At 37.4% G+C, this 144,179-nt stretch overlaps 2 protein-coding genes across 8 annotated transcripts in view; one reads left to right on the forward strand and one right to left on the reverse strand.

Moving 5' to 3' along the window:
• Positions 1-24,411: 24,411 nt before the first annotated feature.
• Positions 24,412-111,790, forward strand: DCLK2 (doublecortin like kinase 2). 4 transcript variants are annotated; one of them, XR_010606107.1, is made up of 18 exons: positions 24,412-25,459; positions 37,028-37,362; positions 72,174-72,276; positions 74,418-74,519; positions 75,873-75,923; positions 79,081-79,175; positions 87,296-87,368; positions 88,325-88,433; positions 92,235-92,292; positions 96,021-96,140; positions 97,252-97,398; positions 99,581-99,714; positions 100,961-101,038; positions 102,014-102,110; positions 103,879-103,959; positions 105,094-105,210; positions 106,276-106,358; positions 109,945-110,029. XR_010606107.1 is itself a non-coding variant. In XM_065633599.1 (17 exons), the coding sequence occupies exons 1-17, from the start codon at positions 25,051-25,053 to the stop codon at positions 110,164-110,166; spliced, it is 2,331 nt and encodes a 776-aa protein (XP_065489671.1). In that variant the 5' UTR covers positions 24,412-25,050; the 3' UTR covers positions 110,167-111,790. The 4 variants fall into 4 exon arrangements, 2 of the variants coding, with proteins under 2 accessions (XP_065489671.1, XP_065489672.1); XR_010606108.1 differs by lacking the exon at positions 75,873-75,923; XM_065633599.1 differs by lacking the exon at positions 106,276-106,358 and having other exon boundaries at positions 109,945-111,790.
• A 5,109-nt stretch (positions 111,791-116,899) lies between these two features.
• Positions 116,900-144,179, reverse strand: part of LRBA (LPS responsive beige-like anchor protein) — a 412,983-nt gene continuing 385,703 nt past the window's right edge. For all 4 annotated transcript variants that reach the window (XM_065634945.1, XM_065634947.1, XM_065634944.1 and 1 more), the window contains 4 exons: positions 128,991-129,092; positions 128,054-128,268; positions 120,735-120,886; positions 116,900-118,395 (listed from right to left, as the gene is read on the reverse strand). In XM_065634945.1, the coding sequence (XP_065491017.1) occupies positions 118,305-118,395; positions 120,735-120,886; positions 128,054-128,268; positions 128,991-129,092 (560 nt within the window). In that variant the 3' untranslated portion in view covers positions 116,900-118,304. The remainder of the gene's footprint in view (positions 118,396-120,734; positions 120,887-128,053; positions 128,269-128,990; positions 129,093-144,179) is intronic.

The raw sequence follows: 144,179 nt of genomic DNA on the forward strand, positions 1-144,179 counted from the left end.
CCAACACACACTACACTACATAAGTGTACAGAGCAGGGAGTTGTTTCTTGTTATTCACCTTCTACACTACATTGTTCCAAGTTGTCTTAAGGAGCATTCCTCTAATCATGCTCTAAAATTAGTGGCAGATGATACTATCTATAATTAGGTAATTCCTGGAGATGTTTAGAAGATAAATTAGGTATCTTCAGACTGCTTCTTTATAGCATCGTACTCCCATAGCCAATACATAACTATTATCCTGTTTCATGCTTTTCTCAGAACACCTTAAAATTCAAGATTCGACAGGAGCCAAATGCCACAGAAGATTGGCCAGACATCTTTTCTAATTAAGTGCACTCAACAAAACAGTTAGAAACAGTTTCAAAATACACTTTCTACCTCTGTGTGTTGGTAATATGGACTTGGAAAATATGTACTTTGAGTGAAATACCAGAGACATGCACAAGATTAAAGATGCAAAGTCGTGTGTATTCAGATGTGGGATAAAATTAATCACTAACACAGGAAAAGAAAAAAAAGAGAAGTTGTGAAAGTATCTGTGGCCAGTGACAGTGTAATAAAAAAAAAAATCGCCAATCAAGTATTAGTTACACTCACATTCTATACAGATGACTTGACTGCCATTTGCATTAGGAAGCTTCTATCCAGTGTCCTCTGTTCTGCAAAAACAGCACTATATTATTCAGACCTGTCTTGAAATGTTTTCTGCTTATATTTGTGCTCCTTTCAGATTGTTCAAGCAGTGGCAAAATTTGATCTTTGCCATATGTAACTGTTAGAATTATTAAACTGACCAAATCAACAAGCCTTCTGAAACAGCATTGTTAGGGGACATTATAACAAGAAGCATAGCTTAGCAGCAAGGGAAAAAAAATTCCTTTTGCTCTTTAAAAGAAATGGTGCTAGCCAGTCTGCTTCTGTACTTTTTCCTCATCTATGTATATTCTTGCCAGCTCATGGAGAAAATAGCTAAGAGAGTTAAAGCCCACAGGAGATGCAGACGGCTCTTTGATTTACTTCTTGGTGAAATAAAAAGAAATTCTGCCTGTGGACAGAAAAGCGGGGTTTGTTCTTTATTTTCCATTTACTGAAGATGAAAGCTCCCATATAAGGAATGTAGACATCCATGCTGCATTTCTTGCTTACAAAGTCATCAAGGACCTAGCATACACACCATTGTCAAAACCTAGATTAAACATTGTAAATGACCACAGCACTTTCTTCCCGGAGCTAAAGCTGTGATGTGATCTACAGCCATTTTCCCCTTATTTGGCAACAGCAGGGTTCATACTCCGGGCATAGTAAAAACACAACACCGACCTATCAAGCAAAAGTAATCCTCTTTACTTCAAAACAGATGACTAGCTATTTGCATGGTTAAAAATACCAGAGTTTTCCCTGGGTAATCTGCTAGTCAGTCTGGTGTACTTTTTACCCTCCACAACTCTAGGTCATTCTTGTATTAAAAGCAAAAGACTCCGCCCTTACTGAAATTCTCTTTAATACCTTCATGTCATAAAACAAATATACAAAAATCAAAAGTGATCACCTATACCTTTACAACTCATTTAATTTTTTTCCATTAGACTTTTTTCAGTTATATTTTTATATAATGTTGAAAATATTTAAGATTTTAAACTCGTTATGTATGGTAGTCCAACTTCTGCAGCAGTGTTATTAGATTTTTGTGGTTCCTCTAAGAAAAATTAAGGTTTCTGCAAGCATAATCTTAGTAGCAAGATGTCTGCTATGGAAACTGCAAGAAATTACAGGGAACCTCCCCATCACTTTGTGAACTATAGAGAGCCGGCACCAACCAGGACAATGGGTGATGCTGGTTGTCAAAGAGGTTGGGGCCATGACACCCAGGTAAGGATTCAGCACCTCACATGAGATGCATCTCCCAGAAAGGCCCCAAAAATTGTTTAAAAAAACTCCTCTCTCCCAAGGCAAGCAAGCTCCTGAGGACATCGTGGCAGACACAGCTTTGCTGCGCACAGAGTGAGGATTCTGCAAAGGAGTCCAGCTTCTGTCGTAATCAGTGAGATGTAGTGAACATAACTGTAAATAACCAAATGTTCATGGTGTGACAGTGTTAGATATTCATTGTATGAATAGATGTATCATGGCAGGTAAAATAGCTCTCTTTGGCAATTTTTAAAGTTTTCAAGTTGTATGCCAGAGTACACAATAGTCACATGAAGCAGGAAGAAATTAAGAGGCTTGCTTAAAAGTCTGTATTATGACCCAAGCCATCAGACAGATGGTTCAAGATAAGAATTAATTCTTAGGTAAATGGTAAGTGCTGACAACAATATTTTGTCCGTCACCAATATAAATAAACTAATTTTTTTTAACAAAAATAATTATATGAAAGAAAAGTTGACCTAGAAAGGGAAAAATTAGTCAGAATCTAAATCTTTCTGAAGTAAAACTAAAGAAAGGAAAAAATTAAAGGGCACACAAATTGTCTTTCTGAGAAAGGTCATGCTTACTAGCAACATCACCCTTTTTAAAGAAAATAAGCATATACAACTGTCAACCCCATTTTAAAATATAACCCACGATGAGAAGTTACTGGCAAGGTATCTTTTATAACATTGCACTAATATAGATCTCTGGTAACAGCCTTACACAGGCTGTCACTGCTGTTCTCTGATGTAGGAGGGAGACAAATATGTGAGGCAGCACAGACTGGCAGAGCAGGCTACACACACTGCGCTTGCCAAGATGCCTGAAGTATGGAGCAAAACTGTGCCATCCAGCCAAATGTGGAGCCTGGGGAAGTCTTGCAGCAATAAATAGTGACACCTAAGGGAAGGAGTGAACATTTCCCAAGGGAAACAAACATTCATGCAACAGAAGAAAAAACAGCTTCCCGAGTCCTCTCAAAATAACCTTCATGATTCCCAAACAAAAAACAAACAAATAAAAACCACACAACAAATTACACCATACAACACCAGAACACAGTTTTAAAAGGGCAAGTTGCGTATCACACTATCCGCCCAGAATAGGAAAACTGGAAGAATAACTTTTAGTCACTAGAAAGGCCTCTAGTCATCCAAAAGGTCAAAGCAGCTGCTTCCAGTATCACCTAGGGCAACCTCATCCACCTTTATCCTCCATATAAAGTTCCAGAAAACCCTGCTGTCCAAGAAAATTTCCATGACCAGAACATTAAAAGTCATATAATATCATAATGTCAATATTATGATTGACACCACATCAATTCTGCAGCAAAACAATCTCCCCAAAAAGGTCAAACAGATTCATCCTCTCTGTAGAAGAAATTATTTCCTCCTCTGGAAGAAAACATTTTTAGCTTCATATGGCATAGAAACAACAAAGCCTGCACATCCTCTGGACAATCTAGGTGTTAGCAGGGAAGAGGTGTATTTTCTGTTCTGCTGTTCTATGACCTATGCTTCCTCAGAAACACGCTTCTCACAATAATTTTCTGCTCCCCAGCTCTGATTACCAGCAGATCCTCACAATTATCCCCTTCAGCAACCATAATGCTTAAAGACGTTGTCACCCGAAATAGAAAACTGTACTGGCTAATAAACCTATATAATTATTTTGCCAGTAGGAGACAAAAATCTCCGTTATATTCTTGCTTTAACATCTCTGTACCTAATTTTAGCTTGAGCAAGTCCCTGGTGATATAAAGAAAATACTTCAACTGAGAATAAGACCTTGGAGAATACTGCAGAATTCAAGCTTAAGCCACAGGCACAGCATTCTGATACATCTTCTACATCTTTCTGTGTCATGTTCTTGTTTGTCCATGTCCCACAACGTAGCATCTGTGTGTTTCTCTATCTTAATGTCACCAAATGCTAGTTTACACAGAAGGGCTTACTTAGGTTCTAGTTAGTTATATACTGTACAAACACAAATTAGCAGCTTACAGAAATGATTCTGAAAATTTCCATATCAGAGAACATTAAAATAGTTTATTTATTCTCTCCAGTACTGGTAAAATAGTAGATGCTTAGGGAAGAGCGCATGACAACAGAGCAAACATGCAGCGATATACCCCCAGTACTTCCCCAACTTCCAGTTGTCTGTGTCTTGGGGAAATCAGTTTCATTATCTAGAACTCTTATCATTAGATGGGTTTTCTTTCATGACTTCGAACATGTGCAAACCTTTTGACATGCACAACATCCTTTGGCAGCAAACTCCACAGTTCAGATGCACATTATGTGCATGCATCTTTTTTGTTTTGACCATCATGATAGTTCCTTTTGATGCCCTTATTTCACAGACCAGAAAATACAATGATCATTCAGATCCTATCTGTTCTCTCAATGTGACTCATCATTTTATAGATCCTATGATATCACACATCAGCAGACTTTCACAGACTGTAGACTCGTTAGGTTCGTAGTCACTTCTCATGCGGAAGTTATTCTGCAACTTCAGTCTTCCTTGTTTCTCTTTCTGCTATCAACTTGCGAGATCAGGAAAGTCAGAGTATTTGTTTTGTTCTATATTTCATCTTTATAATTTCTAACACATAACTGCTTTTTGTAATCACCACAGAGCACTGCACTTACATTTTCATAAAACTACTCATAACTACAGTTTCCCTTTCCTGACTGGAAACAGCTATTGCAGAACTCTTCATTTCATATATAAAGTTAAGAATAAATTTCTTCATCTGTGTTGCTTTACCTTTCTCTACAGCGAATTTCATCTGCAGTTTTATCACTCAATGTCACAAGATCTTTCTTCTTTGCACTAAGGTTTCATTTTCACTGCTCTGCGCAGCTTAATGCCGTCAGCACATGTCATCACCTCCCTCTTTACCCCCTTTCCTAGACTGCTTACATTGAATAACATAGGTCTTAATGCAGATCTCAGTGGAATTTGCCTGGTGAAAACCCTGCACTGAGAAAATTGCACATTTGTTTCTACCTTCTGCTTCCTGTCTCTTCAAGTGTTACTAATCTATGTGAAGACCTTTAATCCTGAGGCAGTTTGGTTTCTTTATGTATTTTGGAGAGATTTTGGAAGGCCTTCTGAAGTCAACATCAATTAGATCACCTCTGTCAAGCAGATGACAGTGATTCCTTCAAGAAGCTACCACATAGTTATGAGACAACTGTTCACTGCAGAAGCTACACTGGCTCTTCCTGAATACATTATATTTATCTGTAGCTTCAGTGCCCTGTACAGACATCAGACTTAGCAGTCAGGAATTTTCCACATCTTGTCCAAAGTCCTTTTCAAAACTGGTAGTGCATTTGCCACCTTCTCTAGTACAGAGGCATTTATAAGTCATGGTTTATACAACACAAGTAATGGTTCAGCAATACCAAAATAACCTCGAACAATTCACTCGCTCTCATCTGTATTTCACACTCGCATCACCTTTTTCAGAATGTCACAATAACCTTGGTTTTCCATCCTCTAAGGAATGCCTAGAATCTACATTAGCACTATTTTCTTATTAAAAAATTTTTTTTTGTTTAATTCTTTTAATGCCTACATGAAGGCTGTCTCTTATATGAAGAGGGCCGACCGACCAAAGTTTCTATCCTGTACACAGCAGGTACATTACAAACAGAAACATCAACCTTTTTGATGTTCATTCAAATCTTGACCTTAACTCAAGGATGGTGCTGAACACCAAACTGCAGCATTTGCAGTGATCAACACCACATAAACAGTGATCAACATCCCATAAACAGTGATCAACATCCATCTGCAGGGGAACTTGCATGCAAATAACTCAGCAATGATAAAAACGTTGCTAATAGAAACTATGGGTCTGATCAGCTGTAAAGTGCAAGTCCCTTCTGATTTTAATTCTTAATCAGGTTTTGTTAAGAAAAAATCTAAGACAGAATAGCAATGTTTCAGTGATGCTTAGGCACCAACCATGCTATTTTGTGCACTTGAAACCCTATGTCCTTTCAGTGATCTTCAGTACTAGAAAAAACCAAACTGTTACAACAAGAAAATTAGTATGATGAGAAGTGCTTTCCACTGAAGTTCTATGGTTGTCATTCTGGGCAAACTTGGGAGTCAGCCCAATGGAAACGTTTCAGAAATAAACTATACTTATGTGTTCTTAAACACAATGTAGCAGTTTAAAACAAACAAACAAACAAACCCCAAACAAACACCACACACAAAACCAAAACACCACCACACAGAGCTATAAGCTGTTGTGTATCCCAGTGAAATGGTAATTTTGGCATTTGTCATAAGCAAATGGAGGTGATATCCATGTAGCTCATTGATTTCTTATACATGTTTTAACCCCTTCTGTAACTAATCCATCTCTTCTGTGCCTTCTTCCAACAGTCTGACCTGCACAGCTTACCAGTAAAATGCTTCCAACTTCCCTCTCCACAGGCTTCCTCCCAGATCTCATTATCCAAGGTATATAATTAATGCTACCCAATACAAAACCAGTAACAGATCAAAATTTATCAGTGTTCTGGGAAAAGTGAGAATTGCACTACATCAGAACTATGGAAATTTTTCATTCCGCCATTCTAAGAAAGCCACTTCTTTCCTTACTGTGAACATCTTATTTACACACTGTCTTCTTACTTTGGCTTTCAAGTAGCTGGACCCCGCTGCTGTGACGTGTACTGTGTGCAGCAGCTATGTTCAGAGACATCCAGAGATTCAGCAAAGCTGTGGTATTAAAGAAGTCTGTCTTTTCACATGGAGTAGTACAGAAGTTAAGGTCAGTTTTAGAAGCATATCTAAGATGATACCATCTCCCTGACTTGCAGAGAAACAACACCAAGGGCAGACAAGTGATTTACAGAATACATAAGTTATTAACTGGATTAAATTAAACTAGTTTGACTGAGTCTAAAAACTTCATAAGCACACTTTGATAAAATTGCTCACACAGGTTCAATGAACAAAGAACTGTTTTATTAACCCAGGCTATATATAGAATATTATAATATGAAGAAATTTCCTGTAGGGATTAGCAAATAGTTGTATAAAGTACAATAGAATATTGTACCTTAGTTTTAAACAACAATATAAATTCTTTTCTTATAAATGGTATGAAAACTAGAATAACTGTAGAACCACATTTCTTTAATCTTTATTCAAACCTATTGGCTTCTTGAATGTGGCAAATATTCAATAATTTTTTATGATTCATGAATGACAATGAAGTAGGTCATTACATGGAACTCCACAAAGCAGAGTAATCACATTTTTGGTATCAAATTTGCTGCTTAATTTAGCAGCTTAGGATCTGACAGGTATCTCCCTAACTTGAACTTCCATGGTTAAATGAGCCTATTCTGCTGTGTACTCCAGCCACTTCTTCCCAGCCTCCCACTCATCACCACACAATGGTGTAGGAGGACAGTAACACAAGCCTTTTTAGAATTAAGTCATTTTTGAGGTCTCGTGCCCTTTTCCTGCAGAAACGCTAGGAACACAAATTGAACTTGTTTAGAAAGGACTCCCTAAGGACTCTCATAATCCCATTTCTCGTGTTCTTTTATCCTCTAATAACAGCTGAAAGACGCACAGAGGGGGCCTGTGAATCTCCTGCAGGTAACATGCAACCAAATCCCCTGTCCTGGAGTATTTACTTACAACTACTTCCCTTTTGCCTGCAAATTTCCACATACAACAAAGAAAAAGTAAACCGGCTGTTTAGAGGGCAGAGATGCTAGAACACATTCCTTTAAAATAGTAAATTGGTGCTGACAGTGTCCCATTCAATTGGAAGTTTTGTGAAATGAAACAAACAGAAGTTTAGGCTTAAACATGTTTACTTGGCTAGAATCTAGAGAGACTCATTTTTCATCTATTCTGCTAATTCGTATAAATTTATTTCACTCCCCATGCAAACAATTTTTTTCCTGGGGAGGGGAAGGGGAGAGAGTGGGTCATGGTGTAGAAAACTTATCAAGCCTTTCAAGTTGCTATTTGGAATTGCGGAATTGCAGATTCTCCTAAACTCTAAGTCCAAGACCTTTTCCATTGAGCGCAATTCTCTCAGAAGGCAAAAAGGAAGACATGTCAAAACAAATCCAGCAGAGTGGTTCACAATGCAATCCAAGTGCCTAACCAGGGCAAACATCAATGCTACACAGATCTTCATGAGGACCTTGCTATTCTCTGTATTGCAACAAGCTGCTCTATTAGTGGTGCTCATTCTGTAATCTATTCCCCCAAACATACCACCTTTCTGAGAGAGGTTTTCCTGAGTGTCGACTCATGCACTTGGGATAGTCCTCACCCTGCAGTTCTGCAAAGGTTTAGTCCGTCCCCACCAAGATTTACATAATCCTGTCCATAGCACTGATATGACAAATTTTAAATTGTAATACATAACAATGATCACACTTCTCCTATCACCACATGGTCCTGATCTGTCTTACCTTAGCACTGGCTGATATAATGTTAATGTCTGATTCGTTCTAGTTTGAAAACTAACTTGAACGGCATGAGGAAACTGAGATCCTCCAGACAGTCACTACACTTTTCCTGTGGCTGAAGAAATTTATAATCCCTGCTTGCCTGACCATAGCAGTACTACCTTTAGCAAACAGATAAGAAAAACAGAGGAGAAGGAGAGAAAGGAGACGAAGGACAAAGGAAGGAAAATATGGAAGAAATCAAATATAGAATACCAGAGGCAGATTCACTAGGGTTCAGTTGATACAGGCTTGGCAATAGGTGTCTGATGATAAACAGCTGCTCTCTCAGTTCAGTGGAAGTCAACTCGCAACTCCTGTTAAGTTTTAAGATCAGCCAGGGACAAGTTGTTCCCAGCTCCAACAGTAAGCACAGCAGAGACAGCTCATCCAAAGGAAAAACCAATTCTCCCCATAGGCAGGGAGTCTCGTTCTGAAGAGCTCCTATTAAACCCCAGGTGGAGTGTAAACAGGTTCCTAAATTATAAAACACGAGAAAGGATTGCAGTAAATTCTTGACCTTCTGTCCTCCCCTGGGGTGAGCACTTGCAGTAGAGCAGCTGTCCATCTGCCCTGTTAACACCCTCGACATTTCAGCAGCGTACAATATTAAAGCCGTTCAGTGTCCGTCAGTGTAAAGCTCACCTGATTTAACACCCATTGCAAAAAACAGCAAGGTATTATTACATATGTCAGATACACTGGAATGCATTTCAAGGGAAAAACAATACAGATCCATGATTAATAGACTAGCCATGCCACAACCAGACAATTACTAGTATCTATTTTATTTCAGTTTTAAACACAAAGCACCGACATTAGTAACTTCCATTGACTGACCACAGTAACCTCTACTCAGGGTGCTAGTCATTTAAAATTATTTACTCCCATTGACTTGTCAAAAAATTGTCATTTCTGTAATTTCTCACTTAAGTTTGACAAAAAAGAAATGAGATGTTTTGTGAGCATTCCTTTACAAGCAGGGATACCGTCAACTGTATAAAAAAAAATCTGGAAATGAATACAAGGAATAGGAGTCAATCAGGGATTAATTGTGAATCTAAGGCTAAAATAAAACTGAATAATGGAAGTAACAGAATACAAATATACAATGTGTGTTTCTGCAGCAAAGAGAAAGGCAGCCAAAATGTAGAATGATTTAGTGCAGGCAAATCAGTTAAGAGAAAATTGGATAGGTTATAACAAATCATGAAAAGAATAAGACGGGAGACAATGAAGGACTTTTAATAAATGAGGAGTCTGCTGAAATTAATGAGGCAGATCAAATGGTTGAGATATTGCACTGCTTTATATAAAATGTGTCTTCTGCCAGGCAAGTTGAGAACAGAACTGGCAAGTAATCAAATGGTAGAGATATGTAATGCATTATGTTGACTATAGGTAAGAGAGGACTTTTAAACATGACCATATGTACCCTGAGAACTTCTGAACTCGGTAGAGAGATATTACTTTTTCAAGACATGCATGCCTTGAGAGATGCTAAGCTATATGAGGAAATAAAAGGCAAATATGGTACTATTATAACAAATACAAATAAATCCTTTTGATTATTGTCAGTAAATTCAGCTCCAGTAACTGGCCAAATAATGGAACTAAACCATTTCCTGTGCACAACACAAGTGAGCTGTGATCTAGAAACATCATAGAAATTGTACCAAATCTTCATTTTAAAGATAACTTTAAAAAAAAAAGCAATAAGAAATGGAAATTTTGAAATTTGTTTAAAAGAATCTTTTGGGGTTTCAATTTACATGTGCATGACAGTATTGTGTTAAGTGACTAGAAAACAAAAATCCAGATGAAGGGAAGGAAAGAAAAAGACTAATGACCACATTCATTAGGGATCTGGCTGAACTGTTGCAGCTTTTAAAAGTCAATTGATGGAAAGCAAATAAAGAATGTTGATAAAAACTTCTGTTTATTGAACTGAGGAGGTTTATCAGGAAACACAAGCATTATATCTACACTTAAATATTTGCTTAATTATAGGAAATATAAACCTGACTAATTCCTGACAAACATGACTTATTCTACATGTCTTGCCACTAGTGAGTTAGCATAACGATTAAAATTACCAGAAGAAAATAAATTAGGAAATATTGCAAATACCAGAAAGAACAAAATCACAAAGCAGAAGACCTCCTGCTCATGGGCAGGAGGAAGAAACTGAAAAAATCCTGAAACTGTCTTTCAGAACTCTGATTTGCCGTGGCCAAATCACAGCAAAATTGTTGCTGAGAAAAAAATAAAAAGGTGAGTATAAGATATTAAAGTTGTTCCATCGTCCGACCTTCTGGCATCCTTTGCCCTGACTCTGCTATTCAAAATCCCTCACATCTGCCACAATCTCTGTATTTCGTACCCAGGCCCTGTGTTCTGTGCCAGTTGATACACCCGCCCTGTCCTTGCTCTGTTGATCTATTCTAGAAGGATGAGATGCAAGTTAGAACAAGGGAGAGGGTATAACAATATTTCCTTATTCTTGTCTTTGATCTTATGATCTTAGCCAGGTTACATTCTGTGGATTTCTTCACATTTGCAAGAGGACTGAGGGCTAGTAAAACAAGAAAAGCTTTACAGATAGTGTTTTGATAATTAATTGCTACATGTAGAATACTTAAATTTGTGTTAGCAATACTATAGAAACCCAGAGAGCTGTAACCTTTTTGCCAAGATAGTATATGCAACTCTGCTTTCAGCATAGGGATCTTGTTTGGATTTAGCTGCCTGTTCATCTGTTGTCACTAAATTGCACTATTCAAGTCTCCTTATTTATTCATCAGTGTTCAGGGAAAAGACTAAAATCAGGACAGTCAGAATGTGACCTTTTTGTTTCTGTTCATATAAATAATGTCATGAGATCATATTTCTGCTCTCCTTGATGTGTATAGTTTCATGAACTGAACAGAAATAGAAGCTTTCAGAAGTTTTGCAGTCACAAATACAGTGTCTCTCCTAAGCAGCTAAACAATAAAAAGGGCAATTCAACATCTGAATAGCAAGAATGCTAGAAAAGGCAAATCCGACCTATTTACTCAATAAAAAGCATATTAGCAGTACATGTAATTCTCATGGATACTGACGAGAAATGTAAGATTTCTTTTTTACTTCCTCCGCATCTTCACAAACAGGAAGAAAACAAAAAATTACCCTACCCTAGTACTGAAGTGAGCCACTCCTGCCTAGAGCTTTTCTTTTACCCAGATAGATCAAAATACTTTACAGGCATTTATGCAAGAATTATCTCTGCTTCACAGATGGAGTATGTGAAACAGATTCTGGTGTCTTGTTTAGCAGCTTTACATCAAAGGAATTTCAGAACTCTAATTCTGGCTGCATAATTCCCTGCTGTATGATCTTGACAAAGTTGGATCTAACTTTGAAGCTCACCCTGATTTGAGTGGGAGGTTGTACCAAATGACCTCCAGACATCTCTTCCAATCTAGTTTTATTCTATGGTTCTAATATGCTTTGTATTTCTCAGCTTTCCAGCCTGAACATACAAATCACTCTGCAGACTCCAGACCCCAGATACAACATATTGCCAGGCTCTGCGCTAAGTCAGTGGTTAATCAGGAACCTAGTAGGACATAGGATTTTAAATAGCAAAAATCTGGTCCTCAGCATTTGAGCATCATAGTATCTGTGGAATAACAATTGAATATCATTACAAGTTTTAAAATAAATGTTAGCACATAGCACATCACTGTCCTCCACAGCACAGAACACCCAGTTGTTCTCAATTAGAAGAAAGCACCCCTGAGTTCACTAAATGTAAATAAGGCTATTTTTAAAGAACAAGATATGTTCAGCAATGAAGATTACAAATCTAGTTTTAAAACATGCATTTCATAAAAGAATTCTAAATTTCTCAACGAGTATTGAAAGGGAGAGATCTGTCCTGTACTGCTGGTTTGTTTGGATGCCTGTCAGCATTTTGTCATAAAGTGGTTTGTTTTCTCTCATCTGGGAAAACAACCTGAAAGCATAGAAAATATTAGTTGAGAAGCAGGATGGAATGGATATATTTTAAAGCAAAGAGGCAGATGACCTTGTAGTAGGCAGCTTCACTGAAAGAGCTGGGAAAAAAAAAACAGGCTGAATATCTTGTTAGGCAACCAACAGTATTATTTAAAAAAAAAAAAAAAAAAAATCACTTTTAATTCAACTAATACTTCGCAAATCAGTACACAGCGTGGCTGACGCCAGTGCCTTTTTGACATCACGTTGCTTTAAGTGTTGTTTTGTTTTGGTTTTTTTGTTTGTTTTTTTACTACAGTTCTGTAAAATTATGACTTTAAAAAAGCCATCACACAACTCCAAACAGCTACCTTGCAGGTTTTTTGATTTTTGTTGATATAGCTGTGTTTTCATAATTATCTCATTAGTCCGTCAGCAAGGACAACACGTCTTACGATATGTCTAGTGTTAGGGGTTTTGCTGACCGCACTCTAGCATCAACATTTTTGCTTTGTTGCTGCTTTCTCTGCAACATTTACAAGAGATTCAAATAGCAAAATCTCATGCTTGCAACTACAACATTTTAAAAACCATTTTAATTTTAACTTTATTCCAAATGTATTTTTTGAAAAGTTAATGTATAGCGTCATTTTTGTATGCTAACTACAGTACCATTACCTAAGCAGCAGATAGTAATTTCTTTAGTTCTTTTGGATCTTTGCAGTTTTTAACCTTCTACTTCAGTACTGCTTTTTTCTTCCAGATTTATTTTCTCTTAGAAGTCCAGCAAACTGTGTAACCATAAAACTAAACCACAAAACCCACTTTTGATGAGATGAAAAAGTAGTTTGGAATCTGGGGAGTACTTCCCCATTTACAGCTACAAATCAATTAGAGGCCACCACGTATTTTAACACATGAACTTTCAAACTTGGATGCACTTGTTTAAACAATTACCACCACCTACAATCTTCCTATCTATGAAAAGCTGTTCCCCTGTAATAAAAAAGAAAAGCAAATCTGTAAAACTACTGAAATATCACAGTTCAGAGTCTGCTGTGGTTGATGAATCCACCAGCTCATGCCTTAGGTGGGGAACAGAGGGAGCTGAAGACCAGCCAGGAGAAGCAGCTCTTCTTCAGAGACACAGACAGCTTAAAGCACAAGAGATAAAATGGACAGAGCCTGTCAGAGCCTTTCTATGTTTTTAAAAAAACATACACACACAAGTTCTGTTTCCTTTAGAAGATGAACAAGGTACACAGGGATGTTTCTCCAGCAACAGACCTCTGGCTCTTTTGCAGAAGCAGGTACCTTGTGGCACTGCCTCTAGGGCCTCATTCAAGAGAAACTATTCTCATCCTTTGTGCATTTTATTTTAATACTTATTTGCCCTCTGCTTTCCATCAGAGAAAAAGCAGCCCAAGGATCAACAGCCTGCAAGGTTGAGTTGCATGTTTGCTAGTTTCAGGTCTCAGAAAAGTTTGAGTTTGGTGTTGTTTTTTTGGTTGGTTGATTTGTTTGTTTTTTGTGGGGTTTTATGGTGTTTTGTGTATGTGTGTGGCTTTTTTTTTTTTTCCTCCACTGGACTCCAGAGCTATATTTTTACCCTTCCAAAAACACCTTTCAGTTCTTCTACTCTTAGATTTCATCCACGTGGATAAATTAACAGGAAAAAGTATTGTGGGAACAAGTAGTCTGTAGTAGCTACAAAATCTCTTCTCTGCAGATACTGATGGCTAAATGGGGGTGTCTTTCCCTGAACTCCCTGCTCTGTAAAGACAGGGCAGAGGGACTGGACACAGAACATACTCAGAGCACCTCCTGCAGGTGTTCAGTACTGGGCTGACACCACTGGCTGGATGGGCTGGGCTGCAAGTTTTCCCATCAAGAACTGTGACCAAAATTGAATACAGTGGTTCGTGCTAGTTTTTGTCTGTTTTGCATTTGGTTTCTTTGGGTGTTTCATTTTGTTTTCCCCTCAAAAAGAGAGTCATATTTAATTAGAAACACCAGGAACAAATCATAACTAAGGCAAAAACATTTTCAATTGAATGAAAGTTTGTGGTGGTTTTTTTGTTGTTGTTTGTTTGTTTTACTTACAGCCCTATTTGATTCCAGGTGCTTCAAATTCTGGGGCCTAGAAGGTACTCTGTCCCCATTTCTACCTTACTCTTTCCTGCTTTTCAGGACTATCCTTTAGTTCACTGCCAAGTATTTTGTTCCATTTCCCTGCCTGGGTTCCCAAATAGCATGCTGGTATGTTCAACAGAAACACCTTGAGGTACTTGACACCTACAGTAAAATATTAGCACTTAAGACATGAAGAATGGGGACCATAAACTTTGCACATTGTACCATCCAGTTTCAAAATATTTGATATTATGTTTGGGCATACAGTATTCAGAAAAATACCATAAAAACATCAACTCATTCTTCAGCTTCAACCCATAAAATAGCTGTACTCTAATGACTACATACCACTTTTCAGTGCTCTCAGGGAGAGCTTCACCTTGACACGTAGCCCTCTCCTCAATGGTGCAAATCACTAACTTTTTTTTCCCCTAGCAGTGCTTGACTACTATTTTCCATTCAGTTGTTTACTGAACTTGCTGTATGTGATATGATTTCTAACTAAGGACAGACTCACTTTATTTTCCTGTTGGTCTGCTGCCATTGTAAATAGTTCACAATATGTAAAACTGTGAATATGAAAGAGGCATAGGGAAAAGGAGATACGAGTTCTAGCTGTAGGAGTCTCACCACATGATATTGCTGTACTAATCATATTTTTCTAAAGGGAAGAGGACGGCCCCTCTTTCCTCCCTTCTTCTGCTCTAAAGGTGAACTCTTTGGGTACTACACATCATTATACATTTGGAGAGCAAGTCTTACAGGTCATTACTCTCAGCTAGGACCAGCATACTTGTGCAATAACACAGCAACCAGAATTCACCTGATATCTTCCAAATGTTTTTTTCCAAGTTGCACAAAGAAATAGGTCCAGATTAATCAAGTTTAGTGAGTTATGTTCATGTCTACATCCCCAAATATCCCTTCCCCAGGCTTTTTTTTTTTTGACCAAGATGCCCACAACACAAACCACCATTTATTTTCAGTACATAGCAGCACACAGCCTGAGATAAGGCTGACTAGATCCAATTTGTGAGCTGGAGACTTCTACAGTATTGCATAATCTCTACTCGCAGCTCTTCCTAGCTCCCAGTTAAGGAATGTCCAACAATCTGTTGTGAATCAACCTAATCCACAACAGGACTGAAGATGAGTATGACAGCAATAGGTCACACAGTACTCAGTGACAGAGATAAAACGGTACAACAGTCAAGCAATTCATTCTAAAAGGAATCTTTAAGAACATAGGCTTTTGTTTGTTTTTTTCTGGTTTTGTGGGTGTGGGGTTTTTTTCCTAGTAGACAAAGAATTATACACTCCAGAAAATGAGATTTATTTTTCACTTTTTGTTACTCTTAAATGCCAAAGGTAGCAAACATGTTTCTTAAGAAATAGAAAAGAAGAAACAACTAAGCTATGCAATACAATCACACGATTAGCTAAACAACCAACATGCATTTGGAAATTATGTTCTTTTCACATTTGTTCCTTGCTTATAACAATTTTCTTCCTGCAACTGTTAACCTAAACAAGTATAAAACTTAAAATTTCTAAAAGAAATGTGCAAAAATACGCCACATCCTCGAATTATCCACGAGATGGCAGTGCTTCCATCATACAGAACAATCCAACCAACCCGATTATCAGTACAACCTGCCTTTCCCTGACTGCACAGACCTGTCAGAAGATGGTATTTTCCCCATATCAAGACAAAACCCTCACCATTCAGCAACTGGCTGAGCAGTATTTAACATGCTGCAAACTTGACAGGCTAATAACTGACAGCCAGATTGGAGAAGGCTGTTTGGGTTTGACTCTTCTGTGAATGTACTGGCCTCTGAATCTTCTAGAAAAAAAAAAAATATTATAGGCTTCATCTCTGGAGCAAAGAGTAATGTAAGGGCTGCTCAACTGGTCAGCTTATCCCTTCCAGCCAGCTGGCTAGCTGTCCAAAACCCACTCAAAAGCTTAGTTGAGACTGGTGACAAACCATAGTAAACAAATACCACCTTTTGTATTCCTATGCAGCAAAACAAAGGAGTGATTGCGCACGTGTCATGGTTTGAGCCCAGCCAGCAACCAAGCACCATACAGCAGCTCACTCACCCTCCCTCCCTGAGCTCCCCCACCCCACAATGGGTACAAACCCAGCTCGCATTGGACCATAAACCTGTATAATAATGACTGAAACATAGGACTGTTACTACACTTGGATTTGAACTTTGAAAGAACTAGTACACTTATACTCTTACTCCTGCATGTCTTGCTAAATTTGTATTTCTCTTATGTAAGAGCAGAATTACAAACCAGCACAATTTAAACTACTTTGGCATATGTCCTTGTTAAGCAGATTAATAGCCTAATTCCCTGCTATCTGTTCTGGCTAACTACTAGTTTCCAGGTGTTGCAGTTTTCTGTTTTATACAGTAGTACACATGCTGAAACTATATATATATATACACACATACACACAAGCTTTCGTTTTTTCATAAAACCTTGTAAGAGCTACCATATTTCCTAAAAGTTCTCTATTAGAAGAGAGTAGAAGCTCCTAGCAAGGTTTTTTCCACAGATTTTTCTCACCTTTAAAATTCACGACTGACTTGTATAAAATAGCCTAGACATAGTGACTTTTAGACAATTGAGGTAAAGAAGAGACATAGAACACCTGTGTGTACGTAACAGAAAAAAATGAGTAGCAGTGAATGTCTTTTGTTTTCCCTGTGCTCCAGTCATTTGATATTTGCTGTATATGGCAGGAGAAGAACACAGGAGTGACTAAAGAACACTCTAATTTTGGAGAAAAAAAAATAATCAAGCATCTAATGGTAAGGAGAAAACTCTCCCCAAGACACTTCGAGACAACTCCTGTGTTGTTCAATTTTATTTTGGTTCCTGTTCTGCAAACACATGGAACAGTTAAGAACTTTAGACTGTAACCTCTAAGTTTAAGACTAAGTCATTTCAGTGTACACATGGCACTTAACCTGTTATTACGGAAAGAACAAAGAAGAGACAAAAACAAGTACTTCGGGCACAGTTTCTTTCTCCTTACTTCTACAGAACAAAATGGTTATGTTGCATTTAAAATCTCCCATCTCTGAGGTTTAAGGAAGTTCATAATGAAAAGAGGATTCAGACTCCTCGAGCTCTCTGAGAAGGCTTGATTTAGAATTAAACCTTAGTATCCGACTTTTCTACAAGAGGAAAAAAAAAAAAAAAAATCAGGATTATTACTTTTGTTCCAAACTCAGGCCTCAGCAAATACATTGAAAACTCCAGAACAACCCAAGGATACTTTGTGCCCATAGCCATACTCGTTCTTTTGTCAGCAGCTCTCTTCTCATGATTGCCTGTGCCGTTCAGCTATGACAGTTATTCCTAATTGATTCACAACTGACCTTGAAATCACTTAGCTTAAGGTTTTGCCTTCTCAAGAATCATAGCTAGCTGCACTTGATGATCTCTATGCAAATACTATAATTCTATATTTTTTCCAGCTCTTTACAAAGCTGTACAGACCACTAACCTTCTGGAAGAAACACGACTGGTTTTGCAGAAAAATGGTCACTTTCTAGCCCATACACACTACCAGAACATGAGGAACTCAGCAGGTTTCCTCCACTTATCTCTCGTGACTTATTTATTGATAAACCAGAGGTTTTTTTCCTCCCAGTACCTGTCAGGGTGAGTAATCCTAAGGGAAATAGTAAAATAAGAAGTCATGAAGTAGCAATAGTCTCAACCTAAGTCATTTGTACAGAAGAAACGTGATATTCACAACAATGTTACTGCCAATAATTAAGCCACAAAGCAGTTCTTTATTATTAGGGCCAAAAGTCCAATTTGGCAAAGCTCCAGCACAAGCTTTGACCATGCTGCCTGTGATAGTCAAGAGACATAATTCCCCTACTAATATAAAGGATTTTGCTGGCAGCAAGCAGTCAAATGTATAGATTTCTTGTCAAAGACACGAAGAGTACTGAAACACGCAAAGTAAACTATGACTGACATAGAAAGACCCTGTGAAGATTAAAAGAATATTTCACATAACTGTATCTGATTTCATTCGGAAAATTAAAGCAATATTCTCATCAAATGAAAGCCAAATGACTGCTTTCTCTTTTCTGTACAACAGCTGACCCCATTGACTGAACTTCATTTTGTATTGTGCCTAGGAACAAACAAAATAATTCTGACAAAATTAACTAAAAACTTCGTTTATATTTAGGAACACAACAGCAGCATGCCATTCTCCAGTAAATGTGACTTGACACACAAAAATATTCACACCATAATTACTAGAGCAGTCACACAAACTTAAAAGGCCAGGATCGGGTTTGGTCCCTCAGCTACAAAACAATACTTCTTTTTAGATGCAAGAATTTTCTAACAGCAGTGGCTAGAGCTCTAAAGTGAAACCAATCTCCAGCAATGTGTGCAGAGCATATATTAGTAGAAAAAGGGTGAAATCATTTTAAGGCCATATAACTCAGTCTTCCTCAGTAGATGGCTAGCTGAAAGACCTTTAAATAACGTTATGAAATCATCATCAGTGATTTCTGCAACCTTTCTTGATCACACCCATCGCTGTATTGGTGCAGTACAAAACAAGAAAAGGCTCTAACATTTTACAAAGTGGAAACAACACCACAACCCAGGACTTCCACAACCAAGTAGTAATAAAGGTAAGACCTGTGCACAGGCTTCCAAAGCGAGACAATTCACCCACAAATGTGACCATTCTCACTCAAGATGCAGCAACACACATCAGCAACAATAGCGTACTTCTTCTCTGCGCAAAAAAAAAAAAAAAAAAAAAAAAGGCCAAATCTCCTTCAGAAGAATATATCATGTTTGGCCATTACATATTCAGAGAGAAGCTTATGCTACCCTTTTGCCATTAAATATCTCACCTGATAATCTTCAGGTAAAGAAGAAGCTGAAAGGCTACAGGTGAAAGGCTAAATTTGTATTTCTCACAGCTGTATCATATTAGCAACTTAGAGAAAACTTCTCATCAATAGATCTTTCCATGCTTTTTCCCTTTCTGTTGTTTCCAAGCAGTAAGCCTACATCTTGGAACAAAAATTAATCCCTAAATATATGACTTCATACTTCTACATTTCATCCCATTTCTTCAGTCTTCAAGGTATTTCTATAAAGTATCACCATTCTCTGCTACATTAATTATGCCTTTCAAAATCCTCAAAAGTTACAAGATTCCTCCAGAAAGTAAACCTAAGAAGTAAAATTCCTCATTCTACTAGGTATTAAAATTCATAGATTCAACAAAGGCTGGGAGTTTTTATGCACAATGTTTTCCTTATAGGCAGCTTCTTGTTTTGCCTCTATCTCCCACAGGCAATAATCACCTGGTTTACTCTCTGTATCCCAAGGCTAATAAACTTGCTACCTTTCCTCTTGCTAACACATACACCACTCTGATCTCAAATTTTATTAACATAATTAATTAATTAATTAATTTTGCTTACAGGTACCTTGTTTCCAAATGGTACTAAATATATGGGTTCTCTTTTGGATGTGAAGGATGTTTGTGTGCTTAAAAGTTTGTACCTTTTCTAACAGCTGTATTAACTGCTCTAATACCTCACATTCTCTTGTATTTTGGTGACATTATCAAAAGATGACATTTGTACACTCTCCTGTTTTCTTACCAAAAAAAATTTTTCATTGGATGAATATGCCCCTGAAGCCAGTGAAGTCATTTGTGAGTCTAGGAGAGAGCAACTGCAAGAAAATATTACTTATTTCATCATCGTATGAAAATGATGACAAAGTTAAAAGCAAAAAGGTAATAGATATATTTTTAAAACCTCAATGTCTTCTTTTTAAATGAGCTAGGAAAAAAAGAACACACAACATGTGCTTAATTCCTATAAAACATATCAAGCAGTCTTGTTTACACCCATATGCAAAATGTCTTCAACATTTTTTTGAATTATAGAAGCTGAACTGTTGAATTGATAAGTGAAATAGAATAATTTACTTGTAGAAACTAATATTCTCAGGTGTTGCAGAATATATAATCTGATAACAGACAAATGCTCTCCTCTTCTATAAGAATAATAATTCATTTGTATTTTTATCCATTTACAATGGTATTGGACAGTTGGAATTCCTCTGATACATCTTCTTGGTTTGCCATATGCAAAGCCTAAACGATTAATATAAATTAATGTAGCCATCTTAAACAATTGCCAAAACCAAAATTCACGAACATTTGCAATGTAACTTCATTAATGAAGAAGTACGATTTGCAGGTATTTTAATGTATGCTCCTTTTTAGGCTTCCAGCTGTGTATCCTTTAAGCTTCAATTTGGAAACCTGGCTTTTCAAAGCAATGCAGAATCACACCTGGAGAATTTGATGAGATATGGAACCTGAAGACCTTTATATAATCCACCAGTAAAGGCACTGGGAGTCAGGCATTTATTTATATCATGGGTACATACATTCAATGTATTTAATGTAGCAATCTCTGTTCAAATTTGAATGAGTGAGGATCACTCCCTTGTGTCATTGAGCAATCAGTTATAACTAGGAACAGATTTTTACTGGAGTACAAAAACAGTGAGATCCCAGTTGACTTCAGTAGGAGCACGTTGGGAGGGTATCCTAGCTCTCCCAAAATGTTCACTATATCACAAAAACTAGGTTTATGTGAAGTATTTACTTCTTTTGAGAAAATTTTACTATTTCATTTATGCTGCTCTGGATAGAAGTAGCATCTGACTCCTCTTATCTACCCACAAAGAGTCTTTAAAACCAGGACCATGCTGGAAATGGTTTGGCTGTATTTGAGTTTTCCTTGGTACAGCAAATTGAAATAGAACATGCTGTGAGGGTCTTTAAGTTTCTGTGTTTCAGGTTCAATATTGGTTTTATAAGGCTTTTATCAATATGTTTTTTACTACTTTCAGATCTCTCAAATGGATGTTCAGAAATAATACTCTTAAAGATAAATTTAAGGACAAAGGAATCCTTTGGAAAGTGTACAAAGTCCTTTAACGAGTAACTGAATCTCTGTATGGCATTTTCATCTAGTCTATTGAAACAGGTGAATAATTCTGAGGTCTTTTAAATGTACATTTACAATGGCTTATTGGAGACATTGGATTTGGACGGTTCTCTATGATACATTGACATGTACTAAGACAATTTGATATTCAGCGAGCCTCAGACTCACAGTGCCACTATTCAACAGGTGTTGGTGTGAAAAGAACATGCAGCACAAGATTATGCCTGAGGGCTAAAGCATCTTATGCCACTTATGCTGATGTATTTCTTTGTATGTTTTGTGTCTGTATAGTTGTCTATACTAACACCTGCTGTTTTAAAAGCAGCACTATACTCTACATGGGATTCAGGGAGAAACCATTGACGGAATGAAAATAATACAGCTGGAGATTGTTAGTTCCAGTCTGACTTCTCTGCTACCCAGGCAATCTGCTTAAACTTTTTGGTTTCCCATTTTATGTATCTGTGAAGGAGTGCACAGCATCTCACAGGATTGCTGATAGGTTTTATTGCATGAATATTTTATAGGCACTTTTACATTCTTCATTGAAAACAAATCATTACAACCAACCGTTTCATTGTTTAAGCACTCAGATTTTGATATCTTTGGTAAGTAAACATTTTGCTATTGAATTATTCAAATAATGTTTTACATGTTATAAAATTTTGAGCCAACAGACCCCAAATTTATGGTGATTTTTTTGTGTGTGTTTGTTTTGATTTGTGGGGTTTTTTTCTTCTTTAGCAACATTACATATTCTCATTTTCAAGGTGAAATCAATGAGGTAAATGCAAAGGCCAGCTACATAAATCTTCTTCTAAAATTGTCCACTGTATACCCTGATCCTGAACTAAATTTTGCCTCTCAACTCATTCGATGGGCTAAACAACCTGAATTTCACTGATTCCCATCAGGAGGTAAGGAGTTCAGATAACAGAAGAAAAGACATTTTGTCTGATGGTAAAGTTTTATTGGTTTTCTTTCAGAATTTTCTTAGAGGGGTGCTTGTTTTTGTGTTTTGTTTTGTGTGGGTTTTTTGTGTGTGTGTTTGTTTGTTTTAAACAACAAACCACAAAACAACAACAAAAAACAACCAACAACAACAGCAAAACACATAGGATGTTTTCTAGATGCAGGAAGAGATTTAAACCAAGCATTGGTTATGCTTGGAGAGAATCCAGCTCCATGGTTTATCACTTCCTTCTGCTTGTGGACCTCTCCAGGCATCACAGAAGTTGAGCTTCAAGAAAGAGTGAAATTGACAGATATTTTTTCTATGTGTTATCTCTAGGAATATTGTAACTAGACATTTAATCCATTTCCCAATAAACCCAGGAATAATGGTGAGATAGTGCATGACTTTATTAGTATTTCAAAATTCGAAAATTGAAAAATAATAAATCCCTAGGAAGTGTGGCAAACAATATTTTCAAAAATTGCTGAAACACAAAACCAAATATTGATAAATCTCAGACAAACCTCTTCCCTTTCCTACTATGTACAAACAGACAGAAAACACATCTCCTAAGCTTTGTAGAATGTCTCTACTGAAGGGGGTTCAGTCCTGAGCATGAAAAGGACTTCCAAAATCCTGGCCTCTCCTGCACGTGTCTTTCAGTTACCAATTTAATTTCATATAGAAGAGCTCTTGCAACACAGAGGATCAACCTGAGTGCCACCTCCTGACACCAAGTGAGGAAGCAGTCTGGAGAAGGATGTGCAAAGGTTCTCCTGGGCCCAGGACAAAAGAGCAGATGTTGTGACTGCTTGTAATGATGTAACACAATTGGAATCTCTGGAAGCAAGAGACCTGGAAAACAAACAAAAAACAAACACCAAACCAAAACCACGTAGGTAGTTGTAAATGCCGTTTGCATTTTTTATGTACTCATTATGTCAAGAAAATAAAATATAATCTGTAATAGTTGAAAATGAGTTGGAAAAAAGTTGAAATCACATCCATTTCTGTGCATCTGTTGGCCGTTTGTGAATCTGACTTGAGCCTTCGAGGGAGCATGGAGAAGCCACCTGGGGAAGCAGTGAACCATGGGGTAAAGAACACTTAGGAGGTTAAGAGTGTGAGAATAGAAGTTGGGCTTATTTGGTCTGCAGCACAGCTGGGAAGCATAGGGGGAATTTCAGTGGTGGTGATCACAAACAAAAAGGGGAAAATGGGAGGGACACATACTCTGTTTTCCCAAAAATAAGACCTACCCCGAAAATAAGCCCTAGCATGATTTTTCAGGATGCTTGAAATATAAGCCCTACTCCAAAAATAAGCCCTAGTTACAGTTCATTTTAAAAGTCAATTTAAATAGTGTCCAGGCAGCCATACATATAGAAAAGTAAGCATCTTTTGGAGTAAAAATTACCAAAAGACCCTGTCTTATTTTCAGGGAAATAGGGTAGTTCTTTGTCCTGGGAGGCGTATATTTGGGAGAGGGCTATATACAAAGGAATGCAAGAGGCATTTTTTTAGAGTTCTAACATAGTAACTGAGTCAAAGTAAGGCCCGGGGAGGGCCAGCAGACAGCCCCACCGGCACGCCGGGGGTCGGTGATTCGATGGGCCGGTCCTGTCACAGCCGCCGCCAGAAGGACGGAGCTGTCCCTGCGGGAAAGCCGCTTCCCCCAAACCACCCCCCCTTTCCCCGGAGGACCCGTTTTCCTTCTGGTTTCACCCCCCGAGCCGCACCGAGGACCCGGCCGTGCCCCCGCCGCGCTCCGCGCCCCGCTCAGCCGCCCGACACGGCGCCGCCCCCGCCCGTCCTCGCGCCGCCCCTCACAGCGGCCGCGGCGCCCGCCCGGCTCGAGCGCCCGGCAGCGGCTCCGCCCGCCCCCCGCTTCCCCGCCGGCGGCCGGGCCGCAGCCCGCTCCTCACGGCGCATCCGCCGCGCTCGTTTCCCTCCCGAGGCGGGCGCTAGCAGCGCCCTTGCCTGCTGAGGACACCCGGGAGGTTGCGCCGCTGCCCACGTTGACTGGCGGCCGTTGGCGCACCGCAGGGGGCACCGGGACCCGAGCTGGCCGGCCGGGAGCTGCCCGAACGGACGCTGCGTTCCCACGCCCTCTCTCCGGCGGGATCGGAAGAGAAGAGGCTGAGGAGGGGACCTGCGCGCACGGCGTCCCCCGCATTGTGCGAAGCCTGCATGGGTACGGCGCGGGGGCGCGGCCGTGGTGCTCCCCCGAGCCTGCCGCCCTCCCTCCCCGGCATCGCCCGTGGCTGGGAGGCGCCGAGCTGAGCCGTGAGGGATGCTTTTGTGCGCGGCTGCGAGCGGAGCAGCGGGTAACGGCGGAGCGAGCGGCAGCCGAGGCTGCGGTTGCGAGGGGAGGTCGGGCGCCGCGGTTATCCGCAGCCCTCCCGGCGAGGGAGGCCGGGCGCGATGCTGAATTAGACGACCGGAGCCCTTGCAAGCGCGGAGGACTGGCTTAGTAGCCTGTAGCCGGCCCGGGAGGGCGGGCAGGCGGCTCCTCATGGCGAGCAACCGGAGCATCGAGCTGGAGCACTTCGAGGAGCGGGACAAGCGGCAGCAGCGCGCTGGGCCGCGCCGCGGCGGCTCCGGCAGCGGCTCCGGGCCGCGGGGCAACGGGCTGATCCCCAGCCCGGCGCACAGCGCTCATTGCAGCCTCTACCGGACACGGACCCTGCAGGCGCTCAGCTCGGAGAAGAAAGCCCGGAAAGCTCGGTTCTACCGCAATGGGGACAGGTACTTCAAGGGCTTGGTGTACGCCATCTCCACTGACCGCTTCCGCTCCTTCGATGCCCTGCTCGTCGAGCTCACCCGGTCCCTGTCAGACAACGTGAACCTGCCCCAGGGTGTCCGCACCATCTACACCATTGATGGCAGCAAGAAGCTTACCAGCCTGGACGAGCTGGTGGAAGGTGAGGGGGCTCCAGCGGGCCAGGGGCAAGCAGAGCTTGGGCCACAGGCAGTTCTGCCACGGCATGTCGGGGTCCTGCAGGAGGTGGCATGGGCCTGGTGGTGTGCTGCAGACTCTCCCTGGGTGGGCTTTCCTCTTGCTACCCTGGTCAAAGCTGAGAGAAGTTGCTTTGCTGAAAACGGGCAGCTGTGGAGCACTGGAGAGCAAGAGGAATAGGGTTGCCTGCTATGGTGAGGTGGGCCTCATTTTCTCAGTGTGGATTATCTGCTTCTCCCATCACCCAGACAAGTGCTGTATGCGTGTGTGGGGATTAAATCTGATGGTAATTACGCAGCAGGTACTCTTTTCATCTGCTAGAACCATAGTAAAGTTCTTGGCTGCCTTTCAGTGGTCACCATTTGTAAGAGAGGAAAATGTTGTAATTTAGTTCTCTTAACAGTTATTACACTGTTATTGATACCTCACAGTGATTTAAGCTTTCCCAGAGAAAGCCTCTGTGCTGTGAAAAGGGATGTTTGTACCCAACCACGTATTAAAACAAACTGGTGCGAAGTCCCATTTTCAAATGTGATCAGAGTTCATATTTGTAAGGGGTACTAGCTACCTTGTCTACCTTCCAAAAGCATTTTCTAGAATCAAATGCTTTTCAGAATTGTACCCAAGTAGCTTTTGACAATGGGACTTGGCTGCTGAGGTCGTGTAGACCTTGCAAATCTGAGCAGAGCAGCTCTTGACTACTCAAAATGAGGCCAGAAGTACTTTTTCTGAAAGAAACATGTGCCTCTTCTTTGTAGGGAATAATAGTTACCAGAACAAGGAGCAGCTAAGCCTCAAGCTAAGCTTAACTTACTGTGTTGGGAAGCTTGTTCTGTGACTTCCATTTTGTACCATAACAACTTTTGAGATTGAAGTAGTAGAAATTTTTTTATGTGTATCATATCTGAACTCCATATTTTACAATGGGACAGGATACCTCAAAGTAGGCATACAGGCATGCTTTGCCTGTTGAGTGTCTGTACGTGTGCTTGCAGAGCTGTATTTTCATAGCTGTATATAGATAGATACATGTTCTACTTAAAACCTGACTTACCCCATGTTCTCTCATGATGTCTTAAAATACAGTTTAAACTCAGCATTACATGAATCAACCTTTTGAATGTATTGGTCATGTTGTCCACACTGTGAGGTTCATAATCAATTTGCACTTGATGCTTCCCCTTGGGTGTCTAATACATCAGCCACCATAGTTTTCCACCCAGTGACTATATGCCTGGTGTAGCTGATTTGCATTAATTAAGAAGTATTATTTGTAGGTCTTTTAATGTGCCCTCCTTTTTAGGCTTTCAGCTGTGTATCCTTTAAGCTTTGACTTGGAAACTTAGCTTTTCAAAGCAATGCAGAATCACACCCAGAGAATTGCAGGGGGGTTGGACTAGATGACCTTTGAAGGTCCTTTCCAACCCAAAATATTCTATGGTTCTATTAATTTGATGAGACGTATTATCTACCAGTTAAGGGACTACTCACTCCAGAACATGCAAGAGGAAGGGAGAGGCTACAGTATTTGCCCCATCAAGGAGGTCTCACTCAAAAAAGATATGCATGAAAGTACACTTTATAATAGTAATATAGCACCTGAGGACTTTCCCCATCACGTGATCTATCATAGGGCTGTTCTACAGGCAAAACAGAGGAAATGTGAAGTGCCAGCTCTGCGGTAATAAAATAAATGTGAAGTCAAAAACTTTTCCATGATTTGGCGATTAATTTAGAAATAGCAAAAAAAAAAAAAAAAAAAAAATTAGATGGTGGAGTGGAGATCGTAGGGAAAGGTGGTGAAACAAAAAATGAATAAAATAATGGTAACTTTGGAAATATTGCAGAAGGAATGATCTTAAGCTCTTATGGTTTAAAACAAAACAAAGACAAAACTATTTGCTGGACGACAGTATAACTGCAGTGTGTACTCCCACAACTCTGTTTAAGTTAATAACTGAATGCAGAAACGTACTTCCTATCTCTTCAGCTCATTGGAAGAGTGACCTTTCTCATTGCTCTTTACTGGAAGAATAAAGCAAAACAAATGTCACAACAGAAATGCCACTTCCATGCTTTCTCAGTAAAATGAAAGGGGAAAAAAAAAATCCCAATTACTTAGTCATCTATCCATGACCAATACAACTCTCAGGAATCTTAAGAAAATCCTGTAGCATCATAATTGGATTAGTATGTGCTCCAATTAGCATGCCAAAAACTTTACCAGTGTAAGTCTAACCACCGTACAGAGAAAGGAAAGCATATATAGGGACAGGAAGGAAGCAAACAAATAGTGAATCCATCGTTCCTTAAAATTATCTGAGCTCTTTGCCAGCTGTTCTTGAGATGTTGGAAGAGGATCTGATTTGGGATTGTTTATTTCTTGTAGTTCCAGCACAGCAAGCTTGAATTTCTGCACTAGAATAAATACTTGAACATTGGTAATATGCTAAAGTTTGAACTGCAGTAGCACCAGAAGTAGTTTTGAATGGTGTTTTGTTGTGTTGCTTTTTAATTTTTGAAAGGAAAATAAAATTAAAGTGCTGTTGTGCATGCCAGCTACAGGCTGAATATCAGACCCAGCATGGCTACTTGATGCAATACCTAATTATTTAACTAGTCTGTTTGCACATCATCAGTGTTATTGAAGTGGTACACGGAACTGCAGCAGTTCAGGTTCTGAAGTGAGCAGAAGGTGAGTGCTCAGCCACCTTCACCAAGTCAGCAAGATCTGCATTGAACCTCTCTCAACTCCAGCCTGTGTGTGTAGCTCTTGGACGTTGATGTGCCCCACCGCAGGCAAGCTCTTTAAGGCCTGTTTGCAGTTTATCAGGTTAATATCTGTTTGGAATATAAAAGCTAGCAGTATCAAATTCTGTATCATAATAGTCCAAACTTGATGAATTGAGTCACTGATGAATGCTTTTTGGGATTTGGCTGTATTTGGCGATGTTTTACTGTTTATCATATTAAGAGGAAAATAGACATATTGTAAATTTCAAATACTACTGTTACAGGTTGGGTCAGTTCAAAATTTGACCAGATCATGTTTACTAGTAAAAAATTGACAAGCTCCATTTTAGGCATATTGCTTTTCTTAACTGGGTATCATAGTCAAAAAAGCATACTCATCTGGACTAGCCTTAGGCAAATAGCATTTATATTCCTGGCCTCTGTAGGTTAGGAAACATTATGGCTCATGAGTTTTGCAGTTTTCATTGCTTTCTTAGAATGGGAGGAGTGAAAAATGTCATTGTCTGATCCTGATCTTGTTCAAGCAGATAACTCCAGAGAGGGGATGGGGGTTGGGAATATTATTACTTTCTTGTGACTTTCATTCAGTTTTCTTTCTTTCAACTTTACTCTCAGACGTTGCACTACTTTTTACTTTTGAATGGTAGATTTCATATGCAATTTTATATTTTCCCTTCAATAGCAATAATGGAAAAATATTTTCACTTCTATTCTCCACCAAATTTAACTAATTGTCTGTCTAAATCCTTGAGTTTTCTTTAATAATGCAAGCTTCCTAAAGCATGACACAATGGCAATAGTAAGAACTGTGCAGTGCTTAGGTTTGTGTTTTATGTTGGTGTCAGTCTGTTTTGTCTCGCTGTCCTTTGCTTTGATTGTCTTGGTAGTGAAAGACATGGAGAGTCCTTATTGTTAAGGTCTACTGCAAAGTTGGGAGATATTGTTGGATTTTTCGGAGGGGAAACCAAGTGCAGACTCTATTCCTGGCAAGAAAACTTACTTTGATTTGGCATGTGATAAGGAATTCTTCTAGTTCCCTAGGTAGGAAGCATTGCTAAGAGGCTTGGTTCATTCAATTACAATGCTTAATTAATACAGTCCTTTTAAAATGTCAGTAGTTTTGTCTGCACAGTTGTGCAGACCATGGACAGGCACCTGTAGGGAAGTCTTTGGGCAGGAGGTGGGAAGCTTCTGAGCGGGGTGGGGCGTGCTGGTCCTTCTGCATGGCTTGGGCATGTGGCACAGGACTATCTGCTTTAAAGAAATGGGCTCTGCCACACTAATACAGAGTAAAAGAATGTTTTTGAAATGAGGTATTGAACGATCCAAGTATTTTCTGCCTTAGATCATTGTTATTGTTACTGCATATTACATTTTAATCCTGCTTAAGTGCCTGTGATTCTAGTTGATGCACACTGTTATGTTAGGTCAAGAATATCTTTTCTCAGGGCAAGCAGATGGTAACACCAAGTGAGCAGTTTGTATTTTTGAATCTTGCAAAAGGTATGATTACCTTCCTGTGCTAAAGCCAAAAGCTGTAATGCATTAAAAAGAGGGAAATGTAGCAGTTTTAACAAAGAAGTGTAAAAGGATAAAAGAAGGATTGAAAAACATTAATATGTTTGAATCACTGTAGTTATACAGGTCCTAGAGCAATGGGGTGTGGATGTGAAATACAGATGTAATTGTTAGTTAACTTCCCATCCAAGCAAAATAGAATAGTTCCACCACTGTGTACCTCCAAGTTTCACAGATAGGAGAAATGTAATTTACCTGAGAAGTTATTAATATTTGCTTACTGTGGAGGAGGCATGTAGTATTGTGCAGGGTTGGAACCAGGTGGCCTTAACTGCCTTCTGAAAGCTCTTACCCTTCCTGAGCTGGAGGGTTGGACCAAATTACTTCCAAAGGCTCTTTCTGACCATTAACTGTTTTGTGATTCTGTGAAAGCTTGTAGGAAGCTGTGATCTGAACCTCCTGACTAAATAAAGTCAAAAGAGAACAGAGCAGTTAGTCATCTGCTAAAATCCTGCTTGTCATCCCAGGTTTTAAAAAGTTAACAGGGAACTTTAATGCTGTAGATAAGGCAAGACTGTGACTTATACAGGGTTATTGGAGGTGACATGAAAGTGAAGCAGTTGTAAGGAACTGATGAGGAAGGAAGTTCTGTGGAAGAAAGAAAGGAGAGATCTAAATAACCTGATCCTTCATAAAAGTGGTGGTTTTATTTTTAGATCAGCCCTTTTACACATGCTGTAAATATACTGTTCTGGAAATGTGCTTGCGTTTGTGTTACAGAACACAAAAAGGGTGCTCTCCTATGATTCCTAAAGTTAGAAGAAAGCCCTAATAACTACTGTGCTCTACTGAATAAGCAGCTTTTGGCACTATTGAAACTGGTGGGTTCCACCAAAAGAAGCAGAGGAACATCGTATGGATATATGTCTGAAATGTACCTAGAAACCTGCCCTGTCCTAAGTGCTTCACAGGGGAACACACATCTAAAACTATGGAGACCAGCAGTTTTATTGTAGAGATGTTTTTACCTATGTCAGCCAGATAATTGTCTGTTATGCAGTGTGTCATTTAAAAACATAATGCTATATGTGACTCTCAGGAGATAAGAAGTGCTTGTTAACACCCTGCAAAAAGCAAGCCAGAAAGCCATGTTCAGAGATTTTTGTTTCAAATATGCTGACTCAGGATTTTTGAGTGTTTTCTTGTTTACATTACCCACTATGTGGCATGTTCACAGTTTGTTTTTTAACTTAATGCTAAGGAAAATGAAAGATCTACAGGCCTTTCTTTAGTAGTCTCTGTTTTTAAGGACAGTGCTTCTAGGTTATTTGTTAAATGCCTAGTAGTGGGCTTCAACTTGCAAAACTTGTGCTATGAAGATCTCCAAGCTGTAAAGCAGCCGTGTTTCCTCAAAACTGTACATAGTTGCAAGTGATGTACACTTGTGATACAAAAGGAAAAGATACATCCTTCTTTTCCTAGCTACCTAAAATTGCATGGCTGAATTTTGGAGAGTTTGTGTACACGCTACTGTCTTTATCCCCTCATTTATGTCTTGAAAGGTGAGCTAGAGACCTTTCCTGTGAATAACAGTGTTGAAAAAACAGATGGCAAAAGAAAACCTTTGTAGATGAGTTTTAAAGTAAGCAAATGAGTATTTAGGCAACTGATAGTCTATAGCTATTTATCAGCCAGATATATAGTGGTGTTTTTTCTCTTTTATCCATTCTCTGTGTTCATAATCTGTATTTACTGTTGTGAGGGAGTGGTGAGTATTATGTGTTGACTTCACTTTCTGAAAACAGAATTGTTCCACAGTGTGCTTAAACTGTGTACACGCTGCACGCACACAGGTCTTGCTTCATGGATAGTGCATGTAGTTTTTCACACAGTACAGGTAAATTATTTAGAGATAGGTAATGATTCTTTGTTAATAGGCAGTTTCATGTCTTCTAGTTGTTTTTCTGAAGAGACAGAGAATCAGAAGTAAATTTATTGTATTTGTTGATTATATTGTGACCCAAAATATCAGTAGATGTTAATTCTTTTAAGTGAGCATATGCCCCATTTGAGGAAATGTTGGTTTCTTTGTGGAAGAAGTGACGCTTCTATTTGCATCACTCTTTGTAATGGCATGAAGCATCAGTTGGATGGCACATATGCTCTGTTGAAATTATAATACCAATTTATAAGGAGATTTCATATAATACTTCTGCCAAAACTGCTCTGCAGCCTGGTTAAGCTTTCTGCTATAGAATAGGTTCAGAGTCCCAGTAACATATGTCTGTAATTCTTCCATTTTTTTCTGTATTAAAAAATGTATTGCTTAATTAGTCTGTAGTTCACATGTTTGCCTGCAGATCCCAGTGTAATATTAGTGACTAACTTCACCATCTGGTCTAAAAACTGGGGAGCTGATTCACATTAATGCTAATGTTGTAAGTGAAAGATAAGGTATTTTTTTCCAATAGTGTAACTGCTGTGACTGTGTGCCTGTTAAGGCTAGTATGCATTAACTTTAACATCTTTCAAGACTGTAAATGGAAAGTAGGCCTTCAAAGCATAAAACTTACTGTACCAAACTCAGCAATGTAAATAGTCTAAGTATTGTTTATGCCTGTTTGTGGAGTTCTGCCAGCTTTCTAGGGCTGGTAGGTGTACAAATGCCACAAAAGCTACAGCCTGATCAAAATGCCACTGAAGTCTCAGAAGGTATTTTCTTAGTAATTGAGATGATATGTGTTTAGGTTAGACACATGAAAAGTCTCATTCCAGCTAGTTAGTGAAATATCCAAACTTCTTTATGTATGTGATTTGAACTGTAAAGTTATGGTAACTTTGTTAACAACGATTGAAAACAATTTGACTGTTTTAAACAAAAAACGAAGTGCTGTATGTTACATTTTACAAATATTGTTTTTCTGAGAGAGTGTGGAGATTATCAGAAGTGTGTATTTATGCTTGAATTAATCTCCAACAGATTTAAAATCAGGACATACGTTAAAGCCGTGAGCGAATATTATATATAACATTACACTTTCAGGTTTTTTACCTACAATATATAACGTGAAAGAGAGATAATCGTTTTTAAAACGATTTGATGTTTCTTCCAAACAGACATATCATTGTGGTTTAACCCCAGATGGCAACTGAGCAACACATAGCCGCTCATGTTCTCCCGGTGGGATGGACAAGACAATCAGAAGGCTAAAAGTGAGAAAACTCGTGGGTTGAGATAAAGACAGTTTAATAGGTAAAGCAAAAGCCACACAAGCAGAGCAAACCAAGGGATTCATTCACTACTTACCATGGGCAGGCAGGTGTTCAGCCATCTCCAGTACAGCAGGGCTACATCAGGTGTAACGGTTACTTGGGAAGACACACACCATTACTCCAAATGTCCCCCTTTCTTCCTTCTTCCCCCAGCTTTATATGCTGAACATGATGTCATGTGGTACGGCACATCCTTTTGGTCAGTTGGGGTCAGCTGTCCCCCATTCAAGCTTCTTGTGCACCTCCAGCCTCCTCACTGGTGGAGTACTGTGAGAAGCAGAAAAGGCTTCCACTCCATGCAACTGAAACATCCCACTATTATCAACACTGTTTCCAGCACAAATCCAAAACATAGCCCTGTACTAGCTTCTATGAAGAAAATTAATTCTGTCCCAGCCGAAACCAGCACACATATATAAATGCATTTTATATTTCAGAGGATGCCTAAAATAACAATTTAAACAATAACAGTGTTCAAAAATTAATGCCTGCTCATCAAGGGGTGGTATTTTCTTAGGCATGCTCTTTGAATACACCATCCTGTAGGAAAGTTTCCTGTAGTGAACTTTGTAGCAGTGATTTAACTTACCCCTGCTGTTTGTTTGTGTTTTTTTAAAATATTTTCTTGGCTAAATGCGCTAGAAATAAGTTATTTGAAATTTCTTCTTTTAAGGTATTACATTCTCTTAAAATGTAAGCACTTTTTATTTTTTTCATTGGAAGAAGAAAACTAAGGCTTCTGCTTAAAGAAAAAGAAATAGTAATAAGAAATATGTAGTAAATAGGTATTGCAGCCTATTCAAATAATCGAGAAATTATTTTATTCCACCTTCAACAAGGGAACTAGTAGAAGGCAGATTTTACACTGCTGTTTTAAAGAAATAAAGATCCTTTGGATTAATACTTACTGAAATTTTGTAACGAAACAACTTCTGCTGTTCTTAAAGAGTATTGTATATACAACTCTGGCACATAGATCACTTTCCATGATAGTACAAAAAGATAGTCTGTTATGATACATATCTGTAAGAGGCAAAGCTGACATAATGTATTGAGTTTCTTCTATGATAAATCCTCTAGAAAACGGACCTTCGGTTCTCTATATGTGCTTCTTTATGTAAAGCAATTAATTTATTTCAAGTTGGAGAGCCTGTTTCTGAATAGCCTTAATTTTTTTTTTTAAACTTTGTTAACTTAAGCTTCAGCCCTGAGATTTAACTTTAAATTGTCTTGTGTACATTTGTGGAGTTTTTCCATGATCTATGAAGTACATTCTTTTTGAGTTTGAAAGGATAATTCCGAACATGCTCAAGGATGGTGAATTTTGATGTACCTTGTAGTGCTGATTACTGGATTTTATTTAACACTCTTGCATACTCTGGAGTGATACGTGACTTCGTGTACTGAAGCTTATGTAAAATCTTTGAGATGCTAAGGGCAGTCAGTGTGTTTAGGGAGGTATCCTCATGCATAGGATGCTGTTGGGTTTATTTACACAGAAATTATTATCAAAGGATGATTAAATATTACCAAAGTCTTACGCAGATCAATAAACTTTAAAGCAAGTGGTCAGGGACTTTCCAAAGGTGAATGCCCATATTCTGAATTCCCCAGAATAATGACTAAATTACCTTCTGTTCATTTTTTGTAGGAGGAAATAATAATTGGCATTCTTAACCAACATATGCAAAACAAAGTCACTTGCTAGGTGCATCCATAAAAGGTTTAGTATGTAATAATGATAAAAATTGTCCTAAGGATTCTAAGTCATCCACTAAACTAGTTGCAGAGGGGACAATAATCAAATTATCAGCAGTTATATGTTATATACTTATGTTAATAAGTGTATTGGTGTGAATTAGAACTGCCAGCTTCTTTGAGAGGGTGAAAGGTCTCTGAAAACAGCTGTTGAAAGAGAACTGTCCAGCTATTTAGAATCATAGGATAATTTAGTTTGGAGGGACCTCCTGAGGTCATGTCATCCAACATCTTGCTCAAGGCAGGTCTGATTAAATCAGATTGCTTATAGACTTGTTGCAACTTAGCATGTAGTTGTGGGCAGTGCAAGCTTCTAGGTCACCATAGTTCTTCCTGAACTGTGTGGGTTGGTTTGTTTTCTCCTACCTGTAGATAAGTGCTAGTGTGCACACAGGTGTGTGGACATTACATTGAAGGAGTTTATGGGCTGAAAACAGCTCATTTTTCTTTGCTCATTTTCTAGGGAAAGAGGAGTTGTCTGGTTTTGTCTGTGTTGATTCCTGTTTTTGTGTAACATTCAGTCTATGAGGAGGGATGATAGGAATGAGTGGAGGGGAAAAATCCGGACAAGGCAGTAGCATCCGTAAAACCTCACAACAAATTGTTTCTTTGTACCTCAGTGGGTTACAGTCCCAGTGATGCTTGTGGAGGCAGAAGTGGCTGCCAAACTTGCCCAAACAAAATCATTGTTAACTGTTCTCTTTCAAATACAGTAAGTAAACTTTCAAGAAGGTCTAAATACATGATAAATGAGAAAGTGGTGTAATTGGCATGGGAAACGAAACACAAAAAAGTCTTTCAGATCTCAGTAACTCTGCAAAGGTTTTAAAGTACTATACTGTCTTGCTTTTGGAATAAACTATGCAACTTCTAAGCTAAATCAGCTCTCCGAACAAGAGTTCAGAAAGTAAAAGTATTGTTTAAAAGTTTGCTAGTGTGTGTTTAAATATAGGTGCATGTTTTGTAACTTTCACAATAACGTCCAATAGATGTATGTGTACTCTTTATTCCTCTTACATTGTATATAGAAGATGACTTCAGTTTGTTCCACCGGTTTAATCTTAGAACAGGCTAAGCTTTTTAGCAACAGGTAGCTCCTCTGCCTGGAGGAATGGTGTGCTCTGTCAGTTTGGAATGCTTCCCTTTCATGCATGTGACAGTACTCTGACTCTTTGAGAAGGTCTTTGGATGTCATTTTGTGAGACCCGAGATTACAGAAATGGCCCAGAGTTAAAGAAGTTTTTTGTTGTGGTCCGCATCTTTAATATTTTTGTCAAATGTTAAGAGAGTTGTGGAAAACAACAAACAGCAGTTTGAAGAGAAAATTGTCATCTTCTACAAAAATAAAGCCAGTTAGTTTCCAGCTTTGTATTATGTCAAGGAATGGAGAAAAGTAACAAATTCCTTAGGTCTGGATCATGGCTGGTGCCACTTCAAATAATTTGATGTAAAGGTATGTATTACTAGCCTGTGATAACATTTTTTTTTTGGTTCTCTGGCCACCCTGTCATCGCTTTAGAAGATATCAATAATGCAGGCTTTGAAATTAGTAAAGAAATTAAAACAAGGAAGTGTAAATGTCCTTTCATATTCCTGTGGTCTCAGAGTCTCATTTGTGGCTTTGGCAGGCGTTTGGTCTCAAAAATGTTGAAGTGAATACATTTCAACAGTGCATCCTTGGTAAGAGGCAATAACTCCTGGTAAATTAATGTGTCCTTCAGGACAAGGATCTTGAAATGCTTGAATTTTATTCTGTTAGAACTTGCTCCTTTAAAAATAATGAATTATTAAACATAGGTATGTGTGTACACATTGTGAATTATATACTTGAGGAAGATATAGGGAAGGACCTGGGTATTTGCTGTAGGAGAATGCTCTTAATGTCATGTATTGGGAGCTCAAGTAATTTAAGCCCTTGGAAAATGACTCAGCAGTCAGAACTTAGGATCCAAAGGAAATGGGAAATATCTTCAGCTTCCTCATTACCCTTTACTGGTTTTTATTTCTTAACCAGAGGTTTTTTGAAACGTGTTGAAACCGCTCTATGAGAATATCGTTTTGGTGAAAAGCTCTAATAATTTACAGTCCTTTATTTAAAATAGCCTGCAGTTGAAATATATGAAAATCACTCCTGAAAAAAGTATTTTCTTTTTTTTTTTTTTTTACATTTACAAAAAGTAGCTGCAAAACCCCTTAAAATTAAATTATGAAAATGTAATCTTCTTTACAGGTGAAAGTTATGTATGTGCATCCAATGAACCGTATCGCAAAGTTGATTACACCAAGAATGTCAATCCAAACTGGTGTGTGAACATAAGGACTGGGTCCACTCGATCCTTGACATCTTTGACATCCACAAAGAGTGAAGTGAAGGAGAGTAAAGATTTCATTAAACCCAAATTAGTGACTGTTATTAGGAGTGGAGTAAAACCACGGAAAGCTGTGAGAATTCTGCTGAATAAGAAGACTGCTCACTCGTTTGAACAGGTCTTGACTGACATCACAGAAGCCATTAAATTAGATTCGGGTGTAGTCAAGAGACTTTGTACACTGGATGGAAAGCAGGTAGGAGAATAAATTGCTGTGAATATCTAATAATTATGAGTTAATTCAATTAAGCTGTTTTGTTTTCATAACTTGAATTTTTGTTACTGTATATGCTTTAACCTGCTTCTGAATAAGCACAGTTTAATAAACTGCAACTTTAAAAATTTGTATTAAATATCAATATCTTAGAAAAATTAAATTGTATATTATGCAAAAGAAGTTGACAACTTTACATTCCAAGTAAAAAAAAAATTGTATACTAATCAACAAAGTGCCGGTTGATTGCGTGATACAGTTTATCTGAAATATTTCAAAGCAAACACAAACCTATGTGTTTTCAGAAGCAGAGTTATGTTTTCAGACTACTACGTGGTGCTGAGTCATGTAAGAAAAATATTGCTGTCTCCTTCTATTTCACTTCTAGAGATTGCTATTTAAACAGCAAAAGTATTGAACTGTCTTTCTGGAGGTAGTAACTGACATGGTCTAAGGTCAAGAATTTTATCTGAAATGAATAGTTCGGGGGGGGAGTGGTCACATCTTTACAACTTGCTTTTGCTTTTAGTTTTACCACTGCAAAATGTGGTGCCAGGATTAATGATGCGGTAAGTCTTCTGTTCTCACCCAGAAATACAAAGGAGTGGCCCACAGAAGGTTTTGCTGCACCAGGTAAAAATATCAGGAATACATTTGCTGTTGATCAGTGAAGTTAATGACTCAGCCCATTGTGGAACAGGGCTTTGATACTTATATTTGACACTGATGTGGAACTTTGCCAGCATTGCGATGTTAGTAATACAGAGTAACGCGGGCTGTAAAGTAGATCACATGCAATATCAGGTACCTGGACTTGTACTGTTGACTAAATATTAGGATCCTTGTTCATTCAACAAGTATTCTTGCACAGCTGCATACCTATATATTTGCATGAGCTACTTGTAAAAGTGTCAGTTGTGTTCAAGCAGATCTTGGAATTTTTATCGTAAAGCTTTTTTTTATGGTTGTAATCCTATAGGCTACTTAAAAAGTACCTTTTTGTGTTGAAAATTGCTAGCAAATGTATGGCAGACCAAGTGCACTTACTCAGATTGTCTTGATCTGAGGTCCGTCTCTCTGGTTATGTTCTGTGGATACACTTTTTATAATTAAATAATTGAAAAGAACTTCTGTTCTTTGGTGTTAAATATAGCGAGGCAAATGCATCACTGAGACTCTTGATTTTCAGTACTCGGTGGCACTATAATGTGCTCTTTAGTTCTTCTAATAGGTTTGATTTTTAATGAGATTTGTTAACAAGATTTGCCAAGAGAATCCTTTCTAGGAACATGCTTTTCTTTTTAGAAGTCCCATAATGTGATTCTAGTCATGTTTAATTTGATTTGTTATAAAATAGCTTTGAGGATATTTATTAAACAGTCTCTTCTGCCCATGAAGTCTTCTGTTACTGTCTCTGATAAGATGATTCTAATCTTCTCAAGGAAATAGATAGAAACAGATTTGGAAAGAGTCAAGAAAGGAAACTGCAAAAACTAGGATTCTCAGTTCAGATTCAGCTCTTCTATTACATTATTGATACAGTAGAAACTCACTGGTCTGCATTGATGTGGAAGATGAAATAGTGCATCAGGGATCAATAAAATTAATTAACATTAAATCTCACATATGTTGCTTGCACATTACTGTCATCCACAGTGGATGATGGCGGTATTCAGTCCACAGAGAGGACAATCAATTGTTGGTAATGCTCCAAGATAAGCATAAGATTTCTAATTGCTGCAGTACCTCCTCCTGCCCTTCTGTGGTAAAGGCAATAATCAAACTTGGATTGTAGATGTAGGTGTTCTCAAGCAAGGCTGTGAAATCCCTAGTTCTCGCTGCTGACACACTTACAACTGCTTCTCTGTGTAAACTGTTTCAGCAGTAGTAGCGCACAAATGTGGAAACCTCCCTTCCGTTTGGAAGAAAAGCTTTTTGCTTTTCCACAGGCATTAGGAAGGAGCCTTTGTTTGCACAACCATAGTGTAATCATGATTTAGTGGTCACAGGATATAGTGTCCCAGATAGAAGACCTATGGCTTTAAACACCCTGATAATAAAAGCCTCCTGCTTATCTAGGAAGATAGACACTTCTGGTTTTTTTGTTGTTGTTTCTTCTTCCCCGAAGTGAAGGGCTGACCCCAGTTTGAGGCAATAGGGATTTTTCTTTTTCCTTTGTTTGCTGGTATATGTAGAGGTTGGTGCCCAAGGGCTTTGTGGGATCTGGCAAATAAAGAGCTGCTTTGCTGCCAGTTGCCAACTGGTGGAAATTTCAGAACCTATTTTCTCTAATGCAGTAATTGCTTATTCTTCTAAATCTGCTAGGGAGGCAGATCTTTTATGTTCATTGTAGTGTTGGCACAGCTTGAAAGGCAACCATTAAAAAAAGGCATTTTGTAGATGGCTGTGTTCTTATAAATGTAGCTTTTTCTCTGGGTTTGGGTTTTTATCTTTTTCCCTGCTTCTTTGTATTTTATCTCTGAAGAATTTTTTTTTTTCATTTTTTGTGAGCAAATAGGTTTAGGTTTTGTTTTCTGTTTAATATGGAATCGATGCCAGAATTCAGGTGTTAAAAACATGCATGCATAAAATTTGTATCCTTTTCTTAGGGAATGTGTTCTGTTAACTTATAGGGTGATTTTGTTTTCCATTAGAACTATTTAACATGTGTACTAAAGAAAAGATCATGAAACCAGTGATCTATGAAAAAATCTTTTTAATTTTGAGTAGTACAATGGAAAGGATGTCCTCAAAATATTTTTTCTACTCTTCTGACTTCATTAATCTTGACTGCAGCAACATCTTGATGATAGGAGCAACACAGAGAATAACATCTGTGGTGGATATTTTCCTTGATTATTGTGTATGAAAACAGACAATTATCTAGCTTTTAACTGTAAGACTTTGTAACACAAGGTTTCATTTTTATCTTCAGTTTCAATATGCGTGCTGTAACTTAGGATATTAGTGCTTTGTAGCCTCAAGCACAGATTTTTTTAAATTACATTGATTCAAGGCTGGCTTTTCACTTTTAAGCTGTTGAACAACAAACTTTTAATTCCCAAGACTTTTGTGATGGTTTCTATGTGAGGTAAATTATTCCTATAAAGGTAACTAGGCTTTAACTTTGCAATGCAGGCTTCTGGCCATTCCAGTCTTAGTGCTTCTGACATTGAGGTTTACCTAATATATTTGTTTGACCAAAGTGTTGTCTTTGCTTGTCCGCATTTTTCCTTTCTGTTCTTTGTTGGAATGTTTCACTATCCTACTGTGAAGCAAGGACAGTCAGACTGAAACTTCTCCAGTTGGAAAGTTAACCCTTCCTTACCTCACAAGAGATTGGGGGTTTCTAAGTAAGCTTCAAGCTTCAGTCATTGTGGAGCGTAGAGTAGCGACTTAATGGTAAATTACCTGCACTAATTGTTTAAAAGAGTATAATGTATGGTGTGTGTATGGGGGAATTTCCTGTGAGAAACTCACAAAAAGCCATACTGAAGCATGTATTATTTGACATACAAAAGAAAATGAAATCCTCGCTCCAGGATGATAGTAACTTTTTAAGCTTGCATTGTGTTGCGGTTTCATGGATTAATATCCATAACAGGATTGAAAAGGTGGATGAACCACCTTTTCTATACTTCATTCCCAGAATGATGAGAATGTACAACAAGTAAGCCTTATTTTAAAATACTTTTTTGATGTGCCACAGGTATGTTGGTGGCTATCTCTGAAACCAAAAGCTCCCTAATTTTCTGTTAATGAAGTTTTTCATAAGGTGCTCATTAAAAGTAAATGTGTAACTGAAGAAAACAGACATTACATTGGAAATGTTCATGAGACTCATCATGCCCTCCTCTCAGTATTTTTTTATTTTCCAGTGACAGATTTGAAAATTCTTAATAGAGACAATAGCTTCTGTAAACTGAATTTTGTATTTGCTTTACAGTGGAAATGCTAAGGAGGCAACTGCAGCTGGTAATCTACCCCATAGAGGGCAGATCCCTCTAGAACCCAAAAAAAGAGATGAGCCCGAAAGATCTCATTAATTAGTACAACTGATGTTCCCCATCTTTTTGTTTCAGTTTTTTTGGCAGGTAAGTTTCTGTCATTCAGATCTGAAAACCTCCATTAGTACAGTATTTTTGCTAGAGTCTTATTCTCAGTGAGAGGTATTTAGTACTGAGACAAGTTTTGGAACATATAAATTTAGTTTTTCTCAGTTTTCCAGTTTTGTATGCAAAGTTATACTTGGATGAGATTTTTAAAATAGTTTTATTGAAGTTAATTCAGTAGTTTTAGCAAATATTTTTCTTTAGTTCAATACTCTCCTACCTAATGATAGGAGAAAAGCTACTTGGTTTTCAACTGTATCCTACTCATCAGCAATACACTTTTTTTAAGGAAGCAGGCACTGGGAGCTAGGTGTACTCTTTTTGTGTGTGTGTGTCATTAAATTGTACTGTTACATTGCTGTCTGATACCTCGTTACAGGCTGAGAAACAACTGTAATAGAAACTTGATTCCATGTAAGCAGGCATTGTGTGTAGTTGAAAGCTACTGAAACCAAGGGAAGTCTTTATCTTACGTCTCAGTCTCTAACCTAGTATAGGCACTTTCACAAATGTATTGGAAATAGCACAGATTTGAATTACTGCTACAGGCAATTTTGCAATTGGTAACCAAACACTTCGGAAGAGCTGTTGAGCTAGAGATAAAATAACAAAAATCTGCATACTATTTAACATTAAAATGTGCCTGTGTACACACTTGCATCCTGAAGATAATTTCTACAGCAGTGTTGCAGTTAGAGTAAGTTTTATCTGAATGCTAGCAAACCTCTTCTAATATTTGATATGAAACATGATTTAGGGGAAGTTGGGCTTTTACTGGAGGCTAAAATTGTTTCAGAGAATGACTGTGGAGAGCTGTATGTCTAGTCAGTGTGGGATACAAATCTGGCAAGTCTAAGGAAAACTAAGTAACTAAGGTGGCCCTAATTTTGAGGAAGTCTTTATAACAGGAAATGAATTCATCCATGAAAGCTGCTACGTGATATTTTTGTTCAGGCTTTCAATAAATATGCTCAGAACTGGAAGCAGAGGTTATTTATTGCTGGAAGAAAGGAGGAAATAGTGTACTCAAACAGAAGAGCTAATTTTGGCCTTGGTCTGTGGACATAAATATGTACAGATAGGAATATTTCTATGGAAGGAAGTGTTATCCGAAACTAACGTGAAATTAACTGTGCTCTGTCATAGAAGTAGGGATCTGAAAAATACCCTAAATATGAAAACACGAAGATCTCTTCTTAGCTACAAATCTTATTATGGAACACTTTCTAAAGCATTTTCATTACATGCAGTAGTACAAAGGCCATAGGCACACAATGTATAGTTTAGGAATTATGTCTAGAAAGTATTTTCAATTTTCATCAAAGTTTTAACAGGATCATATTACCAGTCCAAGTACCATTTTGAGGAAAAAAGAAAATGCAAACTGGTAAGAACTTTAACAAAATTATGATACTTAAGATACTACAGAAGAAGCATTAGAAAAGAAACAAAAGCTTGAACATCTAGTGAGTCATCTCAGAAGACTGTCTTGAACTGGCCGTGAACAATAATGCTGAGGAAGCGCTTCTGCTCTGTTGCATATGCAAAAAATAAAGGTCATGCCATGTGAAATAGCTGCAGTCTAGCACTGGAAAACTTGGCTTTCTGGAACAAAGGTCTTTAGAATTGGTTCAGGAGGAGGCAAACCCCCTGTATATTATTCTTACTTTATGGAGATCAAGAACCCAAAATATAGTACAGATGAAATACAGAACATGTATCTCTTTCCTCTGCACAAGGATATATAATTCTGTCTTGGGCAATATGGTTGCTGAGAATGTAATGGCTGCGGTCCACTGGGTGTGAATTCCATCTTTTTCAGTGAGCTAAGGTTTAGATATGTAATTAGTAACATCCACTGCCATTAAACTTAACAGACTGATGAAATGGAATATTAAAATAATAGAGTATTTATCAAAATGAGCACAAAATCAAATACTGATGCAAAGTCAGCACTTTTAAATTAGAGCGTGGCAACTGAGAAAAATTGCTGATATTATAGCTAAAAGCAAGCATGTGTGTCCTGTTGAAAGTGACATCCGACTTGCAGGAGCCTTTGTGGATCTGTAGAGAGGATAAATGGCATTTTCAGTTTTTGTCTGTGCACACCAAGAGTTGACAGCATTTATTAAAAATGACATGCTGCACCGTGTGGGAAACAATCACTGCAAAAATAGTGCTGTCACCAGTGGTAATGCTGTATCTCTATTGATGTATGATTACAGTAATTTTAGTGCTGGGTTACAGAAATGGTGTGTGTAGCTCTTGGAATAAAAGAGCGGTATGCAGTCATTGTCTGCCATCTGCCATGCTAAAGATTGAATCACATGACTTGGAAACTAAACCTTGGGAATTTGTTGTGCCCTGCTGAGCCTGGCCATTAACAGATAATTAGTCTGGTAAAAATCTTTTGAATTCATTCTGCAGCTGTCATACGCCAGATTAGGATTTGTGTCACAGGTTCCTCATTACTTTGAGATCTTAGAAAATATTTTTTTCTGTAATTAAATTACCCTGTGTTGCTTCAGTAAACAGTTCTTGCATTATCACATTTAAATATGTGAAGTTTTCTTTAAGAAGCATGTTACATCTTACAATGTAAAGCTATTTACCAACCACACATGAAAGGGTTTCAAGGTTGAATTTTCTTCATTCCTGTTCTTAACTTAGTCTATAAACCAACTTTCTAGCTTTAAGATTTGTCTTCCAGGTTGTCAGGTGGTTGGATCTGTTATACTAGCTGCTTCTTGGTTGGATGTAATCAGTTTGTCAGCATCTCGTAAGTCTACTGAAGCAATAATACTGAAATCTTAAAATATGATATTTTCCTGTAGATTTGTACTAGTTATTAAGAAAAATGGCATTCTGTTCCATAATAAATTAATGGCAGCAAATATGAAAGTTCGTCAGAGAGAGGAAAGAGAATATTTATCTTTAATGTTGAAAATATTGCTAATTGATTAATTTGCAATGAACCTTTAAACACAGGAATCTGAAGACTCCGAAGGGAAAGTAATGTTCAAGTAATAGTAACACAAGCCAACTCTTAAAAGCAGAGAGCTTCCCATTGCTTAAATGGAACAATGACCCTCTTTGTGGCTTGAAGTTAGAAAGCTTTGCAGAGGAAGGAGTGATACTCAGTGTTTTCACTGTAGGCAGTGAAATTCAGTATTCTTGTAGAACCTCTCCTGTTCTCCTGTTTACAAAGTCCGCAATCACCGTCTACTGTTGTGCAAATATGCAGTCTATGCCACATTCTTAAATATTTATTTTATTCATATTTATTTAGTGGCTTATATATTGATATATGGTACAGGGTATCTCTGCAATCATGGAAGACTTTTTTAAGAAACTAAAATATTTCAGAAGAATGCAAAAAGAACATAACTTGTAAACTAAATGGCAAGTTAATTTTCTTTTTTTTTTTTTTTTTGCCTAGTATGTTCAGTGTTTTTTGGCTTTGGCTTTCTTATCTCTAACCTCCAACTCAACTAGTACTTAATTAGGGAATTCCAGTCTGGATAAAATTACTGGAAAATAAACCAGCTAGTTAAGAAAAATAAAGATGGCTGAGTACTAGACAGCCAGAATCCTCTTTGTAATCACTTTCTGGAGGTGCCATTTTCTTGCATGGGAAAACTTGCAGTTTCTCTTTTAAAGAAATCAAGTGTGTGGTTGATTTAAATCTGAATAAAATTGAAGAGATTCACAGAATCACACAGAATGTTATAGATTGGGAGGGACCTCAAAAGATCTAGTCTAGTCTAATCCCCTTTCCAGAGCAGGAACACTTAGATGAGGTTACACAGGAAGGTGTCCAGGCGGGTTTTGAATGTCTCTAGAGAAGGAGACTCCACAACCTCCCTGGGCAGCCTGTTCCAGTGCTCTGTCACCCTCAAGATTCAAGCATAGATAAATGTGGAGTTGGAGCCTACGTAAAGACTGCCTTATTCTCCCTGTAATTTTCAAGGACCCAAATAATACAGACACTTAGAATGTGCCTACAAGGTAGTACAGGCAGACATCTGATACCAGCCAGCTTTGATCTGTATAACTGATGGACCTGGACGTGGTCTATGTCTGGTCAGAGTGCAGACTGACTACCTGTAGCTTAAAAGATATTAAGTTACTGGAGAGTGTCCAGAGGAGAGCTATGAAGTTGGCGAAGGGTTTGCAGGGGAAGCCATATGAGGAGCAGCTAAAGTCACTTGGTTTGTTCAGCCTGGAGAAGAGGAGAGTAAGAAAAGACCTTAATGCAGTCTACAGCTTCCTCACAAGGGGAGGAGGAGGGACAGGTGCCAACCTCTTCTCTTTGGCGACCAATGACAGAACTCAAACGAATTGCAGGAAGATGTGCCAGGGGAGGTTTGGGTTGGACATTAGGAAAAGGTTCTTCACCCAGAGGGTGGTGGAGCACTGGAACAGGCTCCCCAGGGAGGTGTCACGGCCCCAAGCCCGGCAGTATTCAAGAAGAGACTGGACAACGTCCTCAGACACATGGTGTGAACTGTGTTGTCATATGCAGGGACAGGAGTTGGACTCTGATCCTTGGGGGTCACTCCCAACTCAGGACATTCTGTCACTCGATGATTGTATCTAGTTGCTATCAGGTGCATAGACATATTCTCACCCAGTCAAGTATGTAATGCTTTTTGAGGCAGGAAGTATTGTTTCTGTTGTGAAGAGAAGTAGAATGTAATATGTGAGCTTTATGATAGTTTTCTTACCAGACTTCTATAGAGGTAGTAGAGATGCAATTGGTTTTATCTTTTTTTTTTTTTTAATAGGCCATCTCTCCCTTGTGTCAGACAGTAAAAAAAAACCTTGTAAAATTATTATTTTTCCCTCTGATTTATTTGCTTTATTACCAAGTTTCAGATTTTTGTTTCTCCTTTTCCTGCAGAAGTGAAGAGTGACTTTGAAAGGCTGTTGATTGAGCAGTTGCTGTACTACTCATGTTGAAACTGAGACATCATGGCCGTATGACTTTTCTGGATTAGCTGTATTAATATATTTCTAATATTCTATATCTGTATATTTCTAATCTATATATTATGTTTTTACTATATGCTGTGCTGTAAACAAAAGTATTTTGAATATTTGGTTACCAGGTTTTCCCAGAACCTAGGGCAGTTTTCAGATGCATTTAGATCCAAGTTCTTTCCTGCAGTCATGTTAAAGCTGGGAATAGTAGTGCAGCCAAGGTACATTTAAAGGTAACTATTCATAGATCATAGAATGTTTTGGGTTGGAAGGGACCTTCAAAGGTCATCTAATCCAACCCCCCTGCAATGAGCAGGGACATCTTCAACTACATCAGGTTACTCAGAGCCCCATCCAGCCTGGCTTGAAATGTCTCCAGAGATGGGGCATCTACAGCCTCTCTGGGCAACCTGTGCCAGTGTTTCACCACCCTCATTGTAAAAAAATTTCTTCCTTGTATCTAGTCTAAATCTACCATCCTTTAGTTTAAAACCACTTCCCCCTACACTGTTGCTACAGGCTCTACTGAAAAGTCTGTCTTCATCTTTCTTATAGGCCCCTTTTAAGTACTGAAAGGCCTCAATAAGGTCTCCCCAGAGCCTTCTCTTCTCCAGGCTGAACAACCTCAGCTCTCTCAGCCTGTCCTCATAGGAGAGGTGTTCCATCCCCCTCATCATTTTTGTGCCCTTCTCTGGACCCAGTACAACAGGTCCATGTGCTGAGGACCCCAGAGCCGGACACAGTACTGCAGGTGGGGTCTTACCAGAGCAGAGGGGAAGAATCACCTCCCTCGACCTGCTGGCCCACGTTCCTTTTGATGCAGCCCAGGTGCTCTTTGTTTTCTGGGCTGCAAGCACACATTGCTGGCTCACGTCCAGCTTTTCATCCACCAGTAGCCCCAAGTCCTTTTCCACAGGGCTGCTCTTCATTCCCCAGCCTGTATTGATGCTGGGAGTTGCCCCAATCCAGGAGCAGGACCTTGCACTTGGCCTTTTTGAACCTCATAAGGTTTACATGAGCTCACTTCTTGAGTTTGACTAGGTCTCTCTGGATGGCATCCCATCCCTCAGGCGTGTCAACTGCACCACTCAGCTTGGTGTCATCTACAAATTTGTTGAGGATGCACTCGATCCCACTGTCTATGTTGTTGATGAAGATATTAAACAATACTGGCCCCAGTACAGACCCCTGAGGGACACCACTCATCACCAGTGCCCATCCAGATATTGAGCCATTGGCTGCTACCCTCTGGATGCAACCATCCAGCCAATTCATCATCCACTGCATAGTGCATCCATCAAATCCATATCTCTCCAATTTAGAGAGAAGGATGTTTTGGGGACCATGTCAAAAGCCTTACAGAAGTCCAGATAGATTACATCTGTAGCTCTTCCATTGTCCACTGATATAGTCACTCCATCATAGAAGGCCACTATTAACTAGAATCCTTCATATAATCACATTTGGAATAGCAGAAGTAATCAGCCTGTTGAGATACAGAACTGGAAGAGACAGCATAGCTGAGAATATCCAGTCGCCTATATTGACACTGGCAATCTCAAATGCTTTATGTCCAACATAGTTCAGAAAAATGTCCACTCTGTCCTTCTCCTGTACACTGCTTGTCACAAAACCATCCTCAGGGCCTGTAATGAACTGATTGGTGAAGTTACATAGATTGCTAGTCTATGTAACTTCAGGACTCTGGTCTTTGTGTATTACAGAGAAAGTGTGGGAGACGTGAAAAATGTTCTTTATATCCTTAGGCTCTACACTGCCAAGTAATTTTAGATGGGCTATTCCAAAATAATTCTAGAAATTGGACAGTTCTGAGCAAAGAGAACATACGGACATACCTGACATCTGACTCAAACGTCTCTGCAAACAAAATCCATATGCCACAATTGGCTTTACATGAGCATAAGAGGAAACCAGGGCACAGTTAACGTTCCTGGTAGGCTTAAGTATTCTGGCCAGTTCTCGTTGTGGCTGATCTGAACTTCCCTGGAGCTGAGGAAAAGAGACAGCAGTAAAAACTTATGTGTTGGAGCATATTTGTAAAATTCATGTTAATGTATAGTTGTAAATTTCATAATATATAATACTTTATGTATTTTTTACTTAAAGCATAAATACAGTAAAATAAGTGTATTAAGCTTGTGAAGTCCAGAAGTAAGAAGATGAAAAAATAATGAACTCTGATTCACAAAGCTCTGTGTTTTGTTGTTTTTTTTTCATACACAAACAATAAAATTTCCTGCAGTTTTAGTATCGGACTGCTGTTGGTATAGAAATAATTTGTTATCACCTGTAGTCCTCGAAGCCTGATGCCTGCCTAAAAACACACTTTTAGTTCAAGCACTAATCTCCCCTTATTGCAAAGGATTTCTTGCTTTTGGACTGACATACCTAATTATATATGTGAGAACCTCATCATTATCTTCTGTCACACATTATTGAGAAGCCCATGAGAAAACATGTAGTGCAAGATGCAAAGGTATTTTTTGAGAAGTTGAGGATCTGAGAGGGCTTCAAATACCATTTGAACTAATAATTATACAGACTTGCTTGGTTTTGACACATGAATACATTTTGATTTCTTTCAGCACACTTCATCTTTTACACATCGTTTTTCATATCTTTTACTTTTCAAATATTTCAGTTTTAAAAAATGTATTTATGATACTTATATCTAAACAACTTCTTTCCCCACCCCATATAGGTCACTAAATATAAAAAATTTGGAACAATATTTTAATTGGGTGAATGATGTTATTTGATACTACTACTTATGAATTGCAGACACTTGGCCAGAATTTCCAAAGTAACTGTCATGGCTCCCTCACATATTTTGGCAATAATCCGTGTGAGGTGAAAGTTTCTATTCCTTAAACTTCTATTTTGAAACTTTATTTACGATCACAGTAACTCCATTTTCTGTATACATGTATCTTAATATATGTGAGATATAAAATAAATGCTAATATAATATAAAAGCTAATATTAGGAGCGTTCACTCATAATATTGTGTAACAATTTTCTTGTCAAAAACTGCATGAAGAGAAGTGTAGATTGGATGGATGAAAAAGCTTTTCATCTTCATTTAAGACCTGTGTAAGTATCATTGACACTACACACATAGTAATGGAAACAAAAAAAGACCAGTTATAATTTTGTTTGTTCCAATACAAATCAAAAGACACGAAGAGAAAATTATCAGAAGCACTGAGACATTATGTACTCTAAAAATGATTAGGAGTTGAGCCCCTTTCTTATTCTTATCTCAGACTTTCAAGGAGACTCTGTCCCAGTCCTTAGTAAGAAATAAAATTTATGTGGATTTTTTATAGATAAACACCTACTGTAAGTTATCAAGTATAGGGGGAGTGTCTGTTGGAAAATTCAGCCTGATTGCTGTTAAAGAAAAATATCTCTAGTTTTAAAGCTATTAAAATATGATTAGCTAAATAGAGACTTTAAGGCCAGATTGCAACATTTACACACTTCAGTCTCTGATGACCTAATTTATTGACCATAGTTTTCTAGTGAGAACAAGTAGGGCAGTGATCTACTTCATTAAGTTAATGTTCAGTTGTATCTCTGTGTGAAGAGAAAAAATGTTTTGAAATTGTATTTTGTAGCTGAATTGTTAGGGTGAGGTGTTTTTCATTCTTTGCTGCTGTACTCGTTAACAGAAATAAAGGATGGATTCACAGCTATTTGGACTTTTACTGAGCCGCTCTCTCTGGAGACAGAAGAGCCAGAGCACAGTGTCAGCCAGCTACACTTCTTTCTTTGCTCTAGTTCTCCTTAATCCTCCTTAGTCTACTGCATTCCTTGTGTAAGTATTGCTAAGTCAAGGTATGCAGAACTACTCCACTGCTCGCATATTAGTGGCAAAAAACTCTGCAGTGATTTTTATCAGCTCAGAACCCAGCACACTTCCAAAATGGAGAGGAACTCCAAACCTATTAATAGCCAGGCCTCCAAGATTTCTACTTCTTGCTTGCACTGTGGGGGAGAACCTTGTGTCACATCCCAGACCTTCTTTCTTCATCTGTTGGGAGGTGGATGCAAGCTCAGTAGTGCCTAGATGCTTATCTGAAATGGAAAACTTCGATTTATCCTTCTTGCTTAAATAAGAATTCTTAACTAAGTAATAAAAGCAGCATTCATTGCGTTAGCCCTGTATCACCAGGGTCTTCACTTGACGGTTGAGGGTGGTGGGCACTGTTTGTTTATTGAAATCCTCCCCTAAGAGAGGAAACAGGGATAGTCTATGGTACTATCCTATGCAGAATGTTGCTGTCCTGTATAAACCATTTTTAATTTACTCTTCTAGTTACAATAAAATAAAAAAGTCAACTGGTAAGCTAAGGAAAATAATATGCGTACCTGCTCTGTCTGTTCTCAAGTGTTTGGACACAAATGCTCGATACACATTGAGGTGTATTTTCTGGATGGTGGAAGAACTGTGAGAATAGGGCTTTGGATATTTGTGCTAAATATGACTCCCCAGTGTTTCACTGCTCTGAAGTTCGCAGCGTATATCTGAAATGACTGCCAAATCTTTTAGTGTGGTTGAAACCATATGTGCATTCAAAGAAAAATATGCCTGTCTTCTAGCTTGTTTGCCTGATAGTTAGAAGTGGATCTGTCTTTTAAATGGAATCTTTTCCCAAAATTTTTCCAAAATTGCAATCTCTGTGTTTCTTCTTTCTGTATAAAGCCAGTGGGGATTGATACAGATCCTGGCAACAGGACACATTGCTGAAATTCTCAGTGCTCCGAACAAAAATTCTTTGTTGCTGTAAATATTGGGGAAGGACAGAAGGGAAAGCTGGGGTCCAATATTTTCACATGCAGACCTAAGTATGAATCCTTGTGAGTACACTGGTACACTAAATAAGAATTACAGCACTTCCTCTTTTGTATGAGTGAAAAAAGGGTTATGCGAAGTTCAGAATTGACTTGGAACAGAACTAAAGCCTGGTCAGGTGTGACATGAGAAATAAATATTAATACCTCTTGTGTAAACTGACTTTGTTAGGGATAAGACCAAAGTTAGAGGCTCTTTATGACCTTATTTTTTTCATTGTTTTATATATACATATATAATTAATCTCAAATTGTTTTAGATGATTCGCCCTCCCTCATGCTGTGAGTCATTTGTAGTCTGACTAGCATACTCAAAAAATTTTATTTTTGGGTAAGGACTCGATATTGTGCATATGACACCTCAATTATGAGAGGACCTTATCTGTAAATTGTCCTCACTTGGCAGGCAATATGTTACAATTTTGTCTTACTCTATAAAATTTCTCTTTTAATTGTTGTTTGCTACAATAGAAAATGCAGGTTTCTGTGAAATAGAATAGTATAGTGTATTACGAGGTTTCAATAAGAAAAGTGACTTTTATCAGTAGCATTCTTTACCATATATATGCTTGAGATTGTTTATTTTACAAAATACATAAATAAAATTGTTTTCCAAATTTCTATCCTCAAAACAACAGCACATCTATTTTTTTTTTAAGAAAGTACAGTTTAAACAGGTTGTTCACTTCTAATATTCTACTAGACTAGATTCTTTGATGGTTAAATCTGACTGACAGTTCTTAGAATATTATATATTAGGTTATATTTAAAATCTCCAAACTCATGAACACATTTCCAGCTTTTAATAATAAAATTCTCAGGTCAAATTCTGAGTTCTGAGAAACTAATTTTCCAAAATACCTGCATGTTTTCACTAGTGCATAGATATGCTTGAAATACATAGCACTTGACAAGCTATTCATTTGTAAAACCATGATTATAAAATTGCTGGTTGCAAATTACATATTCTGCATCACTTTTTTAGCAGAAACTTCATGTCTGCCTTCCTCTAATTCACTATGACCCTTCTTCATCACCTCTCTGACGGGATTTGATTTACATTTGTTTTTCTTCTACTATTCCTTTGTATTAAAATAGCCTTGGAAATCCCTTGTGTGATTTCAGTATGGTGAGAGGGGTTTTTTAACATCAGTAATGATAGTGTGTGCTAGGGAAGGTATTATATGTAAAGTTACCTGCTCACACGCTTACTCTTTTTCCATTTTTCTAACTTGAAAGAATTGAGTGTGTCTCCAGCTTTTAGTACTTCATATATTTGGTGTAAGTGCTTTACTTGAGGAATGTTCTTTGGTTCCTGGTGATAATAGGCACTTTCTACTGCACAACAGATGTAACATTTCAATGATTCTAAAATGGCAACAATGTAACCATAAATCCTGAATCTCTATATTATAATACCATAGTGACCTTATTCGGAGTGACAGCATGGGCTTTTCATAAATAATAGTAAAATGACCTGACGGTGAATTTTCAATTGCTTTTTCTCTTCCCACTCTTGCAATCTTCCCTCCAGTGTGGAATGGATTTTAGTAAAAAATGGGCATTGTAACCTTGTGATATCAATAGGAGTTTTGGGGGAGACAGAGGGGTGTTTTTTGGTTTTATTTGGGTGTTTGGGGTTTTTGGTTTGTTGTTTTCTTTGTGGTTTTTTGTGGTTTGTTTTTGTTTTGTTTTTGGCTGTTGTTAAAGTATTGAGTAATTATAAAATCCTTTAATGGCAAATCAGTCAGAAAACTACTATGAATTTTTGGCTGTGGCTGTAATAGGGTATTTAAAGAATAACTGTATTTAAAGAATAGGTAATCTTGCAACCTGATGAAAAATACTTATTGGTTTTTAATTTATGAAATACGGACGTTTCAAAACAGTCAAATTACATAAATATAATCTCACTGCACAGGAAGGAAATTCTGTGAAATGAATGCTATTTTTTTAATTGAACTCAATATAGTGGGTTAAATTTTTACTTTCCTTTGGCTGAATTTGTCACAAGCTTAATGTTAGTAAAGAATGAGTAATTGTGATTCCCAGGAATTGTGGAGATCAGAGAGGCCATCATGAAGTAAATGAAATGCACTTTTGCTGTGTTTCTTTAAAAGAATGTCACCTGACAGTTTTAGAAAAAGCTGATGCAGCATCTGTCACTTCATATTGGCAGACAGCAAATCCATGTAGAGGATTTCAGCATTCATTTGCCTTGGACAGAATGAGTTTGTGCACACAATAAGCATGGCTTTTACTTCAGTCTACTTGACTGAAGCAGACTGAAGTAAAAACCTTTATTTTAAAAGCACAGATATCTATGAAAATTACAAATCTTGACAGAAAAAGTCAATATTTACTGTGAAAGCTCTGAGTTGGCAAATGACTGGAAGAAATACAATGCATGACTAAGGGGCTGGTACTGTTAAGAGACTGAGGGTAGATAGATTTCCACATAGCCTATGAGACATTAAAATTACTATGATTTACTTCTCTAACTTCTATATTGATAAAAAGCCATAAAACACCTTATCTGTTTATAAAAGCATTTTAAACATTTGCTCTTCCCATGTCAAATATAAGCTTGGAGGGAGATGAAATGTGCCTGTTTTAGTGTTATGTTCAGAACTGTTTTATTCTTAAATTTTGCCACTTTTATGTTCTTGCCAAGTCTCTCACACCTTATTTCCCTGCATATACTTCTCGCAGTAGTAACTTGCTGATACACAGGGCAATATTTGAACATTTCTGGATTCAGTGTGTAAACTTAAATTTGGGGTGACAGCACTTAATTAAACATGAAGCATATTAAAAGCAACTGTGTGTAAGGGGAGATTACACTTCTGCTGTGAATTTTTTAAGTGTGGTGGGGTTTTTTTTGTTTGTTTGGGGTTTTTTAAGCTTAGTGTTTATAGAGTTATTCTAAGTATTACAAGTCAACCATATCAGAGAAAAGAGTCTTCCCAGGAGGACTAAGAACTTTCACTGAACTTCGTTTTTGCACTGCAGGCACTTCATACTGTATCTTTTGGATCAGGGGTCCTAAAATTACATTCGGCCCTTTGAAGGCAACCGCAAGGCTGATGTGGCCCTCAGTGAAAATGAGTTGGACACATCTGTTTTGGAGTATTCTCCAGACAGACTTTCAGGAATATCCATAGTGAGACTGAGTTGCGAAAAATCAGCGCAAGTCCAGAGAACCTGACCAATGCTCAGTTGCAGGCTCTGAGCTGTTATGTTTTGTTTGATCTGGATCTTAAATGCAATAAAGGAATAGTAAAAATCAGCTGTAGACTTTATAGAGCTCTGCAGAAAGCTGCATTCAATCCTTGCATGTAAACAGATTTCAGAATCACTGCGTTTCTCTGAGTTTATTAGTTCTCACTCCTTTAAAGTCACCATTATGTGACTGCCATGTATTGAATGTAAATATTTGTATAACAATTTCAAATGATTTTTTTTTTTAGACCAGTAAGCAAAGAGTTCTAGAACAAAAATATTGCTACAGTCTCCTTTAAACAAAAGAAAAGCCTGTCAGGGAAACATCTGTGGAATACTTACAAGATGCAGTGTCAACCATGGATTTCTGGAGTTCTCTTTTCCATACAGTGTTCTAAGCAGCAGTTTTGACGTAATGTTCATAGAAAACAGGTGGTTTGTAAAAGCTGATTAGGAATCGTAGAATCACAGAATCACAGAACGTTAGGGATTGGAAGGGACCTCAAAAGATCATCTAGTCCAATCCCCCTGCCAGAGCAGGAACACCCAGATGAGGTTACACAGGAAGGCGTCCAGGCAGGTTTTGAATGTCTCCAGAGAAGAAGACTCCACAACCTCCCTGGGCAGCCTGTTCCAGTGTTCCGTCACCCTCACTGTGAAGAAGTTTCTTCTCAAATTTAAGTGGAACCTCTTGTGTTCCAGCTTGAACCCATTGCCCCTTGTCTTACTGTTAGTTGTCACCGAGAAGAGCCTGGCTCCATCCTCATGACACCCACCCTTTATATATTTATAAACATTAATGAGGTCACCCCTCAGTCTCCTCTTCTCCAAGGTAAAGAGACCCAGCTCCCTCAGCCTTTCCTCATAAGGGAGATGCTCCACTCCCTTCATCATCTTCGTGGCCCTGCGCTGGACTCTCTCCAGCAGTTCCCTGTCCTTGAACTGAGTGGCCCAGAACTGGACACAATATTCCAGATGAGGTCTCACCAGGGCAGAGTAGAGGGGAAGGAGAACCTCTCTCGACCTACTGACCACCCCCCTTCTAATACACCCCAGGATGCCATTGGCCTTCTTGGCCGCAAGGGCACAGCGCTGGCTCATGGTCATCCTGCTGTCCACCAGGACCCCCAGGTCCCTTTCCCCTACACTGCTCTCTAATAGGTCATTCCCCAACCTATACTGGAACCTGGGGTTGTTCCTGTCCAGATGTAAGACTCTACATTTTCCCTTATTATATTTCATTAAATTTTTCCCTGCCCAGCTCTCTAGCCTGTCCAGATCTCGCTGGATGGCAGCACAGCCCTCTGGCGTGTCAGCCACTCCTTACAGTTTGGTGTCATCAGAAAACTTGCTGACAGTGCACTCTAGTCCCTCATCCAAGTTGTCGATGAATATATTGAATAATACTGGTCCCAGTACTGACCCTTGAGGGACTCCACTAGATACAGGCCTCCAACCAGACTCCGCCCCATTGACCACAACTCTCTGGCTTCTTTCCTTCATCCAGTTTGCAGTCCGAATAGTAAAGTAATAGCCAATAATTCTAAACTCCCTTCTCAGGGATCTGCATCTCCACTAGAAATATTTCTGGGGAGGCTCAGAAAAATGGAAAAAAAAATTCCACTGGTCCAGTATGTGCTTTCTAGAAAACCTTTTAGCATTATCCCTTTATTTGGGAATAAATAACCCATGTTGCTTATTGTCCCTGAGACTTTCCACTTGCAAACAAATTAAAAAAGAGTATTGTAATATTGAACATATGGTTTGTATCAATACAAATCATATCTCTAGGCATTTTCTTTAAGGAACTTCTTGTTTGGGGAAGGCTTTGCAAGTCAGACAGGTATCTGCCAACCCATTTTAATGCACTTTACAAATCACACTTTACTGCCAGTCCATTTTAATATATCAGTAGAGAAAACGTCAGGGTAAGTAAAAAAAAAAGCAACTATGACTGGATATACTGAATGCAGAGAAGAATTAAGACTCTTGCAGTGAATCTACTAAAAGTAGCTGGTCTTAGGTTCTAATTTTGAACACTAAATCAGTTGATCACTGACAGGGCCCCATGGACGTCTACTTGGCACACATATTGAAACTCTACCCAGAGCTAGTATAAACAACATATGTTCCCAGAAGCTGCTTAGGAAGCTCTATAAGCACTGGGGAATATCTGCAAAAGCCTTAGACCTTGAGAGCAGAAATAAGGACACCAATAACCTCGTAATGAAGGAGCAGTTGCCAGAACTACGCTTCTGCTTTAGCAATAATGACTAAATGGATTAAGGCTAATACTGCTGTAATCAAGTGTAGGAGTGGTTGAAATTATAACCAGGACTCCAGTATGGACAGAAATTCTCTCGATGGGAGGAACTGCAAGAGTGGGAGATACAAAGTGAATCTCTTAGTATAACTGATATGTGAGATTCAGTGATGATATCCTGACACCTTTTTCTTTAAGCGCCTGCTTTACACTTTTATGATCTATATGATCTCAAAATTTCAGCATTTGAAAACTATTTCAGAAATCATGCCTGAGGAAATATTTTCTGCTCCTGGAGAGTATAAAATTCTTGTGGTCTAAGGAGGCAAAGAATGACAAAAATTTAGGTGTTTCTGACACAAGGTACCTACAAAATATCAGTCAAATGGGGGGTTCAGGATTAGACAACTAACTGTATATTCAGCCATATACATAATGTAAGTTACTAGAAAGCAGAAAGATGAATTGCATTATGTGCTTCTTAAATTAGGATGCTCCTCCAGACATTGCATACTTTTTGGAGATAGAACAAATAAAATCTTGACCTGACTGCAGAAAACTGGATGAATCGGGCCAGTACCATGTTGTAATTAAAAGTGTGTGACAATGACAACCTGCTGCAGTATTTGCTTTAAAGCTTATCTAATTCCTTGTCTGAGCAGATTCAGTGTCTGCCCCTGATCTGCTACTAGATAGCACTCCCTGGTGCTGCTTGTTGCAAGGTGTGTTTGTGATATTAAGAGATTTACCATACTCCTTTTATTCAGTTGTATTGCAAGCAGACTCAAGTGTACAGCGTGCATTTCTGTGCAGTTGCATACCCACATGCAGGCCATGGAGCTGTCAGTACTGCCACCCCCCCTTCTGCATGAAGCAAGGGTGAGTGTATAATACATTTCAGTTCCAGAAGGATCACTTGACAGTGCAATTGCAGTGTGGCTTGAAGTTGGCTTTGATACAAGCAGCAGTGAACTGGCAGCTGCCCAGGCCTCAGCTGCTGGTATTGGTACCCAGGATGCCAGACTGCCTTTTGCAAAGTTTTATGCTGGAGCATTGCTGCTGTTGATATTGAATATGGCTAGATTAAAGCTACCCTGGATTTGTCTACATGAGATGGAGTCCATATTAACAGAGTCAAGTTTAGAAACTTGCATGCAGATGCAGGTACTATCATCTGCAACCTCAGTATTATTTTTATCAGAATAAATTACAGAATAAATTAAAAATATATTGTAAATATACCTTTCAGCTCCTTATGTTGTGATCTTATGCCTACTTAGTCTTGGTGAGGACATTGCTTTGTATTTTTGGAAAAGGAGGAGGGAGAGGATCTGGAAGTTTTTTCTGTTTTGCAAATTAATCCTGGTAATAGTAATGAAAAAAAAAAGTGTAATCCAAAGATTCCCGAATCTTATTTGCATAGGTATTTCCATCAACTGCAACAACAGATACATTTTGAGCCAGACGGAACATCTGGATACTATTCTCTTTAAACTGGAATATGAAACATAAACGCATCAGTGCCACCTTGGTTAATTCCACCTGTTGGGAGCTGTGGTTGGAACCTCAGGAGGGATGTCAGAGAGGTGTTGTAGCTTCAGTAGCTTCCAGTACTGCGCAGAATAACCTGGTAATTCACCTGTTGGGGCTGCGTTTGCTATTTTTAGCTGCCCCAGACTAGCTTAGGGTCAGGAACACAGGGACCATCCTCTGTATCCTTGGAAATGATCTCCATGTCACTAGCTGTGTACATATTGCAGCTGGGAACCCTCTCCTGTTCCCAGTTTTGTTGTAAAATGTAACATAGTTTACATTTTTCTTTATATTTGCAGTTTAGGTAATGTTTTTAAAAAATACTCTTTCATCAAAGTTGAAAACAGGTATGATAGATATATACAAACGCTGAAGAAAACTAATTACATGGAAAAAACCTCACAGAATGGTATTAATGTTACACAGCAGCACCAGCAGGCACAAAACCATCTCGTAACTGCTCTTGCTGATACGTGATTAATGAGAAAAAAATGGCATATCCATATATAACTCTTCCAGTTCCATAGCCTGGTCTTAGTTTTAGCTTGAAGCAGAATGGGTTTTGCTTATTGTTTGCATGTTTGTTTATTAAACCAGAAATAGGTGATTAGTGATTTCCAGACTGGCTACCTTTTGTACACCATGTGACTAGGAATGTGAAGGGATTCTACTGCTGGATTGACTGGTTTTCTGTATGTGAAAAAAAAAAAGTGATCAGTGCAGTGAAAATTATGAGGTCTGATACAGTTCTTTTTTTTTTAAGCATCATGAAGACAAAGTGTGAGGAAATGCTTGATGAACTGGTGATTTATAAACCAAACCAAACCAAACACAACCACCAAACAAAAAAATCCAACAACTTGAAATTAACAGATGTATCCCAATTCACATTACTCATTGTCTTCAAATGGCTTTCAGTAATGTTTTAATTCTTCTAAATAGTTTTTTGTGTAGAGGGAATAGGGTTATTTGAAAAAACAGACCTCAAATAAAATAATGTATTTAGTGAACTCTGACTTTATTATGGCAAAACCACAAGCCTGGGAGACTGTCAGGTTAGTAGCAGTTATCTCGAGTAAGATTTGGGAAAAATAGACTAAGCCAAACTGCTCAAAAGATTTGGTCGGACAAAATGTCAAGATTATACAAATCTAAATTTTGCATTCAGCCTTCCATTGTGTAAATTAATTTTATGTAATACTGAAGTCACATTTATGTAATCTTAAAATCAGAAGAGTTTGTATTACAGGAATAAATATGTTTTCTGTTTGCTCTTCAATGAGTATTAGGATTTTGGAAGAAAGTAATGGTTCAAGTATTGCCAAATATAAGTGGAAGAAAGTGAAAAATTCTTTTCAAGTGCCAGTATTGTTTTCTGAGGACAGGAGGGCTAATAATATGTGACTAGCCTTCAGCTTTGAGTTTCACTGTGGTTGATGTTATAATCTGAAGATAGTGTTTGCTCTGTTTTACACTTCAGAGTTAAGTACCTTACAGAAGGAGCCCTGATATGTATTTTTAAATTTTATTTTTTAAAAAAATCAGTGGTTTTGAAATGGATCTTCAGTAACAATCTGTGATGTATTGTTCCTGTTCTCTGAAGATTTATTTCCAGATACCATTAATGAATTCTGAGCCAATTAATTCCAAACAAGATGATCTTTCTCAAGCATTTCAAAAGCATCTATCAGATTATTATAATTGATACAGAGGCCCACAAAACAAGATAATGTTACCAGATACTTCCAATGTTCAGCAGCGTCTCTGATGTACTGGCTCAGCAGAAACTCATCCAGAATGCTTTAGGGTTTTTTAATATTTAGTAGTATATTGCTGAATTATGACCCTGTGTACATCTTTTTCACCTCCCAATTTACTCCCAATTTACCTAAAAAAAACCCCAACAGACTGAGTCAGGCTTTAATTCAAAAAAAGACTGAGTCACCTAAATCCTGTGCCTAACTCGCCAAAGTCTAGTTCCAAGCTGCTAAGAGCAGTATGACAATAAAAATGTAATACAGTGTGATTTTAAAATAGGGTATCTATAACACTTCGCCCAAGCCCTATAGCAGATGCCACAAAAGTCAATTTACTGAGATGGGGCTTAGCACTTCTTTTCTCTACTGTCACGTGGTCTGGACAGTTTTGGGAGATGGGGTTGGTTTTATGGTTTTATTCTGTGCTTCTGCGGGAGGAGGAAGGGGGAGGGGGACACGTGGTCCATTTTACTTTTTTTTTGGAAACTTGTGGATGTTTATTCAAATGAAGAACTGCCGTTTTCAGACATAAAGGTTTTGTTGGTTTTTGATTTTAAGGGGAAACCAATGCAGATGCCTTTTTTTTTTTTTCTCTGGCAGGACTTGTTCTAATATATCGGTATTGATATATATGTTCTCTCGTCAGTGCCTAAAAGTGTTACTTTTCTGCTGTCTTTGTAATCCATTTGTTTTCTGAACATGAAATGATGTTTCTACATCTTCAAATGTGTTTTATATCTGTTTATCTGCTTAGTAAAGCAATACAGAAGCAGCAGCAACAGGCCTAGAAATAATGTTGGTGAAAGCTGGGAGCTAATGGAATTGAATTGGATCTCTGAAAACTAGTTACAAAGTACAGTTTCTTTTTCCTGTATTACTGTAATTTTTCTTGCATTTCTGAGCATCTAATCTTTTGATCAGTTATATCCTCACTATTTTTACTTGATGGTCCTAGCCCAGCATAACTGTTGCAGATGTTGCATACAAGTTCAACAGACCTCAACAGCTCACGACAGGCAAAGCAGAGTAAGCATGGAAGCTAATTTGCCGAGCCCCAAATACTTTCACAGTATATATGATAGTACTTTTACATTTAATTTCTTTTATTTCATCTATGAAATGTCATTGTTTGAAATGGTGACTAGAGAGCATCCGAAAGCTTCATTTTGTTTCTGTATTTCCAGTTCGCAATTGAGGAGGATACTTCAAGAATCAAATGCCTTTGAAAGGTCTGCATGCTGTTTGAATATATGGCAAGCAATTAGCATTGCAACACCTATAAGCGAACGCTATAAAAATAGAACTGCAAGCTTTGTTGGAAGTACAGTTGTTGTACTGAAATTGACAGAATGCTGATTAGATGAAGTATTATAAATTAAAGGTTAAAAATGTTAAAATATGAAGACATTTGAGCAAAACTTAAAATACACGCAAAAAGCATCGTTTTAGTCTGTAAGGAGCTCAATGGATTTTAGCAGGATTTCTTGTTATGTGAAGTGGTATATATGAAGGGGACAGAACTGAGAGACCTGGATTTCTAGGGTACCTATACTTTTTGCCCTCCTATTGCAGTGCTGTGAGAAACAGCTTTGAATGAGTTCAAGACTGAAACCTTGATGCAGGAACTCAGAAAACAATAGATTTTTATATCACTTCATAAAGCAAATTAATTGCAGCAACTCATGCATTAACAGAAACCTATGTGAACAATTAAAGCCATAGGAAAACCACAGAATCAGAGAATAGTTTGCGTTGGAAGGGACCTTCAAAGGTCATCTAGTCCAACCCCCCTGCAATGAGCAGGGACATCTTCAACCAGATCAGATTGCTCAAAGACCCATCCAGCCTGGCCTGGGATGTCTCCAGGGACAGGGCATCCACCACCTCTCTGGGCAACCTTTGCCAGTGTAAAACTGTAAAACTTCCATTTAAAGCTTGAAGATTCTTGAAAATGTATTTGTATTCATCAAAGGACCTTTCCAGATTTCTACCTTTTCTTGAATTCTTTTTGCACTGGCTGCAAACACTGCGTTTGAATTTCTTATTTGTCTATGGAAAAATAGTTCTCATTTAAAGAACTGCGGCTTCTGTAACCTCTCAGGAAACAGTGTCTGCCCGTGAACAGTGGAAATCTTGGATTGCAGTAGATTATAGCTTTGTGCCACAGGAATTCATCTCATCTAAAGCATGAGAGAAGTTAAAGTACGTTGGGTATTTGGCCACATGATTTCTTTCTTTTTTTTTTTAAGTTCCCCATAGTATGTGAATGCCATGTTTTTCAAGTAAGGTGATTAGCTAAGGGCACTGATTTCTCTAATAGTGCAAAAGGGGTAATTTTACGGAAAAAATGGTATAAATTGTATTTTAACTGCAGTCATGTTGTGGAATATGGTGTCATTAAATCTATAATATTTATTGAATTGGATGAGCCAGCTAGCTGTCCTTATATGTACAGTTTTTCTTTTGGTGTTCTTTCATAATACAAGTAGATTTTATTTTTAGACTAGCTACTCAGTGGTAAGATGGAAGGTTAGCTGTGTGAAGTCAGGTGCTATTTTTGGTTCTGTATTAGACTTCCCAGTTATGCCACTTAAGGAAAGAATCTGTTATGCTGACTTTTGAGCTGCTGTGATTAGTGAAGCTATGGGCAAAGATATAATCCTTGTTTTATAGCAGAAAATACTGTGGGTTTTTTTGTTTGGTTGGGGTTGGTTTGTTTGGTTTTCTCTTCAGACAAACTGGATTTTGGTCATGTCATAAGATGCATTTGTTAATTCTCTGTTTACAATTTCCACTTATTCCATGTTTAGTAAGGCTGTTGTTTCTTTGTGTAACTTGTGAAAAATTGAGAAGTGTGACACTACATTTCACTGTTTAATATGCTAAAATGATTGACTCTTGTTGAAGTAGTGGATAATACTGCAGGAAGCGTTGTTCTGGGGTGTTTTGTGTTACAGAGACAGATGAGTTATACAGTGTGATTCAAAATTTGCAGAATTTTAGTCCTTTTCAGCTGTAATTTATCTGATATCTAAATAGCTGCACATAATCAGTGCAACAGTTGAAATATATGATTTTGCAGAAAGAGATCAGTTTTGCCCTTTGGAAAACTGGTGAATGGACCTTGCCAGAAAGTCCTGCAGTACTGGAAGGCTTTAAGAAATGGATATGTGTGGGAACTCACTTTAACTTGTGCATATTTCTACAGCCCATTTTTCTTACTGCCGTTTCCCTTGCAGCGAGGATGATTTACTTGAATCGCACCCAAATGGGTTCTTCCATTTACATGTGTTCCTTTTCTCAATTAAACTTGGAGATGTTAAAAAATATGTGCAAAAATCTGCTTAAAATTGGCATTAAACCAAAATGCGGTATGTGCTCGTGCTCTATTCTGTCATCTATTCCCAGTAGCTGTATGGCAGTATGAGCTGTGGTGACCTGACCAGGCTGTTTTTGCAGTCTTTCTGCATTGTCACACTAGATTAGGCATTTCCTGGGCTTCCTGCCAGACTTTTTCTGTTTACAAGGCAGCAGGCAAAGATTTAACATTTCTGTTTTCTTTCTTACTCCTTAGATTCCCTGTGGGACAGAAGGGTTTGTCTCCTCCTTTCACAGTCTGTCCCTCATCACAGAGTATCAGTAAAAGTAGGTTCATTTTGTAATGATGACTGTAATAATGTGACACAGCCATTGATTAAATAGCTATTTAGGAAGCTGGCCTGGAAGAATTATTCTCATTATAGTCTTTGTTTCAGTATTTTTTTTTCTGTTTTCCTAAATAGGTTAACAAGCTGCTTTTATCCAAGGCAGACAAACTCAACATTTGCAAATTTTTAAAAACAGAAAACTCATTTTTCTCTCACTGTTTAATGAATTTAGTAAACTTGAAGGAAAAGACAGAAGAGTGCTAGATGTCAGACCTCAGATGGTAAACCAGACAATGTCTTGTGGAAGTTCTGACCTAGAAATCAGATTTATTATCTAGTTTTATTGCAGCGTCCAGCAGAGCTGGGGAGGCCCTCAGACTTTTCACAAGCTGCGGTTGTGCATAGCTTCAGGTATGTGTGTAATTCCATTGACTGCAGTGGAACTGCTCTCAAGCCTAAAGCTAAGCAACTGCATGGGTTAAAAAGGGACTTCGTAGAGTGAGACCAAAAAACAGGTGACGCTACTCAAATTAGCTATACAGAAAAAGGACCATCAGCCTGTTTTCACAAACAGATTAATTGAGACTTAGGAAGGTCTTAGAGCCCCTGAGTAAACAAACAGACAAACCCCACTTTTAAAATTTTCTTTATTTTGTCAAGAAATATAGGAGATTACTGTAAAGGAAAATCAGTGTCTTCAAAATCTGAAGTAAATTTGCTGGTCAAGATGCACAGTCATATAACAGAAGATCAGGTAATTTATTTTTAGATGTTGTAACACAGTCAATGGTTTTGCATTCTGTCTGTATAATCTGATCTCTGTTACTGTATCTCATGTTTTAGTCATAGACAAAATAATTGTGCATTTGAGCCTCAGAAATTAAGAGGTATTTGACCTAATTCCAATTACTGGGTGTTTCAAAAAGATGGACCCAATTTCAAATCAGTTGCCATTTGAAATTTGGTCCATCATTTTGAAATACTCTGTATTTTTAGAGAGAAAAGGAGATTTTTTTTGTCCTGGTGTGCTAATGACCTCATGGAAGTTGCCTGCTGGGGAAGTTACTATCAGGAATTGCATTGCCCTTACAGCTACAACCACTAGGAAAGATGACTAGAGTCTATCATGGTTATATGTCTTCAAGCTTTCGGACTCCCCACGTTCCGCTATAGCTGTTTTGAGCAGATGTGCCCAGTCTTAGTAGCATGTGAGCTCCTTCAAGTATTGCATCAGAGGTTAGTAGCTTGATTACCCATCTTTTTGTGTTGTGTAATTTTATTTGGTTTGGGAATTCCCAGAGAGATTCTGTAGTAGAGCTGTCACAGAGAACACAACGCTGGTGAGGAACATAAGTTTTGGCAGTCCTAGTTAAACCTCTGAGATGTCAAGTGCTTCTTCTATACCAGCAGGAATCTGATCACTTGACCTGATTTTCCAGGTTTACTACATATCTGATATAGCAGTGGTTTTTGTTGCTGTTCTTGTGTACAATGTGGGCTTCCATATTTGCCTGTATCTTGAACAGTTTTGAACAGTTTCTTTTTTGCCTGCTTCTAAATCATGTAGCAAAGTTGCCTTTGACGTTTTGTCATTTCTACCAAATTAACAGGCTGTTAATTAAAAAGAAGAATACTGGCAACTAGAGTATTTTTTTAAAGGGCATGACAAGGGCTCAGTTATTGATGACTTTCTCTGCATGTCTGCTTGCTGGAGGATGTATTCTAGCTACCCATCTGGCTATTCTCTCGCTGTTTAATGAAGATGTGTCGGGAAATGTGACTCAGTATAACCAGTCAAATAGCTGCCTTAAGCTAGTACTGAACATCTCTTGTGCTTGTCTTGGTTTCAGTCATGAAGGATATTGATGGCTTAGTAAATAGTGAAGAGTATTGGTCAAACACATACACCCGCTTTCCCTTGGTTCAGTTTTTTCTGAGAAAGTGCAGAGACTGAGGGGAAGTTCCAAGGGAAGAAAATGTGTTGAAATCATAGTGCTCGGTAGGATAGGAATGTCCTTTTCACCTTCCTTTTTAGGTTCCTGAGGCTGCCCAGAGGAAACTCTTCCTTTTGAAAGTTAATTCTGCCCCTCCTGGTGGTTGAACTGAAGTAGAAGTGACCTGTTTCTGCTGGAGTGCTTTCTTTGTGTTTTGCACTTTAGGATGTGCATAAACCCTTGAACTATAATGCCGATGGTTATGGTCAGACAGCTTCAACACCACTGCAAGGATTTTACTGAGACTGTATGGCTGTGAGGAGGAAGTGGCAGGGCTAGCTTTATTTGAAAAGGGAAAACAAAAATGATGATTACCAATATGACCTGACTGGCAATATTTGACCTGACAGACGAATATTTGACTTTTGCTTACTCGGAAATAAAGGTTGATGCAAGAGGCGAGGGGCAAAACTGTCAGGATGGTGTAGCTGTAATCCGTTCCAGTCAAAGAGGAGTAACATTTCCCAGGAGAAACGTGGAGATCTCTCACACCAAAGGTGGTAGCAGGGAGGTTGTATTTAGATTTGCCATACTGACGTTTACCAAGTTATTCTCATTTTTTTCAGCAATTTGTGGAAAAAACCTACTGTGTTTCTTTAAAAATCTCAGCCTCAAATGCCCATCACAACCTCTGAGCTGAAAACACATACGCATCCAGCTGCAACTGTGCATGCCAGTTTTCCTTTTGCCTCCTGTGTTATGTGCTTCCTTTTAAAAAATATTTACACCATATCCTGTTTTCTTTAAGTCAGTAGATATAATATTTCTTCAATTATTAAATACAAATAATCTTGTCCAGTTTTGATGTTTTAGTTTGTAGAGAATTTGACATCCAGAGCAGCTTTCCCCAGACACAGGGTGTGGCTCTTCAGACTTCAGCTGTACAGTCCTGTTGCTGCTTACTTAAATTGAATCAGCCAGACCAAATTGAGCCAAACTATTTGTCTTTACAGCTGTTCATTCTACATTTAGAATTAAGCATATTTGTAGAACTGGAATAAATACAATTTGTCTAGTGAACTCCTGGCTGGAGGGTGTCGATATATGGTTACAGAACTCTCTTCAGTGCTAAAGATTTGAGAAGAATTGAATTTTTCAGTAATTTTTAGGTGTTTATAAAGCCTCCATGATGTCAGTCTTTCAAAATTTTTCAGCATTTTTTTCCACTGAAGGTTGGAGGACAAATATCTTGTGGGTAAAAGTTCATTTATATAATTCATTTTTTCTAATTGTAACTTTATCATAAAGGACAGTTATTAAATATCTGTTAAATTCTGTCTATAAAAGATCACTCGTTATTCATGTTTCTTCTGGTGGGAATGTATGTTCTTCTTGTTAGATTCAGAGGTGGGAGTAGGGGTTGGTGTAAATTACGTTTCTAGGCCTGTGTGACGGTAATAGGAAAGAGATTTCTGTATGGATGCAATTTGTGTATTCTAGTATAGTAGATTGATCTGACTGACAAAGTATTTCTTTAGAAAGAGCAAACTATTTTGGTTATAAATATTTATCAGAAATGTAAACCTGTTTTAAAAGGTAAATATGATAAGCGTATATGACATGAAAACACCGCAGTAGGAGACAGCAGGAGATCAGGAAATTGATTTTTCAAATAGATGTGTTTGTCTCCCTTTCCAACACCCCACTTGCACATTTTGACTTGCATTTTTGCCCATTTCTGTGAGTTTGTGCTTCATTTTTTCTGCTTGCAAACCATATTTTTGTGCCTTCAGCTATGTGGTTTTGAAGTGCTTTTACCATTAATGATACTGGTAGTCATGCCACTTCAGTAACATAATGCATATTTAGTAATATGTAACACTGTTAGTAAGGTCTTTGTGTTTTTCAAAAAACTTCATCCATTCAGTGTCCCAAGATTTCCTCAGCTGGGCTGGCGGAGGGAAAGGTTTTATGAGAAAAGACTATTTTTTTTGTAACACGCATTCAAGTTTTGAATCACTGAATCACTGAGCCTCTTGCATACTCGTTTGGGTTTCTTGCAGTTGAAGCCAATTATAATTTAATTTTCCTGGTGCTGCTGCTTGAATTATGTTGTCCTCTGATCTTTGGTCTAATGGTGAGCGTGGCCTTTTTGAGCCTGTCAGGAAGCAGCGGTGCCCTGAGTCATTTGCACGTTGTCTCAGAAAGGCATGATGGATGGGAATGCAAGTGAGCTGTTCCTGTTGAAACAGACACAGGATAATGTTGTAGTGACCCTACTAAAAAAAAAAAAAAGTAATGGTGACTTCCAGTTACGTGTATCTGAGACTTCTCGCACAATGTTTTTGCTTTTCCCTATTCCCTTGTATTCCTGCTTGCAATTCTAAGCCATTAGAAGTATTTTTAAAGGACTGAGCACAAGTCCAATCCAGTATTATCCAAATATACAATATTCTGCTGTGTATAGTGACATATTTTAAACAGCAGCAGTGCAACAAGACAACCTGATAGCAGTCTGAGTTGTCAGAAGACCACCAATAAGTCACATTTTCTTCTCAATAAAGGGAAGGCAGTGGAGTTACCAGCAGAACACAGACGGTGTTCAGCTAGAAAAGGATGTTGCATTTAGAAATAAATAGGGACTTGTATTAAGTAGGGTTTAACACATTTAAAACATATTCATTAAAACATCCAGAGTTAACAAGACAACAAATGTTAGCAAGTTAAGATTTTTCTAAAGCAACTTTAAAAAAGATATTTCACATTTCTATGTGGGAGAAAAAAGAAAAAAAATAATTCAAGGAAACATAAAAATCCTTTGGTGTAAGCCTTTGTAGCATTTGCTATAGTGATAAACCCTAAAAAACTTCCTTGTGCAGCTCTGTATATGTCTTACATTAAAAAATCCCTCATTTAAAATAGATTTTTTTTTTCCTGTGAACAAGCAAATCATGTTCATCTTCTTATTTTAAAAGACCATTGTCTGTGTCAATTAAAGCCACAGACAGGAGAGAGATGTTCTAATGGTGCTTTACTGCAAGGCCAGCAATGGAAAGCATGTGTTCTATGTCTCGTATAGAGCTTTTGTGGATGCTAAGGAAGTGGCTTGATCTGAATCTCAAAAATGACCTAATGACTGTAATTTTTAAAAAAGCTCTAAACACTATTGAAAATCAGATCTCATTTTGATGCTTAATTTCTTTGAAGTGTCTAAAGCTTTTAACATTTTCAGCTTCATGCATAGAAGCTCACAGCATCAGGACTATCAAGAGAGTTGTTGCTTGAACGAATGACCACATATTTGACTATTTTTGCTATGGTTCACTTACATGCAGTGTTCCTTTGAAAGACAGTTCAGGAAATATTTTGAAGGACTGAACAGTTCTTTCAGCACCAAGTGCAGCAAACCAAAGAATTGGTAAGACAGAGTATAGACACTTGGTGGAGAGAGAAGCTACATTTGTCATACACTAGTTTAAGAAACCAAATTTTGATCCCTAACTTACTGGAGTGACTGACATTCTGTTTCTATACACAAGTTCTACTGCTAATGAAACTGAAAATAAATAATCAATAGGTGTTCAAAAGTTTCTTGTTTTTAAATTTCTAAACCGATTGAATCCTGTTCAAAGCTATAAAAGAATTGCTGTATAATCTAAGTATAGAAGTTCTTTGGGATGGAATTGTGTGATTTGCAAGTTAGACCACAGTGGACCTGCCGCATTCAAAATCCCGTGCAAACTATTAATTCATTTCAGCTTTCCCTCAGTAGTGTTTTGCACACTAAGGGAACACCATTATCATTAATTGCAGCATATACCTTAATTCTGTAGGAAATGGAGACTGACTGCTTTATCATCTGTTTGGGGGCTGCTCCTTTGACTTTATTATGATAAAGGCCTAGAAAAATAACCATTAGGCTGTACTTCTAGTAAAACGGAAGATTTCCATGAACTTGGCTTTAAAAATACTTCCCTCTCATCATAGTGTTGATATTTGTGATTGGTAAGTTCTTCTTGTATATTTTATACCTAACCAGTCTGGACTATTTGTAGGGAGAAGGAAGACTTCCAGTATTCACTGCTGAAATATGGCAAGCATCTATGTATATTTTTCTCATATTTACATTTATCTGGCTTACAGTTATAAGTGTAGTTTATTATCATTTACAGTAACTTAAAATATGTCTTGGCCTGTGACTGACAGGTGGAAGTCCCCTGGGTCAGGTACAGTGTGTGAGCAGACCAAGAAGCTGGCATTAGCCTGAGCTCCGAGATGCAGCTGCTGTTGCTCCATCTCCAGCACTGATCACTGGTACTCATATTGCCAATTACTCCTGTGTGTTGTTCCTGCTGTGGGAAACTATATGCATGAACATGTGGGAAAGCACCCATGGAAATTAATACCTTTCTTAAAGTGTTTTATTCCCCTCCCAAATGACCATTTACAAAAGATTTTAAGGTGCATTTCCAAGGATACTCCTGTCATCTCTTGTGCACAGGTCTGACCCTTCTTTTCTAGAACTACTCTGCGAACAACAAAAGGATGCTGCTGCACACAGTTATGTCCCTCTGTATTTCCCAAAGCCTGACATAAGACCTGTCATTCTCTCCTCTTTTACTCTTAGCTCAGTTGTTAGACTGGGTAGGTTAAGGAGTGAGGGGGAGGCTTTGAATCAGAACAGTAAGATTAATTTGGGGCTCTGCTAAACCACAGCATTTAACCTGCTCAAAACAGCACTGCAAGGGCATTGGGGGCATGAGTAGAGCAGTGATGGGTATGCAGAGCTAGTGGAAATTACACCCAGTTTGGGAGACTTAGGGCGTGAACTTGTTCTTCACAGAACATCTCTGCCCATGTCCAGCAGTGCAACTGGGATAAGCGTTCTGAAAGCTTTCTCGCAGCTTTTCCTGTAGTGGGGGGCCTAGGTTGGTTGCTGGATTCCTGAAATCTGCAGAAATAATAGTGCATCCTCTTATTAGTAGAGAGAACTATTAAGTAGAGAGGAATGAATCCCATGTTGGGAAAACTTCTCTTAAATTTGTACGGCCTTTTGAATCCAGTTATCACTGCCTCTTCAGTTAACTAGAAGCAGTGGTTTCAATTACAGCTGAAAATATCTCTTGTCAATGAGAGAAGATTGTCAGTGCAATGGTAAGATGAAAAATTTTGATGATGGCTGGAGTCCCTTGGCCGCGTAACACAGTGACTCAGCTGCTGGGTGCTGCATGTGGCACTGGGGTGAGAATCTCGCTGTAGGGGCGCCAGCTGGTCCTGGGGTAGCTGCCGTGACAACCGCACATCGGGTCAATGCAGTGGGTGTTCTTGCAGAAAGCTGCAGGTCATTGATATTCTGTTTCTCAGAATACTGCAGGCAGTGGAAACCCCTCCTGCACATCTGCCAATGTTTACTGTTATTACAGTGGGTAAAATATGCAAATGGTGTTGACAGGTATCTGGGAAGGGAAAAAGCCAGCTTCCCTAAAAGCAGTTTTTTGTTTTACCTCATTAATTACATGGTTTTACCAAATGGTTGTAACTTTCTTAGCTTCTACATAGCTTTTATTCCCCCATTTCATTTAACTGTGCAATGGTAAAAAGAATAGGGGAACAATTATACAGTAAAATTGTAATCAGTTTATACATTTTTAAAATAGCTTGCTACCTGCAAACACTGTTTTTCTTACAGAGAAGTTAGAAGGAGTTCGGTGGGATTTCTTCTTGTGGCATTTTTCATTTTAATTGTTTTTAAAGCAGATACTTGCTCCTTCACAAGCTGACTTTTATTGACTTTGAGGAGTGAGGTTTTTCCAAGGTCTTTGGTTTTGTGTTTTTAAAGACTGTTTAAAACATTTTTGTTTCTGATATCTCCATCCTTCTTGAAATATGTTGTAACATCATTAGTGGGACAATTAAGAACAGACAGAGCTGCAAAGGGCATGGACAGGACTCTCTATTTCTTTTTTTCTTGAATAAGAAATACTTTTTAATAAAAGGGGGAATTATTTTTTTTAACTGGGCATTAAAACATGCAAATTAAATGCCTCAGAGCATAAAAAATAAATTTGTAGTTGCAATCATTTTAACTTGACATTTTCCCATAAGCAATTAATGTAAGAATACAAGGAGCTTTGATATTTGCATAGAGTTTATAGCTGGTTTTGTCAAAGTCATAATAATGCATGTGTAGTTATAGGCAAAAATACAGGTGTTAAATGTAAGAGAAGGTGGTTTCGGAGATGAGAGGCAGCAACATTTTAGATTCTTGACACTGAGGTTTCCTGCACTAGTGACGTCTGACGTAGCTGAAGTATTTGAGAACTGGAGTGTTTCTGTCATTAGAACATTATGGTAACACTGTGAAAAGGAAAACCCAAACTTATGAATTGTTGCTGACTAACTGAAGATTTATCATTTGAAAGTACTGCATTTGTTTATTTTGGTTTGTATATTTTGCTGTCAAGGTGACATGCTTGCAGGACTTCTTTGGAGATGATGACGTCTTCATTGCGTGTGGGCCTGAGAAATACCGGTATGCTCAGGACGACTTCGTGTTGGATCACAGCGGTAAGACTGTACATCCTAAACCCACTGAAATAGCCACCTTCTTTGAGAACTCTCCCCCTGCCCTATTCAATCCTCAAGAGTGGTGTGATTTAGGAAAATATACAGTGGAATATATTTTCCTACAGATTAAAATGTTTTTCCAAATCATCATCAGGATTCTGTAAGTCTGTTAAAATACACTAACAAATCTGATCTATTTTCTTGGAAGACAGATTCTGTCCCTAGAGTTACATGCAAAACAGCACTGAATTTTAAAAGATTCAGTCATGGATCCAATGGATCTAAAATCTATTAAAAATGTTCTATTTTGACATCTGTGGACTGTAAGATGATCTCCATATTGCTGTCATCATGAGATTTTTGAAAAGTCACATATGTAATCATGGTTGTTTCAGGTCTTAAATTGTCTTGCTAGAAAATTCACACATTCCAGTCTTGTCTGCTGTAGATCAGGTGTCGAACCTGTTGCAGGGGGTGTTGTGTGGGGAATGAGGTGAGACAAACTGCGAGTTTGTTCCCATGCTGTCTGCCATTGACAGATCATGAATTTAACTTGTTTACGAAGGTTGTTTTTCTTTAAAGAGAAAATGTATCATGTAAGTTCAAGGAAAAAGCTCTCTACCAGGGAGTTTTAGAATTGGCTTGGGATATCAAATCGTATGAATGTTGGTTTTTTCTCTGTCGTTTTTCCATCTATATTGGTTCAGCTGTAGAATCACCCTGATCTTCTTTTATGAAAAAATGAATCTGTGGGAATGAAAACTTGCCTTGGCAAAAATAGTCAGATTGAGGAGAGCTTCAAGTTGTACGTAAGAGGGGGTTGTTTTATTGTCTTGCTTTCAAGTCACTGAAAGCAAACACACCTGCTATTTTTTTTAAGTTTTATAAATGCCATAATTCCATTACAAAATTTTCAGTTACATCAAGAGAGATAGCTATGTATCTAACCACAATGGTCCATAGATTTGGATGGATGGAGGATTCAGCTGGCTCCCCTTCTATTGTTATTGCTAGCATGCCACTTTTCCAGAACTGCCTCATTTTGGCGATTCAGCTAGTGTGGAGGTGACAAGAAGGGTAGTTTTTTAACATAATTTTAGACAAGCTAAGATGTAATTTTATTGTTATGCAGGGATGGAAGAGCACGGTTGAATTAAGTCACACTGCAAATCACAGTTTGGGCAAAATCATAATTTCCCGTATGGATTTTAAGGCCATAAGTTTGCTTTTCCCATTACACCATGCACAGACTAATTGGGCTCATTTCCTTCCTGAGAACCCTGTGATGGAGGAGTTTTTTCTCCTTTTGTCTCTTTAGCTTTGGTGGTCCCTTCTTCCTTTAATAACTCTGGAGGTCTTAATGGAGAAAAGCATGTTAGATACAGAGTGAAACATCCCTTGGCTGGCAGGGCACGCAGCTCTACTTATTATTTTTGATGGTGACGTGACATCATAATGATGGCTTTGACTTCATAGTGATGAATAACAGGGATAAAACTTGGAGGGGAATTTATATGATTCAATTGGAAGCTATTTGCAGTGGATGCTAACTGTGGGAATTAAAATGTTTCCAAAACGTCAGTGCATGTATGACTATTGATTCCTTTCCCATTTAGGTTGTCCTTTATTTAATGATATATAGCTGATGGTAAATGGCAGTAATCTAGTGTCTCAGCCTTTTGGAAGCAATAGACATTTTTCACCTCTTTAAAAATTGGTCACAACATCAATTTCTTGCAAAAGAAGATAAACTGAGCTTGCTCTGCAGTTGCCCTATATGAAGCTGCCATTACAACATGCAGGATTTACTGAATTATCAGAAGAACTTTGGCATCAGCTGACTTCCTTACTCTTTCAGCTGTGCCTAGGTACAAACTTGAATTATAGCAATAATCCAGCCTCAAGACATGAAGAAATCTTACATTCAGAATGTTACATACAGCGTTTGACTGGCTCAAAAATGTTTGTATGGTATGTAGGTTAAGGTTCTGAGCTGCTTTTCTAAGTTTGTTTCATTCAGTTGGGTAAGCATGCTTAGAAAATACCGATGTTCATTTTCTGGATAATAAACACCAACAGTAGCGTCTGGAGGAAGCCTGGACATTGAACTGTTGTTGAAACTCTATCTGCTTGCTTTGTAGAATGCCGTGTTATGAAGTCCTCTTATTCCCGATCATCTGGCATGAGGCATTCTGGGTCCAAAAGTCCAGGAACTTCACGTCGAAGCAAATCACCTGCCTCAGGTACTACTTCTAGAAAAGAGCTGAACACATAAAATACATGAAAGTCAGGATTTGTTAAATGGAGTGAAAAAATGTTGGCTCTGTCTCAAATATGAGTGCTATGCTTCGTTTCCTGAGGGAAAAAAAAATTTTCAGTTTGTCTTACAGATTTAATACTAATTTATAATAAATTTGCAATTATTTTTTAATCCTGCAAAGACATATGGTTTCTATTTTTTAATTAACAGGCAAAAAAGTCTCAGTTAATGAACACTGGAATAATTTGTGCTAATTGTACATTTGGGATATGTTTTCAGCATGGCACTTGGTTTCCTTGAAGACGATTAACTACAGGATGGTTATGTGGTTAAATTCATATTCATTGAACTAGAGTATACCCTTAGGTGTTTTGAATTTGAAAGGCTTCTCCTATATAATCCAGATATTGTCGGAATTACAAGATTTTGCTGTTTCAAGTAATTTTAGGGGCTGTTCTGGAATGTTATTGCCCATTAACAGAGATTTTTTTTTTCCTTCTTGTGCTTCCTGTAATTTCAAAGAAAGGTTCACATTGTGGTTTTGCCAGCACTTTGGCTGAAAACCGTATGTTCCAATCAGCTTTTATGCAGAAGGGAGAAACTTGAGGGGTTGGTTGTTTGTTTGTGGGGGTGTGTGTTTGTTTGTTTGTTTTCTCCCTTTTTTTACCTCTGCATTTAGTTCCTAAACACAACAAATCTGAACTGGGTTTTTTTTTCCCTGTGACCTGGTGAAGTAGTCCTCAAATCAAACCATTGAATATGTGAATATACAATGCTCTGTTTCAAATGTAACTATGCATGTAAGCTCCTATGCATATATTCAAAACTGCAACATGTTCCATATTATCATTTTCATATCAATATTTGTTTTGTTTAATTGATGCTGGTTATTAAAGTACTTTTATGTCTTCGAGTTCTTTCAAAGTGGAATATTTAATTTAATTTGATTTAATTTGAATATTTAACTGAAAGGCTTTAAAGAAGGATCACGATAATAACAAAGCAAAATGTAGCATGAAGGGCAAGTTTCACAACTGATTGACATTTCATGCAATCCTGTTAACTCCCATGGGATATCAACGATGAATTCTATGCAAAGAATTTAGAAATCAGGGCAGTCCTCTTCTTACTTTTTCTACTTAGACACCCCTTTGGTTTTGTTAATTCGAAAAATTTATCCGTGTCTGGTATTTATGCTTGTATTTACTTGCCATTTTTTCCTCATGTATTCTTTACTTATCTTTATTTACCCTTCTTTCTTTCATGCATGGACAGAGCTGTTTAATAACTTATTTCCTTAATGTCTTTTTCCTTTGTGTCAAATATATGAGTACAGTAAAGAGGGGTGGCCACTACTCCAGTGCTCATTCTTCAGCAAAATCCCCAGGTGAGCCATTACTATTATGGCTGTATATCACTAGTGTGTCCCTTCCCTCTCCATTTATCCTTTTCACTGTATTTGTGAATATTTTCAAGCTTGAAATACACATTTTGCATTTCATGAATCAGAGACATAATGGGTATAGGGTTTTCAGTGAAGTAGATTGTTTGAGTGAAATAATATAAATGATGCTTTATAGTTGTCAGACATCAGCTAATGGTGTCAAAGTTAAATTTGTAAAGGTATCATTTGACTACAAGTAGAGAAGCATTCTCAGGAGCAACACATTTGTATGCGTATTCTAAAGTACATTATTACAGAAAAGTTCAACCAGTGCAAAAAGACAGGGGTGAGAGTTGCTGAAAAAAGCAGTGCAAAAACATGTGTTGTGGTTTTTTGTTTCATTTGCAGTTTCTTACCTTTCTTTTTTTCTTGTGTTATCTCAGCCTAAGTTCTAAAACACCTTCAGTTCAAAGTGCAAGTATCTCTAAAACACTGACTCTCTTACAAGTAGCATGCATTTTGATTGGTAAATAAGTTGAGACTTCAGACGACACTAGAAGTTAGCAATTTTAAAGGTATTCATAGGTTTCTCAGTTTTCAACATTCCAATATGGTGAAGAATTGTATTTAAAGAATGACAGAGAAGAAATTGTTTTAATGTATACGCAGGCTGCTATACATGTTGAAAGAAACCTCAAAAGAACTTAGAAAATAGATAAGAAAGGTAAGTTTTGCATATACATGAAATAATCAGCAAATCAGTGGCAGCAAACAAGTTTGTGCCGAAAAACCAAACCAGACTGTGTGTTTTTTGAGCTAAAATTAAAAGTTCTGCTGTCTCAAATAGCAGTTGGCTGACTACCTACAGATGCCAAATTTTTACATGTACACAGGGCCAGTTCCAGCTATTTGTTGCAGTTGTCTACCAACCCCTATGCAGTGGATCTCAGAAGCCATTGGCGAGGCTGTATCTACAGACAGCTCTTTTCCTCAGCAGAACATACAATGTGTTGTAGAATCATAGAAGGACAAAAGTTGGAAGGGACCTCTGGAGGTCACCTAGTCACACCCCTGGCTCAGAACACCACACTTATCCACCAGACATATCTAAGATATTAGCAAGGAGCTGGAGTACTGCCAGTGTATGCTAGAATGTTCTTCCGTAGTTATGAGAGGGAAGAACATTATGTTAACCAGCTAATTTCACAAGTACAGTTTAGTGGTTCTGTCGGTGCTTAAAAGGATGGTAGTGACTTATATGCAGATAAAAATGTCTTGTACTGTAGGCCTCAATGGTTGTGTTCAGGAAAGAGTGACCTTTCTGTGAGCTGCACAAAAATAATTTGTGGATAAACAAAAATTTTCTGCTCCTGTGTAGTGGTAGCTGGTCATTTGGAAGCAAATTCTTCTATTGAAATATCTCATTTTTGTTCATGAACTTTACAGCTCAGTATTTTTTCTAATGGCTAGAGCAAAATTGTGTATGCAAGAAGCAGAAAACAGTAAGAGCATTCACTAGCCCTTTACATCACCGTACTTGTAAATCCTTTATCAAATAAGGAAGCATTGATGCGCCAGGTTTCAAGAAGGTCATCTAAAACAAAGCGATGAAAAGTAGTCTGCAGGTGGGGTGTATGCTCCTAAATATTTTTAGCTTCTTAATAAAACACTTAAATAATTAAGCTATTGTTCTTACAGGCAACCCTTGTTGAAATTAAGACAAAAGCATCCTAAACATATGGAATACTTTTAGTAGAAAGACTAAGCTCTTAGTCCTGTAACAGAACTGGGAACGTAAATCCAAGTTATCAGACTTCAAGACAGACTTATTCTGTAGCTAAATGCTAATTAGTTCTGTCTTAACATCACACATCAAAGAGAGAGATTTGTGTGAAATAGAGGGATTTGTGGAAGTTGCAATAACAGCCAGCCTGGCCTACTGGCAGACAGACTACCCAGGTTTTAAAAATAGTATTTAGAAGGTATTTTCAGCACTCAGAGAATGTTAGGGTAATAGGTTAATAGACACTTATAAAATAAATTCAATAGCACTGGTTAAGAAGTCTTGCATAACCCATGACAGACATCTGAACAGGTAAAGGATTTGTGCAGATGTAACTGTTATTTACTTTGAAGCTAAGTGTTTATTTGCCAGGGTTGCTTTTTTTGTTCTGAAAAAATAATTCTTCACCATGAATCAGCTATGAAACCTTTGTAGCTCTTCAATATCTGTCTAGTATTTTCCTCTCCCTGGAAAAATGAGGTTGAGCTAGAGAGGAAATAATGTTGCATCATACAATGTTGCATCATATTTGTGTATGATGAACAGTATGCTATTTTGTCTGCATAACAAAATTCGTAAGTTTGTTTTTTCCAGAAAAATACAAGGACTGATGTAAGTTATATTCACCAAAGATATAACAGATGTTGTATCAGGCCTCTCTGGAAAACTAGACTTAAAATGAATGAACTCCTGAAGTCAAGAGGGAGAATATTGCCTGTTTTCACAGACACTTGAACTTCTTGGGAGTTCAGAAACAAACTACTAGCTTTCAAATGTTGGGTTTGAGGTTTTTTTTGTTTTGTGTTTTGTTTTTTTTCCCCTAAATCAATTTTTTTTCCCTGAACTACTGCTTAAGTTCTTTATAATACAAACAGCTCTTTTTTTGTTTGTTTGGTTGGTTGGTTTTTTTTTTCTTTGAAAAAACAAATCAACTTGTGTTCTATGAGACATTCTATGTAGAAAATAAGGCATTGATCTAAACAGGAGAGATGGAGAGTCAAATGTCTTTATGAACACTGTTTCTCTCCATGTTTTGTGCAATATCACAATAAATGATATAATTTAAAGAGGCTGTGGCTATTATTTGCCCAAATCTCTTGCACTGGCAAAGGACAGAATAGGCCTTTTTCATATCTAGAATGACAGTGCAGTATTTGTGTGTCTTCTTGATCCCATATCCAGCCACATGAATTTTCAGGGCACAGTTGTGTGGCATGCAAGCCTATAATTTATTCCTAAATGCTGAGGATTTTGTTCTGGTCTTTATATGCAGAATGGAGTGATAACTTGTCAGAGAGGTATGTTTAAAAGCAAATTAAGGTTTTCGACTTTTATTCACCTTTTCTTCCATTTGTTTGCTTTTATTGCTTTGACCAGTTAATGGAACCCCAAGCAGTCAGTTGTCCACCCCAAAATCTACAAAGTCCTCCAGTTCTTCACCAACAAGCCCAGGCAGCTTTCGTGGGCTCAAGGTAAGTGCCAAAACTATCAAAAACCCTAAATTCCATTATTCACAGAATGATGTATTACAGTGATGCTGAAGAAGAAAAAATGAAAAAAATACTAGTTTTGCTAGTATGAGTTCTGAGTTGAAGTAGAGAGGAGATCTGAAGTATGATTTTTGTATTTTGGTTGGCAGGATATAACACTCAGTGCAGGAAAGGGGGAGGGTGATGGTGGCTTGAATATGCCAATTTGCCCTTCCAATTTTCCATTGTTTTCTGCAGAAACCCCCCAACAAATTTATATTCCGTCAGCCTATATAAATGTAATATCCTCTTTTGGTTACCTTATAGTCTTGTAGCATTGCCCAAAATTTTGTCTGAAGCATGCTTCTTCATCAGTGGCACGCAATTTCACCACTTAATGCAGTGTCCTGCCTCAAATCGTGTGAGAGGTTCCTTTGGGAGCAGCGTCATGTCTGGCAGATTGTTCTCTGTGTTGCACCAAGAGAATTTTCTTCCTCTCCCACTTAAAAATTGGTAGCATTCACAGGTCTTAGAGGCTGCTCTCTGCCTTTTGCTTGGTAAAATAAAAGGAACAGTCCAGAGCACAGTTCAGCATCTTACTGCTTCATTTATGCAGCTGTCCTTTCAAGGAGAATTTTCTTATGAAATCATTGATTGCAGCCTTTCTGGAAGCACACTGGATGGTTCACACTGATTATTCTGATCAAGTAATAGCTCCCTTTGGTGAACACAGCAGTTGTGAAGAGGCTGCATAATTCTGTGGAAAACTGTTTTCTCAATTAAAAGACTGGCTAAAGGACGTGATTTGAATAGTATTTAGATTTGGGGTTTGACATGCTAATTGTTACCAAGTCTTTGTCTGTTTTGCAAGGACTATGGCACTGGTTTCTGCCAGATTTCTGTGATAATTCTGATAAAATGTTTTGATTTATGTGTTTAATTCTAATATATTTTCAGTTGTTTGGTTCATTGAGGCACTTTAGTGTTGATTTCGGCCTTTATGTTGTTGAGCTATACCATCCCATAGCTTCTTTTTGTCTAAAGCAACGTAAGTTGGGTTTTCCAACATGAAGCAATTTCAAGAGCAGTAATAGTCCTGACATTAAAAATTAGAACTGTGTGTATTAAACTTTGTCTGGACAGTTCTGCTATAAAATCTACAGTAGAGGACACCAAAATCATTGGACTGGAGGCTCTCAGCTGGTCTGTACTATATTTAACAAATGCTCTTTTGTCTTTCTATAATGAAATTACAAGTTTAGAAACTAGCTAATTTGCTTCATGTTTTCCCACACTGTCCTGTCTGCTTTTAGCTGATTAAAGCTCCATTAAGATAGAGATAATTCTGAGAGTAACAAGCAGTTTTCAGTAAAGTGGATATGTCCTCTTTCCCCTTCACTGCCAATTTCACTGAAATGGGCTGTTGTACTTTTTCATTTTGGAACGTAATTGATGCTAGATACTAATGGGTTTTCCTGTCAAGTAGTTCATCCCTATATGACCAAATAAAACAGCAAAACCAAATGAATCATCTCAGACCTGGCATGTTACTGAAGTAGGGAGTACCTCTTGTTTTATCCCATTAGGATGCATCTGTTCAGCTGTGCTCCTGAGACTAAAGACAGGGAAAGTTAGCTGGTGAATCTCAGGATAAATTCCAAGGGGATCAAGTGCACTGTGCAGCGACCCTTATTTCTTGAATATGTTCTAGTAGTAATATCTAGATGAAGTATCATTATAAAACCAGTACCAGGGAGGCATGTTTTTATGCAAAACTAGATTCTTTTAAGAAAACCATTGTTATTTTTGTAGGATTGATCTTGGGTAGTCTGATGAGGAAAACAGAGGACTAGGCAAGGACCAATTTTATTATTTTGAGGTTATTGGTTTTCTTTAGTGTTAAATAATTCCTTGTTGCTAAGACTGCATCACTGTGCAGACACGTAGTCTGGCTTCTTGCACTTGTATAAAGAAGGTGCCATGACTACAGCTGAACGTAGATATAAATACCATGGCAGACAGTGAAAGAATAAAGTATATTTTTGAGTTTTCGGCTTGGGAAATGCAATATTTTGGCCAATGTGTTGTGCAGAAATCATATATGTTTATTTTTGTAGAGCCTGAAACAGGAACACTTAAGAATGGTTTTCTATGAGCTTGGAGCAGCAGGAAAAGGAAAGAAATCAGGGTTGATTTTTTTTTGTTTCCTGTAAAGAGCAGGCCAGCAGAGCAGCTGCACACAGGCTGTCCTTTAAAAACTGTGTTGTTCGGAAAGCCAGAGCAAAATGAAATATTTGACTAGAGGTTAGAACCTGGCTAAGCTTTTTGAAGTTTAAGTGATAATTCCAGTCATCAAGGCAGTAAACTTGCAAAAGATACTGATAGCAACAGTATTTTTTTTGTGTGTGCCACTTTTCCTTTAAAGTGAAGTCTCTTCAGTTCCCAAGGATTCCTTCTGCTTGATAAGCAGAAGTGGTACACTCAGGCACAGAAAACTCCTTGCAGGAAACACTCCTCAAGAACAGCTTATCTTTTATGAGAAGGGTTTTCCTTCTGTCCTTTTTAGTTCTTCCAATCAGAGTGTCCTTGTGCTGTTGTTTAGTACATACAGTAAGGCAGCGTGCTGTCCAACATCCCGATCTTGCAGAAGTGTTTAAAAAAGTTGTACTGGAATCTGAGATTATACTGAAGTAAGGAATTTATGCTGTGGCTCAAGAATAGTAAACACTACAGAATTTCCCCACAACCCCAAATAAATGCCTGTATTCCAGTATGTGACAAATATGAATATGATGCGCAGAGTTGCATGCTACTATGTATTCTTATTATAGTTGGGTTTTTTTAACCTCACAATTCTTATGCTGTCAATAAGCATTTCACTTTGTAGAGAGTTTGTTTCAAGGTAAAGATTTAGATAGAAAAGTTAACAAGTGCAAGTATGAAGTAAATGACTACTCTGTATGATATTCTTTTTTTTTTGAGCAATTTTGACTTTCCTATTTTTCTATTAATTTTTCCATAGAGATTAAAACTAGTACATGGATTAAGAAATAATTATAATAGTGCATTAGGTGGCATAGGATGACTGAGAAGGAGTCCCTTTTGCTGTTCTATAGGCAGGTGACAATTGAAAGCTTTAACCTTTTTCTTTGGTGCCTTTATAGATGCCCTGATATGCAATGCTGTTAGGGGTACTTTGGCTCTTAGCTCTTCCAGTACACTTCATACCATAAAAATCATCCAGAGTCTAGATTAAATCTGAGATTTTGGAAGGTGATGTCATGATTTCCTTATGGTTACTTGGATATGTTTCATCTTCTGTTCTTGAAGTTAAGTACCACGTCTTGTCATCTTTTTAAAAAGAAGATAAAATCGTACAAATAAAGAAGCTTCACAGTTGAGGACTTTCTTAGAATCTCAATTATGCCAAATAGCATTGTGTTTGAATTTGTCTCGGTATTATTTTTTCAATTGATTGACTAAATGAGCAAAGTGAAAGGGCATTAAAACCTGATCCAACAAATAGCTTAAGCACTCGCTTAACTTTAAGCTATTGAGCAGTCCTTTTTACTTCAATGATGATGTTAATGTGCTTAAAGTTAAACATGTGCTTAAGTGATTTGAAGGATTAGTGCCTATCTTCATCAAATTTTAATCTCTTCAGTTTTGTACACGTGCTTCTGTTAGCAGTTACGTGTTAAGAATATTTAGACACAGTTATCCAAGCTAGTGACACAGGTGCAATAGCAGTTCTTAGAGGAATTCTTTAACTGCTGCCTTCATTGAATTTACAATTCAGCGTCTTTCTTGCTCATACAGTGGATGAAAAGAGTTGGCTAATTTGTGCTGGTGATGCACTTAGTGTTAAGTCCATTCACCATCGCCATCAGTTTTCTAAAAGCTCTACATACTGTGATGCAACTCAAATTCTCTTTAGAAAAATCTTTATTTGATTTTTCAGTGTTACCAGAGCAGTGAAATAAAATGCATGACATTATATAAATGCCATACCATGTGGGCTCAAATTAATGCTAGCACAATCATTACATTCTAATTGGCTAAATTTTGGTGAGCGCTCTAGAAGGCACCATCCTATGTAGCTGCCAAGAAGTTATGTATTTCCTTCAATATGAAAAAAAAGCCCAGAATATTTCCACCAACATTTGTATCGGGGGCAATTAAGCTGGCTGCAAAGGTTTGACAGCTAAGGCACACATCTACTTCAATAGAATACAGGTTTATATTTGTACAGCCTTCCTCTCGCTCTGACGAGACAAAAAATAAAATTCCACCAGACGTGTAGTTATCTGGGATTACTTTCTTATGTCCTCCCACATTTCTATTTTAAATACAAGCGCTATGTTTACGTTTTTTCAGGTATGTGGTAGCATTTTGACTCAAAAGATTTATTAAACATCTTTGCTACTGGACCAGTACATGTAGCATGATTAAAACGATTGTCAGATTGCTGCTTTTTCACTCCCAGATCACTGATTTACACGCTGATCCAGATTTTAAGAGAATCTTGGGCCAGTCCATCCCTGCTGCTTACACATTACCTTATATTTGCATACCTATTTCAGTTCATGCTCTTGGATTCTGTGAGGGTTTAAAGGCTTTTATGTGTTTGGTTTGGTTTGGTTTGTTTCTATCATTAACTTAAAAGTAGAAAACCTGATGCACATGTTATCTGGCAGGATGGAGCTGTCTGGCACATTATACATTGGATACTTAAGGTAGTTAGAAAAATATCCTACAGTGCAAAGTATAAAATAGAGTTTTTAATGAGTTGGATATTAATAGGGGTGAAAGGAATAATGCTAAGTACCTGTTGCTTAGTTAACATGTTGAGGTGCAATAAGCACATTGGTTACTAAAGTAGGTGTGTTAAGCTTATAGATATAAGAGATCTAATGTGTTTGTCACAAAACCACGTGTCATCTTGACAAACCCGATGATTTAAGTCACAGTCAGTCTGTATAAAATAAAATATAGATAAATGTATTTAGATATCTTTGTGAACCTGGAGAAACGGTTATTCTGCAGAAAATAGCTCATGTGAACAAAACAGGCAGGTTTTTTTCACCCAGTAACTTTTATAACTTTTTACAGCATCTTTAATTAATCTGTGAAATTATATGCAACTAATTTTGAGAACTATGTATTCACTTGGATGTTCTCAGTATCCCTAACAACTATGTTGCATTTTGCATTTGGCTCTGGATGTGCTGTTGAAACAAAAATTACCTGTGGAGAGACAGCTTGAGGGAAGTAAAAGCAGTAAGTATTATATTCTGTATTCTGTAATGTTGAAATGCAACAGGACTTTCAGCACAAGATGTTCTTAGCCAGTAGCATCCAAATCCTGAGGTGATGGTTTTATCCGAAGGGCTAGATAGCTGTTGCTGCTCTGAATTGCTCTGTGAGCTTTTAAAGAATAAAAATTTAAAGTCTGTCTCAGGTCTGAGCTTTCCAGGACTTGCATATGTGTCTGAGAGGGTGGATTTAAGGCCTGTGCACTCTGAATTTATCATGTGTAAGGTGAACAGTATTGGAAGAGATCACTAGTGCTGTGTAGACCAGAATACAGGAGGAGGAATTATTGCAAAACCTAATCTGTGTGTGATTGTAGATGGCCATCCATATTCACTGGTGAGGTATCAAAGCAACATGCATCCTTTTCTTGTTGCTACTTCAGGAATGCCTCATGAACCAGTCAAATCTATTTACATATCTAAAATCTTTATTTCAGCTTCAAAATACCTGCAGCTGTTGGGATACCAAGATATTCTAAAGATTACATGTCACTGGGTAGTTTAATGATTAGAAAATTAATAATAAAATAACTTAATTCTGTGACACATTGTCAATTCCTACCTTCTTCTCACCTTTTCTAGCTAGACAAGCACCTTGCAGACATCTTAAGAGTTTACTTCTAGTGTGCTCTGACACAGTGGGGAAAGACTAGACTGGTTTTGCTGCCGAGGAACTGAGACACAGACCCACAGCACTCAAATTACACAGGATCTCTGTTGTAGAGTGAGTTTGGCCTCAAGTCTAGAGCCATGAGGCCAATTAGTGGCAGAGGTAAGGTGAAACCCGCTAGTTCAGGTTCTGGTCTAGTGCCTCAGCCACAACAGCAGCATTAGATTTTTCCCTTTCCTACTGCTTTTGGCTTTTTTTCCTGTTGCTGTTTGCTTCTTTCTTGTAAATACTGTGGTAATAAGGGATGTGCCCAGTCATGCTCTGACCTGATTACAAGGATGAAGGAAGTTGGAAATGTGGGCAAGGTATTCCCATGTATTGTCACTCACAGAAAAGCCAGAATAGATTACTAATATATTTGGCTGATGACTAATACTTCACAGTGATCTGTTATCTCTTGTCAAGGTTGAAGAACATGTGACTGACTGGTTAAGAGGCTCATGATTTTGCACAAATATCATTTAACCTAAATGTCCTTGTTCCTGGTCTTTGTTAAATAAATAGGTGGCTCAGAAAGACAGCAGCATTATCACAATATAAGTTATTAGCAAGAAGCAGAGTAGTAGCTGACTGGTTGCTGTTTGATGGCACTTCTATGCCAAATGCTAGCAAACATCATTGTTCTAGAGGCTCTGCAAAATTAAGTTGTACAGCTTCTGGTTACTGTACCTTTAGCTGACCCGGCAGCTCAGCTGCCACTAGAAACTTAAGCATTCATTAGCATTTCATGAGCCTTTAGACAATATCGCTATCTGTTAGTTCAGTTCTTTCATTGACAATAGTGTTAATGATTTAAAATATTCAGCAGTGTAACCAGACAATGTCAGCTGAAATGGAAAATGCTGCATTTGCATTCCTGGTGTCATGCAAAGCATTTCAACAGACACTGAGCTTAAGGCAGAGAAGCATTTTAATCCTCTACGTGGTGAGTGGTGAGAACTACTATAATAGCCCATGAAGAAAACAAGATACGGGACTTCACAGAACAGCAGGAAATGTTATGTAAAGAAAGGGGGAGTGATATAAAATATATTTTAATTTCATGGAGCATCCCCATACTTAACTGTAATGGGAGAGCTTATAAAACAGTGGTGCATAAACACATCCAGCACATTTTACTATTTATGGCATGCATTCCTATGCCTCCACCTCTTTTTAAAATAAAAATTGGTTATCGTGTATGTCCCTGGGCAGTATGACAGGATGATTTTAAGTAGAATTGTGAAGATTCAGGTTGAGTACCAATTAAGTTGTTAGTGCAGCAAAAGTAGTTTTCTTCAGGCTTCATCCTTCAAAATCATTTAGATACTTGTTTCTTACACAGTGTCACAGTTACTAAAATTTTGTCTATGTCTGGGTACATACCAGACATCTAACTTGAAATTCTTGTATATGTCATAAATCTTCACATCCACAAAAACTTAAAATATAGACTACTAAATTATCAAGCAAATCTGACAATCATATATGTCCACAGCCACCTATTCCAAAATTCTGTTCTTTAAATGAAAACTAGCAGGGCCATGCAAGCATTTCTACATTACCTTCCTAGCATGCTTCAGTGCTAATCTGAAAAGAACATATTTTTACAGAGTTCAGTTAGGGAGACTGAACAGCTATGAAGAGATGTGTTAGACTACACCACGAGAGCATGTGCTGGCTGCATTGGCCACTCAGTAGTTGTCCAGAGATGGCTGTCTCTGGCTTACAAGAAGCTGTATACAGAGTGTATTATAATGATCTTGTTGCATAGAACAAGGGAACGCTGCGTCCACGTGCACTGGTGCTTTGGTGTTTAGATGGGATTTGTTGCAGCTGGAGGGAATTTGCTGTTAATAGGTTTACTGAAATCTGTTCAACTACTTATCTAAATAGGAATATCAGGGCTGGATCTTAAATTGGTGCAAGTGACAATGATATAATGATAATGAACTGTGAGAAAGCAAAAGTGAAATTAAGATGGGAGTGGGAAAGTAAACTGACTCTATATAGGTGTTTTAGGGTGGTTGTGTTTGGTTTTTGGTTTGGGGTTTTTTTTTAACTTGGGTTTTAAACTTTTTTTTTTAACTTTTAACTTGCTGGTTTTTGTCTGACTTCTTGTGATTACCATCAGAAATAATAAATTCTTATGTACTTAGATCCCCCCACAAGGTGGACCTTCTTCCAATGCGAATGGTGTACCTGAATCACTTCATTGCCAGAGTCCTGAAGGTAGGACACCAATAATTGCTAGCAATCCTTGCAAAAATTTTATTGTAGGTGACAGTTGGTTTAGCACTCTTAGATGGTTTTTGATGGATGCAAATAATTTTGTGTTTGATACCATATCGACAATTTTATTATTGAAAAAAATATCACATTTTCTGCACCAAGGCAGTAAAGCTAGGAAATAAATATTGTTCTTTTTATTAGTGGACCCTGCTCTCCAATGGTCACTATTAAAAATTTGAGTGATTTTGAACATGGTGTGCAGAATATCACCAGAAATCTGTTTGTATCTGGATTAAAAGTGGAACCCTCCTCAAAACAGCACATTGCGCTTCAGGTAGAAGTACTTGGCACACCAGCTGACCTTAGCTAAACTTAACCTTTCATTCCTTGTCTCTTTAAAGCAATGGGGTTTTAAAAGTTATTTTTTAAATTTCATATTAGAGTCAAGTTTTTAATTTAAAAATACTTACATTTAATTTTCAAAATACTGAAATAAGCAGCTACCAAACTTATTTGCATTTTGGATGTTTCAGCAGCAACTAAGGGAACTTGAAGGGATTCAGCAGATAAAACTTTTGATTCTTTTACATGCATTAATCGTATTTGCATTTTTGCTTTGAGTATGCAAAAAGATGCTTCAAAGAAGTATTTTGAGTTCAGCAAATATTTAGACTAAGGACTTTAACTGCATTCATTACTTTTAGAATATGTCCACGCAAAAACGTAGTATTTGATTTTTGTGTTAAGAGGTCAAACAACTCTGATTAGTCTTATCTTGTTCCTTCTTATGTTTGAGATAAAAAATAAGGGAATAAGCTGTGAAGACAACAGCTTAGTTTAAGTTTTGTTTTGCATTTATGACTGTTTCTGTTCTGTATCTGTGGAAACCACGGGGAATATATTACATTCTGCTGACACTTCTCTTCAACTTGCATTATTGACCTTGCTTTTTGCAGGTGTGAATGGAAACAAGTGCTCAGGGTCATCTACCATTCTTCAGAAGTATAAAGTGGGGAAGGTGATTGGTGATGGCAATTTTGCTGTTGTAAAGGAGTGCATAGAACGGTGAGCAAAAAACTGTTCAGTACTGCTATTTATTTTACTGGATAAAGCCCTGTATATTAGCATGATTGGATAGCAAATGTGATGAGAAAGCAAAGAGCAGTTGCAAAGATATGTCTACACTTGAGGAGAACTAGGCATAGCAAAACACACAGAGATTCCTATGTGTTATTCTAGCAAAGAAACAAAAGCAGCAGAGAAACATGGCTTTTTATCCCAAAAACTACAGGAGGTATCACCTTCTAGTGGAGGATCTTAAGGAAAGCCCACAGACCTTCAAGAAATCCCCCTCACACAACAGACTGTCATGGATGGCAGGAAATTGTATGTGGCATCTAAACAGCCTTTCAGAGAGCCCCCTTGTGCCCCAGCAACCCTGCAGCTATCACATCTCTACTGCCTATGTGATTTTTCATGGCTTTGCAGTGTTACTATGAGCAAAGTATTGTTAAAGGCATGTGGTTGGTGGCAATTAGCCTGTGCTATGGACTCCCTTGTGGTTACTTCTGTGAGGTTGTGCTAGGAGTAGCCACTTTGCAAATCAGCCCTTCGATATTCCAGACTCTGCAATATTCTTGCACCTGACTTCCCATGGGGTAGACAAGATGCCTTTAGAGACCTGTGCTGTGTTACTGCTCTTCCTCAGCAGCTTTGTGTCACACTTTGCTGCTAGTGCAAACACAGCAGATGATTTGACTGTCGCTTTCTCAGTGTATTTTTTAGAACCACCTCCTGCTGTCTTCATCAGTCTGAGAGTTATGTCAGCTTCTTAAATATGATGAGGAATCTCCAATTTGTATACAAATAATGGGCAAGTTCAGCAAATGTCTGTAAACAATCATAGAAGTTACAGAAACAATTTCTATGATTTGATCCTCATTTGTTGGTTTTCTGTAAATGAAAGGAAAGATAATTATGATTGGAAACATCTAATTCCAGCCTTAGCAGATCATAGATGCACAGATAGAAACTTTGCTGTCATCCAAATGAGCCAAAAGGGTTGGGTACTGAGGCTGGACCTGGGGCCTCCTCTACTGAAACAAAAGTGAATGATTCTTACAATCCATAACTTTCTGCAGCCATTACTGTTTGTTTGGGGTTTTTTTCTCAAGAGAATTGTTTCTTGATACTGTATCTGGAATATTTATCTCCATTACTGAGAATAATATTGGCAGGTGGTATGTAACACAATGTCTAATACTCCCTTCTAGTTTATAGCAGCAAATGACAATTGTTATTTTCAATACTTTTTGAGAAAGTGATGTACAAGCATGCAAGGTTTACAGAGTAAGGAAAAAGACTGAAGTGACAGCTCCTAGAGACATACTAGTTGAGTATAGTGCTGATAAAGAAAAAGAAAGGCTATATGTGATCTGCGTATGCTACAGTTACTGCTCCAAAAAGTTCCTGTTGCATGTGCGAGTTTAAGATAATGCTTCTCACAGTGTTAATGTCTAGACTCCAAGGTTGTGTTGTTTGGATTTTGTGGGGTTTTTTGTGGTTTTTGTTTGGTTGGGGTTTTTTTATTATTTTTGAAGAGTTTCTACCAACAGGCTCTGGTTCCTGGCAACCATTACCACATCAGTGTGTAATCATGTCCCTACTGCTTTAAGTATTGCAGGTCTGTTACAAAAACTGTGCGAAGGTTGTTTTGTAACCCAATTTCTATTCCATTAATTTTGCAAGAAGCTACACATAAGCAGCTTGAATGAAACTAAATGCATGATGCTTCACAGTGTCTCCCTATGCACCCTGAAACTGGCCACACATCCTTTGTTATCTATAGACTGAACAACATTCATGAAAGGCAACAGGTTAAAAGCACACAATACCATAATTTATTATTTTCAGGAAAATCAACTGTGCATTTTGGAAATGACTTAAGTCAATGACTTAAGTCACTGAAAATGAGAAGAGGGTTGCTAAGTTCCTTGGGTTTCAAAATGTCATCTGTGCTTTTTGGAATTAAGAGACTAGACTAGAAAAACAACCTTCCAATTATTTAAAAAAGATACAAAATTAAACTTAAAAATCTAGTTTTGTATGTGATCCAATCTTCATATTTGGTGAAACATTATTAAATGAATGGTATACGAAATAAATATGCAGCAATAGTTGTTAGTAATAACAATGAGTGAGAAAATGCCAACTATAAATTCTTGTCTTTTAATTCCTATTATACTTCATTTCTAGTAGCATTGTGCTTAGAAGCTTTAGTTGTGGAGCCAGGATCCTTTTATACCATCTCACGCTTGTAAAGGGTCCCTATATGTCTGTATTTAAAGACATGAGTCAACAGATGGATGCTGACAGTGAGACAGAAGAATACCAGACACCTGTCAGACAAGACTGGCAGTGGTATCAGCAATCAAATTACATGGCTGATATTCAGGGTTTTTCTTAGATGCTATGGTAAAGGGCATTTGCAGGAGGGATTTGAATCTGGTTGATGAATTTGCTTTGTGACTGTTAACTCCTCCTTCTACACAACATAAATGCTGAAGGTTTCACAAGTGGATTTTGCTGATTAGTTGTTTACAGGCTTTCAGATAATGCACTTAATTTAGTATAATGCATAAATTGTGATCCGGAATTACACACTGTGTTCATAGATGCTACATCAGGTCTATAATGTAAAAGGATGGCATTTAACAGATACCATTTAGATAACACTTCTATCTAAAGCCTGGATCAGGTTGTAACTATGACAACATTGCAGATACAGCTGCACTTTCAGAGCAGAGATGCTCTACTGTATTTTTTCCACAATGGCTAAACTGAATGTGAGACGTTAATTCAGTTTCTTTTTTTGTAAGTTACTAATTTTACTTAGTTGTATCGAATGCAAAAATTACAGCAGAAAATAACCAGGAAGTTTAAAAACATGCCCGACTTTTGCTTTTGTAACAGCTTCCAGTGTTTTTTATTATACATGGTAGTGATGTTCTGACACACACTGGAGACCGTAGGTGCTGGCACAACACAAAATAGCAGCCAACAGGGTCTTATGGCATTTTTTTGTGATTTTTAATTTGTCATTAATATAAGTAGTAATGTCTTTGGCTTTTTAAAAAAGAAAAGAAAAGAAAAGATAATTCATTTGTGTTGCTTTTTTCTCTCATTTTCTCCCCTTCTGGAGAAACTGAGAACATATTTATGCCAGTTCCTCTCTGGGAGTGTGTTTACTGAAAATGGTCATCCTTTTTACTTGGTATATTACCACCCTCTTAAATGACATGGCACTTTAGATGACTGCTATAGAATTCCACAGAATACTTAAAAAATAAAGAATGAAATACAAAAAGTCAAAATTAATGCCTAATAAATTGTGCAATATTTTACAGAAGTCTGTAATGAACTATGGGGTTTTAGCTCTGCTGAATCCTATTGAATTTTTCCACTGGGGTATCAATCTTTCTTCTGCTCACTTAGACATAAATGTGTATGCTTTTATCCTTAAAGCCTTCCAGTTGAACAAAACTAAGTGGAAGGCTCAAGACAAATTTTGGATGTTGGATTAAAAAAGTGCCAGAGAGTTGTGCCATATCACAGAAGTATGAATCAATTGCAGGTGGAGCTTGGAATTAACACACAAAGTGAGCGAGGTTATGGTAGTCAGGGAAACAACAGGCGCAAATGGTGCTGAGAAGATGAAAAAAACCAAAATCAAGTCCACTCGGTGAATTTTCCATCAGCAGCCTCCATGGGTCAAGGCATTCCATTACAATGCTGTATATTCTTACAGACAATGCCACAATTTATTGACCGGTTTCTAATTAATGCTTCTCATCTTTTTCTCATTAGATCCACAGGAAAGGAGTTTGCACTGAAGATCATAGACAAGGCTAAATGCTGTGGAAAGGTAATATACAACAATTTGTATGTAAAAGAAAAACAGCATAAACAGCACTAGCAGCTGCTCATTAGTCATAAATGGTGGGTGTGTTTGTGTTTTCTGACTATTTTCAGAATATCTGTTTAACAGGATGATAAGAAGCAAATAATAAAAGTGGTGATAGTCTGCTAGATAACAGAGTAAAAACCAAACAAAATTTTGTCTGTTTTATTGGACTAATGAAGAAAATGCTAATGTGTCCAAAATGAAATCAGAAGAGAAATAGTCAAAATATATTACAAAGACTTTGATCTGTAAAATATGAGAGAGGAAATTTGCAGCTGTATGTGTATTTGTATAATTCCCATCCTTCTCTGCCTCTTATTTTTAACTTTTTATGGCTGTACATGCTCCTTTTATATGTAGAACATGGATTTGAAAGGAGATTTTCGCAACCATTTATTTCTATTATGTAGTTTCACCATCCTGTATAACAAAGATCTCTTAACAAAAGAGTTCCTTTATTTTTAATTCACTTTTTAATTCATGCTCAAAAAGTCCAAAATTGTCTCTCCAGCAGAACAGCATGTTACATAATCAAAGCAAACATCTGAGAGCGTCCCAGGCCTCTCTTCACCATCCTCCCAAGTACAGAGATTTTTAAAAAGGAAGAAAAAACCCCAACCTACAGCCAACAATGTAGACTAATTGTTGGAATAGGTAACAACAAATAAAATATTTCTATTTTGACTGCTTTGCAATACCTTAAAAACAAAGTGCTCTTAAGGAACTTATGAATCAAATGGATCATAATTTAGTGTTAGCTCAAAGAACGCCAAGGGCAGAGTATTAGTTATCAATCAAATTCTGGATTAAAGTCTTTTCAAGAGTAGGAAATACGCCATTCTCTCAAGGATGACTGAAAAGATGGATGTTTTGGATGCAAACACCCTATTTTTTAATGTAAATGAGCACACTGAAATGGTTCTGGAGATAATTTTGCAACCAAGTCAGGGTCTTAATTCAAAGGTACCTTTTTGTCAGTTACACAGAGTGACTGCTCTGAAGTGTATTTCAGAGATCCAAATGCTGAAAGTGAGCTTGTAGGAAGATATAGCAAGTCTGTATGACGTTCTTTGTGTGGTAAGGAACTGTATAGCACTGTACACTAATGCATTACCTGCTGCGATGACTTGCTTTAAGCAGACGTCCTCAAACCAGAAATGTTTTATCTATGCAGATTTTAAATTGCGTATGAGGTGCTAGGAGATGAGTGTTCCCATGCCCCATCACTTTATGTTATATTCTCTAGGTTTATTTAAGGGAAAATTTAGAAAGGAATCTTAAAAATGTATAACCGTGAGAAAAACAGTGCTAGAGTTGCTTTTTCTGAGATTAAAATGTTGCCGTTTCTTTGGCTGTGGGAAGGGCAACCCAGTGAGTTTCACTGCAAAAGAAAACTTTTGGGTGATATGTACAGCTTGCAACTTGAGATGTTTTTTTATTACTTGTCTGAGTCAGCTGCTTAGGTGTCATGAATTGGAATAGTCCAGAGATAGAAAATCCATTTTATACAGCAGAATTTAGACATATTTCCTATTTATCATTCTCACTGCTTTAAAACAGACAAATAAAAAAAATAAATCCTATGGATGCATACTTGTCTTTTGAAAGGAGCTGTATGTGTATGTACCAGCAGAGGACTGTTGTGAGGAAGATGTTTATTACCTGTTAGGGCAGTGGTAGAACTGTCCAGTAAGAATTCTGACAGAAAATAATTGAATTTTGATACAGCATAGTCCTTCCTCACTCCCTTTCACGTGCCAACGTAAGTCCTGCCTTAAAAACACTGGTCTGGCCCAAATATGCATGGCTTGTACATCACTTACTACTCGCTAGCAGTTTATCTTAGATGTCCTAAAACTTGAATCCAATTGACTAATGTATTTTCAACAGGCAGCTTAAATGTTGTTTATACAATAATTTCTCTGTAAATAAATCATATTGATGTAGACTGTAATCTATATTGCACTATCCAGGAGAATGTTTAATGAGTTTGAGATTTATTTTTTTTTTTAAATATGACAAAATATAGCAAAAAAAGCGAGGTGGTTGAAAATAACTAACTACATGCTAGTCAGCATTTTTAGGACAAGTCTTAAAACAGTAGCTCAGCAACATTTTGGAGTATTTTTTAAAATAGATTATTTATTTTAAATAAATATTGTTTATGCCTGAGCTTTATTTAAGACAATAATTTAGTCAAGTGAAAAAAACAAAAAGCCAGGTAAAGCTATTGTGCCTTAGTCATAATTAACAGATACAATAAATTTAATATGTTATGTGTTCTTTAGGTAGGAAAAGCTACAATAAGATTCTAGTTTTTGCTTGGACTCTTAGTGCTAGTTTTGAATTTACAGGCTTTCATCCATAAGGCCTGGTATGCTGTGGCTATTCACTTTTGTCTGTTGATGAGATTCAACATTAACAAAATTGCTTCATGTTTGTGTGTTTGTTTTTTTCTCCAGAGCACGTTTGCTTGGAGCAGACATATGTTTGTTCAGAATGACAATTGATGCTCTTTCAAACTGAATTTCAAAGGTGTAACTATATAACCCCTATATGCCGCACCATACTCTCACAAAATGAGATGCACACATGGCATGTGGTTTCTGAGTTACATAGCCACATAAAGCTTTGGTAAAAACACAATGCATCTGTCAAGAGCCCTGGAAATAGAAGGTGAAGTAGTGTAAGATCATCAGTCACTGCCTATGCACAGTGGATCACATCTCCTTCTGGTGCTCTGCTCACAATTGCATGAAGTGCATGCTACAGATCAGTGCAATAAACATTAATAAGTTCTAAGTCCGGTGAGATGATTTGTTATCTGCCAAAGTGTAAGAAAACTAGTGTTAATTTGTGGTGAACCTAAATACAATACCTGTATTCCAGTTTTTACAGAGGAAAATGCAAATTATTCTTCCTTTGAAAGGGGGCATGTGATTTTCTTCACTCTCCAGTGTTAACCCAGTGCTAAGATGTTCTAGAAACCAAACATTCTGAAACGAACTTGTTCTTGAAAACCAATACTTCCTCAGAAGGATAGGGAAGGGGAAATTAAACTCAATCTGTGTGCTGTTAATTTGTAGGAGCCACAGTGACTTAACTGAGCAGATTGTAAATCTGAACATACATATAAAATGAACTGAAATCCAAAACTAAAGCAGTTATAATATTTTTCCTGTATATAATCCACAACTTTAAAAAAAAAGTCCTTGAAAATAATCCTAGGTAATCTGTCCTTGAGTAACCTACACTAAATTAGAGGTGAAGTTCTGGAGAGGATCAAGAACATGTTAACTATTGATGAAGGTTACAGTGATCCAGCTCGGGATGGAGGGGGGTGTCTGAACTTTATTTCACCTCATAATACCCACATAAGAATATAATCTGCACTTCCTGAATTGCTGTCATGTTCTGGGGTCTTTTTTTTAATTTTTTTTTTTTTTTAGAGATATACCATTAGTTATGTGTCTGAAATATGGCATTTTAAATTAAATTTGTTGAATGTTGTATAGTTAGGCTACAATACAAGTTGAAATCCAGTATCTGACAGTAGCCCTCCACTATATAAATTAAACAGCAAAAAGAGTGCTCACTGATCAAGTTATCAGTTTTCAGCTAATCAAAGGAAAAGTGAATTGGCAATTTCATGTCTATTCAGATGAACTTTCATCCTCTTTTCTGAACAGGAACACCTGATTGAAAATGAAGTGTCTATTCTGCGTCGAGTGAAGCATCCAAATATCATTATGCTTATAGAGGAAATGGACACCCCAACAGAACTCTACCTGGTGATGGAACTGGTCAAGGTAAGAATAATGAGGCTTTTTTGTTTTCTTTTTTTTTTAATTCTTTGTGTTGTCAAAAACAAATAATATATATGATCACTTTTTATTTCTGCCTGAAACACTGCTAGATTCAAGAGTCACCTCTAGAATGTTTGCCAGCATGGGAAACCTCTAAGAAAGTCTGTAGCTGTTAAATTCATAATTTCTGTAGCCTACCCATTTCTCTTTCTTTCTATAAGTTATTTTTATATATTAGAGGCTTTTTAGATTTTAAGAGAGTATTTTTTAAAAATATTTTAATACACCACCATCTTGGCTTGCATTTCCTGAATTGCTGCTTCTCTTCCACGTGTATTGAAATGCTCGGAATGCCACCCACAGCCCAGACAGATCACTCCTACAGATGTATCCAGGGTAACCGTCATAGAGACACCCACGTAAATTTGGTTGCCATGGTGGGAAATGCTGCATCAGTAACTCGTCTAGATGTAGTTATATATTCCAAGAGGAACAGGGCATCCATAATCAGAGAATGCACAACTAGCACATTCAGAAATCACCTGTAGGTCCTGCACTTTGAGGTATCATGGTTATGTTTGTCTTATTTAGTTATATTTATTTGATATTTCTGCAATATCTACAGAAATTCCAGTTTGTGCTTCATTACAATTACTGAGTATTTGTTACATTAGACTTTTTATTATTGGGCTAATTTGTATTACCTTAGGCTTTACTCAAAATAAGGATAGGTTTTTGCTGTGTATTGTATTGATATTTTATTGATAAGATGAAGAAAAGGGAAACTGTATTCCTGTACCTTGATGTAAGATAAATGAGAGACCAAAGGTAGGAAGATTAATAAAATGAAACCAAGGCAGAGAAGAGCTGTGATTTGCCCACACTCATGACACCAGAAACCTGAGTACAGCTGAGAATTTAATGTAAATGGCCCAAGTCCCAGTCTGGTATCTTGGTGACAAGGTCATCTTTCCACAAAATAATTTTTTTTTACCGTTTAACAGGTATCTGAGCATGCCTGTTGTAAAGAAAAATTCTACACAGCTTTTTTATGAAATATCACCATCTTAATTATTTTTGCCATAGTGAAATATTATATTATCTTTTACTTCAGGGAGGAGATCTATTTGATGCTATCACTTCCTCTACAAAATATACAGAGCGAGATGGGAGTGCAATGGTCTACAATCTGGCCAGCGCACTCAAATACCTCCATGGTCTCAACATTGTGCACAGAGACATCAAGCCAGAAAATCTCCTGGTGTGTCCCATTTATTTTTCTAATATTTTCTCTTCCTTTGCTCTCATTAATGCAAATACTTGTATATAAATGTCAAGGAGCTGAGCAGAGAACAGCAGGAATACTAATTTAGAATAAGTATGCATGAAATAAATCTTCAGCCATGAGATAGCAATCACCATATCCCAAATGAGCTGTGCTCAGACCTGTCCTTAGACCTATCTTTATTTACATTTTGATTGGCTGCCATTTGGAGTATTGCCTCACAAAGCAATGAGTTTTAAAGCTGTATTGATGAATTATTTATTACAGTTTGCAAGTGGGAGCAAAGGTGGGTTGTGTGCCATTTCTTTGAATGATCTTATGGTTATCTCATGCAATTTTTTTTTTGCTTTTCCTTTCACTGTGATGTCCTTTCACCTTTGATGACTTACCAGTATTCTAGCTGTGAATTAAATCTGTACTATACATTTATTTTCTCCTAGGGGACTGACTACTTTTGTTTTCAGCAGAGACATAAAATAACTGTGTTGACAAGAATTACCATGAAGTCTGCTTTGGGAACTGCTCAGACTACAGTGCACAGAATGGGAACAGGGCGCTATCTTGCTTATACACAGAGGTTATGCTTACGTATTATGTGTTGGGTGTTAGATATTATGTGTCATGCGCTGAGCAACCAGGGCCATAACCTCTCCTGCATTAGCCACTGTCATTGGGAATGGCAGCAGCATTCATCAGGACTTGTTAGGCGTTTCTTCTGCGGTGTTTGTCAGTCCTGTTTCATGAGGTTGCACGTAGAGTAGGAGTCATGGATTATCCCAGACCAGATTTTGAATTGTTACAAGGATAGGGTTATTAATAGTAAATTCTTTCCCAACTAATTCCACTGACAGTGTTTAGCAATTTAAATAAGCCCTCATATAAATTAGAATGTTTAACAAAAGGGAGGGTGCTTCTCCTAGAAAATGTAGTCACAGCAACATGGCACTTAAGAGAAAGAAAATGAAGGTGGTAGTCTCGCTTATTATCAGTGCATCTTCAAACACGACCAATCCAAAGCAATTTTAAGCTCTCATTAGTGATCGAATCAGTTATAAATAGGCACAAATGTCCTTCCTGCCTAGAAAGCCTAAAGAGATTACTCAACAGATGCAAATCTTATTCACTGTGATTGGCAATGGCAGCATGTTAAGATAACATACTGGTATTGAATGTAAATGGAAATAATTCCTATCAATTGCTGCCTATTATTGCAAGTAGTTAGTTCTTTTGTGCAGGGTCATCCAGCTGTCTGAATTACATTATCTTTACTAGTCATGCATTCGAAAATACAAACTCTAAGAGTAATAGCATGTAGTATGATGGTGGTGTATCAAGGATAACAAGTGTTTCCATTAATTACATGAATTACACAGGGGAATGAAGGAAGAAAGCTATTGCTGCCCTAGCAGTATTCAGTTGTTTGAGGAAACCAAATAAATTCAGCCATTTTGGAGATTCTGCAGGCCTATATTCTAGAAACTAGATCCTGTTGAAATCATGTTCACATAAACATTTTACTTCAAGAACAAAACAGATTAATTTGGGATGTTTCCTTTTGCTGTTGGTCTGGTTTGATTTACTCTTGCTATGACTGTTGTTTAACATTTTTTTTTTCTATTAAAGTTGAACTTCTTTCGTCAACAAAATGACTCAGGTTAAGATGTGCTAGATTCTTTATGGGGCTTTTAGTTAACACTTCTCAGTCAGCTTTCTCGCTCCTGTACTGAACATAGAGAACTCACTTGCCTATGAAATATCAAGTTTGCTACATGGCTACATGCTAAGTTAGTGAGAGATGTTAAATCTGATTGTAGCTGCTTACTCCAATTTTAAACTCTAGGTCCTAAACAATGGGAAGTCTAGTATTATATTTTTTGTTTACTATATTTAAAACTTATCAGCATTCTAGAATTGGCTTTTTTTTAATCCCTATAGCTGCTTAAGGCTATATCATGGTCCGACCTACATCGCTGGCAGACAGCTCCATTGAACACTACAGCAACCATACCATTTTTCTTTTTTTTCGCAACAAGGCTGTGGAAGTTACTTTTTTTCCTGCCTTCTCACCATGATGATGATTATTTTCCAAACAAATTAAAGGATTTTAAAAAATGTAGATGTTCTCTTCCTCATTCTGTTTTAATTTTGGTGATTCTAGGTATGTGAATATCCCGATGGAACTAAGTCTTTGAAGCTAGGAGACTTTGGACTGGCGACTGTGGTTGAAGGACCTTTATATACTGTCTGTGGTACACCCACATATGTGGCTCCAGAAATCATTGCAGAGACAGGGTGAGCATGACTAAGATATCTGTCCTGTAACCAGTTATTTTTGGCAGGTAGCTCTTAAGTGTTGGAAGAACTAGAATGCTGTAATAGCATGGTCCTCGATCTTTTTGTAACCAAACCACCTGTGAAAAAAACAGGCATCATTCAATTCCTTGAGAGGCCGCTTTCCTCACTCACCCTGCTCCCAGGACTCACCCACCTTTGCCACCTTACCATCTCCCTAGGACCAGCACTGGTGGACTGGATTTTACTGGTTTGTGTTCCCTCTCTCAGAGCCCACTGTACCAGCCACAGCAGCTGCTTGGGGAAAAACTGGCCAGCAAAATACAGTGTTCATGCAAGACAGCATAATTTATATTGGGAGAGATTTCAGGGGTCACCAAGTCTGAACCTGTACTCAGAGCAGGTCTAATTAGATCATGTTGATTCAAGTGACCTTGTTTGGGTGACACATGCTATTTGGTAGCTGTTGGTTTAACTAAACAACCCAGTTTTTCTGTATTTAATGGGTAGTTGCATAAATACAAAATAATTTTTTAAAATGGTCACGTCAGCTTTCCTTTTATGTACCTCCATTCCATCCTGGCTGAATCTTGTCTTAGATGTGACAATTGTGAATTTGATCTTCCTAATGGAGGGAGGGTTGTTGTATTGTTTCAAGCATTGTGCAGTGCATTTGTTATTTTGAGAAATATTTCAGAGCTGCAGTGAGCTCAAACGTCAAAGGGCACTTCATCTGAGTGTTTTAGATTTTGACAGACTGAATCTACTCTATAGAAAAAAAAAGACCTCTTTTTGACCTCTAGTGTTTTAATTTCTGTGCTTTAAAAGAAAGGTGCAGTTCTTTTTCCCTGTGCTACTCACTCAAGAGACTGGAGAATTGGTATCTCGCTTGTTGCTTAGCAACACATGGTAATGTTAGAGATAGGTGCTCCAATATGGAGACAAAAAAGGACATCCTTGTCTTTTGCCATTAGCAATTCTGGATTGGGAAACCTTGATACTGAACTGAATCCTGGAGAGCCTTGAGGCTTATGAAAAAGAAAAGGAAAAAAGTGATATCACAGTTTCTTAAAGACTGCGAATGACACAGAGTAAAATGATGCTTAGGTACAAAATACATTTCTACACCATCAGCAAGTAACTTAGAACAGACTCACAATATATATGTATGTAAATCTAATCAATTGTTTGACTGGAATGACTTTTTTTTTAATCCGCCACAAGTAACACAGGCTTTTTTTCTCAGGTATGGTTTAAAGGTGGATATTTGGGCTGCAGGTGTGATCACATACATACTATTATGTGGATTTCCGCCTTTTCGCAGGTAAGCGTCCCTGTATGTCAAAGGCAAAAATAGTAAAGGACCAAGTTCTTCCTGAGCAAGAGACATTTCATTTACCTTTTTGTTCCTTTTTAAAAATTGTTTTCACTTGTCCTGGTTGTCAGGTGTTTTTTTTTTTTGAGATCCATTTTACTTATTTCTTTTTCTAAGGGAGCAACTGGTTTACTTCTGTGTGTAGCAATATGGTGGTGTGATAGCACAGATTCTATTCCTTTTGTCTGCCAGGTATATCCCAGTTCAATGAACGTGTATGCTTTGCCCTCTAGTGTTTCTATTTGGACACAACATCTTTACTGGTTTGTAGTGTTGAGAGTGAAGGTTAATGGTAAACTGAGGTGAGGAGAAGAATGTGCTTATGTTGCAATTTGAACCTTGTTAATCCTTTTTTTTTAATAAGTGTCATATGATTGATCCGGTTTGCAAACATGATTTGTCTTACTCAATGTCACAGTATGTATGAGTTCTACTCAAAATCAAATTGGGTATGCTTTGTGCCTCAGCAATTTTTTTTTTTTTGCCAAGGAATGAGAAGCAATTAGCAGATTTTAATAGTGAATTCTCCTCTTAACTTATAAGTTATTCATGCAGTCTGGTTTTCCATCTTTACAGCAAAACACTTAGTTTTTAATTAAAAATCACCAGACTGAATATTTTACAATATAAGCAATTATCCATGGAAAAAATATCATTTAGTTTATGTGTTTGGGTTTTCCATGTGGTTAGTTCATGTTTAAAGCTGAAAACGTTTTGAAAGATATATTATATAAACAGATGGTAATTGCTTTGAATAGAGTTTGGGGGTTGTGCATTTATAGTATTATAGATATCTGTATATATATTTTTATAGTATTATATTTGATATAACATCATTTCTGTTCCATCCCCAAATCAAGTTAAAAACGCATGTGACAAATTGACTGTTTTCTCCTGATCTTTTTCATTACTGCTGTTTTACAGTGAAAACAACCTTCAGGAAGACCTCTTTGATCAGATACTTGTTGGGAAGCTGGAATTTCCTTCTCCCTACTGGGATAACATCACTGATTCAGCAAAGGTACCGATACATTTTCCAACCTGAAACAGTGTTTCTTGCAAGCCATTGGAAAGACTGTGCTCTGCTGCAAAGGCAGAATAGAAAATTCAGAAGAGACTCTTGCCCACTCTTGCAGCTGCTGTGCCTTTTTAGTCAGCTTAACAGTGCGAACATCACAGACTATTCAGTTTACTTAATGATGGACTATTATAGTAGGTTCAGCACTTCAGCTGTAAAGTGTCTCTCTCTGAATTTTCCCTCTTTTTACTCTTTTCACAAAGAAAAATTATTGCTATGTGGAGTGAATGCAATTGACATCATTTATTAAAACTTTTCAAGAGGTGCATCCAGCTTGATTTGCCACTGCTAGTAGTTCTTGTGTTATTATTGCCATTCATGTTTAAAATGATTGAGTCTGTAGGATAAAGGTTCCAAATTTTAAGCCCCACTTCTCAACTTAATTCAGTAATGTGCTTTGAATGATATCTGAGGACTCTAATTAGCAAGTGGAGATTATTTCTTATGCAGCCAATGAGAAATTGCATTTTTTTTCTGTATTTCCCAATGGCTGTTTATCCATTTGCCAACATTCCCCAGCTCCAGTCATCTTATACTCTTCCAGACTTGCATTCTGAACAAGCAGGGTCCTCAGTCTTGGTACTAAAGGTGACCCCTTTCACTTCAGACTTACACAGACTAAATAATTCGGCTGGTTGCGAACCTCTCAGGTATGTTACTTCCTGCTTGAAGAAACTATTTCCCCAAACCAAAGTTATGAACAATTTCCTTGAAATACTCTTGATGAGAATATGAAGGCTGACAATTTGGAGGCTATAAAAGGGTATTTGAGAGAGAATTTGGCTCCCAGTACATGAATTTGTTTATTTGGGAGGGCAACATATTTGTCTTGATAGGCTTGTAGAATCAGGAATTACACCAGTAAAACGAGTTGTTAGTTGCATAAGCAGAAACGTGAATGAAAAAACAACTGAAAAAAAGTTGGTTTGGAATTTTGGGGTTTTTTAATTGTATTTTATTGACTGCTTTATATCAATGACCTCTTAAGGGTTTATCATGTCTGTAGGCAGCATACTCACGGAAGTATTTGATAAAGCTAAAGACATCTGCTCTAGTGCCTGTAAAAGATTATGAATACCACAAGACTAAATCTTTTGGAGATTAACCACATAATTACTAGAATTAAGCATTTTTCTTTTCCTGTCTGTCTGCTTTGTCCTATACCAGGCGAACCTCACCTGGTGAAATGAGTTAAATGTCTTTTATCCTTCTGGAGCAACAGAGATCATAGTTTTCAAATAATTTCAGCAATTTCTTGAATTTCAGATGCAGTTTCTTGCCTCTGATTTGTGCTCTTTATGTACTGTTACTACGGACATGTAACACTGTCCACAGGGGTTCTCATCTGTCCCAGGTTTGTTTTCATTCTGGTCACCTGCATGAACATATAGAAAACAAACTGGACCATTACAGCTGATTTTTTTGAACATTTCCTTTTCATCTGGTTTCAAAACACCCAGTGAAACATGCATACAGCTGTCTAGCATACTCTATAAACCTGAAGGGCAAAATTTTTGTTCCACTAAAGTCACACTGATGTCACTAGTTCTGGTGTCAGCATAAGCTGGGTTTTTTTCACCCAGGTAGTAAGAAAACTGCACTGAGAAGAACTTGGTGCAAAAATATTTCCCATTGTAATGTCCTTCCCCACTCTCCTCAAACTCTTTTTTTTCTTTTTTTTTTCCTTTTTTTTTTTTTTTAATATATACAGGAGTTAATTAGCCTGATGCTACATGTGAATGCTGAAGCCCGATATACAGCAGCACAGATCCTAAGCCATCCCTGGGTGTCAGTGAGTAAATTACATTTTACTTGTCTCTAATTTGATATTAAATCTGTAAATCTAACCATTAAAGTGTAGTTTTCATAAGTAGTAGTATGTTTCTACTATGCCCATTTCTGTTTGTTGAACCACTTCCCATTTCCACATAGAAGAGCAAGAATGAATACTTTTCAACAGCAGAACAGAGTGAAGGGTATCACTTCCTGACTGAGATTAGAAGGTGCTTAAAGATAGCACAACAGCCAAATATATGACGTCGGCATCTTTCTTTTGTTATTTCATAATCAGCCTAGAAAACGGTCAGCTCCAAAATGTGTATGCAGAAGGACTGTTGTGCATGTTGGCATCTTACTTGCTGCAATGCTACTTAAAGTACAATTTCCTGGTTTTTTAAGCACTTCAAGCTTCACAAGAGAAATAAAATTAGAAAATAAAACGTAATTTAACATAGGCACTAAGTTGATGGCTGAGAGGTCCTTCATCTTTTTGGACAGCAGTAATGGGGAACGCCAGAGTCCTTTGCGTATTGATTTAAAATCAGTTCACTAGTAATAAATAGTAGGTTTACATGTACACAGTCAATGTTTATTTCCACACACATTTTAAAAGAAGGACTGAATATGATCTCTGGGTTTACCTGAAATGAGAGAAGACAACTATAACGAGTGTATCTATACATAACAGCTCCTCTCAAAGGTATTTCTGGTACTACGTAATGTTTCCACACTTAGGACATGTTGGATCATTTAAAATGCTAATTTAAAAGAACGCCAAATTAAATACATGGTTTTTTGTTTTTTGCTTTATTTCAAGCATGTTATTTTAACATGTTTGAATCAAACTTGTGGCTTATAATTGAGAGACAAATCAAGGGACTGAAAGTATACGGCATCACATGGCAATTTAAGACATAGAAGTTCATATATAAAACAGTGGTTGCTGATCCTTTTTTCTGTAATTTGTCTTAACCCATTTGAACTATATCTCATGTAGCAGAGGGTATTCACATTTGGGCTGCCTGTCTGAACACTTACCTCACGTTAAAAAGCAGGAAGTACCTCAGGAGAATAGAAAACTTACCTTTTTCTCAGTTACATTCATTGTTTTTTCCCTAATTTGAATATTGTGTTTATTCATATACAGGATGATGCTTCCCAGGAGAATAATATGCAAGCTGAAGTAACAGGTAAACTGAAGCAGCACTTTAATAACACTCTGCCCAAGCAAAATAACACATCTGCTGGGGTTTCTGTCATCATGGTAAGAGAGTGAACATTTTTACACTTTGACATTATACTTTGCATATTTTCGTAACAGTGCTCTATGAGCATGTGTCATGCAAGAATAGCAAAAGCAAAGCTAGAATAGTCTCTAATTCTAGTCTTTATTTGTGTATAGTGTGGATTGTCTCATCATCGCTTCAGAGCAACCGAGTCTATCACAGTGTGCTAGCTAAGCTATAAAAACAAGCTTTCAAACAGAAACATGTAAACACTAAGTAGTTGTATGTTGAACTGAAGCTTATTAATGATTTGAAATCTTTCATTGTAAAAACTGTAATTTTTTATCTTACTGACCACCTAGTTAGTTAAGTAGGCTCTTCCCCTCCACCCAACCAAGTATTGCTTGATCTTGAATGTACTGTTGTTCCACACTACACTTGTCAGGAAACCAGACTCCCTTTCAGAATTTTTTTTTGTAGTATAGGGTGTTTATCACTTTAATTTTGTCCCAATCTAACCCCTGCTATTTTTTTTTTATGTTCCCTACTGGGGAAGTCACAAAGGAACCCTGATGACCCATAGCTGAACTTACATAAACATTAATTCCAGAAGCCAGATGTGTGAATCATGGCAGCAGAAATGGAGTTTGCTGTTATCAGTGCTCAGAACTGCACTTGGAATTGACCAGTCACTTTTGCAGAGAATATGCAACTGCAATAGAGATTGATCTGCCGTCCTGTTCTTGGTGTGGTCCATTCTTGTCCAGTGCAAGGATGGACACTGCACACAAAAAGAATCTTCAGTTACTAGAAAAAAATTCAAAGCATCTATGATAGTAACATAACAGTGATTTCCACCCCACCCTCCCTGTTAGTATTAACTACTCTCCAAGTCCAGCCCACTTACATTAACAACTGTTTTAATTATCTGAAAGTAGGTAAATCTAAATAATATTTCTGCATACATATGTGCTTTTGCAAACACATTTATGTGTATTACCTAGGCCCAAAGTTTAAATGTATGAAAAGTGGTAACGTAAAAATAGAGAGAAGTCAGAAAATGGATTTCAGGTTCATGCTGTTGTCTACATTTCATTTGACAGTTTGACTTGACAGTTTGAGAGGGACTTCAGAGCTTCATTCTTTATACTGTTGAGACTATGGATAAGCCTGAAGCTGAAAACTGGTATAGAATGCACTATATGTAATAAAAGCAATTTCAACTCTAACTCTCAGCCCCTCTCCAACTTGCATGCCCCTTAAGCCTATCTCAGATCTCTGACACAGCATAGCTTCTGGCTTCTTACTGGTGTGGGTTTTTCCTTATTCTGTTGGCTGCTGACAGTCCTTCAGCCAGGGAAGTGCACCTCATTAAAACCTTTATTTTCACTTTCCCTTTTCCTGCCTTATTTCCTGCTAACAGGTATGGAAAGATGTAAATGCATAATTATTTAGTTCTGAGTGCAGCTCCAAGTTATTGCTGAAGGGAAAATTAACTTCTTGCTCCAAACAGTAATCTAATGAGGATTAAGCCCCAAATTTGTTATGCTTGCCCTGGTTTATCTAGAACAATGAAATTTAGTTATTTTCATGTCAAGTTCTTTACTTACTTCTACTAGCACTCACTGCTTAAAACCACTCAGATTCAGATGAGCACAATATTGTAATTCTCATGTATTGCAGTACATTGCTTTATCAGTCCACCTGCATACTTAATGAAATCCCTTTTAGCATCACTTCATTCAAATATTGTCCTCTGGCCAAAGCAGATAATACCATCATGTGGCAGATAAGTAAAACTGCACATACCTACTTCAGTGTTCTTGCACAGGAGACTCTTTCTGCCCCTAAAGCATGTTGCTGTTAATTCATTACTGATTTTTTTTTTGTCAATTTAAAAATGTTCTGTAAATCTAAATTTGTTGCGATTGTGTTAGTTCTGCTTAAAGTAAGTCTAGTTTCTGTCCCTTGCTTCCTTCCTTTTTCCTCCTTTCCCAACGCCTGCATTGCTTTCCTCTGAGTAGGTCCAAGGCAATGGTACGTACTAACTGCAATGCTTTGTTCTGCTGCACAAAAAAATACATGTTCTCCATTTGTAACAAGAGGAAAGGAGAAATAACTCAGCCAGTCTGAACTGGAAGGAGCTTTACAGCCACACAAAAACAGTAAAGGAAAATATTTTAAACACAAAAAAGTTCTCTGTATTAAGTGACGCATGTTTGAAGTATTCTAAGCTAACACTGATACAACTAGCTATTTTTCAGTTGCACAGACATACCTTGGCCTATTCCCCTGGGAGTAATTTTGTGCATGGGTGTATTGTACAATATCCAAAAGTAATTACAAAAAGATGGGAATTCTATAAACACAAAAACAACCCCAAAACCACTTTATCACTTCAGCCTTTATCATATCACAGACCTAGTCAGAAGGTAATCAGTTCTAAATTAATAAAAACCATTCTTACTTAGCAACAGTAAAATTAAGCCTCCTCTTCAATCCTTAAAAAAATATAAATCCTAAATTTCATTACATAGGTATGTACTGCTGTGTGCAAGCTCTGACAACTATCAGAGGCTGTTGTGAGGACAGCACAGGAGAAAATCACCATCAACACAAATTGAAAGCATTTCCTTTGCCCTGTAAATAACCTGTCCTGCCACAGAAATAGCAAATACTTGTTTATTCACAACTTTTTCCAGCAAGCAAAATAGGAATTATGCAAGGCTGCCTGCACTGCAGCTACTTTGATAATGATAAAACTACTGCACATCATAGTTAATATCAAAAGCCTAGACACAGTTCATCTAGTCATTTCCTTGCATGCTCCATTTGCCAAGTCAGTTGTTAGTAGCAGAGAATTCAATTGCATACTGTTGAATTTCCTCCTTGTAACTGTATGCGCATAGACTAATGTCCCTCAATTAAAAAAAACCAACAAAAACCAAAACAAACAAACACAAACCCACCAACAACCAATGAGCCAACCAACCAGAAAAACACCACAAAAAACCAAAATCAAACCACTCTAAATTCAAAATACTTAACTTTTGCTTTTGAGAGCTTTTCTACTCAGTACTTTGGTCTGAAAAAGCCTGGTATCATGTCTGCTTGCTACCTTGCTACCTCGCTGCCCCAGCACACAGCCCCATCATTATACAAACAGAACAGTTTCAGTGGGAAAGCCTGCATGTGACTGGCTCCAGAAGAACCCACTATCCATATACATGCAAATTCTAGAAGTCCTCTATTTGAGAAATTGGAGATATGAGTCTAGGTCTCTTTGCCAAGTCAGGTAAAAGATAAATTTGAATTTAGGTGCCCCATAAGGAAGTAAGTTTTCACTACCAAGCTATATGATTAGTTTGGAAAAGAGAGGATAAGTACCTTATTGCTGCCTTGTCCTTGATGACTTTGATGCAATAAAACATATCTGCAAAAAAATACATGCTAAATTTAACTTGTATCAGAAAATTATTCCAGTATCTAAAAACTACAAAATTTTGTGTATTAGACAAACTCTGCCAAGAATACATAAAATTTACACATTAGAAAAGCAAATCCTCCTGAGCAATCAGTCAAAAATAGAAATTGCTAAAGAAAAAGCAGAGCACCGGACCTTACTTTACAATTAGCACATCTCAGCTCAAAATACTAAATTCCACCTAACAGTGTCGTATAATACTTACACCTGCATATGTAAGATGTGCCACAAAGGTGAGCTATGTATTCGTGCTCTGCTCCTCAGTTCCAGTGTCACACATTTGTGGATTACTGTAGAAAACCCAAGCTGTACATGACCAAGGTGTACCTTGCACCATTCTATGTAACTAAATAAACTACGCAGAACATAACAACATAATCTATATTACCACTGGTATTAGAAGATCTCCCACAACGTAAATAGTTAAGCCAAGAAATATATGGATTTATAATGATGAGTATCAGCACTCAAACTGTGAAACAAGACCAATTATCCTCTCCTTCCAACTCTCAGAAAGCAATTTTAACTTATTTTTTTGACACATGAACTGCTGGATTTCCTTCTAAGTCACTTCAGACATTCCACTAACAATTAAACATTACACTGTGGTTTCGTAAAACTGGCAGTATCCTTCAGAGGGTATGAAAGTTGTCTGCCTCAGCAGACACACCACCTACTCCAGATAATCCACCTACTGAATTAGAGTTCTCAGTTGTCATTCTAACCTGTGACTCTCTTCTGCATTAAACTAATTTTTAAGTACCATATTCGGAAATGATGCATTTTTGCCACTCTCAACAATATGTACAGAAGTGTCATCTTTAAGATAGAAAAAATATTTAGGTTTTCATCTGTCATTTTTCAAAGCCAGATAAATTTCTGTTCCGTGTAGTTTGTTACAGAATATGCATTAAGTTTTCACTAAGTATCATGTGATTCCTCATGCCTGCAAAAACACAGGTACATAAATTTTGCTAGCAGCTAACATGAAGAGTTCCTGCCATATCATAACCACTCATCTTTTTTTTTTTTTCCATGTCAGACTTGCAAAACGATTTTAAATTCACACAGTCATGGCAAATATACATCTGGAAGATAAGTTTTCTCAAGCACCACAAAACACTACAATTAATTATACAATAATCCTAATGTTATTTCTCCTTTTTTCTGGCTCTAATGCATGCACTTAATGTGTCTTGTAGAGTGTTTTAACCGTGAAGTTATGGCAAGGCTTTGATTTAACTGTTCTTTTCATATTTTGCCTTGGTTTTTGTTTGTTTGTTTTTAGAACACAGCTCTAGATAAAGAGAGTCAGATTTTCTGCAGCAAGCGCAGTCAGGACTCTGGTAGAGCTGGAACGGAGAAAATTTCTGCAATTACTGCTGCAGCTGACGATCCTTGTGTGGCTGGGTCCAAGACCCTCTTCCCTGCTGCTTCTGAGCCACTCCAATCCCCCACGCTCCCCGCCTCAGTGTCTCCTGAGTTTTCTGGGGATCAGCCTGGTGCGTAGGACTGATGGAACCAAATCTGACTGAAGCTCCCTGCACTCTCGCCACAATTTTCATTTCACATGACAGTTTGCTTTCAGTTGGCGTGCACCCCCTCATGGAGAGCCCAAGGCAGGTTCTGTCGTGGGAGACTGATTTTGTAATAGTGGGCAAGCGAAGGTGTGTTTTGAGTGCTCTTTGCCCTTGAGAATAGCAGTAGAGGAAAGATTCTGGCAATTCTGGTTATCTGTGTTAGTTTAATTTACTGCATCTCACACAGCCTTGAGCTCTAAATAGACTAACTTATCGTGTAGCTAACCATATTAATACACAGTGAGAGGCGAACAGTTACCTGGCCTCACCTCTACAAGCAGGCCCCCTTCTGTTCTGCTCGTGAGAATTCTCAGAAAAGCGGGAGAGGAAGACAAGGGAAAAAAACCCCACAACTTATATTCACCTGTTCTGATGCCTCTGTTTTTAGCCAAGTTTCTACTAAACTTGAAGAAGCAAATTTTCACAAAAAAGTTTTTAGTGGACTAACTGTAAAATATCGTGAAACAAACATTGGAGATAGAGGGAAGGATGGTCTTTTTTTTTTTTTTTTTGCATTGGGTTTGTTATTGGACTTGCAAGCTGCAGGGTAGTGTTTAGATAGTACGAATTTAAATAAAGTGAATTGGGATGTAAACATGAGCACTGGACATTTATTTGTAATGAAGAGTGGAGGCAAGGAAGGATTTCATTCAAGCCATTTTCTATCCTAACCACAAGTGTCCCATCCGTACCTTTCTTGAGGGTCAGACTACCTATTAGATAAAATAAAATGATTTTGGACCTGTGAACAAAAGCCTGCTGCATGTTATCTAAGCTGGGATGGATGGAGCAGTTCCTAGTTCTAGGGTGAGCTGACAGAGGAGCTACTACAAATAACCACCATCAATAGCTGTCAGAGGTTTGTCAGTGCTATCCCCCCTCTACACCTGGTGCAGGCGCTGGAAACAGGGACTGGGGAGAAGTTATCCTTAATCTGCAGTCACAGATAGATGAGGTTTTATCTTTACCATAATGCTTAGTTCAATATAGGATGTATTCAGCTTATTCTTTTCCTTTGCTTGTTCTTACAAATTGGTCATAGTTCATTTTCTTTCTTAGCTATACTTTCTACTAGAATTGTAAAAGAAAAACCTGCAATAAACTTTCTTCATTTAAAAAAAAAAAGTCATTTGTTTGAGAACTCAGTTATTTTGTCAGTGAAAATCTCATTCTCTCTGGAGAGACTAAACAGTTAGATAGTTAGGTACCTACCAAAAAAATTTCATAAAATTAATCTGAGGGATTCCCATAACATTGCCATTGATTCCTATGGAAGACATAGATAATACATGACTGAACATGAGTGCTTTACCTTTTGAAGAGGGAATTAAAAAGTGCCAATTGATAACTTACAGTTACACCTGAAAGATATTGTCATGATTTAACCCCAGCTAGCAATCAAACCGCAATAGCTGCTCTCTCACTGCCCCCCAAAACCACCTTGGGAAAGTTGTGGAGAGAATCGAAAGGGACTTGTGGACTGAGATAAAAAAACTGTTTAATGAAATAACAAAATAATACTAATATAATCCTACTACTCTGCTACTATATATAAAATAAAAATAAAATACAAAGTAAGTGATACTCAGTGTAATTCCTCACAAACTCCGTCTGCACCAAGCAGCCAGTCCTGGGAGGAGAGAGTGAGCGCGCCCTGGTCCTGAACAGCTGATCCTGGGGGAAGAGGGATAAAAACCCAAAAAAAGCAGAAAGGCCCAGAGGCCACTGCAGAAGGGCAAGAGGCCGAACTAAGAGAACTCCCAAACGGAGCTGAAGTGGAACGGGTCTAATGAGCCAGAAAACCCAATTCCCATTAAATACAAAGCATGACACTAATGGCATGGAATATTGTCATTGATCAGCCCGGTTGTCAGTCAAGGTCTGTCCTGTCTATGTCCCCCTTCCCAGCTGCCTCACACCTGTCGGCAGAAAGCCCACAAAGACCTCAGTCTCCCAGACAATGGCTAAGATATCAGTAAGTTCTTACATTCTCTTCATTCCAACAAAAAAAAACCCACTGAAAAGTTACCTGAAGAAAATATTAACAGGGTCATATCTTGTTAATGTCAAATTAAATCCAAACGATGACTGTGCTATAGCTACAAAAAAATAAGAGTTACTAACTGCATGAAGAAAATTAACTGCATTTCAGTTAAACCAGCACATGGGTACAGCATCTTGGCCAAGGGAAAAAAAAAAAAACCAAAAAACCAAAAAACTTTTTTAAGCTATCAATAAAAAGGTTGGGCTAGATCAAGACCAAAAGATCTGAGTTATAACCAGTCATTGTGTATTAACTTTGTTGGGATTCACTAGAGTAAGTATACAAGCCTTCGTATAAAATGATGTACATTTATATTTTGGGACAGTGCAAAAAATATTAAGAGAACACTCTAACCTTACTCAGAACAGAAAATAATGGGAGTCTATTAGGTAGCTGTGCAAATGTTGTAATTCTTTGACTAAGCTAAGGAAACAATGTGTAATTTCAGATGAAGTGGGGTAACCAGCCACCTATGGCAAGGAAAGGGAACCCCCAACAGAAGACAGAGACCACCAAACTGGGAGATGAATAAAGAGGAACACAGTGACAAACCTTGGTTTGAGTTCTGGTTTTTCTAAGAGGATGGCTGTTCAGTTGTGCAAGGCCTAGATGTTTATTTTACAAAGACAAAACTGACATGAATTAGTAGAGATATCTAACAAGTTGTGTTTCACAAAACCTCATGCATATATAAAAGAAAGGATGATAATCTGCCTTGTAAATAGCTGCCAGTTCAAAACTGTTAACTTGTCTCACTAGGAAGAAGAGTTAAGACATCAATACCCTGAATTCATGTCCATAAGTTCATGACTGATCAACCTCTAAACATTCTTAGACAAGTATTTTTATTCACAGAGAAAAGGCAGTTGATAGACTATGCCAAAACAGCTATTTAAAAATAGTAATGAGAGCTGGAAAAGTCAATCATGTGGCCAACATAATCAGATAGAAACATGGGATATCTGGACAAGTTCTTAACTCCATGTATGACCTTAGGAAAGTTACATCACTACTCCATGCCTTAATTTATTTCCACCGATGTCAAATCTATGAGTGCATAGGTGATATGTTTGTGCTGCGCAGGGTATCACAGTTTAATATAAAGATATGTTGGTTAACACTAAAACCCTTAATGAAGGCTCATAAGTAGTATGTCTGGTTTGTTACCTACCACACTTCCATTTAATCCTCTCTCTGTAGAACCATCAGTTGCTGGAAGAAGTCAAAAGTAGAAAAGAAATTGTAAAGCAGAACCATGCTATCTGCTATAAAGGGAAAGAAACGACTATAGACACCGTAAACTCAAGTTATACCTTTGTCAAACAGGACTGTCACCTCTTCTGTTTCATAAAAGTAGATGAAACTCGTGTACCATTTTGACAGATATTGATTAAATGCCAGTTTTTTCAAACAATAACAACAGCACGACTGCTACCATGCCAAGGTTTTTTTAAAATAGTTTTTTAAAGTCTTTTAAAAAATCCCCGGTCTTTTTAACTCCTTTGAATGTGAGTAGTTGTGCATGGATCCCAGTGGAGCCATTTCTTGCAGTTCTAGGTTTGAAATCCCAGAAATTAATCTTCCCCTGCTGTCCATCAGCATAACACTGCAGTCACTGAGATTCCCATCAAAATTAACCCTTACGGACAATTACCCCCATATTCTTGGACTTATAAAATTAATTACAGTAATTGTCAAAATACATTAAGGTAGATTAACTTTTATTATTATGTTATTTTCACCAAGTATTGGCTCATGTTTACAGCTAGTCATTCAGAATATTTACATAGGTCAGTAAACCTTACTTTGGACTAGTTAAGTAAGCAAAGACCTCCTGGTTTTAGATGCTGATATAGTTCTCCCCCCCCCATCTCACAGAATAATTGAGGAAGGGAAGATAGGAGGAAGCAATGACTAAAATTAATAGACTGTAGCGTAATTTATCTCAAATTAAATACTTATATTTAATTTTTTAAATATATATATATTCATTATATATGTAAGTTACCAGAAAGTGTTTTCGCCCTACTTGTTACTCACAATTTTCCATTTATTTCCTCCTGCCTTTTTTTTTTTTTAATATGAAACTAAACAAAACTAAACACAGGCTTTTCTACTATAGTAGAGTGCGCCCCATGCACTGAACATAGGAAAACACAGCTTTGGTCTTCATGAGGAGACGCTCTTTTTCCTGATCTACCTATAATAAAAGGCAGCTAGGAAGCATTAACTTGATATACCACTACCTATGCACTCACCAAAAAGCGATTCAAATTCCTGTTCACAGAACGGGTTTTGATCATCTTGGGTTAAAACAAAAAGTTTATGCAGCAAGCAGGAAATTTAAATTTTAAAAGTCTCATTTAAGCCTGGGTTTCCTGTCTTTCTCCACCACAGCCCTCCCTGTCCCAGCAGTCACTGGTCTAGTTATTACAGATTAATAGAACAAATTTACTGAAGTGTTTATTCACTTTTAAAATCAAAGATAATTGATAAATATTTATATTAATATAAAAGTTTGAAAATGGGAAATGATATTTAACATTTACTCATTGTTTATTTCAAGTTACATTCAAACAGCAACTGGAAAGCAACAGAAATACACAAAAGTAATAACCTATCTAAAATGCTGGTTAACTAAAACTGATTTTTTTAAGATTAAAAAAAAATGCAAGCAGGAACCCCAAAATCATGCCAACTTCTGACAGCACTTGTAAAAACCAGCTACCACAGCACCACAAGAGTATTAAACTCTCCCTTTCCTAGTAAATAACAACCTCCAGCAGCAGAACATCCACAGTTCACTGTGCGGTTCATCCTGGTATCAGATTTGCTCTTCTGGACGTTTATTCTGCCAAGCGCTAAACCAGCAGAGCTGCGATCTTAAGCATAAACAAAGTGCTGCAGATGGGTGGAGGAGTAACCGAGACTGCCCCAGGACCAGAAACAATAACAAATACATACGCCTTGCATGAGGGACGCTTTCCGGGTGTAGAGGCTTTTTGGTAACACATAGCACAACACAACCAAGAAAGGAAGAAATATTCTCAAAGCATCATTGCATTCGCTTACCTTTGCTTGCAGAAACACCACAACACAAACTTCCTGCAGAGAAACCACCACTCTGATCACACCATCATCTCTTGCGAGACCTGACAGCATTTACATCAGCAATTTTCACAAACTTAGAAGGGATTTCAAGCTACTTGGGCCAAGCTACATTTTCCCACAAACCAAACCTGCAGCACAGCTGCTGACCAGCCTTGCTCTCAGCAGCAGCAAATGCTGCTTCCCAAAGCACCTGCCGTGAACTGCAGCAAACGGCGTGCCCGATGGAACTCACCAGAACAGAAGAAAGCCCAGAGCATCACATAGGAAAATGCTGTTTATAAATGCTCCCTCTGAATTTCGAGGAGATGGAGGACTCAGCTCCCTCTATTCAGGAACATTCTGCAAATAACAGCTAGCTGAGCCGAGCTGCAGGTTAATGCCTAGCACCTGTTGATTAAACGCTGTTCAGGCAGTGGACCTGACACAGGTGCTGTGCCAACAGACTCACAAATACCTGAATAGTTTGAAATTTAACCCTTTTTTTGTTCACCTCATCACAAGCAGCATGACGTGGGCTAGTCCAGCCAAAGCTGAGATCCCAAGAGCACGTCTGCTCCCCCAACGCAGTGCCTGGGGTAGGTTTTGGGGGTATTTCCTACTCACCCAAGCCACCAGCCAAGCAGTCTGGAATGGGGGTGTCTTCACGGGCTTGCCCACGAAGCAGAAGGGGAAGACGTCCTTTTCCATGGAGGGTCTGCAGGAGCCCTAGTGTGCCGAACGCTGTGCTGCACCACTGCTGCCGCTTCCCCAGGGAGTTCTTCGTGCCATCACCCAGCTGCCCATCATCACCCACTGGCTGGGTTTGGCACAGGATGGCATTACCAGTACTGTCAAGCTTTCGGTTTGGGAAAGCATCTCATGATCAACAGGACCTTTTCTAAAACCAGCAATCTACCAGATCATCTCCGCATGAAATATTTTGGCTCTAAGATCACAATCTATCTCTTCTATCAGTAATAAAGTGTTTCCTAAGGCAGCAGGAGATCATAAAAAGAAGACTTTCACGATTTCCATTTGACAAAATACACCTGGCCACAGCAACATTTCCTTTGTATGTGTTTGTTTTTTCCTTCCACCCAGCCTAGGAAACCCACCTCCGGCTTGAGAAAAATGCAAATCTCAATTCAAGAGCACAGCAATTTCCCTTCGAAATCTTCTGATAGAAGGGTATGAATGTTATTGAAGCGTGAAGTAGAAGTTTTGCATTAAAGATGTTACTGCTCAATATACCGGGCACTTACCACAGACATTACAGCTATAGCCTTCGCTTCATCAGATCCTCCTTCTGCTACACAAAACATAAAAATGTAACTCTACTGATACCACTATAACTATATCAGTATAAAAATGTAGAGAGCACAGAAAAGTTAGTCACCACTGCGTAAACACCAAGAGTACTTTAAATGTATTGGCCATAGCACCTCTATTGTGAATATACGTTGAATCACAAGAACCCAGTACTCTACTAATGCTCTCAGTTACAAACGTAATTTTATTTAATTTCTTCACTCAAACAATTTTCTCATTCCAAATCTTTACTGAAAGAGATAGCAGTTAAATGCTTAGAAAAACAGGAACTGCTCTATTAGGCAGGTAGAGAAATGTATGTATCAATACAGATATGGAATGTAAATTTCAACTCATATAGATCACGACATACGAAGAAGATTTTTATGCAATACAGACTTACAAAACAATAACAGTTCTTTTCACAAATATTTTCACAGAATTCTGCACAGCATTCTTGTAGAAAAGTAGATTTGTGCAACACCAAAATAACTTATTGTTCCTTAGTATAAATTATTTTTCATTTCCTAAAAGAAAGAGGTAATTCAATATGACTGGGCAGGATCTGAGTGGATTTGGTGATAGCAAAATATAAAAGATATTGTTGCTATAGGCAGAAAAGGAATATGGCATGTGCTAAGTATTGCAGGGCTTAGTCCTAGGGAGAAAAAATAAAGTTGCCTGCAAGCCTGGTGCTTCTGCTGTTGTATTGAGGCTGCACATCAGCAAACAGCCGCCTTTTCAGTGCTTTCACAGACAGCCAGCAGAAGTGTGCTTGGGTACTTGCACCGATTAAAAAAATACCTGCCTCTGTGGGTTTCTAATTTGAGTTTCAAGTCTGCAAATAGCCTTTCAGATTTTGAGGAACAATCCACATTTTGGTGTGCTTTTGAAGGAGACGCCAGTTAGAAACTAGAAGGATTCACACTTGATGTAACACAAACTCCATTCCTGATTTCTCTCTCCTAACAGCACAAAACATACAACTAAAAAAATAACTAGTTGTCTAGGCCTAGAAACATGCTTGAATAGTAACATTGATGGAAATGATTTGCAAAGTTTAAAATTACATTAACCATAATTTAAATATTACGATTGATTCCCAGAAACTTCAGTGCTGATGTAGTACAATCATTTGGAAAAGAATGAGAAAGTGTAGTATAGATAGCACAGATTAAAATTCCCCCCAAATCATAATTCATTTCCATTATGTTAAAATCATATATTCCTCAAGGCAATAGATAAAGCTTCAGATGGAAAATCGGTTTCTTCATAATATAGCTAGAATGTGAGGTTTAACCATCTTTACTTTAGGTTTCTTTTACATACAGGGATCAAAATAGACTTCTTGTTATGACTAAAAATATAGATTTTTGACTACAGAACCCAGCAGCCATTTTTTAGCTTCTTTGCCCTTCCCCCGAAAAAGTCAAGCAGGGTCTACAAAAATAGCAATTAACTTTAAAAAATAGGTTGCTTCTTCCAGTAAATTTAAGTTACATTCAGATGTAATATAGCTATTTATAAGGAACAATGTTGTGGCAAGACACCAAGGGAAGCGTGCTGTGTTCAGTTGCCTTCTGACAACAGCTGCCCACATCAGTGCTAATCTTGGTCTCTTGAAGATCAGTATCTGGTTTGATACTCATGGTGCCAACGATTGAAATCATTGTAGAAAACCACTATGCTCCCAGATGCCATGCCAGTCATTATACACCTAAGGAAAGCACAATACCATATTCGTTAGTGAACCACCTCACATTCAGATATGTGAGTCAACACACTGAAGAGTTACATCAATACAGGCACGAGAACCTGAGGCAAGAATCAGCGTCCACCAAAGACAGCTGGAGCTGGAATTGCTCCACGTATCAGAAAAGTCGGGCCTCAGGGGCTCATCTTGGGCTTGCAAGGACTCCAGCAAGCTGGATTCAACTAAACCTGCCATCTGCACCAGCTCTGACAGAAGGTTTGTGGATCACAAAACATGCAAAACACCATGCAACAGTTTGTATGGTCAGCCTGAAGCTACAGTTAAACAACAGAATTATTTACCAGCATCACTGTCCTGCAAGGCCTCTTCAGATTTCCTGGGCTTATATTTTGGCTTGGTTGGGTTTTGGGGGGTATGGGAGTGGGGTGAAGCCCTGGTGCAGCAGCCAAGCAAAGGAAGGCTGGGAGAACCACTCAGTTCAGTTTCGCCTTCCCCATTTGAGCACATGATCTACCTGAAGGAATTGGACGTGGGCACAGGACTTCAGCTGGAAATGTTTGGGTTTGAAAGCAATCTAAGAGCTTTGATTGTTTTGAAGCTTCCTGAAAGTAAATCACTGTATTTTCCCACTGAGGAACTCTTTCTTTCTAAATCCTGATAGTTGGCCTACTACTAGAGATAATTTAGATCTGTTTGAAAAGCCATGACCCTGACACAGCACACAATTACAAGAGTTTCTGTATCGTCCTTTCTACTGTCTCATCTTAAAGTTTTGTAAAAGTCAAAAGTATCAGGACATATAAAATTCTGGCATTTTAGGGGAAAAGACTCAGAATAAAAAAAAATATTCAGAGTAAAAAGCTGCTATTTCAATACAAAGACTAAGTATGAAATCATCGAAACATTGCATTTTGATAGCGTCACACTATTTCATTTCAATAGCACCATTTTGAGTGCTTTTGTATTACATTAAGACTTTTTTACACAGTCACTCAAACGCCTACATTCATGCATGCCAAATAAAGTATTCTGAGTAATTACTGAGTAGTTACTCACCTGAGTAATTACTCAGTGAAATACTATGAGTAAGTCTCTTGTGAGTTCCTGAGTCTTCAAACCCAAAGCAAATAGATTCCTAACTTGAGCACATGGATGAATTCATAATGTCCATACTAAATTTCAATTTATTGATATGTGACAGTTATGTGGACATGCCATTGATTACAGTTTAAAGATTCTCTAAATGGAAAATTTTATACATTTCAGGGGTCTAAAATTCAACAGCTGTAACTCCAGCTTTTGAAATACTTTCAACAGCAGGGGCTTTTTAATGGAAAACTGTTTCTTCCAAAATGCCTATAATCTCGAATAATGCTTAACACGAAGTTGAATGTTTGATTAAAGTCCACAGATTTTCCTGACTTGTGTGGGGTGTTGTTTTGGTTTGGTTTGGGTTTTAAGTTAATTTTATGTAAGTTTTAGAAGCGTAGACTAAGTGAAAATATTAAAACATTCAGTATGGATTTCAGTAAGAATTTGTTTCAGTTAAGAGTCTCAGCAACATGCTTTACTGCACAAAGTAGACACTCCTAAGGGATTTAAGGAGCCAAATCTGCTTGAAAAGCACACAGGAACTCCACTAAACAAACATACCAAACCAAACAAAATTCTAGCCTGCAAGCTAAAAGTGTACAAATGAAATGCTAAACATCCATCTTATAAACAAAAAATACTTTTGTGATAAAAACACGGAAGGACGGAAGTACAGCTGCATTGGAAAGTTTAATGTAAAAATGCAGTAAAAATATTAACTGGTAGTCTTCAGTAGAAGGAATCTCCAATCTCTCATGCTTTATGTGGATAAAATAACTTTTCTAAAAATGAAAATTAATATTTGCTTTAGCAAAATATGGATGCGTGGAAGGAATCTTTTTGTGCAACTATCCTAACTGTTCTATTTTTAACATAAAAGTCTGGAATTAGGACTGTGATTTGTATTCTAAGTGAAAGAAGAAACATGAAAAGCAGATATGTAACCTTCCACCTCCATGTGACCCACACTGTATATTGGCACAGGCCATTAACTGAACCTATCTTGAAAGTCTGCCCAACTTAAGATGTCTTGAATCTCTTTTCATTCCCCTAAGAGCTGAAATCCAGAAAAAGACGATCTGGCCTAAATCTCACATGTTAGAAAGAAATTTATGCAAGCACAGAATTCTCGATATAATCACCAGGATCTCATCCATAGAAAATCAAAATCAGAAAAAAAACCAAAAATACAATTTAATTGTAAGTACGTAATCTCTGAAATTCTTGTGAAGACCAGACTTTGCTCTAACCTTTGGTCATATGACAGGGCCATGGATCGGATTCCAGCATCACACCCCGGGTAAGCAAAAAGCCGCTTGAGGTCCCACATCTGCCATACCATGACAACTCCATTGTCTCCACCTGTAAGCAGATACTGTCCATCTCGACTCAGCTGAATTGCCTAAGGGGAAATCACATGGATATTTGTCAGATAAATAGGTGTTGCTCTTATTTCGCCTCTTTTACTTTCATAAGAATTTTCATATTGACAGCTGAATGTCTAGGGAGACTTGGTATCAGTACAAGCTTGGGGAAGGAACATTTATTGTTATGTTATTCTACACAGCAACAGAATTGACGTTATTATGCACAAGTCTCTTTAATACATTAGATGTCACTAGTTAAGTTTTATGTCACCTGTGATTTATTCCATATTCCGAAGATCTAATATGAGGTCAGCTAAATAATTTTACTCTTCTAATTAACTAGATTTACAAGATCCAGCAGCACTGGCATTAAAATAGAGTACCTGGCATTCCCCTAAGTATCTTTAATATACTCCTTTTCTCTCTGTCAAAGAGCCAAATGATGGAGGGAACTGAAATGTTATAGAAATTACTAGAATTAATTTAGACCAGAATTTTTAGATTCCTGTTCTGTATTAATAAGATAACGATCCACCTCTCTTAATAGGGACTGCATCTCCTTTCACCATCTATCCTGAAACCTCCTGTCACAAGTTCAATGGTTTATACTCTGATTTTGCATGGATCATGGGAACTAATGGCAAGTCTACATTTGAAATCTTTATTTGGGATCCACGTCACAGGGAAAGATTGGATATCATTGGTTTTCACCGTGAAGACTTCTTGAAACAGGAGCCTTCAATCTATTTTGACATTTCTTGTGTGCTATTGGAAAGAACAATGATACATACTGAGTATATGGAAAAAATGCAACTTTCCTCAGTTGCCTGATGTCTGTACCAGATGATACTATCAGATATTAGGATGACCGGAAGCATGAGAAATATTTCTTAAAGAGAGATTTTGCCAGGTTAAATAAGTCAAAATACTGTTTAAGAAAATTGAACTTTAAATTTTATTAAAATAAGAGATACCCTATGGGGTCAGACAGATCATGATCCATGTTGTATCACTATCAGTGGCAGCAAGAGATGCTGTGAGGTGGCCACTCTACAGTCCCTTTCCCTTGTTCTCCTCAGCACCCACAATCACTGGATCAGGAATATCAGGACGTACATCTCTCTCCATTCTCTTTAGTATTCATTTATGGACGTGCTGCCCAAGAATTTTCTTAATCTCTTTTTGGAGCCTACTTATGCTTTCCGTGGAGAAAAAAGATAATTAAAAAAAAAAAATTTAAAAAGGCAGATGTTCATTACAAAACAAAATTGTTTTATCTGGTTTGAAGTGATCCTACTAGTTTCAATGAGTACCCCCATAAGTCTCATATTCTGCAGTATCCTGAATCACAGTTCTGCATTCACCTCATCCGTTGCCTTCATCACTCTGTAACGCCTTCAGCATCTCCCCCCTCAGAAAACATGAATAGTACTGGTTCCCAACACCTTGCTCCCAACAGCAGTCCCTGGAAGACCCCATTGCTGACTTTCTCACAGCAATGCCAAGATCTTAGAAATCTTTTCAGTAACGGTCTTAGCGATTACTACTACAGTAACCTGGTAGAGTATAAAACTTCTTCTGGAAGGAAGACCCTGTCCTGCTGCTGTGCAGAAAATAAACTTCAGCAGTAGACGATACCAGATCCTCATTTTATAGCCTCATTCTCCAGCTATCTGGGAAAACAGAAGGGTTCATACGGTTTTCCAAAAAACCCAAACCAAAAAGCTGAATGAATTCTGTCATGTGGAATGACATCAGCACAAGCTAGCAGTGAGATCAAGACCATTAAATCTACAGTCTGGACCATTATTAATAACTCCTGTAGGCCCAAACCTTTTCCTGTATTCTCTCCTCCTGTTTCCAGATGCCTCTTCTCAGTTCTTTTTCTGACTTTTGCTCCCCAGCTTGACTTGTGCTCTTCCCTTCTCTGCTCTGTACTTCTATTTTTGTACGCAATACTCGGCACAGCAGCAGCCTATCATCCTCTTCATTTGAGCACACAGAACCATGACAAAAAACTTTGCTATTTGTTTGCTGGATGATTTTCTGTTATCAAAAGGAAAATAAGGAACTATGAAGCACTATTACCTAGTATTAAACTCCTGATCCTACCTAATCCTTTGCTCCATTGCTCCTACTTCCAATTCCAATTTTTCCTTCACTCCTTTCTGCCTTGTCTTGTCTTATCCCAGTCTCTGACAAGTTCCTACATTCCCATCTCTACTTCTCTGTTCATGTTGCTCTTGCAAACGTCTCTTTAATTCTGTCCTCAATTCTGCTCTTCTTTCTCCTTGTCTTCCCCATCACCCTTTTCCCTTCCTCATCCAGGATCACCTCATCTCATTTCTTGCCATGGCATTTCTGTGCACCTCGCTGTAGGGGATGATTGGTTGCAGGGAAAAACTCCACATCCCTGGGCTGCAGACGTTCAACATAGAATGACGATGCTAAACCATATTTACTGAATGCATTTACCCTGAGATTTGTGATTCAGCTAAATTTGGGCAGCTTTTCAACAAAATACATGTCCTTCATGCCAGGACTAATTCATGATAAACTTTAGTTTCCTGACTGAAGGCAGGCAGCCACAAAGCTTTTCAATAGAACAATGTAAGAATGGAGGACATTCAGAGCAATGTTCTACACACGTTCTACAAATAGATTGATCCACTGTTAACTAAAAACCCTGTCACTGGAAGGCAAGGAAATTGCCTCAAGATGATAGTCCACAAGCAAAATTCCAGCTCAGAGTTAAATTTAGGAAACAGTAGAAAGAACTGAAGACCAGATCTTGCAAACATTTCTCTCTGTGCTGAAGTCTGCAAGTATTTTGACATTTGCAATCCCTGCTTCTACATTTTTTTCATTATGCAAAACTTGTAACATACTGTGATTTTAAATTCCCCAGGAAAAGGAAGTTGTTGGTGTTATAATATACAGAATTGATACACTGAATGCACCACAAAAATGGGAGAAACTGAAACACAAAAATGTTACATTCATGCAACATTAAAGTGTTTATACAGGCTGCTGACAAGCCTAGAAACCAAAATATACAGTCTATGTAAGATACTGCTTCGTGAACAGCAATAATTGAAGTCAGACATACTGCACATCTGTATTTTTTGTATTGCTATCCTCTATCACTTTGATGCCAAATATAGCCTTTAAGAATTATATGAAGTGCAACATGTACATTAAAATAGAGTTTCTATAGGTGACTTTTACATTATCAATTTTGAGTGTTTACTGCAACAACTCCCAAGCAATCAGAATGAATCACATTGCTAAAATTTTATTTCACACAATAACTTTAAAATTAATGTATCTGAAATACAAGCATATACTGTGAACAAAATATTATAACACTGAAAAAAATAGATGATAAACCTATTCCAGCTGTGTTTTGAATTATGATGACAACAAGTACATGTAAATTTAGAAACAAGATAGCTGAATATATGGGTTTTTTTCCAACGATATCTAACTATGGCAAATTGAATACTAACCACGTTAGAGTTGACTATCCTGAGCTGAAGATTCTCCCGCAAAAAAACAAATGCTGCAATCATAAATTGTTTCTGTGATTGTTTCTACCAGCCTACAAAAATATGCTGAGCGCCTCTCACAGCACAACCCCAAGGAGCTTGAAAACTCATTTAGATTCTGTCTTAGAAGAGTATAGTAACTCTATAAGATAGAGATAGAAAACAAACTGAGATAAGACTATGAAAATTATCTAGAACTTGCATGCACTGAGAGGATGATCACAGGATCTAACATACCACACACAATTATTAAAAAGATTATTCGTTAGAAGCAAAAATCAATATGGGGTGTTTTTTTCTCTTTAGCAATGGCAGTCTCCTAAGGGTATTTTCAAATTGCAATGAAGACCGTGACAAATAATTATTTGCTACACTTATAAAATTCAGCTGATGAAAATCCATTAACCTTATGGTCACGGTTCACTTGAATTTTATACTTGAGGCTCTCACTGAAGAAATGCTATATTAAAAGGCAAATTAAAGCCATTAATCTTTAACTCTTCCACTGCCTGCGAAATGCAGGGGGGGTTGTGATCTTTTGATTGAATAAAGTATAGGCTTTGAACCCTTACTAATACCTATGCAATTTTACTAAGTCATTGGCTTGTCATGAAGACAAGATGTTGATTTATTTATTTTTACTGTTTATTAATAAATTTCTCAGCCACTTTCCTATATATATATGAATGAAGGAATGAATGGAAGAAAAAGGTCACCCTGTCAACATTTCAGTTTCAGGACATGCCCTTCAAGATTTAACAAATGAAAGGATGCTTTTACTCCCAAGTACTCCAAGTGGTATAGAAGATGACATGAATCAATTTTACTGTTCTGCTTTTCCCCAGCGTAGTTTATCTACGATTCTGCTTGGTATGAAACTGAAACAACTCTGCAACTAATCTTTCTCACAACGTGAGCTTCAGACTCCCAAATAATCCCCAAAGCACATGATTTCAGCAGTGTTCTAAAAGCTACATTTCTGACTTGTATTTCCTTGAAAAGTCTCAGAACTTTGCACAAATCCCTTTTAACATCTCAGATTTTTGAAAGGCAGTGCTTTGTAAAAAGGCAGAGCTGACACTGTGACAGCCCTGGCTTACAGCAGCAGGAGTCTTGTGGGCACTTCCACATTTCAAAACAGACTCAGGAAAGGAAAATAAATTGGTTCCTCTGGGTGAAACAGCACACAGTCTTTGTTTAGGGTAAAATAACTTTCCTTCTCAGAACAAGCAGACTATTTAGAGTTAAGTTATTCATTAAGATATCTAAACATTACAAGGTAGATGTACTGCGATATGCTTAAGCTCCGCTGAGCAATACAGTATTTAAAACAACAACAGGTGGAAGGCATTGATTAGACTTTGAATTTCCCCAGAGCGTCTGAAATTTTTCTAGCAGTTTTCTAGCACAGGAATACAAGAAGGAAAATCAGAATGGTGTTCCAAACATCACTACTGAAAATGGCTAGTTTCATCAATAACATTCTGAAATACAGGTCCCTAATGACAGAGGAAAATATAAACTAGAATTTTACATTACGGATTCAACACTTATAACCATAGGAAAATAGAAACTAGAATTTTACATTAGAGATTCAACACTTACAACCCTTTCCCTCCCTTTTCTATCCTCCTTGAGCAAAAACCAAAGAAAAGCGTTTGTCAGCACAGCCCATGGGCAGGTACTATTCATTTTAAAGGCCTATACTTTAATCATGCAGTTGCCACTTGCCATCTAACATGATATAGTGCAGAAGCACTGGGAAAGACGGTGTAGATTGTTTAAGCATAAAGCCCAACTGGGACCACTGGGAGAGAAGGAAAACAAAACAAAACAAAATAAAAACCAAACCTCTGTACATATGTAATTCTGGCCCACAGAGAGCGGAACTTCTATTGCCTCTAGCAATGTCCCTAAAGCTGGGGGTACTGACTGAAACACTACAGAAATTGTTTTAGCCGGCAAGGGATTTCTAGATATTTTACAGATTTGCTGGCCTAGCTGACAACATAATCACAACTGAAAGCGACAGATTATCAACATTATTATTGTAAAAAGAGAAAACACTGTGATATGTACTTGTTTTATGGAAAGAACTGGGATGAAGAGTAGCCAGAAAATCTCAAAAGCATTTGTACAAGCACAGCCAAAGGTACAGTTTTGGAGAACTGAAGAAAGATTAAAAATTGAAGCAATAATCTACACTAATTTGGAAAAACGTCTTAAGACAGAAATATACACATTCCTACTTCTTTTCCTCAGCCTCAGATCCACACTTGTGGCTGCCAGAGTATCCAAAGATCAAATGCCCTCTCCCTCCCTTGAAACAGCACTCTTACTATGGAAGAGAGACCTACACAGAGAGTTGGTTTTGCATATTCCACCATCAACATATCTGACCTTTTGAAAACATAGGGATGCTGGATTAACTGAATACAGTACACAACAGAGTTTTGCAGGTTTTAAGTGGAATATACTGAACTACATTGGAGACTTCCATGGTAATGGAGCATTCACTGTCCAATGCAAGTTCTAAAATTGAAATAACAAAGACTAAAATTCTTTCAAATATATTGACACATTCTTAAGAATTAATATGAATCAAGTCAAGAGAAGAACAGGTGCAAATTTTAAAATGCTCATAATTTTGCACAACACCTGAAAGAATTTAAATAAATAAATAAATAAAATAAAATAAATAAATAAAATACTTGGGCATTCTTCTTCCTTCCTTCCTTCCTTGCTTCCTTCCTTCCTCCCTTCCTTTCTGTTTCTTTCTTTCTTCCTTTCTTTCTTTTCTTTCTTTCTTCCTTTCTTCCTTCCTTTCTTTCCTTTCCTCCCCCCCTTTCCCTTCCCTTCCCTTCCCTTCCCTTCCCTTCCCTTCCCTTCCCTTCCCTTCCCTTCCCTTCCCTTCCCTGCCTTTCTCATTCAAGGAAAAAGTGGGAATATTTTTAGTTCAACAAAAGTATTCTTTTGACATTTCTGCATCACTGCAGCATAGCTGGCAGGTTCTGTTCTGCTTCATAGGGACTATTTCATAGTAACTGTCAAAAGACTTGCAGTTTGTATTATCAAATAATTGCCATAAAACCGTAAGCTTAAAATGCCTCCTGCATAGTTTTGGACTTGTTCCATGTCTCTTGCAGCTAAAGATGTAGAACCTACTTGCCTGCTCAGTAAATGCCAAAGAGACTTTTAAGGGCTAAAGAGTTGAAATATGCCTATAAAATTCCTGAACCTCGGCACAACACATGCTATCTCAAGCTAAGATGAAGGAATGCAGACAGAGTTGCCAAAAAAGACAAAGCCAACATCCAAAACAGCATGTCCAACAACTTCCTGCCTTCATTTTAAAAAGTAAAGTAGCCCAACTTCTCCTGGTCAGCAATTAGTAATACTTGTATTCTTCAGTCCAAGCAAATGCCTATAGGGCATTCTTTACTATATGAACAGAGTTATTCTAAAATTAAAACCAGGACTATTAGGAGTACCTCGTTCCCCTAACTACATTTTTTCCAGAACGCTGCTATTATGGTCTAGTACCATATATTTCTATGGCCTGGCTATAGAAAGAAGCTCCACAAAACTCCCACATTGATAACCTTTCCTGATATTGGAACTGACAGTCCTTAGCACACATTTGAGTACACTCACCTTTATCTTGTCATCTGTTTCCATAGTGGCTTGAAGTCTCCCATTCACACTGAATACACAGAAGACGCCATTTTCATAATATATGACACAGTGGCCTTCTCTTGAAGCTTGAATAAGTTTTGGTCTCAGGCAGTTTGCAGGACCTTCTAATGTTTCAGGACCTTCTAATGTCCTCAGTAGATCTCCATTCATAGAATGTATGAGACATGGTCCTTCTAATGAGGCAGAATAAAATCACTAGTTACTGATTTACATGGTCATTTAAAGAAATCATATATCAAATAATAAGTAATTACTTTTCCTTAGGTAATCACTATTACAATACATTATCATGATTATTATTATACCATGTTTAAGTGGAAAGCCTATGACTTTAAGTCATAGGGTGTCAGAGAGTAAAATGAACAGCTTACCCCTTAAAAGCTTTGCATTAAGGTATTTTAGAGCAAAACTAGTTAGAGACCTAACAGATATTCTTTTGTGAATTTCCTTTTAAAACTGGTACTAGTTAATTTTGAGAGCACGAAAATAAATGTACTGAATCCTAAAATCACATTTTCAAAATATGAAGACACAGAGGTAAGTATAATGAATTTACACATGTAGGTGTTCTAAAAGTGTATATTTAGAGAGCAGTGCTCAGTGGCTTAATGTCCGAGTGAAGATCAGTGACAAGTGGTGTTCCTCAGGGGTCCATACTGGGACCAGTACTGTTTGATGCAGTAATACTCAGTAAATTTGAGATGACACCGATCTGAGTGGTGCAGTTCTTGTAAATGTCTGAATAAAAAAGAGGCTTCAAATTCTGTAGCAACTAAAACAAGGTTTGAAATAAAACCACCATAAAGTTAATAAATTCTGCCACCTGAGAGTATATTCTTTTTTGCATCAGCATTATAGCTTCATGAACAGAAAGAAATGACAATAGCTACCTTACCTTTTGAACCACTTATTACCAGGCCAAGTTCAGCACAAATGGTAGCACAGGTGATCTCATAGTCATGTCCTGTCAAAATAGCTCGAGGAGTTGCAAAATCACCTTCAATGAAAAAATAATAAAAGCAATCCTTGGTTACAATCTATTTCTAAAATCACTGCTTTCAATCACTGAAGTGTCTTCAGTTTCCTTGTTCTTTGAGTTCATGTTCCCTACAAATCACTTCTGTGCTACTGTTTGTGTATGGTTGTTCTGTACTCCTATCTACATAGTACAGCAGCAGTCTCCTATAGGAATTCAGCCTGCATATTTACTAATGCACATTAGTATAAAAGTCAGACGAGTAGTAAAAACAAATAGAAATTGGAAAGCACAGACTTGCATTTTCCCCTCTCTCCATCTCCCCTCTATTTTTTTGGTGGAGGAAGAGATCGAAGTCAATTGCTGCCTGTAAACACAGAAGTGTCACTATGACAAGTACCAAGAGGAGACGGCTACGGTGCCCAAAGATGAAGTAAAATATCCATTGACTGATTTTGTTTTATTCTAGTAACAGTGTTGAAACCTCAGGCTGATGTCTGGTTCCTTGTAAGATGTGCAACTTGAAATGTAATCAGAGTGAATTTCAGATGAGTTTGCAAAATTGAAACACCCAAACCCACCATTAATTACTGCTGTTCCTTTTAGACATTTCCCTGCAACAAGAACAAATAAAAATTTTTCTGAGATTCTCTTTGTAATCAAACATACATGGATACCATAAAGAAAAAGAAATTGTACCACTGGCACATATAAAGAAAAAAAATTCTCTGGGTCAAGACACAGAAAGAGTAAGCAAATGCTATAAGCTCTTTAAATAGTTTTATAACTTCACTCACAGGTCATTCTCTGGATCACCCTCTTCAAGAGTGCTAGCATTTCATGGAAATCATGTACTTTTTGTATTACCATATAATTAGTTAATTCATAGCATTTTATGAAGCATTTAAACTCTAAAGAATGTATCTTGGGCAATTTTATCATGTAGTTTGAAAAAGGATTTGATGAGGTTTTGGGCAGCAAGGAATAATTTCACTTCACAATAAATGATGATATGTAAGATATGTAATATTGATAATTGTAATAATGATGATACATAAGATATGTAATATTACAAGGCAGCAAAGCAGTGTCATATCAAATTTTCCTCACTTCAAAAACAGGAGATGGTTTTGCAAAGAGACAGAGTAATAACAAGGCAAACTGACTCTTTTTTTTTTTACTAAGGTAGTATCATCCAAATTATATTTGGGGTTGTAACTTTTCAAAATATAAAAACAGCATAATGTCATTAGTTTGTCCATGTAGAGCCTCAACAGTACTAGCAACACTGGTACTGGATCTTCTTAGAAATTATGGGAATATATTAAAGCAGGTAGGTACCCAGATGCTGCATGTGTACAGTGAGAGACTTCTGTGGAACGGAAGTGTAGATCTGGGCTTGCATAAAGAAGAGCTAGCTTACCCTCAGTATTTTACATTTTTACTCAGACCATATGCAACACATCCCAGAATGTCCATGTAGCTGCCACATTCAAATGGCTTTTTAGAAAATGTTGGTTATCATCTATGAGAAAGTATCAAAGCAAGGATTTTGACCTTTCAAAATTTCATTTATTCTGTTACTGTTATAATCTATAATTTATATCCAAAATACAAAATTCTGAAAACTAAATAAATCTGTTTCTTCTTAGATATATACACTACATATATGTGCATATAGACCCACAAATATGGATATATGTTATCAGTATATTAAATTTGAAAATGCTTTGGAACATGTTAAGGTACCTCTTAACAGAACAACTTGCTGAATTGTCCCTAATCTCTTACTAAATAATAATTAAAAGCGATTGCTTTTGGTTTGTATAATATTTGGCACACCACACTCAAACCCAGGAAGTACAGCAGACAGTTCAGAAGCAAAGGAAAAACTCCCAACAAATTAGAAGCGTTAAGGGTAGACTTAATGACGGCTAGGTACTTGTCAGGTGACTGATCCTATGAATGCTCACAAACCTTGTAGAGAAAGTTTGCTCTGTTGAACCTTCCTCACCTAAACACGGGCAGGCACCTTAGAAGATTCAAAAACGAACACTATGTAGACAAGCCACAAATTTGCAGCTTCAGGGGAAAATATAATGGTAACTGTAACGGTCTTATCATCCAGTAACAATTTAATTTTGTTGATCCGATACTTTCTTCCTGTTGTCACTACACCATAAAACAGGAGGAAGCTTTGTGCGTTTAAAGCTCTTGTTAGATTGTTTTCTTTTAAATGAGCTGCCTACATTAGCAAGAGTCTAGAATTCTGGTTTTATTACTTTATTTTACTTTATTTTGCTTTCCAAAATTGCATTTAACAAATACTTGCATAGATCAACAAAGAATTAATCTAATTATGTACTCCACATGTTAATGAAACTTTTGAAATCGGAGAAGTTTTAAATGCACAACGTTGTAGTGGAGATAATGAATAAAAAGATGTTGGAGTTAGAAGGACTTATTAGCAGCAATGTCCCAACAAATTTTTAGGAGGTGCAGATAAACAAAATCCTTATAGTAAACTTATCGCTTACACCAACTACATTACTGTAGGCTTTACCTATGTTAGGCTGCCAGTAACTACATACATAAAATGCAGGAGATTCTTAAAACAAGAAAAACAAGAAGTAGAAACTAAGTGTATATATTTATCATAGTCAACAGAAAAGTAAAATTACATAAGTAATGCTCGCAGTCTTTTTAGAATTCGGACTTCAAACATAGTAGAGCATACATCTACAGGTGGCAGGATCAGTGTTTCATAAATTATATGGGCTGTTTACCAAATTACATTTGTTCTAAAGAAACGTTTTAATGCAAAACAAAAATCACCCCACAACAAAACATCCCCCCCCACCCAACAAGCAAGCAAACCCAAATGAACAAACAAAAAAACCCAACAAAACACAGAAGAAATCTGAATGGTATCTTTAAAGAAATTAGGACTTGAATAAATACTGTAAAAGAGGAGTCCCGTGAAAAGTCAGGCTGACTCCTTTGATAAGAATGTCAAGTATTTAGGGGTTTCCAAGCCTCTGATTTTCCAAATAATGGGGTCAACTTAAAAGCTGGTCGTAGAGCAGAACAGATTTCTTTAAAAGCTTTTAAACTGTTATTGCTTCAGAAGATTGTCATGGTTTTCAATAATGCAAAGAGAAAATTTTATTTTGTTGCTGGTTTAAGGGGCACCACTTCAGGCTTTTCTAAATTGTTTTAGGGGAACCGGCTTGCAGACCTTTTGAAAAGCTGGGGAAGTGACTTCAAAGGGAAGAGAGTCTTTGTCCGCTAAGCAGGTTTACGACCACTGATGCAAACCCTAACTAAGGACTGAAAAGAATACCCAGTGCATCTTTATGGAGATCCTTAAGGAAGATGAACAAGTCAAATGAGATTAAAGATAGCTCAAATCCTAGCACTAATAACCAAGACACAACAGTTTTACGGATGTGCTTTTCTCAGGACAGTGTATAATAATATCCTTAGTCTATACCATTGCTGGATTGCTACTTGACATTGAATGCTCTAAGAATCTTAATGCCACATTCACATTGCAATAAATATCATCGATGATTTAATTAAGTCACAGGAGTGATGCGTAAAGTTATTTCCCAGTGATGGATAGAATACTTCACCTTTACAGTAACCATTCAAATTAGTTCAAAAGAACTCTCCTACATTCCAATAAATAATTTCTGCAAAGTTGTTTTCGCATAGAAAATAGCATAAAATACCACTCTTCCTTAAGTGACTGAAGTACTTTTTAAATCATAGTATTTAAGCTTCAGAAGATAAAAGAGCACATGATATCCTGTCAGCTTATGGTGATATATCAGTGAAAAAATGTCAGGCGTTTGGAAACTATGTTTAAAAAGGAACAGTGGGATTATAGCAAATCAAAACTTCTAATGTAATGACATCCAGAAGAAGATACGCTTTACTGGCTCACAAGAAATTGTTTTGTATTGCTGGGTCTTTCTCCACTATTTTTTTGCAGCTTTGGTGATGTTACAAAACAAAACAGGATCATGGCATTTTAAATCCATCAGTAAATTCCTAAAAAGGCCGCTTTCCATATTTTCGACACTAAGCTGTAAGAGCTGAGCCAAACATAGGAACTTTTAGGAAGAAAAATATCTTCCTAAAAAGAAATCAAACTAGAGATCAACTGAAAAACTCACAGTAAAATACAAGATACTCTGCTTACTATTCCTGAGTGAGATAATATTATGCAACGCATTAAAAGATAAAACATCTAAGTACGCCCCTTTTTATGTTTTATGCTGAGAAGCCAGTTAATTATGATAAGTCAGAGACAGCCAAACAGTCATTTCTAAATTATTATTCTATGATTGCAGAGGCTGTAGGGCACTTCGAAATGGCAAATTAATTATGTGATTTTATGTCAATATAAAATCTGGTTTAAATGAAGCATCAGTTAATCTAACTATCCTTTGACATACTTCTTGCAAAAATAAGTTATTTGAATACTGTCATCAACCAAACCAAATTATATATGTAAGAAAAGTCTTCTAAAAATCATTTTACAAATTTCACAATTTTTGAAGTTGCTTCATATGAGAAAAATTAAGGAAAACAATAAAAGGCTTGAAATCAATTTGAGCAGTACAAATGTACTTACAGAATATATGACATTTGAACAAAAGTGCTTTCAGCAAAGTGTAAGTAAATCGAGAAAACTCATTTGCTGCTAGGCTTCTATGTTGATTATATAGCAAGTTTCAGAGTTTAGTTACATCAAAGTGATGACTGTTAAATATTATATAAAGTCTGTATATTAACATTATTTAGAGATTGCACTAAGTGAACATTTAAATAACAGTCTGTTGATTAAAAACTCATTTCACTGGCACAAAAAGGCTAGTTCTTTGATGGATGTGAAATCTTACTAAAGCGATACCACACAACAGTACTGAAGTATTCCTAAAACTTCAGTTTGAATAATTTTTCCTTTGTAAATATGTATTTTTATTTAACAATGTAATCTTTTAATATTATATCAGAACTTCATTGTTGTCCGGTTCTTCACATGACACTTCATCAACATTTCCTCTAATTCCTTCAAACTACTTTCTATCTTTTCAAACTTTTTTACAACAAAAAGTACAACTTTACGCCTAGATGCAAGTTTTCGTTTTGCAAAAAACACTTCAACTGCACATTTTGTGAAAGAGGAGCACTATCTTTGAACAATATCATTCTATCTTGAAGCAAAAGCTAAAAGCATAAACAGAGAAGATGCTATAGTGCCGTTCTATTTGTTCAGTAAAGAAAAAAATGTTATATTTATCTTGTAGAATTCATTTCATTGAATATAACACAGAAAAGGCTTACTGCATGCCTTCCCGCAGTCACACAATGCGATAAGTGACTAACATTTATCCAATGCCAATGTCAAGGGAATATGTTCACTATGTTTCCAAAACAAACGCAGTAAAGAAAGAGATTTAACAGGCCTTCATGAACTGGATACTGCAATTCAGATTTCAAAAGTCAATAATCCCCAGCCTCTCAATTCCTACACCATGTGCAATGGGAAGCTTTCTGGAACGAGTTCACTCTTACTGGGGATTCATCTGCTGGAAGTCCTGGAAGTCATTCAGTAGGACTCCTCCCACCGAACACAGACCTTTTTGAAGCCCCTGGAAAGTATCTGCAGGTGAATATTTGGGGTCAGTGTACACTAATATTTTAATATTTGCACCATCCTGACTTCATAAACTGCTACTTAAATGTAAGCTTTGAAGTTTTAAATCACCGTCATTTTTGTTTGAGAATGTTCTAAAACAGCTTTGTGAAGGGGCTTTTTTTGTTTATGCTAAAAATAATATATTTTCTTCATATTTCTCTCTTGTGGTTTACAGTTAAGATTATCCCATTACCTAATGAGTCCAAGAATAAAAACAACAAACCTCAACAGAAAAGGCAAAAACCCATCAAGCAATTATTTTAGTCAGAAATAGCACCTACTGCGGAATTGTTGTAAGATAAAAGACACCTTACAAGATGTTGAAACTGCCTGCTAGTTGAAACTTACATAGTATTTCATACCTTGGGCATAAATTAGGAGATGAGAGGTTTCATATGAGAAATCAGCTCATTTTGCTGGTTTTTTATTTGTTTTTCTATTAAAATGCTATGTTAAATTCATCTATTTTTGTTTAAAGTAATAAAAATGTATTGTTGCAAAATAATACTATCCCATAACAGCATGTATAGAAGTCTGTGCTTTAGCTATTTGATGGGTTTTGTAAAGATAATTTCAAATCAATGCACTAGTAGTGTACTGCACTAGCTAGATGCTCACCACCTTTTCCTGTCAATGTAACTGGGAATACTGATGGCATACACCAAGTTCAGAGCATACATAAATTAGCTGAATTCTCAAACATAAATACGTTAAACCAGATACTTTTTCAATGAAGCAAGCCATAATTCTAATAACATATAGCATTCCTGCACTCGATATAGTAATGCTTACCTCTGTGATACTAGTGTTAACAGAGATTAGATCCAGAAACCTTTACACTACCTGGTCAGGACTATTGTGTTGACCAAATAATTTTTACAATATTTAAGTTGGTAATTTTATTCTAGACTATAAATTATTACACATTCTGTATTACTCTGTTCTGTCTCACATGGTATAGGCTTTGAACTGAATGGTTATTTTTCCCAGCAACCAAACAAGGTAAATAAATGTGATATATTAGTACACCATCCCACCACTATGCATATGGTGCACATTAAGGTTGTATTCATTTACCATATGAATACAATTCCTTTTACCACATCAACTATTAGTTAAAAGTTGTAAATATAGCATTGTTTTTCCTGGAACTCAAAGGTCTGCATTACATCATGAAGCACCAAAGGGCCTCATCCTTCTGGAGAATTTCATGCATATAGTTCTAGTGACATTTGAAGCTGGATACTGCCAAAAAAGCTGCATCCAAACTCTTTGTCTGTTTCCAGTCTCGACATGCACACTGCCTTCACCTGCATCTGGATTATGCCTCAAAACTTGCTCTGCCATGTTGCTTCTAAGTACTTACTCTGACAAATCCTGAAAGACAATCTCTCTTAGCCAGTTGAAAACGAGCATACGGATGCTACACTTAACACCGTAGGACCTATTTTCAGCCAAAACAAATATTTATAGCACACAAACTTACACGCTCACCAGTGCAAAATCACTATGACCATTTAAATGCTTTCTGAACCATCAGTGAATGTAATTGCAAGTTCTTTTCAATGAAGACCTTGCTCTCATCTCTATCTATGACATGACTTTCTTGGCACTATATAAATAAAAAATTACATTGCTTACACAGTATCATTGCAGATTTCCAGATATATTAATACCAGAATTCATCCACCTGTTATACCTCATATTTATTTCTGTTTAAATATTTGGAGGCTAGAACCATCATTTGTACGTGATTTATAGAGTACTTGGAGGAATGAGGCCTAAATCTCTTTGAGGTATCAATGTGGTACAGTTTAAAAAAGAAAAGACAGTGACCTTTTGTAGCTGTGTTATTTAAAGTTCTGTTCTAAATTCATGCAGATAGTCCCAATACTTGCTGCACTGGCTACAGTGGTGCCCTGTGAAGATACAGGGAACTGCAGGACCAATTACAGCATCCAGGCCTCTATCTATTAAGCTTTCATGAGGCTTTCAAGATTAACATCAAATAATGAAACAAATGTTAGGTAGAAGAATATTTTGTGGTTGCTACCCTTTTCAAAACATGTTACTGATACTTTTCGATGCCTTGTGTGTCTTCTCTATGAAAAAAAATATTGAATTTGACTTACGACACGAAAAGAAAAATTTAATCTCACGCTTGCTAAAGTTCTAGGAAAACAGAAAAAAGTATTCCATTTCTTTTTAGAGTCGCACTTAATAAAACACTTCTGACCTATCTCTATTTCGGTTCATACATTAACCTTAAATTAACATTGTATTTTCTCATTATGATGTTAATAAAAAGGATAAAAATTATACTAAAAATGATTCCCCCCTCCCTCAATATATGAAACAAATATATATTTTAAACATTTCACTAGGCAGGGCTTTGGAGAATCAGTCTCAAGATCAGCTTTCAACTCAATGCCAGCAGATGGTGCTACAGGATTCTTGCTTTCTATACAATATTGTGCTACTCTGTCCAGCCATTTTTGAGAAACAAAGAATATTTGTTATGTCTGCAGTTAAACAGTTTTAAAATAATATTGAATTATTTACTGGCTTTTTTTAAGAAGGACTCACACAAAAATATAATGTATGTAGGAGTGAAAAATAAATGTGCTATTGAACACTAACAGGAGCACATGCAGACTGTTTTTAAACTCTCAGTGCTCTCATGGAGCAGCACCTCTTAACAGACTGACTACAGTGAATAGCATCTATAGACTTAATAGCTACAGCAATTCCAAATGTATTTTAGTATTTGAAGGCTCTACAAATTTTTAGCTGTTATGGTAGGCCACCGTTTGACAGAAATTAACAATAATAGCAGAATTTCCATTACTAACTAACATGATTACTGATTTATGGAGATTCTGATGTCCCTATTACCTAGCATGATAAATGCAAAAGAGAACATTGGCAGATATGATGTTTACAACTACTTTCCAATTATTCTTTTAAGAAAACAAGCTGTTATGGAAACTGCTTCCAAAATTATTTTTTTTAGGAAATAATCATTACAATTCTAAACCAATATTTGTGCTACAAACATTCTTTAGAAATGTGGAACCATAACTTCTCTATTATCATTGGTTTTGAAACTGAAAATAAAAGTCCAGATCATGCAGAAACTTGCAAACCAAGATGTAGGTTAATTCAACATGAGGATAAGGATGAGGGAGGAAGGCAAAGAGGGTTTTTTGCAGACATACGACCTCCTTGAAATCAATGTCACTGTTAAGTGTGCAGAGGCAAGCATGTATGCAAATCTTCACAGAATTCAGGTTTACAGGATTAGTGTGGCTGAGTACAAAGAAATTATTACCTATGACATTACTTTTTAATCAACCAACATAAAGATGCTCATCAGGTCATATTTTCGAACTTTAAATCACCTGCATTATCCACTTAAATAACTAATTATCAACAAATCACTTATAAAAAGTTTAAATTTTCAAACCAAAAAATGTGTGCAGCAGTGGATGAAATAAAGAGGTTTTATCTTTTGGTATGATTACTAATACAATTAAAACAAATAATTTCCCCAGTCTCAAGTCTATGGCTTCAATTTAATAAAAAGTTAATTGATAAAAAGTCTTTTAGATATTCAAATAGTTATTTAGGAATTGCAGCTATTAAACAAAAAAACAGCTTCTTTTAAAAGTAGCTTGGATAATAGCTAGACTGTTCCTTGACAAGACAGGAAACTGATGATTGAATTTTGAATCCTTGGGGAGATGTTATATTTTATAAATTGAAAAGATTATATATATTAAAAATGTGTATTTAAGATATTCTATGTGTTAGCAATGTTAAAAGCATTTAATGAATTCTCTCAATCAAATCTCAGTTAAATCCAGTAATTGTGGGGGGGGTTTTAAGTATGAAATCACGTGCTGACATTCACATATGTGGCCTGGTACACAGCTACCCTCCTAAAAGTATTTAATTTCTCTAACACACTTCAGAAAACCTGAATATAGTACCCTCTAAAAAGTATAAAACTATGCAATGAAAGCACCCCTATAATCCTCATGATGCAATGTGGTACATACAGAGAGTAACATTTTCTAGTTTTATGGGCTAACATAAAAGAGGTAATATAATTTGGTTTATTCACATATGTGTGGAAGATCAATGCAATAATTCAGAAGAGATCACATTAGTATTAGTAGTAGTAACATAGTTATACACACACTGTATTTCATTAGTACTGGATACATTTATCAGTTAAGCCTTAATTTCATTAAGTAAAACAAATTTCTAAATTGGATATATTCGGGGGGCTTGAAAATAGGAAAACTAAAAAATAATTCTAGAAATTTTGAACGCAATAGGACAGTCTCTTCATATTCTATGAATATAGTGCAAGAATAGCAGAAAAGTGCTTTATCTTCACTCTGACTACAGAAATGCCTGCCATTTTATAAGCACAAACGATATTAAGACAAATTCTTCACTGTACACCTCCCCTTCAAAAAGTACACCCTAACAAAATAATTACAGTGACAAAACAAAAACTTTTAAGACATGGACTGACACTCGCTAATCTGATTAGCCTCTACCTGGTAGGTATAGGTAAGGAATCATTAAGAAGGAGGATTGGAGGAAATGGGATTTTTCAATTACAAAGATGTTTGTTGGTAAAGGGATACAAGTATATGCATAGCAAGCAATCTGGTGACAATTTTTAAGATATAAGCAACAGCTAGAGATGGCCTTCTAGATACGATTATAAGCAATATAGCAAAACAGATCAAAGACATGGTGGTAAAAGGAACTCTCATATGAAAGTGGTGAAGACATGAGATTGTTCAATATGCTTCATAACGGAAAAAACATGGGCAACAATATATTTTTTTGAAGTATTTTGGAAAGACGGTTTCAAAAGTTACAGAACATTCTTCTGTAAGATCTCATGGAAGTTTAGTCTACAGTAAAACAAAGGAAAGGGTAATAAGGATACTAGTGAAAACCACTCTGGTGCAGCAGAAGAATACGACAGATAACAAGATACCAGCTGGCACAACTCAAAGTTCTCCAGTGACTACAAACACAGAAAAAAGTCAGGCAGAAAGATCAAAATAGGAGAGATTTTTCTGAACTAGTATAAGAGACAAGGTATGAGCAAGCAGGGACAAAACTAGGATAGCCAAGCATAGATGAGATGCAACTAGCAATGACATCAGGAATAGCATTTGTGCCATGAACACAAAAAATTGTTAAGATGTTCATGAAAAGATGGTCCGTTATTAAGAGCAAGCAATACCAACAGATGATGCCACACATTTGAAAGTATTTCAGTAAAAGTCTTCAATGAAAAGGGCAACTGCAGTTCAGGCAACAAACATCAGTAAAAGCAGCAATGAGACCTGATGTCTCAATTAGACAATACCTAAATGAGGCAAATGTTTGCAACTCAATTGGCCTGATAATACGGATTTGAGGATACTGTGAAAATTAAACTAAATAATCCCAGAGTTATAACTGTTGTTTCAGGGATATTGGGTGAGGTTCTGCAAGACTGAAAAAAAGTCTTGTGTTGTTGAAGAAGCAGGAAAAGGAAAACGGAGAAATTAGAGAGTGGTCTGCTCAATTCCAACAAACAGAAAAACCACTGGCAGAATATGTACATATATATACACCCACACTTCATTCTTAGAAGAAAACAAGAAGATGAGTAACAGCTGATTTGGATTTGTTATTAACAAATCATGTCAGAGCAATATTTTCTTGGAATAGCAAATAACAGGACTTGTGTTCAGGGAGACATCATATATTTTGACTTTAGCAAGGACTCTGGCACATGTTTAGAAGATGCTACTATACATGAAATGAAAAGCCAGTTGGAAAGCTATATTCAGAAAGCTATTCATTGTCAAAATGGTAAATGTATCAATGGGCATTCCTTGGCTGTGCACTGCCTAATATTTTCTTTAATGAATGATTTGATAGAATAAGACTGCAAATTACATTTGTAGAGATGAGTTGCTGCAAGTCTGCTGGAGGACAGGATAAGAATTAAAAATGAGTCTGAACAATTAGAGAATCAGTCTAAAAAGAATACAATTCAGAAAGTTTAAAGACAAGGTTCCACAGGCAAACTACACAGAGGATAAGAAAACAACTGAGTAGACAGTGGCTCTTCAGAAAAGACTGAAAGTCATATTGGCTCATACACTTAAAGGATTAACAGTCACGCTGCTTTGAAACAAACAGATATCCCAAATTATTACTGGAAAAGCTTCAACTGCATTGCTGGGTCTCCCTTGAGGAGACAGCAATTGAAGAGGACAGGAACAAAACAAAATAAACCACAAAAACAAACAACAAAAAAAAGAACTCACACACAGAAAAAAATCAAAGGTCTAGAAAAACGTGACTTGTGGCAAAAGACAAATAATTGGGTTATTAAATCTAGAAGCAAAGAATTGCAGGTCATGATAATCCAAATAACTGGAAGTTGTTGCGTGGAGGAAATAAATAATCTGATCTTTATGCAAAAAATAAATATAAAAGAAATGACAGAATTCATCTGCTGCTGCAAAAAAAAAAAAAGAACTGGATACCAGGCTGAACACTGGGAAAAAAATTGTTAATGATAGGGCTTGTAAGGCACAAAAACATAGTTGTCAAAAGTTTTTAAACAGAAAGTTGGACAAACATTCAGCCGAGAATGGTTTTGGTGTAGTTAAGCCTTCTTTGGGAAAAGACAATAGATCAGGTGACCAAAGCTCCTGCTCACCCTGGTTCCTATGGCTCTGTCATTACAAAGTAAAATGCAATCCCTCAACCTAGGAAACGTCCAAACCCTGAGAGTTGCCACTTGAGCTTCAAAGCCAGCGTGGGATCTGAAAGTGATGGACACCATTTGTGTGCAAATGAGTTCTCTCATCTGCTTTCTCCAGCCATCACACGTAGTTCCTCCCTCTCCCCAAACCCCACTTCTCACCTCCCCTCCACCTCCACTGCATCGGGCTGGGCAAGTGCAAACCCCGGCGTATTTCTGAAAAGTACACCACCCTCTCCCAGTTACCTCTGCCGCCCTCTTCCAGTAACCTCCACCGCCCTACCACCCTATGTGGGAACAACACCACAAGTCCTGAAGCACAATGTCACATCCGCAAGTGGTGCTTTGCTATTAGATGAGAGCCTCTAAATGAGCAAAAGCCAACCTTGGGATAGAGATCACACATGAGCATCAAGAGGTACTAAGGGAAGGGCTACATCCTCTCCCTCCTACCTCTCCCACCTCCCCCAAGCAAGCCACATGCCAAGGAGAGAAAACTAAAAAGGCTCTTAGACTATCCAAAGTGACTTTACACTTCCACAGTAATGATGCTAATTAATGTGAATTCAGTGTGGCTCAGGGCTATTTTAAAGGACGCAAGTATTTCAGATCCTCTGCTGTGTTCTGAATCATTCCTGGGCTTGGTCAGAAATTGTCCACAGAAACATTTCTGCATCAGAAAAGGCCTGTGCACCGAAGTGAAGTACAAGCCATGCTTCTACATTTTCAAAACAAATTAATTTAGAAAGAAAAAACCCATACATTTGATCAAAGAGCATGGTAAAATATTTTTTGAATCTCAGGTTTTAATTTGAGAAGGAAAAAAGGACTTAACCTAAATGTAATCAAGCTGTTTTGTGAAGCATAAAAATAGCTTCCAGCAGATGTGTCCCATGAAGGAATTTCATATCTTCGAGATTTAAATTCATCAAATTGGGTTTAAATTGATCAATGCATTTGAGAATTATTAGGGAGAAACTAAACAGACAGTGAGACCGGACACATATAATTTCTTTAAGAAGTCAGCTTAAAAGTTAAAAATTAAAGAATGTAAATAATTAATATTTCAGTAACATATTTCTGTTAAACCAAAAATGTAAAGAATTTTTCCATACAGTCCAATTGGCCAGAAAGTTGTCCTTGATAAAGACTATCCAACAAAACACTTATATGCCCACCTGGCTTGTCAGTTTAGGTACCATTCTATAACATGAATTCATGCAGACAGAGCTCAGGAGCTCCATGCTTCCTAAAGTAATGAAACCAAATAAAGGAAACTAAATAAAATGTAACTGGTGGAGTAATGGGTGCCCAATGGGATAGTGTTTAGGGTAGCTTGGTCATGCTAGTGAGTCTCTGCTACAAGAAACCTAAGGAAAAGGAACTTCTCTAACTGAGTGATGTATATCAGAGGCAACGGGTACCATGAAAGGAGGAAAGAAATGCTCCTGGTTTAGATTATTTTTGTTGAAACTTCCATGGCATCCTGATTTAGTACAGTGCCATTGGATGCATGTTGCTGTGAAGCCATTTTAAGATGGAAGTTAGAGATGATTAAATAAAGAAAAAAAATAGGAAAGAAGTATCAACTTTGAGACTACCTAAAATTCCAATGAATAATGCTCAGTGAAAGCATGAACAAACTATACTTTGAGGTTAAAAAGTCACAAACTTCAAACACAAAAAGACATCAGATTAAGTTAAATATCCAGCATTCTGCAAATGGGTGGAAGTTACAGTTGCAGTAACAGGACTCGAAACCCAACAGATCTGCTGGTGCTTTCCATTTCTGACAAAATCAGAAGTTAAGCAGAAACAGCTTTTTTTATTTGCCTTTTCAAAAAAAAAAAAATGATTGAACAGAAATGCCTGTAGAAAGCTATTTCTGGGAAAAATTAAACCCCCAGATTACCATCTCTTTGAAGCAAAAACTGTCTTTTACTATACACATGTCTACGCCTATGCATAGTGCCGTAGGACTCCAATTCATAACAAAAGCTTCCAAGCATGTCATATCACAAAAAAACTACATAATGTCAAATAGTAAACATAGGAGCTATTGCATGTCCCTAAAAAGTACAAGTTTAATAGGACTGCAAACAGAGACTTACCAGGTAGCTACTGTTTTATTTTAAACAGTAGTTAAAATAGTCTAGCATTAACTTTGAAAACTGCAAAATTTGAATATGTTAGAAATGTGAATTAGAGAAGACAGTCAACAAATTATAACAAAATCTACCTATTCTAGTTAGGTACCAAGTACGAAATCTCAGCATGTGATCTGTTAAGGTCACAAAGGAGCGTATAGCCTTAAGGTCTTGTTCACAAAGCAAGGAAGCCTCGCAAATACTTTCAGTCAAAACTTCTCTTTTTTTCAAATTCAAATAACTCCAGTTGAGTAACAGATTGAGGATGAAACACACAAGTTCACCAAAGTGATTAATTTGGAAGATGTCAGATATTGCTTAGAGTGTATGAAATTGTATGCCAGTTATAATTGCAATATATGCCAGATATAACAACACTGCTTGTTTTCCAGATGTCCATTTTCTCCTTTGCAGACAGCAGATATGATTTTACTAGTATTTAAACAGGGTCAGAG

This window comes from Caloenas nicobarica, chromosome 4, assembly GCF_036013445.1.
Source record: "Caloenas nicobarica isolate bCalNic1 chromosome 4, bCalNic1.hap1, whole genome shotgun sequence".
Classification (NCBI taxonomy): domain Eukaryota; kingdom Metazoa; phylum Chordata; class Aves; order Columbiformes; family Columbidae; genus Caloenas; species Caloenas nicobarica.

What these genes read in the sequence shown, in the direction of transcription:
- DCLK2 (XM_065633599.1), top strand. Translation starts at nt 25,051, where the DNA reads ATGGCGAGCAACCGGAGCATCGAGCTGGAGCACTTCGAGGAGCGGGAC. An exon ending in GTACACTGGATGGAAAGCAG is followed by an intron (nt 37,363 to 72,173) that starts GTAGGAGAATAA and finishes TTTGCTGTCAAG; the next exon opens with GTGACATGCTTGCAGGACTT. An exon ending in TCATTGCCAGAGTCCTGAAG is followed by an intron (nt 87,369 to 88,324) that starts GTAGGACACCAA and finishes TGCTTTTTGCAG; the next exon opens with GTGTGAATGGAAACAAGTGC.